We start from the raw sequence: 134,519 nt of genomic DNA, 5'->3' as shown, positions 1-134,519 counted from the left end.
CAAGATAGAATTATAATAATTTAAAAGTTTAAAGTAAATCTCAAATTGTTAGTCATGGAAATGGAAAAGGAAAATCAAAGGTAATTTTTATGTGAAAAGTTGTTATCGTTTTCTGACGGCAGAAGTTAATGTTGTAGGTGCTGCTGATTATAGTCAAATGTGGAAGAAGTTATGGCGTCTTCATATTCTAGCCAAGGTATTAAACTTCGCTTGGCGTATGTGTAACGTAATTGTCTTCATGTTCCAACCAAAGTATTGAACTTCGCTTGGCATATGTGTAATGCAATTGTCCCTTGTTTGGAGCTGCTGCAGCTACAATACATCCCTGTGCATAATACCTGCTATTTCTGTCATAATGCATCTAAAACTATAATGCATGTTTTGGTCTCATACCCCTTTGTTTGAGATTGTTGCCTGCATATTGAGGTAGGCCGAGTTTATCCTCATGTTAATATTATATCTGAGTGGCTTTCCCTTATATTAGTTCCTGCATCGTTGGAGTAGACTAATGTGATTTTGATTACCCTTTGGGCTATTTGGATACAACGTAACCAGTTGGTTTAGAAACGAGTATGGAAGTCTCCTCTGCAAGTGATTTCCTTTGCTCGACATTTTCTTAAAGATTAGACTGCTGTACGAGCAAAGTCAACAAGTTTAAATGGAGACATGACGTTAATTCTGGGTTGGAAAAAGTCTCCTGGAGGTGTTTTAAAAATAAATATTGATGCAGTCACTTTTGATCATTCACATGTTGGATTGAGTATGGTGACCCGTAATAGGCTGGGAGAGTTTATTCGTACTAAGTAAATGGTGATTTTTGGTGATTTTAGAGTAAAGATTGCTGAAATTTTAACTATTAGAGAATCTCTTAGCTGGATTAAAAGTGAGGAATGGTCCAATGTGATCGTGGAGTCAGATCCAAATGGATTATTTCACCTATAGCTTGTATTTTGACTTTGTTGAAACTTGATAGTGCTTAATAAAATTTTTTTATAATTTTTTATATTTTATCTTTGTTGAGACTTGACGGTGCTTAATAAAATTTTTCTAATTTTCTTAAAAAAGTTAAGGTAAAAGATGAAATTAAAATAAAACTAAAAGAATGTAATTTTTTTATAATTATCTATTATATTAATAGAATTCTATTTTTTTAGTAGAGAATAGGAAATAGAGACTCCAATTAAATTTAAGTGAGTTATATAAATACCGAATCAAGTAAAACAAGACAATCAAATTCTAATTTAACTGATCTATTATTAATTTTTTTAAAATTCACCCTGATTATTAGCAATAGTTTAAAAAAAGTTTTTAATTGGTATTATATTTAAAATTTAAAAAAATAATTTAGAAAAATATCCTAAAAAAACAATTATTTATTTAAAATTAAATCATATTAAATATTATTTTCTTAAAACTAAAACATATTAAATATGATTTTTGCAATTATCTCAGTATTAAATATGTATAAAGCTTTTTGTTGAGTACTGGTGTGAATAGAAGAAGATTTAATTAAGAGAGAGGAGGCTAAATTTGGGATTCAGATTGTGTTCCGTCCCTTATAAAAGATTGAGAGTCTTTAAAGCTCTTTCAAAACCCTCCTCTGGTTTTCTAGTTTACCATGGATCCTTTTGCACTTTGTTTATTTGGTTTGCATGGCATTGTAGAGTGCCGTTTTAACGGGTAATAATTAATTTAAATTATTTAATAATTATTTATATATAAAATTTTTAATAAATTTTATTTTTAAAATATAAATTATTTTTTATAAATATATACCGAAGATAAATAGAATGGGATGTGATATAGCAAGAAAGAGTAGAGATGATGAGACATTAAAGAAGTTTAGCAAACCTAGTTGCACCTATAAATTAAACGTTTCTTAGGATTGTAGAGGACATGTGAATTTGTCTATTAGCCACCTTCTCATGACAACTCATTCTTTACCCATCATAATGTATAGTGTCTTTTGTACACCCATGTTCTCCTGCCACCTATGCCTTATTTCCTCATGAAAATACCTATAAATATTATTAAACTCCAAAATCATGTTTAAAATATTAAAATTGCTTATAATTCATTTTTCATTAAAAAAATAATTTAATCACATCACCAACCTTCATAGAAATTTCAATTTGGTGAGAAACACGGATCTCTTGAGAGAGAGAAGTTTCCTTGAAATTTTGGTATTTTTCTTTCTTCCTCTTAGACTTGTAAGCAGAGAGCTTTTGAGAAACCTTTGAATTCAGCTTCCATTAATGGCTTCACTCTAAAATATAAAGCTTGCTTCTAAATGGGGAGGCCCTTATAGGTTAATTTAGCCTTTAGGTCAAAGTCTTTTCATGGTTCACAACCACAAAATCTTCCCCATATCAATTTACAAGGACCACATTGACAGCAACTCTTTTCATATATAACCATATACGTACGTTTGCCATGGAAATTGCTTCTTCTGCTCACGTGCTTGTGATTTGTGTCTTGCAATATATATTAGATTGGTACATGTGAACTCATAATATAAACATATAGACTCTGTTCGGCAATTATTTTTATAATATTCAGTATTTTGACTCGATTAAAATACTATTATTTAGTGGTTGAATAAATAATTTATAAAAAATTTATTTTTTATAACCTAATAAATGTCTACTGCTAACTAACGACTATTATAACGACTAATATTATCGAACAAAGTTATAATGGGCCCACATGAAAATTCATGTGTTTATTCCGTGAATTATATATATATAGTAATGAATTAAAAGAATTAATAATCAAATAATACAAGAGGATATAGATTAAAAATTTGAGAATATTTTCCCTAGTAATTAAATTGGGAGGAATCAATGTTGAAAAATAAGTGAGATGATGATGGTGAAACACAAGCAAATGAATGCACAGAAATATTTTCAACCTTACAATTTGGTTGCATTTCACTAGAATAAACTCAACAATTTGAAAGTCCAAAAAGAAGAGCTTCCTTGTGTTTAGCTAAATGGGGAAAATTAGGTTATTTGATTGATTAGTTAGGGTTACATATATATAAAATAGAACTTGGTTTTCAAGTTAGAATGTACAAACAAGGTAAAACAAAGTTTTCTATGTTATATTAATTTATTCACATACCTGATTTGATCTCCAAGGATGTGGAAATCTCAATGCAAAGTACATATGAAATTCTTTGGGACCATTGACATAGCTAACCCAACATTATCATTTAATTTCTTACTGGAACTTCAAATGATGCTCTTCAATGCAACACCTAATCCAATAAACGCCATTACACTACGTCCCAATCTTATCCTCCCCACCACTTCAATTCTTTTCTTTTTCTTTTTCAAAATAAAAGAAATTTTACTATCCCTCCAATTATTTTACCCATTAAAAAATTATAAAATATCTAAATGCCCTTGTATTTAATCAACACAAGGCTTCAAGTACCTAACCTGGGATGTTCTAAATCTAGTCTAAAAGTTCAAAACATATGATATATAAATTTGGATTGAGTATTATGGAGTGATTTTTTAGTAGAGTATTATTCTAATTAATAATAATTTACTATTATTTTAGTAGAAAATTGTTGTTTGAGATTTGCATCGTCTCATCTGCCTGCCCTAAATAACAAGGCATCAAAATTGCCTTTCAAATTTGGAACTTTCTAAATAAGGAATTTTACTCTTTCTTTTTTTCTTTAACCTATTTTTGTGTGGTAAGGAACTAATATGCTCTTTCTCTTTTAAATGGTAATTTAGTTCCTTTTTAGTCATTTTTCAATGGTTCTTTTTACTTTTCTTATAAATTTTACAACTTTAACTTTATTAATGCAAGTAGATTTTTTTTTTTCCCTATAGATAAATAAGAAGACCAGAGAATTGGAACTTAAACCTGGTATATCTTAGTCATCTAACTAGACAGAGTTAGAAATGCTATGCAAGTAGCTTGTCACATATGATGTAGACATGAAAATACAAGTATACCAAGTCTCTCTCTCTCTCTTTTCTACCACTTGGTTGCTAATGTGTAAAGTTGACTGAGTTGCTAAAAGAGAGAGTCTCTTTTAGCTCAATAACATGAAAGTTTCTTTGAAGTTGAGAACTCCAATTGAAATTCAATCAATTAAATAAAAAAGGAATGACTTGTATATTCACCAAACCCTAGATCCTTCACAACTTGTACTTTAATGGAAAGATTTCATATTAACTCATGGGGAAAAGAAAAATTCAAGATCCATTTACTTAATTAAACTTTCAATATATAGTGGAGTTTCACATGTAATATTTGACCTTTTTATTGTACATCTTTTCTAATTTCGATGTTCGATGAAGGATAAGGTGATTCAGGTGCACTAATTGCTAGTGCATTATACACTCATATAGTTACAGTTCTCGCATATTCTCGTGGGACCACTGGTTAAAGTTAGGAGCAGAAGGCAAATCATCAGGACAAACAGCAAAGAGGACAATCACTCTGTTGTAACAATGGACAATGCAAACCATAATCTGGAACTTGGTTTTCACATGAGCAATAAGTAAGATGTTTAGCAATCTGGAATTAGCTCACAAAGATACTGATAGAAAAATAAAGATTTTTTATTACACCCATAATGTACATTATACATCACGTTCATGTTCTCAACCCGTAACTTCAACGGGAGAGCTAAAATACATTCAAGAATTCAAATTCCATAACAGGTGAAATTACACAAAATAGCACATTTTTTTTAACTAGCATAAGCATACCACAAAGGACAGACTCTGAATACAGAAATGCTAACTAGAAAAACTAATCCTTGCCTATTCACTTGCTGTTTGTGGAGCGTGAAGAACGGCTACTGTCAGTCAGACTAAGATCTTTCTTCAACATAGCCTCCAGATTCTGAAAACATTTTAATGGTCTAACCTGTACAGGTTACAATGCCCGCATAGAAAATCCATCAGTTTAGAAGAACCAAATAATATCATATGTTACGAAAAGCTTGGATTTCAACAAAAAAGGATCCGAGTCATCAATTTAAGTAAATCCATTGATCATCAACCCCGCATACAATCAAATGAAAGCAAATTTGAGAGATGAGATTGGCCATGAGTTAACCACATCAAAGACCCCAATCAAGACAATATGGATTGTTACAATGTGAAGAATAGACCATGTTCATCATATGAACAATAGCCAACATTGTTCATAAAATCAACTTATCATCTTTGACATGCATGCATGTATACGTGTCTACAGGACATAGTCATCAAATCAAAATTCAAATATTAAATCATAATTGAATCATAAGATTGGATACAAATTCTCAAAATTGATTCAAAATGGTATATATTCTAAAAACAAGTGTACATACATAGTGTGTGTGTGTGCGTGTTTTGATAAGTATAAAATTATTATTTAGCAAATAAGAATGATGTTTTATAATAGAAAAATATATTATTGTCATGTTATGTGGTTTTACAAATTATGAACTTTTAAACTGTAGACAATGAGTATCTCGTGCATGCATTGAAACTCTCATTAAAATGTAATCAAATAATAAAAAGGATAGTTGATTAAATTGAAATGTTAGGATATATTAATATAGAATATCGAAATTTGACCATTATAGAAAGAGAAATAAACTAGCAAAAAGAAGAAAAAGAGAGGAAAACAAATTGCTAGTGGGGAAAAAAAACACTAATGGAAGGTTTTATGTGCACTTTTCTTGATAAAGATAAAGTAGATCTTACATTTTGAACCTAACAAGACTTTAGAAATACATTTATATTGAATCATAGATTTTGTCAAATCACAAGATTCAATCACGATTTAATTGCATTTAACATTTACTCCATTGATTTGAATCAAATGAGAAGAGGAATTGAATCTATTCATATAAATTGTATAGAGAATCATAAGATTCTAATACTAGTGCTAGATGATACTCAGAAGCAAGTGAAGAGAAAAAAGACACAAAGCAAGAGAGAGAGAGACCTTCCAGCGCCTCTTATGACCAATACTGTTATAAATTGACTCCAGTCTTGTTATTATTTGCCTGAAAGTTGGCCTTTTTGCTGGATTCTCATTCCAGCATTCTTGGATCAACCTGTGAACATAGACAAATTAATGGTTATAGTTCCCACAATTACTGTGAAGTTGATAGAAAAAAATATTGCCAGTGAAATCATTACTGGAGTTCTAAAACAAAATTAACGAAAAACAAAAACAAAAGGAAATGTAATATCTCAACAAAATGGCTATCAAGCTTGGCAGAGGACATACTCTTTAAGTCCACGGGAATAGTGCTTTGCTGGAGCTCTAAATGGTGGACGCTCTTTTGCAGTATAAGATTTTAGAGCGTCAAGTTCTTGCTTTGCAGAAAATGGTGCACAGCCTTCAATCATCTGATATAAAGTAGGTTACAAATATCAATTAACAGTCATGGACTGAAAACTATGAAGCCATGTAAGATGATAAAACCAAGGTTTTTTCCATGTGCATGCTTCTCTGAATTGTTGTCAGATACAGGATATTTTGCTATCCCGTGTCCACAAAAAAAGCAAGAACACTTTACATGTGCAGAGATGCATGTCATGAGATGCAGTAGCCAACCATTTCAGAGTTAATCTGGTTAATGAAGAAAGAGAAACCTTTACCTCCTGTAAGATCAAAGCAAAGGAAAAGACATCCACTTTGGTATCATATTCTTCATTTTTGAAAACCTCTGGGGCCACATATCTACCTGTCAATGACAAACCAAAGAATTTCAGTATAATATTTCATCACATGGCATATTGATTAACAGAAATAGAAAGATAGCAGGATAAGGGAGATATTGGAAAAGACTTTCAGTTGGACAACCTCCAACTAAAATGAGGATTATAATTGTAAGCAGCACTCACAAGAAGTGTCTTGACAAGTGAGAGGCTTCTCTTCTTTAACTGTAAGCAACTTACTAACTCCAAAATCCGCAACTTTAAGATGTCCAGAATCATCCCGCAATATGTTTCTGTTACCTCGCTCGTAAGCAACATAAAAAGGTGCTGACAATTTCAGAAAATTGAGGAAGCCAATGAATCTTTACTGAAACTTAACTGTAGTCTCAGTATAGTTATATAAGCACAAACAGATTAAAGAAATCCAAATTGAACAAGAATACTCACGAAGGTTCAAGATCCCGGTGAATTATTGGTGGTTTGTTCTCATGTAAATAATTCAATCCCCTGCCAAAAACAATCCAGATACATTAATGATCTTTCAATCCAGTCAGAATCTCAAGTAACCAACACAAGGTAAAACATGTTCAGGTCCATGATCTGAATCAGGCACAATCACATCACACTATTACTATGCAGGTAGAGTTTTGAAAAAAACATCAATAGCGATATACGATTTTTTTTTTTTTTCAAAGGGAGGCCTAATAGGCTACAGAGCAGGGAGTAACCTTCCCCTTCCATAACTTCCACCATGTCAGTGGAGGGGGTATTCAACTATGAGCAGACCAACCAAACAAAGCCAGATTGCAACCGCATAAGATCTTTCAGGTACATGTTCATACCCATCACCTGAATCATGTATAGAGTCGGTAGTGATTTCTAGCAGGTTGAATTTTGTAATCTCTCAACCACTATTTCAGTCAAGAGTTTTAAAGTTGAAAATAGCATTTATTTTTCTCCTATCCTAACATTTAAATGGAAGTGAGATGGAATTTGAAGCCTTAATGCCACTCTCACAAGATCATTGAATTAATTGATATTTCCTATAAAATAGCACAGGAATGAAAGGGAAGTGAACTGTATTTTTTAAACAATATTTAGAAGCAACTAAAAAAATAGAACATAAGAGCCCATCTCTTAATCAATTTGACAGCCTAATGCTACATGCCTTGAAATAAAGACCCAATTCTGAAAAAAAAAAAGAATAATTATAATAACCACAACAATGACAATAATAAAATAACAAATGAAAACTGACCTAGCAATATCAAGTGCAAACCTCACAGCTGTTGCTGGCTTTAATGCTTCTTTTCTTTTCAAGAATTGACGAAGATCTCCCTGTAAAATCAATAGAGATAGAGATTTCTCAATGCTGAAATTTACTAAACTACCTTCAATACAGAATCCACAGTTCCAGCTCTATGATTTGACAGACTAGTTTCATCATTAACCATGCAAAAGTGTATATTCTGACACTAATTACTCAAGCATAACTGTATCGGTATACTTTGTCACCAAGCAGAGTGGCAACTTTCTATTTCACATGATGTAGATATTTTCAGAAAGTCAACAGTTAATGCTCCTTATCATAGTTAAGAAAATCAAATTATCCAGGCTAGGAAGTGATATATATTTCATATTGGCATCATTTGTTACAAAGAAAACCGGACTAAAGTAATTTTCTATCACACTGGATGCAGATATTTTCAGAGAGATGCATACTTAACCCTTTTATTTAAATTTTAATAAATTATATCCATGCAGGAAAAAAAGACAACTGGACTTGAGAGAACGTCAACTAAAAAGAAGGTAAGAAAAAAAGAAACTAAATCAACCAAAATCACAGCAACAGATAACCACAAACAGTAATGTGCAAACAGTTGACCAGTATCATAGCTCCAACAAACAGCATTAAGGAATCAATGATAGAGGGAAAAAACCTTGGGTAGATATTCTGTCACAATCATCATAGGACTACTCTGGGTAACAGCACCCAGAAATTGGACCACATTTGGATGTCGTATCTTCTGAAGCAATGCAAGCTCATCTCTGAATGCTTTCCTGAGGAAAGTTAACTTTAGTTAAGCTTAAAAGTAAAGAAAAATAACTATTACAGTAAAATTGCTGTTGGTATGTAACTCACACTTTCTCCTCATCAGAAATCACATCCTCCCCAAGCCTTTTAACTGCCACTTGAATTCCACGCCAGGATGCTATACGAAAAGTTCCCTGCAACCCGTATGTGTTTCACTTGAAAATGAGACAATGACAGTCAACATGACTAGAAAAGCTGAAGTAGCACATTCATCAATTTAAAGGAGGTAAGGGAGGGGAATGACTATAGCCATAGAAGAGTATAAAACCTCCCACAGATGCAAATGACAAATCATCCCTCCAAGCTTGCAGGTCCTTTGGTCCCAATTAATGATGTTTGAAGACATTCAACAACATGGTATAAATTCTCAGTATTGATCACATTTGAAATTGGTAGAATGGAATTTAAACCCAAGATCTTAGAAAATGTTTTATGTTCATTGTACTGTTATTACATTAATAATTACAGGGTTTCATATATCAGAAAATATGGAAGTCTAGCATTAAACCTTAAATGAGGATCATTGGTTCTTAATTGGTAGAATAAACTTGGTAATGCCAGATTAAACCTCTGCAATCATCAGCACATCTATTGCTACTAGTAAACTACCCATGATTCACAGGCATTACTCCACCACTAAATATAAATCACAAAAGAAGAAGAAAAAAAAAAGAATAAATATGGAAAACAAGTCAAGACAGGAAAATTTTCAAGCAGAATGAATGCAACTTTTTTGTGGTTGAACTCCATGTTTATGATTTTACTATTTACAGAACAAAGAAAATGCAACTTTAACCATACATTTGAAATTACCGTGAAAGGAACACCATTAAACAACAGGCATGTGCATCATTACCAATTGGTTACAGCAAGGTACTTTTAACAGGTTGAATATATATCAGACAGGGCCAAAAGAAGAAAAAAAGAAAAAAAAAAAAAAAGAAACCTTGCATTTTGAAATATATATTCATTGTCAGTGATGTCACATCACATTTATTCTTGACTGACTGGAACTTTTGCCGTAGATAAATTAAACAGGATTAAGTGAAGGATACACTAGCTCTACCAAAAGAGATTCAGACAATAGATTACCTTGGTTATTTCTACACTGTTAGTAAAATCAAGCTCATCAGCATTAATCTCATATTCTGGGACTTCGCGTGCATGATTGACATGCATGGGGGCCATCTGAGTGAAATAACAAAGGCATGGCAACGAACACAAAATGTCAGCACATGTATTGATGCATGAGATATGCTAAACCCAAAATTCAAGACATACCAGAGGCTTTGCACCACGTTTCTCCAAAAGTTTGATCACATCATGGTTTTTATAGTATATAGCGTCTGCGAGAGGCTGTTTAAGCAAATATTAGAATGTCATGAAATGAATAAAAACCTGCAATCTTTGCTAAGTAAAACAGATATTTATTGAATATCACATTATATATTTTGTGCATAGTGTATGACAGAGACAGACAAACAGCGATTTCTTTGGAACAGAGTAGAGACAAAACTCTTCTCAATACAGTTTCATCTCTTCCCTTCTTTCCGTTTTCTGAGATCTATTAGGAAACATCCTCTTCTTTCTCCAAGAAATCACAAAAAGCACAAGAACCAAGATAGACAAAGCCATAATGAAATACCTCAGCCCAAGACAATACTAAAATAATAGCATAATTTATTGTGGAAAGAGCAAACTAGTGATTATGAATTCTTACCGTGCTTCCCCATCGATCTTTGGTTTCCACCTGTGCTCCGTTATCGAGCAACAGAGAGACCACGTCCGCATAGCCTTGGCAAGCAGCAACATGAAGCGCAGTGCGGTTATCAATGTCCCGAAAATTAACATCAATGCCCAAATCCAAGAGTTCACGAATCCCATCCAAATTGCCTTCATTGGCGGCGTACATTAGCCGCACACTGGGATCGATCTCTTCCAATTCTTCCTCTTCCGTATCTGAATCCTTCGGCTGCCGTTCTGGTGCTAAAGATGATTGCTTCCCAAGAGTGAACCTAACTGAGCTCTTTCCTTCCATTTCAAATAAAATTCCACCAGAAAATTACAAAAATATTTTACTTCCGGTTTTTTGGTTCTCAGTCAAACCGATATGAAGCTTCGATCAGAATATACTATCGCAAAAACCCAAAACCCGGAGTCGCCTTCCTTTTTAATTAAAAGAGAGAAAAAAAAAATCTTTGCTCCTATGATTTGCAGTTGAAATGGATAATAACAAAGAAATATTATCGATCTGCGAACGTCTCAATCAAGAATATGCAGCTGAAAGACAAGCTTAAACCCTAAGCAAAAGATCCGAAGGAAATGTAATTGACCCCTAAAACCCCAAATCGATCATTGAGGAAGATTTTATTTCTTCTTTTAGCTTTGCGCTAGATACTCGTACGTTTATACAGGAAAGACTTGTTTCTGCAGTTGAAAGTACAAAAGCTGTAGACTTTAGAACTGAAGACACTGAATTCAGAATCAATAAACCCTCAAATTTAGGATCTAAATAAAGATTGATACGAGGTGAGAGAAAAGAGAGGAATTGAAACGAAAACTCCAAGAAAGAGCATAAAATGGCAAGACGCTGAAAATTGATGGTGTGAAACCACAAATACTAGGAGCGCGTGGGGAAGGCCAGTACTAAATTGGAATAACGCGGGTAGGCGCAAAGTAATTAGAGGTTCACTAACGTACGCAGGAGCTTTAAATGGCGCCACGTGCGCGGCGGGGCCCCTGTCGCCGTAGAGTGAAGAATTGGTAAGGTTCTACTTGACCGTTGATAGGAGGATGATTTTTAAACTGTGCAGCGCACCGTGAACAGGAAGGTTGTTAAGTGGGGTCCAGCTCCGAAAGTGGAAGGCGGAGAGCAAAAACGACGCCGATTTTATTATGTGTATTACCGACAAGAAAAAAGGAAAATAGTGTGTATTAATAAATATTTATGGTTAGTTGAGGATTAAAAACACGTGAGTCGTAGCTGTTGATGATCTGTTTACTTTAATAAAGTTTTTTTTTTTCTCTCTAATCTAACTGAAGGCTGCCTTTTAAAAATATATATATATTTGCATATTGCCAGATTGGCGTTGCATGACCAAACCCAATTAAGCAATCGCTGAACTACACGCGCTTTGCTAATTCCCTTTTAATTATACAGCAAAAATCAAGTGATGATGCAGCGGCTTAATTTCCATAATATTAAATCTAAGTATAAAAACGAGTATCAACTCTCCATATGCTTGACTTGAGCTGAAGACAAAGTAAACCTTTTTATCATTCAACGTACCGATATACAAGGCAGGTTGGTATGCCATTCATTTCAAGTTTTCAACTAATAGTGGATGAAAAAATCAAACTTTATTTTTTGGCATATTAATGTCAGCTATAGCTTGCAGAAAGCTGTCTTTTGTTGCCTTGTTTAAGCTACCTTCGTCAACGTCCTCCTGTCTGTGTTCCCGTTGCAGGTCAGAGGAGGGGTGGGGAACAAAAATTGCATGAGCACGCATGGGCAATTGAGAACGTTCCCAATTCTAGCATCCATTTTTTCAATGTTTTTGTCCACATCTGTGTCGATGATAGGATCATGACTTTGTGAAATCCGAGGTCTATCTTCTGTCTCATTAACACACAACAGAAAAACAAGCGCAGTTAAACTCCATGAAATCGATCTCCAACTTGTCTGTCTAGCAAAAAATACAAGTACACATGACAGATCTAACCAAGTCCGGGAGAGGGGTGCTCGATGATCCTTTGCCCTCAGCACAAACAAATCAACCAGCCCCACATTCAAAAATAAGAATATCACGGCCGATTTCTTTCTTTTTTTTCTTTTTGTTTCCTCTCTAACGTAAACAGTTCATTAACCAGACGGCCAAGCCCTCGAGGCCAAAAGAAGCCCACAAAACAAAAAGGCTCAAGAACTCAGATTAACAAACCCAGCCGGCGTTAAAAGCACCTCCATTGCATAGCGATGCAACATATGTATCCCAAAGAGGAGGATGAACACAAAAAGGCATTTCAACAATCACAAACCCAGTTGAGGAAGAGACAAAGCCATGGCTTAGGAAGTCCAGACGGAGCATTGACTTCAAAAGAAAAAAAAAAGAGAGAAAAAAAACAGAGCACTGATTTAAGAACCAGGGAACCCAACAACCAAAATAGCAAAGGTAACAAACATAAGGCTAACGGCGTTCGTAATCGTCGTGCCTAGAAAGGCTACGAACACCAAAATGTTAGGTCTGACGCGAAGAAAAGCTCTGGCTATCACTGTGCACCTCCAGCTGCTGCTCAAGATCCAAGTCTGTACCCTTAACTTCCCAGAGAGAGGGAAAGTATTTTTATTTCCTCAGAAATAGAGCCAAAAAGGAGAAGAAAAATTCTAACATACACGAGCATCATTTTAGACGCACCCAAAACATCTTCCAATTAACATACTACAGAGGCTTGAATCAAACACGCACCATTGATAGGTATCATTTAGAACATATACAAAACATATCTGCAAATTAACACACTACAGAGACGACCATACTATATACGTCCTCACTTTACAAACTATTGTACGTATAACTACGATCATGGGAAAGGCGCCCTCAGTTTCATTTCAGTCCTCTCAATATCAATGGCAAAACCTTTCCCATGCAGCTTCCAGTAGTCGGCCTGAGGATTGATCCACTCTGGCTCTGCGATCTCTACCCTCGATTGCTTTATAGCATCTGTTAATATATTGTACTTCACATCCCTTTTTTCAACTAGCTCTGGAGCCACCATGCCCAAGTTCACACCTTGTGGAGACATCATCAGTGCAGGTGCTCCCAATGGAAGCCTATCACCTGCTCAAAAAGTTTATATCTCTTCCATTAGAAAGATGAAGTAGCCCAATAATTGCTTACTCATTAGCTAATCGCCTACCTCTATCGATCTGCCATGTGCACCAAAACTTGCCATAGGATTTGGCCAAATTTTCCAGTTCTGGTCTCACTATCATTTCTGGAACCTTGGGATGAACCAACAGGCCTGACTTCACCTGCACCATGGCAGCCCACTTCGTCAAGGAAACTTATTTTTAACTTAAAATCGAAAACCATCAAGAAGAGAAATTTCAACCTCATAAGCATGAGAGTGCCAGAGCTTCTGCTCTTCAGGCGGCAAACTTTCAAATATCTTATCTGACACTATATATTCCACTCCTGCGCATAAGGGAGAAAAGTGGAAACACAAAACAAAGAAGTTAAACTACAATATACCATGCTTAAAGAAAAGAAAGACCGTGGAAGAATAAACAATACCTATGAGCCGGCCATTAGAGTCGTCGGTATCATAAACTGCGCACTGAAGGAAATCCTGGTTGATCCTGGTGACATAGTGGTGGGTCTCTATCTGGCGAGACATATCATGGCTATATATGGCGAAGGTGCACACATGCTGGCTTATCTGCTTTATTGGCTTAAAAGACTGCAACATCTTTGCTCCCTTGTCCAGCATGTGCTGCTCCATCGACATCGGCTTTCCTGGGGGAATTGGCTGATCCCCGCCTCTAATAGGTGTTGGATCCGGAGATTTATCGCTGGAAGCCATCGGAAGATACGAGTGGTAAGGTGGAGTGGTGCCACTGAGGCGGTGGTGTGGTTCTTATATAAAGGGAAGAGGAAAGAATGGAAGCGTGGGAGGTTGTGGGCAGTGCACGTAGCCATGCAAGGAAGGTGAGTTGGCTGGTAGTCAGTGAAGTTTACTGACAAGTGGGCAAGTATGAGAATTTTCAGGACTTAGGTGTTTCCTCTCTAATATTTGAAAATTTATATTGTGAACCTAAAATTGTTAATATAATAGATAAGCCAATTAAAGATAGATAATTATATAAAAATAATTTAACAATTATTTGAGATAAATCGATCAAAATAAAAAAAAAATAGCCAACATCTATATTCTCATATTACTACAAACCAACGAAATCATTAAAAGAAAATTTTTAAAAGTTTTTATAAATTAATTAAATTATTTGTGTACGTTTTTAAAGGTATTTTTGTTTATTCATTGATTATAATGGTTTTAAGTAATGAAAGATTAATTAATTGAATTTTTTAAATATGAATAATATTTTAGTATATTTTAAAATTTTTTAAATTTATATTATAAAGACTATACAGTAATTTTTTAAAATTTAATAATTATTTTTAAAATTTTATATAATTAAACGAAAATAGTTTTATCGTATCAAAGTTTTGAGTAAATTAATAATAAGTTAAATTATTTTATATTTATTTTTATAAATTATTAATAATATAATTAATTTACTTTTAATTGGTATGATGCTTGTCAATTTCCATATTCAATAAATTATAGTTTTAATTTAAATGTTTAATATATGAATATGAAATACATAAGAATATGAATATATATTTAGCCCATTGAATTTTACTCAAAAAATGTGATAGTGTGAAATTTAAAATGTCTTTTTTTTTTTTTAAATCAATTTGTTGTTAAACAATTTCATAATTCTTTTTTCACTTACCATATATATTTCAAATTTTAAGATGAATTTTGGGATCAACCCACTATTTAGATTTCATTAGGAGCTTTGCTGCAAATTTTTAAGTTAAGTGTGGTTTGGGTTTATTTAGCACTTGATATTTCCTTAATTACATCAATTAAAAATAAAATTAATTTAAAATTAACTCAGAATTTTATTTTTTGTATTTTAATTTTATTAAAATTCTGTTTGTTTTATAAAAAATATTTTATAAAAAATATATTTTGTCTTTTTTAACATTTAAAACACTTAAAAAATTTAATCAACAAAAAACTATTTTTTTAATAAAAAAAATAAGCATTTAAAATCTTAAAAAAGAGAATTTATTTTTCACATCTTAATATTTTTATTAAAATCTTTATATAAGAATTTATAAATAAATTTTATTATTTAAATTAAAATTAAATAATAAAAAATAAATTATTTTATTAAAAATATTTTGCACTTGAAACATTTTTTATGAAAAATATTTTTTAAATACAGCTCCATTTGTTTTAAAAAATATTTTTATATTTATTGATATTTAGATCATTTAAAAAGTTTAATAAATAAAATATTTTTTTCATTAAAAATTTATTTTAAAGAGATAAAATTATTTTTCGTATTTTGATTGGGTTTAAAAAGGCTTAAAGGGGAAGTACAATGGCATGTATTAGTTGGCAACTCAAGGGACCCATTAAACTAGCCGAATAATACTCACAAATCAAATTCAAAATACAGCCCAAAACCCAATTGCCTAGCCCACAACCAAACAATCCACAGACCACACATTATACAGGCCATTTCCAGAGCCACCGCCATCGAACAGCCAACCAATAAAGTTGCAGAAGCAAAACGATAAGCAAATCCATGATCTGCGCAACATTGCCCTGACGATCGATGGACAGCTTGAAGGACAAACGAAGGCTTGGGGCTTTTTGCAAAATTATGGTCGGGTCTATTTTTATTTCCGGATTTGGAATTGAGAAAATTTTATTTGCGATTTTGGGGTTTGACTGTCACGTGGCAGCCGAAAAGGACGCCTGGCGCCTCTTTGACAGGCGCCAAAGCCTGGCGCCACTTTAAGTGGCGCCGGGCTCTATTTTTTTTTTTTTTTTAAATGTCTGGCGCCACTTAAAGTGGCGCCAGACAATTGTTTTTTTTTTAATTGTTTTTATTATTATTTTTAATTATTAATATATTATAATAAAATATTTATATTATATTAATTTTTTTTATTTATATTATATTTTTATAATAATAAATATTTTTTATAATTTTAATATATTAATATTTAAAAAATTTTATTATTAATATTTAAATAAAAAATTACTGGAATTATATTTCAGGATTATAAAATTGATATTATGTTGCGGTGAGATGTATAAAAATAATTCAATCATATAGTATAAAGTGATAAATTTTTTTATTATTTTAATATATTAATACATTAATTCTGTAATTAAATAGTACAAAATGTTATTTTATAACTTTATAAAATACGTAGTTATAAATAATTATTGTAGTTATAAATAATTATTATATTATCTTACTATTAGATATTATACGAAAATTGAGTTATTTATAATTTATTAAAAAATTAATTAATTAATCTAATTCAAAGTAAATTAATTAAATTTATTATATTTGATAAATTATAAACAATCAGGTGATCGCATGCAACATTTAAGTAGCCTATAATAATATTCTATAATTCTAAATAGCAGTTAATAAAAAGTAAATTTAATTTTTATAATTTTAAATATTAATATTTATTTATTTATTTATTTTTATAATTATAAATAATAATGTAATTTAAATAATTAATAAAAAATAATAATTAAATATTATATACGATCACTTGATTATTTATAATTTATTAAATAAAATAATATAATAATTTTAAATATTTTATACGAATTATTTATAATTTATTAAAAATAAAAAATAACTAAATTAAGTAATTAATTTAATAAAGCTATTTTATACAGATTTAATAGCAGTATAATATTATAATTCTAAATATTTTTATAATATTATTACATATTGAAAATATTTTTCTAAAATATAATAATTATTTATAACTAGTCTTAGTATTTTGTAAAATTATGAAATAACATTAAACGTATATAAAAATATTGATACTATTTAATTACAGAATTACTGTATTAATATATTAAAATAATAAAAAAATTTATCCATCTAATCGCAATATAATATTAATTTTATAATTCTGAAATATAATTTCAGTAATTTTTTATTTAAATATTAATAATAAAATTTTTTAAATATTAATATATTAAAATTATAAAAAATATTTATTATTATAAAAATATAATATAAATAAAAAAAATATAATATAAATATTTTATTATAATATATTAATAATTAAAAATAATAATAATAACAATTGAAAAAAAAAAACAATTGTCTGGCGCCACTTTAAGTGGCGCCAAACATTTAAAAAAAAAAAAAAAAAGAGCCTGGCGCCACTTAAAGTGGCGCCAGGCTCTGGCGCCTGTCAAAAAGGCGCCAGGCGTCCGTTTCGGCAACCCCAAAATCGCAAATAAAATTTTCTCAACCCTAAATCCGGAAATAAAAATAAGGCCGACCCTAATTTTGCAAAAAGCCCGAAGGCTTGCATGTAACAATACTAAAGCAATCTCAAGAGCAATAAGATAGAGGTGATGGAAGAAAAAACAGAGCACAGGAGGAAGATAGAGGTGATGAAAGAAAAAACAGAGCACAGTAGGAAGGAGGCGCCGCAGAGTTCGGCCATCATCGACCAAAGAAAGCGTAGCCACTAAACCCATCGGTGCGGTCCTAGAGATTTCAGCGACATTAGGAACTTCTTCCAACAGTCAGGAACCAAGTCGCCAGCCCTTTACCAGGTCCAACAGACTCTTGCCAAAACAAACATGACCTGCAAGAAAAGAAAAAGAAGAAAAACAAACCATAACATCAACTTCCAACCCACAACGAGAGTGAACCAAGGACGAAGACAATCCCTGCTCAAAAGTAGGAAAAACACAAACAAAATAAAACGAGGAAAAGTAGAATAAAACGAAAACAAGAAAATCAACAAAGAAAATCAAATGATGGGACCGTCGATAATTCCTGCGCTTCCCTTCTCTATTCTCTCTATATTTCCCAAACGGATTCCAAACTCTCGGACCTCACCATAAAAAACAGAGACAATAAAAAACCACGGCTAGAGTCGGTCATCTTTCTTTTCTCTCTTCTATTTTAGAGAAACTTTTCAAGACCCTTTGATTGACTAAAAAGTATAAAAATTAAATTATTGAATTTTAAAATTAAAATGAAATATGGATTAATTTTAATATAATTCATATATAAAGAAGTAATTTAGCTAATAGTTAAATCCATAGGTAAAAATAAGTTATTAGGCTTTTTTTAAAAAAACTTTTTAACATTCGAACAAATTTAGTTAATAGAAAAATATTTATTTAATTAAAAAAAATGATAAATAATTTTAAGATAAATAAAAATAACTTTTATTTAAAAAACTATTTTTCACATTTTAATACATTTATTAAAACTTTTATATAAAAATTTATTAATAAATTTTATTTTTTAAATTAATATTAAGTAATAAAAATAAATTATTTCGTTGAAACTTTTTTTTTAAATATTTTATACCAAAAAATATTTTTTAAATATAATTTTATTTATTTATAAAAAATATTTTTTAAAAAATATTTTTCTATATTTTTTCATATTTAGAGTATTCTGAAAATTTAATAAATGAAAAATATTTTATTAATTAAAGAAAAAGAATAAATAATTTTAAAGAAAATGATTTTATTTTTTAAAATTATAAAAATAAATTTAATTAAAAATAATATTTTATTTATTAAAAAAATATTATATTAATAAAAATATAAAGATTTAATTAATAAAAAATAAACTAAATTTATTTAGCATTTAAGAAAAAATATAGGTTTTAATTGTACTTATCAAAAAAAATTAAAAAAATATAGAAATATTTAATTAATTAGTGAGACTATAAGGGCATAATGGTAATTTAGGCCATCGCAACAACCGTGCAAGGGCTCCTCCTTTACAGAATCAGCGGAGTTGTTCCTCTCGTTTGTGAATTGTGATTTCCAGGTAGACGAAGAAACTCATACTGAAACTAAAGGACCCTGACAATAGCTTCTGCTTCTGTTTTGATTTTCTTCAGGTATTTTACAAGGTTTGCTTCTCATTATCTTGGTCTTTGATTTTCCATCCATCATTCTTCTTGAATCTGTGGATTTTAAGGGTTTGTATGCGCTTTAATTGGAACTCATTTTCTTGATATCTACGAACAAGTTTCTTCGATGTGGTTGAAACCCTAAAATTTCATGTCTCTGCGCCCGGCTCCTTTTTCTTCTAGTTTTTGAAGAAGTTGTCTTATTAGTACTGGCCATGGTTATGTGAAGCTAAGAAATATTTTGTTTTTTAGAGCTGAGAAGCAGTTCTGTTAGTGTTAAATTTCTTGAAATTGGAGCACGATGGCAACCTATTCAGGAAAAGGGGCCCTTTCAAATGGGTCTGTCTATGTTTGTAACTTGCCTCAGGGCACTGACGAGAATATGTTAGCCGAATATTTTGGCACCATTGGGTTGCTAAAGGTATGCAGTCTGACCACATGTTTCTCAGAATTCTTTTTGTTTTTCCTTCAATTTATGTAGAATGTTGCAAGTCTTTTATCTTGTTTAATTTTATGTTCTCTACTTAATAGAAAGACAAGCGAACGGGTCGACCTAAGATATGGTTTTATCGGGACAAGATAACAAATGAGCCAAAGGGGGATGCTACAATTACATATGAGGATCCACATGCGGCTCTAGCTGCTGTTGAATGGTTCAACAACAAGGATTTCCATGGTAATATAATTGGAGTATTTGTGGCGGAGTCCAAAAGCAAAGATGATCACACATACAACTCTGTGGCTGATCCAAATCTTGGTGGTGATGTTGGCGGGTTGGAAGAAAGTGCTAGGGATATGAATGGTGCCGGTGTGGGAAGAGGTAGAGGCCGGGGTGATACTGGTGCGAAAGCATGGCAGCAGGAGGGAGACTGGTTGTGTCCCAATACAAGGTCTGTGATGTGATATTGGTGAGCAGCTCTTCTTGCTCTTTTGTAACCTTGGTGTAGATGTTATTTGTTTATTCTATTATTGTTGTTACATAAGCCGCTCATGCTTGGATCTTGTAGCAGTTGTTCCAATGTAAATTTTGCTTTTCGAGGTGTGTGCAACCGATGTGGAAGTGCTCGACCTTCTGGCGTGAGTTCAGGGGCTGGTGGTCGTGGGAGGGGTCATGACGCCCTTAACTCTGGGGCCCACAGTCGGTCAGCCACTGGTTCTACAGGACTTTTTGGTCCTAATGACTGGCCTTGTCCAATGTGAGACCTTCAATTCATGGGTTTTGTATTCTGTTCTTCTACTTTCTATGAATAATTGGTTTGCTTCATCATTTAATTGCTACTCCTCACATTCTGATTCATCAGTCAATTTATCATTTTGCCATTTATGTTAACAGTCAATCGGGTGACAGCTAATGAGTTTTGTGAATGCATCTTAATAACATAATTATTTAAGTAATATTATCTGATTAAAGGTGAGATTGAGATGCTTTAATGAGTCTAAATGGAGAGAGTTAAGGCCTTGTGATTAAATTTAGGTTGAGATAGATAAATGCGGAATAAACAAGGATAGATGTGCATATTGGCTAAAGAGAGAGATTTTTCTTTCTATAGTCATTTATAAATAAATAAATTATTACAAGGCTTTAGGGGGGTGGCAGTGGCACCCAATTACAAAGAAATAGAAAATGATATACAACTTTAGTAATAGATTAAAAAAATTGTATAAGAGGTTCACCACAATACTAATCCAAGTGCTACTCTGCAAATCTATAAAAACAGAAGGGACTTTTTCCTTTCCCTGAAAATCTTATTTTTTTCCTTTCAAGCTAGCCAAAAAATGGTGATGCATCTGAGGAACTTTATTCTTTCCCATTGCAATACAGAAAACTCTCTACGGTGTTATCATCTGGTTGATGGATGACCTAACAACCAATTCCCACTCACCTTTTGCAACCATGATCTCCTCTTTTGCAGCCCATATCTACTCTTATGCCTGAAAGACAGTCATTTGGCCTTGTTCAATCTAATGACAACCTCCTACTATATTCTCTCATCTAGCATAGATCTTTTGTTTGACCTTCAAATAAAAGATGAAAAAACTTGTAGTAGCCATGTGCCTTTTCTAAACCCCTTCTGAACTCTAACATCCATTTTTGCAAAAGGACAGAAGATAGAAAAAAATATATTTTATCTGATTTTAGAGTAAAGAAATTTTTGAGAAACCCTACCTGATCCTGGATCTAATTACAACTTACAAGAGAACTTTGGTTTCTATTCCTGTTACATTTCTGACAAGTAGAGAATTTGATGGTGCACATGCTAAAGCAGGAGAAAAGAGAAAATGCAATTTGAATGAAAATGAACAATCTTAACAGAAAACCATATCTGCCTTTGGAAGAGATATTTTGGATGGCAAGTGATGATGAGGAAAAAAAGGTTAGGACCATGTTTATATCTGATATAAATTTGACAAATTGCTCATGAATGGAAGTTAAGAAGGAAATCTCTGGCAATTCTCCAGTGAGATACTTGAGAAACTGAAACTCTTAGGAGGCTATGACCTATGAGGCTGTAATTGTTTTGAGATTTTGGGTCAGAATGTGATAAAATGTGTTGAACACTTGAAAATGGGATGTTCTAAGGGGAATCTCCAGGGAAATCTGTTGAGATTCTGTTAAAAACCAACTCTTTGGTGAGGCACTGAGGAAACTCTGATGACATTCTGTTGACTGACACTGTCACTTGGCCTGAAAGGCTTGCAATTTTATTGCTGGCTTTAAACTTGAAATGGGGTTTTCTTGTCTTTTCATATGTGATTTGCAAAGTTCATTTGAATGTAGCTCCAATAGCAGCTTCAATCATGTCTAAAAAATAGAAATTGAATTTGGTTTGCAATTGTTGGTGCTTGATTTGCAATCATTGTTACTCCAAGCTTGAAGCAGATTCTTGGTGTCCTTTCTGCATATGATATGATATTCGACAAACTATGATGTCCTTGCTTGAATATTAGGCTAATAACTTGTAACTTTATTGCTAGTCAAAGTGTTTGAGTTGCATGATGAAAAGTGTAATATTTTATTCTTATTACTTTTATTTTTAATTGATTTTTTCCTCTCTCTCCAGGTGTGGCAATATCAACTGGGCAAAACGTACAAAGTGCAATATTTGCAACACCAATAAGCCTGGTCATAATGAGGGTGGTGTGAGGTATATGTGATAATTGCTTCAGTTTGTTTTAGTTTTGTTTGGTTTGATGGTCTTAAGAGTTAAGAATCTAGAATGTTTCTTGGTAGCTCTAGCATTTGGTTAAACTGCAGATTGGATTTCACTGGATTAGCAATTTGTCATCTCCAGAAAGCATAAACCATATGTTCTTATGTGCTTTTGGTCAATTCATCCATGAACAATTCAAAGGCTAAGGGCTCTAGGCTGATAGTTGGTGTACTCTGATGGGAGATTTGTTAAATCCTTCACTATCAATCATACCTTAACTACTTTGGGTAGGGATGTTTTTTCTTTTTCCCACCTTGTTTCTAGGAGTCCCTGTGATGCAGGTTTTTAATTTGTTTTAAGTATTAATGGAAATTCATTTAAAAAGATCTATTGAATACAAATGATATAATTATAGTTTAGTTCATAATTATTTTATATATAATCATATAATCACTATATAATAATTTTCAACTTACTTTTTTCTTTATTTAGTAATGTTATTGTGTTTGTGGTAATTGTATATGTGTACATATATAATTATTTTAATTTAAAATTATCAATGTTCACCACCTTTCCAAAGATTTGCAAATTTTAGATTTGTTAACTATAGGTGGTCAATGTTTGTTTCTCTCTCTCTCTCTCTCTGTCTCTCTCTCTATACATATATATATATATATATATATATATATATATATGTTTTCATTTCTCATCAAAGTCGATGCAAATATGGAAATTTTCATTTTTTCAACTAGTACTGATTGATAGAGACATATGTGGATTAGTATAACTTTTGGTAGCGTCATATTCTAGATTCCAAAAGATACTATACTGAGTTTGGATTTTTTGATTACTCTCGACTGAAATCGAATCAAGTACCATATCTTTTCTGGTAGCATCTACACAACTGGAATTTTTACATTGTCAATGTTGCAACAATATTTTAATCACATTGACAGTAATTTTATCATGTACTGGTAATTATATAAATATAGGTAGTAAGAAATACAAATATAAAACTCATTGCATTATGGCATTTTTTTTACTTAAAATGAAAAAAATAATTAAATAAATATTTTGCAATTTCTCCTTTATATATCATTGATCACATAGTACCGAATATTAAATATGGCATTAAAATCTTAATATATATTATATTTATTATATATTATTATTGGTAACCTTAAAAACACAACTTGGTTATTAATTATAGGGTACATAATTTATAAATAAATTTTAGAAAATATATATAGTTAAAAAGAAAAAGATATGTCAAACTAAGAGAAATTATTTAGTGCACTCAGTACATAATTGCACATGCTCTCTTACTTATAAAGGATTGATCTTAGCATTCATAATTCAAGTTTTTTTTTGGGGGGGGTCATTGTAAGTATACATAAATTGGGTAGACTAATAAGTTATAGAATTTATCATAAGACTAATGGGATAACGCACTCATGCTATAACAAAAGTGGACATTCTATCATAAAAATTTTATCGTTTATTCTTTTTATATTTAACATATAAGAATATAAATTTAAATAATCAATGAGTTAATATAAAAATTTGTAAGTGTTATTTTTCATTCAAATTAAAGAAGCAATTTATGCATTGGTAAATAAATAGAAAATTATTTTATTGACGGTTACTACAAATGGAGGAAATAACATCTTAAACTAGAAATAAAGTAACAAAAGCCTAATGATTTTCTCTCGTTGACTACAGAGAGAATATCCTCTCAATAGTTTTCTTCGTTCTTTTCTTCAATTCTAGCCAAAGCTTCACCATTGGGTTAGGGTAGGGGAAGCCAGTTTTGTTTTTCCAGTTGGAAATTTTGTTCTACCCCGGCAGCCTCTTGAGCTTTCACTTGTTTTCCCAGTTGAGGCCGTATTCGTGATAGTTGCTTTAGTTTGTTTTAGTTCTGTTTGGTTTGATGATCTCAAGAGTCTAGAATATTTCTTGTTAGCTCTAGCATTTGGCTAATTGCAGATTGGATTTCACTGAACAATTTGTCGTCTCTAGAAAGTATGACCGTGGTAAGTTTTTTTTATGCACTTGGTGAATTCATCCGTGAAAAATTCAAAAGGCTAAGGGCTCTAGGCTGATTGTTGGTGTAAGCCTACCATGATGGGAAACTGTTATATCCTTCACCACCATATCTAACTACTTTGGATGGGGATATTTGTTTTTTCTTCTCTTTTTCCATCTTGTTTCTATGAATTCCTGTGGTGCAGATTTTTAAATTTAATAAGTTGATGGGAATTGAAATAACAAGCTTCCTTATGCCTCTGTTGCTATTTGCAAGGAAACATACTAACATATTTAGAAGCTAATAATCTTTGAAGTTAAGTTATTATGGTTTCTTATATTGATAGAACAGCAGAATTGATTCTTAAGAAATTAAGTACATTTATGGTTTAATTACAAACCCCCCCTATTGTTTATCACAATATACGCTTTGGGCCTCATTGTTCCAAATGAGCAATTTTGATCCTTGTGGTTTATATGCTAATTATGAAATTATGAATTCTTTAAATACAGTTTAGTCTTGGATGTTTTAATTAGATCACACTTTAATTCCTAAAATTTTAAAATTTAATTCTACTTTTTAATCCCTGACCTTTATATTATAAAATGCTTCAGTTTCCCAAAAATTTGTACTTCCCACTGATGGTAGTATCTAGAAGTGCTAAGTTTAAAATTATGGACCAAAGTGTATTTTATGGTAACCTTTTTTTTTTCGTCTGGGTAATTAACTTTTGCATTCTTTAAACAAATCAATATGGTATACTGTCACAACTCCATTCATAGGATAACAGCATATTGTATACTCATTCCTATAAGCATATCAATGCCAGCCATTTTCTATGCCAAAAGAATCGGATTAAATTTTCTCAAGTCTCATATTTAGTTTACTGTATTTGTATGGGGGCAACTCAGTTGCCGCTTTACTTCCTTTCAACTCCTCCCTCCTTGGCTATGTAAATCTGCTGATATTTGTTTGTTCCCATTGCACAGAGGAGGGCGAGGTGGTGGTTACAAAGAACTTGATGAAGAAGAAATAGAGGAAACTAAGCGACGGCGGAAGGAAGCGGAAGAAGTAAGATCTACTTTCATTATCATGACTTTGGAAGTAATTGACATATTCTTGTTTTACAGTTTTTTCAATCCACTTTCAGGATGATGGTGAGTTATATGATGAGTTTGGCAATCTGAAGAAAAAGTTCCGTGTCAAAACTCAACAAGCTGAATCTGGAAGATTGCCTCCTGGTGCCGGGCGTGCAGGATGGGAGGTTGAGGAACTAGGTGTGCGAGCATTGCTTTAATCTATTTTCATAGTTCTCTAATTATGTGTCTGTGGAGCTATGATACTCCCTCCCTCTCTTTCTTTCTTTCTCTTTCTTATTTATTTATTTATCCTACTTTGCTGCATGATTGATGACATACTGCACTTCAATTGAATTGCTGAAATCTCATGCTGTTGGACCATTTTGAAAGTCTGGATATAACTCTTGCACATGGCTATTATTTTAGGTATTAATTTGAAAAATTTCCTCGTTAATTTTAATGCCTAGGCTTTCTTTGAATTTTATGGGGTAGAAAAAGGTTAAAATTTCTTGCTATATAGGGTTGCATTTGTGATTTTCCTATTTGTGTACTGATGCTCATAGTACAAGGAGTTGAGAGCCTATATAAATGTGTTGTCCAGTTATTTTCTCAATTTATTATTGAATATCCTCCACTAAAAGATTGTGTGGTGATTTCTTCTTCTTTTAATGTATGTTCTGCATCATTTCTTGACCTAATCTCGTTTGCTCTTAGCACTTTTAAAAAATGGAAGACTTTATCTTGTACCCGCTAGGTCCACTTTCCGTCGACTTTTATTATTATATCTTCACAAATATATTATTTTGCACATTGACTTGAACTTTGTTTCTTTAAGTTGTATGAGCACTTGAAAGGATTAGTTATGATGATTGCCTGTTGTAACAGTTTTGATGCTACGCTAACTAGAACGATATGTTTGCAGGTGTGGTTGACAGAGGTAGAAGGGGGAGAAGCAAAGAGAGAGGGAGGGAGAGGGATGATAAGGAAAGCAGCAAGAGCAGAGGATATAGTGATAGGGATAGGCACAGAAGTAGAAGTAGGGAGCGGGATAGAGGAAAGGATCGAGACTGGGATTACAATTACGATCGAGACAGAGAATATGATCATTACAGAGAGCGGGAGAGGGATGGGGACAGGTACCGGTATCGTCACTGAGGTAGTTGCAAAGATTTTTGGGATTTTGATTGGAGTGCCTCTTCGAACAGATCGCTTTGGCCCTTTTTTGTTGTGGAAGGATGCCGCTTTATTTAAAGTTTTGGTGTAGTTGGCATCTCAATCTAGTCTACAATCCAAACATATTGAAGTTGCGCAATGGATTTGTTAATGGCACAATGTTAAATTGACTTTTCTGAATTATCTTGCTATCTTTCTTCTTTTTTTTTTTGCTGAATTCTTGTTATCTGAACCTTGGGAGTTAGTGAATCATGTTCCTCTTTTGTCTTTGAATGGATAGCCGTAGAGAGACCCCACGGCTTCAAGTTTTTGTCTTCTTGCACCTACGCAGCACCATCATCTTTACATTTACTTTTGGTTATTTGGAAAAGAAAACGAACTCGCTTCTTGTAGGAAAATTGGATTACTGCATTGTACCATGAAGGTCCAAAGTCTGACATGGGGCTGGAAATTTTGGACTAAAAAGGGTTGATTCACATTTTCCAGCTGAGTTGGGAAGGAAAATGTGAGCGGTGGTCTTTGTGTAGAAGGAAAATGCATATCCCTTTTCTCAAATTAGCGTCAATCGTTAATTTGAGTTGGGAATATTTATTGCACGGGAGACAAAAGGAATACCATTTAATCAATTGGAGATTAAATAAAGGAAATTGTTAATTTGTTAGATTCATTTATAACAAAAAAATCAAGATGAGTTCGAAAACCCCTTTTAATGTTTTGTATGATTGTTGAATTGACATTATGAGAAAAATAATATCATAGTGGTGAGGTCTGTTTCTTATTCACGAGTCCTCATTTCCATCCTTTGCTGGGTCCCCTCTTCACATGTCCCTAGAGAATATCTTCCCATATAAATACAAAGCTATATAGCGTAGATGGCAATTTGCATAGTGAAAGAAAGGCCTCTTGACTTGCAGACTTCTGTCTCTATTACCTACAAAACACCAACTTCTTCATTATTTTATTTTGATTCAGTGCACCTTCATTGTATATAATGGAAATTATACATTTCTTTAAGAGAAAAATGAAAATTTTGTCTCCCAATCTTTTCAATGAGATACAAATTTCATTTGTCTCATAAAACAAATTTGTTTTCACATAACAAGTTGACAAACCTCTATGTATTTATTCTAACATGTATATAAATCCTTGAGGATTTATTGCTCACTGCCTGATTCCAACACGTACCCTTTTCTTATTCAATGCTAAATCTACAATGTCTCGACTCTGTGATCTTTCAATCCATGTTAATGCTCAAGAAACATTCTTTCTAAATGAGGTAATCCGCTGTTATCAACTTGTCTCTGTTTTCTATTAATTTTTGTGTATCATTCATTCAATCTTAATTTGTTGTTCTGCAGAAAATTCTGTCTGCATATTCAGGAAAGTTGAGGAAGATCATCAAGCAAGAAAAGAGGAAAACCCAGATTAAGAATTCAGTTATTGAAATCGATGATTTCCCAGGAGGTCCTTATGGTTTTGAGCTGGTTTCAAGATTCTGCTACAATCATGGCAGAATTGAAATCACAGTTTCAAATGTAGCTCTACTCCATTGCTGTGCAATCTTTCTAGGTATGACAGATAAAGTCTCAAATTGCAATCTCTTGAAACAGACAGAGATCTTTCTTGAAGGAATTTTTGACTGGTCATGGAATGATATACTCGCAAGTCTCAAGAGCTGTGAGTGCTTTTTCACATATGCAGATTCATCAGGCCTTGTCCAGAAGCTCATCTATGGCTTATTAGCAAAGATTACTCAACATTCTGATACAAACCTGATTGCTTCTTCTTCGTCTTCGTCTTCTTCTCCAGAAACTGCATCTGGGTTCAGACTCTCCTCTTCCAAAACCACTCCCGAGTCGAGAAAACCGTTTTCATCCTCAGGCAACCAGTGGTGGTTCAATGACTTAGCCTTATTATCTCCTGTAATAATTGAAAGTTTCATCAAGAATTGGGAGGCATATGGGATTCATAACAACAGCTTGATCATCACAAGATTCATCCTCCATTACCTGAAAAACAGAGTTCCGCGCAAAGCTGTGTGCTCAAGATCCGACTATGGTGGTCTTGCAGACACAGCTGTTCATGGGGTGATATTGGCCGGGAAAAGTGAATTTTCTTGCAGAGGACTGCTGCTGATACTGAGGAGTGTGTCAAGATTTGGTGTGAGCAAAGATTGCAGAGCTAAGTTGGAGAAGGTGATAGGCAACATTCTTGACGAAGCAACATTGGATGATCTGCTGATATCTGGGCATGAGAGGAGTGGAATTTATGACGTTAATCTGGTTATAAGATTGATAAGAATATTTGTTAATGGTGAAATGGTGAGCATTCAAAGGATGAAGAAAGTTGGTAAATTGATTGATAAATATTTAAGTGAAATATCTCCTGATCCCAACCTCAAGACCTCAAAATTTCTTGGAGTTGCAGAGAGTTTACCAGATTCTGCTAGAGATTGCTTCGATGGAGTTTACAAAGCCATTGATATGTATCTTGAGGTCAGTGTACTCTCTACTTCTCCAACCTTTATTTTTATCTTATTTTTGCATACACTTTATTTTTTCCCCCATCAAATGATTCCATAAGATTAATCTCTTCCACACATATATCTCTCTATATATATTTATATAATTAGAAAAAATTACTATTTTGAAAGGTAAAACCACTACTTTTGATGCCCACCGTTTTGATTGGTAAACGAATTTTTCAATAGAAAATAATTAGCCTATGACTTTGGATTTGAAGGAAGATAGAGGCATAGAATAGACAAGAAATTTTGATTATTGAATAGAAAACAACAAAATCTATGGAGAAATAGAAAGGAAGAGACAAAATATGGATAAAGATAGCTGCATTTCTCTTCTTTTTGTGTTTGGATTTGCTGTGGAAATCGATAGATTCAGATTCACCCTCTTCCTTTTTAATTTTCAAATAAAATAATGCAACTCTTTTATTGAGATCCAAATGATTTGTTATTTCATTTTTGGATTTTTGTTAGTCTCCAATTCATTACAACTTGCTTTGTTTCCATGAGGGACAAGAGGAATCGATTCTTCATATAATGCCAAATACTCTTAATTATTTTTTAATAGGAAAAGATAGAAATATAGACTACCTTAGCCCAATCTTAAATTATTTTGATGCAGTCCCACCCAACAGTTCCATTTGAGGAAAGAACAAAGATATGCAGCAGATGCCTTAACTATGAGAAGCTAAGCCTTGAGGCTTGTAAAGAGCTGGCTATGAACCCAAGAATCCCTCCATTTGCTTCAATCCAAGCTCTCAAATCTCAGAAGTCTCACATCCCACAAGACCATAACAGGAATGAAGACATGAAAATGAACATAGACATTATGCAGAGAAGAGTGATGGAGTTGGAGAAGGCTTGCAAAGAGATGAAGGGTCAGATGTCTTGGCTGGTTAAGCATAATCTCACCACTCATCCTTTTCATTACAACCGAGCTTTGCCTAGGCTCTGTTGAATCTCTCTTCATTAATTTATCATCTCTGCTTATACAAGGATACTTCATCTTCTATACATATTTTTCAATTTCTTAAAAAAAAAAAAAAAAAAAAAAAACTTATTTTTGAAAGATATGATTATATAAATCATGGGTATGTTTCCAATTGTGTATGACTGTAATTTCTGTGTGATTTTTCTTTTGATAGAGTTAAATTTGTGGGAATTATTTGTAATTATTTATTTATTTATTTATTTCATTTTTGAAGAAGTGAAAAATGTATATATGCTTGAAGTGAAAGAGATTCAAATGCAGTACTGTTGCAGAAACAACTTAGAATTCAACTTGGCCTTTTGGTATAGTTAATTTTAATTATATTTTATTTTTAAAAAATATAATAAAGCATCTATAAATATTGAAAAATTTTACTAATTATTTCTTTATTAGCTTTAGATATTAATATATTATTTAAAATATATATATTTTTTTAAAAAAATTGAATTTTATTAATAAAATCCACTTCATTTTTATTTATAAAAATTTTTTTTGTTTGGAATATTTTTAAACTAATAGAATTCAATTGAATATTTATTTTATATTTAAATAAATTAATAGTAAATTTAAATTATTTTATTTACTTTTTAAATTAAATATAAATATTTATCTATTAAAAAATATTTATTCTTATAACAAGAATCATTTTTATCACATTGACAATATTTTTGGAAAATCATTATTAATATTTTCTATAATATTTAAAATTTAAACTTTACATAATTTTTTATTACTAAAATAATATAAATTAAGATGGATTTTCTTTTTCAAAATCAATTCGCATAAAATTTAAAATATGAATTTTGCTAAATACAAAAATTAAAAAAAATTCAGTTTATTTAAATTTCTTCAAAATTAGTAATTTCAAATAAAAAATAAGTGTTTTACTATTTAATTTTTAATATAAAAAAATTTATTAATTGATTTCTCAATTTTATAAAAAATAAACTAATTAATTCTTTTAATTAAGTAAATTTTATATTTTTTAATATTTAACTGTTAAAATTAATAAAAAAATTATTAGTAAAATTTTTAAAATTTTAAAAATATTTTAATATATTTTTTAAAATTAATAATTCTCTATATTACAAAAATTAAATAGTAATTTACTCTAAAAAAATTCTCAAATTGTGGATGTTAGCATTATTAGGCTAATTGCACAATAAAAAAAAAAAAATCAATCTTTGTATGTCTCGCATTTTTTTAAATATTTTAAATATATTGTTATAATTTTTTAATTAGGTATATTTTTATCTAAATCTTAATATTAACATCTAAAATTTAAAATTCCATCTTTATACATATGATATATGGCCTAAAGTTTTTATTATTATACATAACATATTACCTTATATTTTAGATATTAATTTTCAAATTTAAGTAAGATTATATTTAAATAAAAAGTTAAAATAATAAATAAAAAATTAAAATATGTTGAATTGGCGTTTTTATATTATTATTATTATTAATATTATATAAAAGGATTAAAAATCAATATTCCATCAGTTCAGTTGAAAATTAAACAGAATTAAATGAAATAAAAATAAAAATATTGATATTTTCAAAAATCAAATTAAATTAATTTTGATCAGAAATCAAATCGAATTAAATCCATCTAATTCAATTAAATTTAATTTAGTTTAATCAATTTGATTTTTTTAATAAATTTTTTATTTTTTACATTTTTTTATAATTAAAATATTTTAATTTTAATTATAATCTAATATTTTTATAAAAATATTATTAAAAATAATATATTGTTATTATTAATTAATTTAATTTATCTTTTTAATTTTTTGATTGAAATAATTAAAATTTTTTAAATTAAAAATTAAAATAAATAAAAAATTAAATCAAAATTTTGAATTAATTTAGTTTGGCAGATATTTTAAAAGGATCGGATCGGAGATATCCAAAGGCGCAAATGGAAAAATTGATTTTGTGTCGACTCCAGCCACTGACACTGAGGATTGGGAATGAGGATCACAAAACACTCCAAGCACAAAAGCTGAGCTTCTTTTTGCTTGAAGAAATACAGAGAAATCATTCTCCTCCACAATTCACCATTTCCATTTTCTCTTCTACTTTCTTCATACTCATTTCAATGCCTCATCACTCGACAAGCAAATGAAAACCATTATTTCTTCTTCTTCTACCTATGATTCCTCTCAGATTCTGTTTCCTCAGCTCTGCCCTTGTAACAATTCAACCCACACCTATCCTTCAATCTCTTCCTGCAAGAGAAGGAGGAAAAAACTTCACCCAAAATTTTCCCGCCCCAAGTTCTCTGTTCGTGCTTGTATATTTCCCACCAATGACAGCCGCAATCACAATGCCAATTCTATCAGACTAGCAACACGAATTCGAAACATTCTTTTCAAACAAATTGCTAATGAATTGGAGAAACAAGAAGATGGTTTGCAAGAGAATTCTTCATCATCATCATTGTCTTCGTCCATCCAAATGGGTTCAAATTTCACTGGTTTTCAAGAAGATCCCATGCTAGATAAGTTAAGGACTCAGTTAGGAGTCTTACACCCTATTCCATCTCCTCCAATTAATCGAAACATTGTTGGGTTTTTTGTCTTCTTCTTCTTTGTTGGAGTAGTTTTCGATAAGTTATGGACGTCCAGGAAGACGGCTAAGATGGTCAGTGGAGGTGGGCAGCGTGGACCCTGGCCGCAAGTTCCCACAAGTTTTTCGTTGTTCTTGGAAAAGGATTTGCAGAGGAAGGAGTCAGTGGAGTGGGTGAATATGGTGTTGGGGAAATTATGGAAGGTGTATAGACCTGGGATTGAGAACTGGATTATTGGGTTGCTGCAGCCTGTCATTGATAATCTGAAGAAGCCTGATAATGTGGAGAGAGTTGAGATTAGGCAATTCTCCTTGGGAGACGAGCCATTGTCAGTCAGGAATGTTGAGCGCAGAACATCACGCCGTGTCAACGACTTGCAGTGAGTTTACTTCTTTATAAACTTAGTCAAATTTTCATGTGAAGTCATGGAAGTGTTCTTTTCTTCTTAAAATTTCTACTTGTGCAATATGCAATGCCTGTAGATGAACTCATGACGCTAGGATTTCTACTTCAGCTGCCTCGACGTTCATGAAACGGGTAGCCGTAGGGTAATATTTTCAATGTTCATCAATTGCTAATGGATCAAATTTGAGCAGAGGTAGGAGTATTGGATTGGACGAGTCCGATAAATATGAAAGTTCATCAGTTAACAAGCTTGTCCGAGCGAGATATGCTATCTTTTTTTTTATCACTGTTGTAATAATATGAATTTTAGATGGTTTTTACTTCTAAAAATTCATCACCAACTTAAAATCCTTTTAACTGATTTCTTCTTTCTTGGGTAAAAATTAGGTACCAGATAGGCCTTCGATATACTGGTGGTGCTCGCGTGCTGCTGATGCTTTCACTAAAATTTGGCATTATCCCCATTGTTGTACCAGTTGGCATCCGAGATTTTGACATAGATGGTGAGCTATGGGTCAAAGTGCGGTTGATACCGACTGAGCCTTGGGTGGGAGCTGTTTCTTGGGCTTTTGTCTCCCTTCCAAAGATCAAATTTGAATTATCACCATTCCGCTTGTTTAATTTGATGGGTAAGTCAGTTATTTTCATGTATTTGTTGCTTTGTTATTAGTTTTAAATATAATTAGTTTTCTTATATTTTTCTGAATAACTGCATAAAATGATTAAGTTGCTCCTCTTGCACTAAGTAATTTGCAAATTTTTCTTAATGGCCTTGGGTTAGGAAGATCTGCGTGTGTAAAATAGTTGTCATAAAAGGATGCCATGCTAGCTACTAATGTTTCCAAATGAGAAGATGCTAATGATCTACTAAAGGAGTCAAAGTGTTCTTACTGCACTAGAGAGGAATTTATAGGCTTTCTCTCACAAATTGTCAGATTTATTCTCATCAATTCCTTCTCCAGTTGTTCCATTGTTGTTTTGAAGCGGATGTTAAATGTTGATTCTTAGATGTTTGGTTGTCCAAACGAATTAGACCAAGATGCGAAATAAGCTAGCTAAATTTTCTTGCTTTCTTTTTTATAATTTTATTTAGTACAAATGTACAATCCTTAGGAAACATGGAACATGCAAGTTATGGCTCTAATCTTCATGAACTTGCCATATCCACTGAAGATGCACACCAAGTGTTGCTAGCTTTTAGGAGACTGCATTTGCTGATTTCTCAAATTAAATTATTCATTTGAGAAATTGCCAAATGGCAACAGCTTTTGTGATAAATTTATCTCGTGATAGATAAATCAAATATGCTTTGAGAATTGGAACCATGTACAGAATGATTTGTGTGTGTGTGTGTGTGTTTTCATATCCGAGTCATTTGATAAATTGGCATTGGAGATCCTAATATATGTTTCTTCTGTTCTCATCTTTGCACACATTGGGCAACATCAGCAATACCTGTTCTCTCAATGTAAGTGAATTTTTTTTGGCCCATAATTAGTTGTACCATATGTTCTTTCTTTCTAGTTTTTCTTTTCCCATCTAGATTACAAAGGTAACTTCCCTTTTATAATTGTATTAATCTAGTGATATGTTCAATGCTCACTTGTATGCTTTACATGCTCTGGTCTCAGCACCTTATTATGTTAAAACATAATTTATCAAATCTGTGCTTGAATTTTCTGGAATTCCTTCAACTGTTAGCCATATCACATTCATGGTCAAATTTCTTTGCCCTTCCCTAGAAAGCCCTCTTGCCTGGCGTTCTCAAAACTGATTTGCTTGAGATTCTTTGTTCTTCATTTAACCACCTATCTATTATCAACACCACTGTCCTATTTCCTTTTTCTTCTTAAAGGAATTTCCTTATGCTGTTATAAAAGATGTCGTGATTCAAATTCCAAATGTGCTTTTGGTTGTTTTTTGTGAGCAGCCACCCTAATGGAAGATCCTATACATGACAGACATCATAAAATCCACATATGATTGTATGTTAAGCATAGAGGGGGATTTTGTCCTCTTGTTTTTCTTTCTTTTCTATTTTTTCTCTAAATAAATAATCGTTTTAATGCTTGGATTGGCCTGTAGGATAACATTATGGACCCTAGCATTAGCTTTGTGGATTGATATTTGGTTATTCATTTAGCTTTGCACAGTTTGTGATAGGCTTTTGACATATTTGAAGCTTTTTTTTTTCATCAATTCAAATGATTCATTGGATTTTAGGTTTTTAACAAAACTTCTTACTGAGGATTTGCCTCGACTATTTGTTCGTCCAAAGAAGATTGTCTTGGATTTTCAAAAAGGGAAAGCAGTTGGCCCTGTTGGAAATGATTTCAAAACAGGAGAAATGCAAGAGGGCAACAGTGATTTTGTGGGAGAGCTATCAGTTACTCTCGTAGATGCTCAGAAACTTTCCTATGTGTTCTATGGTAGAAATTACTTCTCCCTCTCTCTCTCTCTCTCTCATGTTTCCTTAAGTTTATTGTCCATGTGTGCTAAACAAGAACTAAAATTTATCGTCCGTTTACTTAACTAGTTTTCTGTTTTGGAGTTTTCCTGTGAATATAGGAACTCTTTTTACATAGGAGCTTATCTTGTTCTACTTTAATATGAAAAGTTTTATCTCATTTGGAGAAGATGTGAGTTAAGAGAATTAATGGAGCTTCAAAATTTAATTATCTGTTTTACAATCTCAGTTTTTCATTTTCCATTAGAAAACTAGATATTTTGTTCATTTTAACCTGTCTTTTCTTTTTCTTAGTTTAGGCTGTGAACTTGTGAGTTCAACAGGTGTGAAGTTAATAAAATGTGGTGACATGTTTTATACTTTTCTAACATTTAGGATGTAATTTATGTAAGGGGTAGGATAGACAAATTGGTTAAACCAAATAATTTTTCATATGTTAAAAAAAAGAGATATATATTATGTTAAATAAATAATATAATAAATTAATATAACATAAAAATAATATCAAATTTGAAATTCCGAAACTACCAATTTCTTTCAGTTTAAATTATTTAGAAATATAATATTTATTTATATTCTTTTATGGATGTTATTATTATTATTGTTATTATTCTTGTCCCATAAGATTGGACAAGTTGTATTATGAGACATGAAGTGGCCAAAAAAGAAGGATTGGATAGGACTAGAATTCATTTTTCTTGGGTCCAAATTATGCACTAAACAGAGATAAGGAAGAATTCCTTTTGTTCCTGTCCAGTCCACAAAACTAAATGCATCCTTGTAGTACATCACCGAGGGAAGTGATAATAAGAGAAGAAAATTGGCATCTAGTTTAGAAGTTTGAGTAGGAAGGAATTGGGAAAAAAATCTGACCAATGTATGGACATCAACTTGTTAGAAGTAAAGAGGAGAGAAACCCAGGTTGGCAACAGTGAGTGGAAAATAGTCCCTTTGCTGACAATGGATAACTGAGACACCCAAACTTCTTTCACTCTACATACTTGTTCCCCACTTTGCTTCCTTGTAACCCTTAATTGGATCTTTTAAAGTCTACGTTTGTTTTGTCAACAGTGAAGATATTCAAACATATGAGTAATTTTTTTTAATGGTTTAGGTTTTTTCTTAATTGTGATAAATCACGGGTTTTGTGGGATGCCCGTACATATTTCTTGTCAAACACTTGATATTCATTTTCATAAAAGGAGTACAGAATGTATAAACTATTGATCATAGTGACTTGACTCCCTTGGTTCTCTTGTACTTTTCCCTTTCATAATCTGTGCTCAATGGTTCCCTTCCCTGATTGTCAGGTAAAACAGATCCATTTGTTGTTCTAAGCCTGGGAGATCAAACCATACGCAGTAAAAAGAACAGTCAAACCACTGTCATTGGGCCTCCTGGTCAGCCGATTTGGAATCAGGTGAAGCTTGTTGTAGTTTCTTTTTCAGTGTGTTTCATGTATTGACATCTTTCCTATTGGAATCAAATGCCAAATGGATGGATTTTAATCTGAACTGTAAGATATCATTAAATTAATTGTGTTTTAATGACTGGCAGGACTTTCATATGCTTGTTGCAAATCCTAGGAAACAAAAGTTGTACATCCAAGTGAAAGACTCCCTTGGATTTACAGATTTGACTATTGGTAGAGGAGAGGTAAATATCTTAATTCTTTGGACAGATCTGTCTGGAATCTATGTGAGCAACAAAATTATTTATAGCATGTAAATAGTTTCCGTAACATTTATTCTAAAAGGCTAATTTGTACCAAAATTTAAAGTTTTATATCATATTGAACAAAATAAAACAAGGATAGCCCAGTTGCACTTTTCAGTATAGTCCAGGTGCTTACACATGCCTTTGGTTGGGGTTAATCTTTATGGTGGCTATCTTACATGAATGGTTGATATGCAAAAATAGTGTGTATATGTAAATTGACCTGACCTTCTTCCATGAACTACTTATGTACTCAGAAGTTATCCCACTCTATTTGCCAAGCCCTGTGTTAAGAAGTTGGGTTGTGCAACAGTCTGTATAAATCACAAATATAACTGAATCAATCCTCTTGTTCAATTTTCTTTTAATTGCTTACTTTTAAGATTCGGTTTTTGAAAAGCTGAAATAAACCACTAAGCTAATCCTATTTTGAGGTATAATTTTTTTTCTTTATGTGGATACTAATTAGTTGAACACTAGCTAATTCTACATCGGTAGACACTAACCAAGCTAGGCAAGCTACCTATGCAAACTTTTCAGAAACCTGACCTTTTCGGTTTTCACTCTCACTGCCAGCTTCCAGACAGCATCTGCCTTCTCTGTTTTGTATTGTATCCCTTCTCCATTTCAAACAATCTATGTGATACTTTGAAGATAGAAACAACCATGCACCAATATTAGCCTATCAGTGCACCTTCTTCATACTATTACAGATTGATTGAAAAAAAAGGGTACTTCTAGTTTATGATTTTTCCCTATGGAAATTAGGCTCTATTTTCAGTATGATTCTCTCTGTTGCAGGTGGTACTATGTCCCATATCACTTTCTTAGTTGCTCTTAGTAGGAATTTGATGGTTCTCTGTAATATTTGTCATTGTATACCAAGAGTTAAGTAGAAAATGTTATGTGGTGTTGATTGTGGAACTTCTGATAATATAATACCTGCATTTTTTGTTTCAGTTGCATTAGAAAATATTTGCGGGCCCTTAAATTACACTTCTTTAATCCAATTCATGTTTTAGTATACCTTCTTTTGTTTGTTCCAAGTTTGTTATTGAGAGCGCAAAATGGTGTTTGTAGCTTGGAGATATGTAATGGTGATTATCTTGTTATTTGTTGGATGCTGAAGTTTGCCTGTCCATGGTTCAGGTTTAGGTCTTCTTGCCAAAACTTGCCTGCATTTGTTGGCTACTTCATGAACAAATGGAAGTTCTAGTTGAGCAGTTTTCTAAATTTAACATCTTTCATTTTTCTTGTATGAATAGTTTTCTAATAGCCATTGATACCGTCAGGTTGATCTAGGATCTCTCCAAGACACTGTACCAACAGACAGGATTGTAGTTTTACGTGGAGGTTGGGGTCCGTTCAGAAAGGGGTCTTATGGAGAAATACTTCTTCGACTGACATATAAAGCATACGTAGAGGATGAAGATGATGACAAGACAGCAGTGGAGTCCATTGACACAGATGCTTCAGATGACGAGTTGTCTGATTCTGAAGAATCAAATGCTACTTTCAAGTCAACTGGAACAGATCCATATGGTGGATCAGATAAAGAGTCATTTATGGATGTGCTAGCAGCTTTAATTGTCAGTGAAGAATTTCAAGGGATCGTGGCATCTGAGGCAGGAAGCAACAAAGTTCTGGATGGTGTCTCACCTGCAGCATCACGTGGTCCTAATGCTGAATCAATCCCTTCTGATCCCAACAACAGTTCTGAAGGTTCAGGAGGTATAAAAATTTGTTATATATTGTAGATTGGTTCAACTATTCTTTTCCTTGTGATTATTTCAACTTGGCAACTGCAGGATCAGTTGTAGTTTGGCTTGCTGTGCTTACAAGCATTTTAGTGGTAATAGCAGTCAATATGGATGGCACAAGTTTCTTCAACCCTTGATATGACATTGAAAGGCTTGCAAAGAGTTGCTTTTAGTTCTCTTTAAAAAAGTAATTCCTAAAGCTTCTTTCTACTTTATTTTTCTTCATTATACCTATAGTTGCTTATCCTCCCTTTCCCACCATCAAAGATTTTTTTTTTCCCCCTTTAATGTGCATAGTTGGCTTTTTGAGCTATTCCTTGGCATTTGTTTTCAGTAGATAAAATACCTTTTACTCCGGCAAGTATGGAAAGGATCCATTTGATTCAGTTAAGCAGGGGACAAAATTTTAAATGGGAATGTTGTATTCCCATGCTTGAAGTTGGTAATATGAGGGGGAATGAGTTCCCCTCATGTGAGGTACTTATCTAATCCCTTGACCTCCCTAGTGCATCTCATTCTTATTCCATGTGCATTAGAATTGTATGCGTAGGCCATTTTGTGGGTGTAATTAGTTATAGCAAAAAGGTAATTAAAATCAGAATTTCTGGAAAATGCATATGCAGAATAGAAAGTTTGTTTTATATTCGGAATAATTTGCTAGAAGTTTATAAGTAAATGACATACTAACAAGTTCACCTGATCTAAGATGCAATTTCAAAAAGTAAATTAATGACCAAAAAAAAGAGAGAAAATGATTTTGAGTGGCTTTATTTTGATCAGATTTATCAAATACTTGCAGAATTTTTTAGGGATTTGATTCCCAACTTGAATGATCCAAAACAAAATAGGTTGTAGAAATTAAACTTTCTCGTTTCACTTGATTCCAGAACTGGAAGTAAAATCCCATTTCAGTTATTACATTATCATTTGTTATACATAAATAGATGGTTTAAATGTAAATCTTGCGGTACATATGTTGGGTGATATTTAGTTGATCTTCATGAAAGAACTCAATTGATCTTCTCATTATTTGTTGTTCCGCATATTTAATAATTTCTTTTATATTAGTTTATTTAGTCCAAGTGCTGCTTATTTATAGTGATTTGGTCACTATCAAAACAAAGAATTATAGGCTATAATTGTGTATTCTCAAAAGTTGCTGTGGAAGTTTCAAATGGTACTGACTTGGCTGTGCATTAAAAAATTCTTCGACTAAGTGCAAAAACCAATCAAGTTTCTATATGTTCTTATAATTGCACTTGAAAATTTGGGATTATGATCTCAGCAGTTTATGCATTTGGAATTGCCTTGTTTCATGGCAGGTTGTGCAGGCGAGGCCCCGTCCTCACATGATATGATTGGATTCTTACTGTGCATTGTAATTAGTAGAGCAATATTCTTTTGCCCACAAAAAATTTTGACTTTCATTACAAGTCTTGATCATCTAATTAGGTTTTATTTGTTGGGTATTATTTATTGTAAATGTGAAGTGAGACCATTCACCCTGTTCTTAAGCAAGTAGTAAACTGGCACAATAAATTATTCAATACATTTTTATATGTAAAATTGAATATTAATTATTAAGTACGAGGTTTAAATATGAAACAATATGTTACTGCTAAAATACAAAAGAATTGAAATATCAAATCAAATTAATATTAGATCAAATAACTTGGAGAATTAGGGTACGTGGGCTTAGTGAATTAGAGTATGTGAATTATTAAATTAAATTTTTTGAATTATTTATTAATTATTTTTATAAAACATATCAAAATTTTGTGCATTATATTAAATAGTACAAATAATTCTTTTAATTATTAAATTGTTATTAAACTAAATTCTAAATTAATTTATGATATAACTTTAAACAATTTTTTGTTATTACCGATTTTTGCCAGAGAATTCTCCGAACTAACATTTAATAGCAAACACAAACAAATTCATCATTTTAATAATGATAAGAAAACATTTTAGTAACAAATTATCTTTGATGGGAAAAAATAAAACAAGTCTCAAAATTGAATTAGAATAAATTACTCAAGCTTTTTAATCAAAAAGAGCAAAAAAATCTCAAAACTTTTCATTAACTAATTACTTGCTCGCACAATGGGCGCGTTATTAAATTTTCTAAATTATAAATATATAAGATTATAATGTAACTACAGTTTAAATTTATGATTTCACAGGAGAAAAAAATAGTTATAATTAAATGATATTAGCTATAGTTTGAAAATTTTATCTAATAATAACACATTTTAATTTAATATTGAAAAATTTTATATAATTTTTCATTGTCAAATTGTTACAAGAATATGCGAATATACATATAATCCAGTGAAATGTGTAGATAAAAATAGAAGGGCGTGCACATAAATTACATATTAAATCCTTAATTTTCTTTACTATTTTATGCTAAAGATTAAAAAAAAAAATTAAGAAGTCTAATGATAATATATATATATAATATGATAAAAATATAATTTAAATAATAGAAATATATTATAAGATATCACTTGCGAAATGAATGGGTTAACTTTTTTTAAAGTTCAGTTTTATGATATTATATAGATATAGATGCTCTGGAATCTAGTTGTCATGAATCAGAGAATGTTAGCATGTAAAAAAGAACTAACTAATGCCGTGTCATGCTCTGGATCAGACACTCGAAAGTGAGAACCCGTTAGTTGGTGCATAGGAAGCGCATGGGATGTTGCCAATTCTATTTCTTCGGAGAGATTGTGGATCTATCCCTGCCTTATGAGCTGCAATAACACCAATTGCTTCCCAGTAGTTTGCAACCATTACCTGCATGAGAGATCTCATTTTGTTTAGTTTTGACTGTGAAACTGATCTGCAATTTTACTACTGAAAGCCTAACGTTAGTTGTGTAGTAAATCTCTGAACATGGGCCACTCTAAATTTAGATTTCATGTACTTAACAAATTGGTTTAGTTGCTTATTACTTGACCTACCTCTACTTCCAATATCTATCTTGTCTTTCATGTCTCAAAATTTGAAGAAATTTGTTGGTTCTATGCAAGGAGTGTTTTATACCCTCCCATGGGGTTTCAATGGGGAGATACAGACAGTTCTAGACAGCAAGCAGCATCCACCATGAAGGTATTTCCCAACAAATGCTTCATGGGTTGATGCCAATTTCTTGGCAGCTTGCCATCCCTGTTTTGCACTTGCAGACAAGCACATTTTGGAGACTGAGGATTGATGTTAGGCATCTTACAAAGGCTGATCCGTTCATGGGTCAAGTTCATAAAAGGTTCACAAATGATCCTAAGAAGTTTAGTTGTGTTGTGTATGGAAGTTTTTTAGAGGTAATAATAATGACAAGTGGCAAAACCTCATCAATCCACTAAAAAATCTTGTTTTGCAACAAGATACCCAAGTAACCTATTACTTTCAAGAATCATGTCTGACCCTTGAAAACTTCCTTTCAAACATAGTGTCAATGTTAAATTACTACTAGTACAATAATGTTTATTATTTTGGGTAATTTACATTATAGTCCCTGAAGTTTAGTAAAATCCACAACTTAGTCCTTACTTATTTAATAGTAAACAATTTAGTCCTTAAATTTTTATTTTATTAACAAAATAGTCATTCTATTAACTTTATCGTCAATCAACTGTTAATTGAAAAAGTCGACTCAAATTAAAAAGATTAAATTATTACAAATATTAAAATTATAAGGACTAAATTGTTATAAATTATTAAAGTTAAAAGAATTAAACTGTTGTAAAAAGTGAAATATAAAGGACTAAATTATTTGGTTTAACAGCGAATTTTAATAGAATGACTATTAGAGACTAAATTATTTAGTAATAAAATGATAGGGACTAAATTATAGGTTTACTAAACCTCCGAGACTTTGTTATAAATTACCCCATTATTTTCAATGTTGTATCAGTTGAGTCAACTATGGATCCTATTCCTAAGACTTAAGAACATGTGTCAAATACGGATCCTAAGACTTAGGAGAACGTTTAGGAGCAGTTTTACAGATTTTTATATTGCATTTTGCTATGTTTCAATGTTAAATGTAAGCATTAGTTTCTACAGAAATCTCAGATTTCTTAGAGATTGTCACATTCTCTCTTCTTAAGCCCTATCTAGCAATCATAGATACACAAGGTAGAAAAACAACCTAGAAAAACTCAGGCAAGGGTCATTATCTGGACTTTCCTGTTCACCATCCCATAACTAGATCCATAAGTAAGGACCACAAGGCAAAGGCACCAGGGAAAAAAAAAGACTATTGACAAGAGAGAAGTTTAAAATAATTCCAAAAACCATAAATTAAACCTTACCGTGTTAATGCCAAGTTTATCTGGTGTACTGTTGAGAACTGTTTCATTCTCCTCCACAGTAATTATAAGGGGCTGAAAAGGAAAACAATTGTTTCAATTGTAAGAATTCAACAGAAAAATACAAACAACACATGGTCTGAATTATGGAGACAGGAAGCTATACAAAGTGGCGGTAAGAAGCCAAATATTGCTATTATACAGATTGGCCTTTTACATGAAATCACAAATTTACCAGGAATTCTATGCAAGGAAAGAAAATTATAACTAGGGCCATGCTTCTGATTTCTACCTTGTTTTGTTTACTTCTTGCAAATGCAAGAGCACCATCTCCACCACAAGCATCTACCGGAAGAAGAACACTATCAACATCACTAGCAAATAAGCAACCCTTCTCTGAGTAATGGGAGTCCTTTACCAAATATTGTGGTGCTCTGCTTAGCCCAGCAAGCACACACGGCAAGAAAGTGTATCCAATCTGTTGAGGACTTAAAAATAAAAATGCATGTGAGGGAGGGGATCAAAATATCAAAATGCAGAAGATTAGATATGGTATAGAGGTAATATAAGTGAAAGATTTATGATTTTTGGCTAGTGTTCCACTCATATAATGATAGTGTAATCTGATGTACATATCTATTTAGTATGCATTTATTGCCTAGTTTTATCATGAACCTCTATTCTTCCAATTAGGCTTGATCTTTTTCAACTGGAATACCAGGAAAATAAGGTCTTCACATGGTTAAATGATGTTGCGGATCTTAATGTTCATAATATTGGTAAATTGCAATATGGAATGTTGAAAGTAAGAAATCCCATAAAATGCAATGAGAAAAATAAGAGACACTTCCAATGTTTTGAATAGGTCAAACTTGTTTACAACGAAGGGTTGGCACTTGGCACTTGGCATCGCTCTTCAGTAATTGGAACAAAAGTAACAATTTTTCAGATCTCTCCTCCAGGAATTACTTTCAGCAAACAACAATTTGAAAAGTCTTCCTTTTCTAGAATAAAGAGATAGGGTGAAGGATCTGTGTTAGATTATATTATGGCCTCTTTTGGCTATGCTCATCAACTCCAGCAGTAACCTAAATGAATACATGCAACCCAGCATTGATGCAGTCACACACACAGCAATTTTCAGTTGCCATTCCAGTTTTGTTAATTTCACAAACCTCCTCAGCAGCTGATTTAGGACAAAGAGACAGAGTCATGGGAAGAGGTCGCGTTGCAGGAGCATGTGCACAAGGAATCTGGAATTCCTTTACCACAAGATGGCTTATAACTGCTTCCACTCCTGCCAATACATCTATTCCCTGCAGAAAAAAAAAATAAAGTGAAAATAAAAATAACAATAAGGTGAATGCTTACAACATTTTGGAGGCACCTGATCCCGATGTCAAATTATTTATTTTAGTTGAATACAGAATGCGTAACTAAGGGTACATAAAGAATAGAAACTGCAAGCCAGGATCCATAAAACTTCCCGTGCTCTGGGTACGGAAGCAAGTATGTACAGATCAATCATAATACAATCAAAGGAAGAGAAATATTTGACAGCCATGGCTACACACATATGTTTTAAATTTATACTAGCCAAGATAATAACTAAAACAAAAAGCTGTGTTCTGATATAATAATTTGAAACAAAAGGTTTTGACTTGATTTTAGTTTTTAAGTTATTTGACTGAAAGTTAACTCAATATTTACTTGGATTCATGAACAAACTAATTTTATAGATGTGGTTGAGAACTCATTCAAAATAGATTTCAAATGACACCTCTTTATTGATAACTTCAATTTGACATACAAATGAGGGTTTTTCTTTCACATTTATAAATCTAGTATAAATTCATAATCCTACTCAATTAAATAAAATCTATACACTGTCAAATTCAAAGCCTCATTAAAAAAAAAACATTTCTAAGGAAAGAATTCTATTCAATTCTTGCACATTCTTTTTTTTTTTTAATACGGTTTTCTATTTCTTTTTAAATGATTCTTTTCTTTTTAAAAAAAAAAGGCTGAAAAGAAATAAATTCTTTTACCTATTAGGTTTCCAAACATGAGAATTGACAAAAAATGAACCAATTGAATTGAATTGTTAAAACTTCTAGTTTCCAAACAGGGGGTATAAGACCTTCTATAGATGACTATTAAAGGACTAGAATGCCAATATGTATACCACTGTCAGCTTCCATATGCTTTCTGAAAGCCAAACAGTAAAAGGAATCAGGTAAAGCCAAGGCAATAATCCAGACCTTCGGTTGATGACTGAAAACTACCATTGCCATGTGAGGCTTGAGAATTTACACAGTAGACAAAGAAAAATTAGAATGATGAAGCAATACAGAAGCAACCATGGCATGTTTTCTTGTCCCAATTTACTGCTTGCATACATTCTATGAACAATTAGAAAACACTTGGCATACAGGCAGTCAGAGCAAAAATGGGCATAATGAAAGGTCTTCCAAGAAAATTTTGTCAAAATATTTTTGGAAACCTTTCCCTGCATGGAGTCAATGTATTCAAACTGTGTGGTTATATGGTGAAGTTAAGAACAATGCCATACCATCCCCTGTCTATAATCATCAACATTGTCAAGGTCATCATCTGGAAAGCGTGCAACAACAGCAATAGCATTCACTTGAGAACGGTCAATTAAAGTCTGCACAGCTCTTAAGAGTGAATCAGGATGCTTAATCCTGCCAGTTGATTGCCCACTCTTTGGATCAACCCACTTTGCCACCTGTGTTGACATAGGTAAAAGAAAATTCATGTTAATTTCTTTTTGTTAAGCTCAAAGATTAAATACATTTAAAAACAGCTCAAAAACCTTTCTCTGAAAAAAAGGCTGTCTTCTTTAGAGAAGTAAATCAGGCTAAAGTTGCCCTTCTACAGTGAAAGCATAAATAGATTTAGTAAATAGTAAAGTGCCTATACATCAATACTTAAATGTTATCAGTTGGACAAATAACATCTGGAGTATTTGTGAACAGCATCAAAATTGTACAATCGTGAATGGAAAAGGCTTTAGAATAAGCTCGCATAAGACAGAATGTAATCTCGTTGGGCATGCATGTTTGGTGCTATAAAGTGATAGCTGATACTAAATGCCCCAAACTAGCATTCAACTTCATCAATCCTTTTAATAATATTGGCCCTAAACAGCAAATTTAAACAAAGATAAGCTTACTATTAAGAAAGAAAGTTAATATAATTCAGCAATAAACTTTGTATAGTCTTTTTCTAATATACTCTCCACTCATATTGTTTTATTGTAAATTAAATAATTTATATTGCTAAATTATGGAACTAACAAATTGTAGGTGCATATTAGAAAGTTAATAAATAAACTAGTTTTTTTGTTTTCCAAAAAGAAAAGCGGCCTATAATTTAGGATGGATAAACAAAGAAAGTAAGTCTATCATTTGTTGGTAGGGGGAATATAAAGATATTTCTGTTTGAGATCAGTGGTACCTCTAATGGAGTGTCAGTGACGACATACTCCACAACAGGCAATCCAAGGGATGCCCTGGTTGCATCAGCAGCTTGCAAATGGCGAATTCGAAGCTCCTCCTCTATACCATTATCAAGCACCAATCCCACCTATGATAACATTAATCAACAATTTGCTCCACCGCAATGCATAAAAAATACAACTACATGATTTAAACAATGCCCCAAGTAAAAGACATAAATACGGGAACTCTCACCTTATTTCGGTGAACAGGGTGAAGAGCCCACGAACCTTCTGCAAAACGGTCAAGAGCATAACCTTCAACATATAGTACATTTTGCATAGGCCAGTAAAGCATGGCAGCATTAAGCACCTATATGTTCGCAGAGGAAAAATGTTATGGGCCTGAGCCCATGTGTAACCATGGCCTAACAATGGTTGAGCTAAGAAGCAAAGAACATACATTAGGATGAGTGATGAGGCAATCTACGACTGATGACAAAGCACGAGCAACCGGTAAAGCATCACCGGCGAATCCACCGATGGAGGCACCAACTCCGGTGGGAACTATCATGACGCTAGTGTAGTCCCTCCTGCACTGAAACCAAAAAAGGAAAAAAGAGAACTGAGATTACAGAACTGAAGACGGATAGAGAGTCGTGAAGTAAGTGAAGCGACCTTGGCTGAGAGGTGAGAAGCCATACAGGAAACCCTCGGTGAAGCGGACGGCTGTGATTTGGTGGATGATGGAAGAAATGGACGGCAATGATGGAATTGGAATGCTGTCATTGCCATTTTCGGGTAAGCTTGCTCTTTGCTCGTGGCCGCGCGTCTTTCTTCCTTCTCAACAGATAATTGGGTTTTGCAGGTAGACATTTTTATAATAAGAAAAAAGTGATTCAAAATAAAATAATTATTATTTTATTTGGTAAATTGCATAAATCTTTATATTTTAATTTAATTTTTTAACCAATAATTTTTTAAAAAAAATAAATAGAATATTTTTTTAAAAAATAAAACTTATTATTCAGTAAACTCATTAATGATTTTTTCAATTTTAAAAAATACGTAAATATATTTATAAAAATTTTAAAAGTATCTATTAATTAATTTTTTATTAATTTTAATTATTAAATATTTTACTATTAAATTAATGTAATATAAAACAGTTGATTCGTATTTTAATAAAAAATACATATTAATTAATAATTTAATTTAAATTTTTTTATAATAATTAATAATTAAAATTAATAGAAAAATTAATTAATATATTTTTTAAAGTTAATAAATTAACTAAACAATAATTTTTAAAACATAAACATTAAGATCTATGATATTTATATTATAAATTTTATAAATTTATACTATAATATATATTTCAGTAAAGTGGTTATTTTATGAAAAATTATTAAATTAATAAAAAATGATTACTTTTTAAATATATAAAAATTAATATTTTAAAATACAAAGGTAATTATATCTTTTCATAAATAATAAAATAAAATATTTTTTAATTAATAATAATGTTATTAATTTAGTATAATTTTTATTATATTAATTTGTATAAAAATACTTTTATATTTTTAAAATATCATTTTTTTTATAATTTAACATATTTTTGTAAAATTTTATTTTTAAAAAACAAAAACCACGTTATGTAAATTTATAATAAAAAATATAAAATTTTTATAAAATTTAATTTAGTTTTGAAATAAAGTAATGTTACTTTGTTTTAAATCAAGTAATCATAGAAATTTCTATTTTAAAAAAAAAAATTGTAAAACTCATTAAATTAATTAACCCTTGTATTTCTCATGCAAATTAAAAATAAAAACTCAAAATGTCACACAAAATAAACCAACAAAACTAAAACATACATAAATTTTCTTTCTACAAGAATATAGATTATGGATTCTCACACATAAGAGAAATTACAAATGAAACAAATTAACCAAAAAAAAATCAAAACTTCTCATTGCAAGGCAACAAGATTCAGTTGTTCTTCGCGGCTGCAGCCTGCTTCGCGCCGACAGAGAAGAACTCGGTTATTACTTCAAGGGGCATGCCCTTAGTTTCTGGAACTCTCAAGAACACAAATACCAGAGAGATGATGCACACAACAGCATACAGCCCGAAAACACCAGCAAGACCAATAGATTTGAGCATAACTGGAAGTGTATAGGTAACAATTATGTCGCCGATCCAAAATGTGAGTGCGCATATAGCAATGCAGAGGCCGCGAACACGAGTGGGGAATATTTCTGCACAGAGGATGTTGGGAATTGGCCCAAATCCCATGACAAAGAAACAAAAGTAGATTATAACACTAGCAGTGGAGATAGATGCATTCACAACACTGCCTAGATTCACTGCGCTTCCAATGACTAGGACGACGAGAGAGACTATCAAGATGGGAATTGTGGAAAGCAACAAAGTCCTGCAAACATGACAAAGTGATTAAGAATCAGAAATGAAGACAACATATGCAAGGGAGGTAAAATTTACAGTGAATCCCAGTTTGTTACCAGACTAGCTTTGTTTCTCTTTCAATGTTCATGATTCAAAAATAAAAGAAATTGGTTTTTCAAGTACACAGAGCACAAAAACTAAAATATCCATGGGGCAAAATATTAAATTTCTGTAGGTAAAATTTTAACTTTTAACATTTTCATTGGTACTGACATATTATTCTCATAAAAAGAGAGGGGGCAATTCCCCCAACCCCGGCACACCCCCCCCCCCCCCCCCTTCTTGCCCGTGTAAGGATGTGTTTGCATGCACGTGTGCGTGTGCATGAAACACATAATGACTGGATTGAATCTTGTTATAGTAGGGGTTAATGTTAACAAATAGGGAATATTTTTAAGGGCAAAAGGCAAAAGTTGAAATACCTTCTTCCAGAGATATCCATAAGCCTCATGGCAACAGCTATACAAGGGAGCATTAACAATGTTGTAATTGCACTAATAAGCAGAGATGCAGAAGCTGAACTAAGCCCCATGTGTGAAAGAAGAACACCCACACCTGCCTGCTCAAGAATTTGAGGAGTGTAGTAGAGAACCCCATTTATGCCAGAGAACTGCATAGAGACATATATTGATAATTTCTTTAGAAACAAATTATAAAATCATAAACAGAATCTTGAAACACTATACATTACCAAAATTAACAAATTAAGCCCAGTGGGAGCCAGATCAACAAAAATATGTATATAAAAATTAAGCATACCCCAAACTTCAGTATACAACTTTCCTGAAGATATGGAAAGATATTGATGATGGTTTAAGAATGTCAAATCAATTTGGTTTGCACTAGACTGCTATAAAGATCAGAAATTTTCTTTAGAAAGCAAGGATGAAGGAACATATGCTAGAAGAAATATATTGTTTGATCAATGGATCAAGTGCTGCATGCACAAAACATAAAATCCCAAGAAGAGAAATTTAAAATGGCAACTAAGCTTCTATGGTCCTGAAACGATAAGGGAAATACATATAATAAAATATGGATCCAATTGAACAGGTAGAAGCAATCCAACTTCTGAGCATTTATACCCACATAACCTTGAAATCTTCCTTAAAATCAATGTCACAATTTGTTGATCACGACTAGCATCTGTTGTTTTTATTCCCCAGTACTAGATATCATAGTGTTTAAATTGTCAACAAGCACAAGCATATATTCATCAAGTTCTTAACAATCTAGAAGAAAGGAAACAAATCACCAGTCATTATGAGCACAATATTTATTAAGTTATTGAGCATCTTGTACCGAATCCATTTCATATCAAAAATGACAAAACATGAAGAAAGGTAACATCAAGTGAAACTGAAATAAATTACAAAGTTTAGCCGGCAACCATTGTTATAGCTTTAACAGAGCAAAATCAAGCAGAATGCAGATTTTATTTGTCACCTGCTGAAGTATTTGGATTGCAACCCCAACAGCCAATGCATGCTTGACTCCAGGCTCAAAGAGATCCCCCCAACTAGGCCCTTTAGCCATAGTTTCAGATGGGTGAACCATAGCTGGTCCAATTGGATGATGATTCACAAGCTCCTTGGAATAAAGAGCTGGTTGGCTAACCAATGCAGCAGCCTGGAGGAATTCACTCTCTGCAGGGGCGTCACCACCATGCATAGAAACCAGAGATCCACGACGAGAACCAGGGACACCCTCTTGATGCAAATAAATTCTTTTAAAGCCTCCTTCCTTTTTCCCCTCTTGGCCTTCTCTCTCAGACCATTTCCATGCTAATTGCCAACCACCACCAATCTCAGTGCCAACCGGCTCTCCAGCATTTCCTTGCATCAAACTGCCATGCCTCATGCTTGAAACGCTTCCATGGGCAGGTGGTTCCATGCTCGTTGTCTGACGTGAGATCAACGGACTCTGCAAATTATCATCAGAATCATCACCACCAGCATCAGATGGATAATCGTCACCCTCTCTGGTTGGGTTTTCCTCATCCCACTCTTCATTTCTAGCTTGATTCCCTCCCACACTGAACATGCTGCCAAAGTGTGGAAAAAGCATACTTCTCATGCTTCCCATCTCTGGGAGCTTTTCATGTACACTACCAAAGAGGGTGACAACAGGATCCATGAGAGGCACACTCTGGTTTGCCATGCTTCCACCCCGAGACACAAGACCAACAGTGCTCCCAGTGACAGGTTTGGCAACCCAGCTGAGACCTTGTCCAGGGCCATATAACTTGATATGATCTTTGTCTGCAGATACGTCTTGGTCATCAGTGACATCATTGGCTGGGCCAATTATGTACTCTTCTATTGATGTTTCACCCCCAACATCAAGTCCTTCAACCAATAAAGCCATCTCACCTGTTCATCTGAACAAGATCAGTATCACCCACACGATGCTTGTTTATTATAAAGTGTTATCAATACCAAGCCAAAAATGAGCAGAAAGTACTTCTCCAAATTTTTCTAATGCAGAATAATCAGAATGTTACTGTAGGTCTAACAGAAAAAAAGGGGGAAAAACAAAGAGCCATCTCAACAGGATAAAACAAATAAACATTTCACTTGCATTTCCAGATCTTCTGGACAAGTTTCTATAACTTAAAATATAAAAGCAGAAACATAATGTCACACATGAGTACACAGCCTGGTTATTGAGAGCAGCCAAATATAAGATAGACACAGATACTCATGACAAAGGAAAGGTAGGCAGGGCCCTCCTCCCCCCCCCCCCCCCCCCACCCTTTCTTCCACCAGCCTTTCCCTTCCTTTACTGTGACGGGTTGTTGCTTCATTTCCTTGGCTGTGATATATTTTTGTATCACTTTAATATCTGATATTCTCCTTTATGATTACCTCAATACTGTTTTGACCAAGTTTACTACTATATCATGGATGGGTGGTTTGATAACTCAAAATATAATTATACATTCCTGGAGAAAAAGAAAAAAAAAATCTTTTGCTTGATGACAAACAAACAAACCTATTGAATTTTACATTTATATCTTGTTCTTATAATTTTATCAGTTTTGAATCACAAACTTTAATCAGTGTTTCAATTATTCCTCAATGAGAAGTCCATCCAAAATAACTGTTAACTTTGAATGTGAACATCATGTTGAAAGCTTTGGAAAGTAAGCTGCATGGATCCACTGCTCCACTAACTAAAGTACCAAGTACACAAAGTTTCCTTCAAGGTTTGGAAATTTTTTCTCTACTAGAGAAAAAAGATATAGAAAATATAAAGAGCATAATTTGTGTTGCAAAACTAAAGCCTTGGTTCCAAATCAGTTGGGTCAACTACATGAATATTTTCACCATACTATCAGATCGTGATTTACACATGCTTCATGTTTCAAGGCATTTGATCAATCCATCATCAAGTGAATGACGAGATCACCTAGAGCAACAACAATGAAGTTTCAGTCAAGAAAAAACAATCTGTATTCAGAAATGCATTAGGCCCAAAAGCTTTTGAAGTAGCATAGCAAATAAAAGAAGAGAATCTGTTTAAGTTTTATACTGAATTTTCAATACTGTTTTCTATTTTGAAGAAATCACATTAACCACAATGAATACCTAAGATGCAATTATAGGTTGTGTAACTGATCATTAGGTATACCACATGAATAACATTCAATTTCAAATATCAAAACCCCAAATTTGATTAACATTCATGTGTCAGACAAAAGAAGCACGTAAACTCCAAAGAGACCAAGCAGAAGAGCTAACCAGATACATCGTCCCTGCCACGAAGCCTCTGCAAAACCTTCTTGGCCTCAAGCATTCTTCCTTTACTGACAAGCCACCTTGGAGACTCGGGCAAGTAAAATATAGTTAAAGCAAAATAAACAAGAGACGGAATAGAAAGAACCCCAAGCATCAATCGCCAACTCGGTGCCTTCATCAAGGACATGCCAAACACCATACAGTATGACATAAACATGCCACCAGATCCAGTGAACTGAGGAAGAGTATTCAATAATCCCCTGATTTCAGGGGGTGCAGTCTCAGATATGTAAACTGGAACAAGAGTTACCGCCAAACCAATACCAAATCCATCCAAAAGCCTTGCCAAGAGTAGAACATAAACATTGGGAGACCAAAACATCACAACACCACTCAAACAATAAAGTGCAGAAGAGATTATCAACATAGGACGGCGCCCCAGCCAATCTGATATGGCTCCAGAACAAGTAGTTATCAAAGTGGCTCCAATAAGCGACATGGCCACAATTAGCCCTTCTATAGTTGGTTCACTTTCCAACTTAAATTCCTTTTTTATGTATAGAACAGCCCCTGCAACAAGAGAGACTCTTTATACCTATGAACACACATGCTTTAATTTTGAAAGCACTAAATGCTAGTCAATTTGAGCAAACTGAATTTATCAACTACGTTATAAATACATAGAAACACTTCAGATCATGACAGAAACAAAGGACTACATGAAAGAAAGGGGAAATCTACCTGCGATGGTTGCATTATCCCATCCCTGCAAAAGATTACCAACCGCAGCAGCTACAGCCACAAGCACAGCTCCACTCATCTTTTCCAGAAACCAAGATTTCAACACTCTCAGCACTAATAACCACTGACTAAGTACCCTGAAAGAAAGAATCACAGACCACAGACCGAATAATCAAACTTTTAGTTAGGAACTACTTCAGCAAAGAAAATTTACAGTAGTTTGATCCCTTTACTATTGAGCAGAGAAAACAGATCAATTGATCAATAGCATCAAACCAACAAACCCACGTGTGCATCGAACAAAACACAGTATACATGACACAAACAAAACAACGCAAACCCAGGTGTCGAAATCCAACAATAGAACGCAAGTGGTTACTAATAACCTAGCTGAGGGAGCAAAAAAAGCAGAACCGTCAGATGGGTACTCTCAGGTATCATCAGGTGAAGAAAGGGCCATTGTTGTCTCAGCAAATTGCAATCACTCGGCGTCAAAAAGATAGTAGTGAAATATAATATGCAGGAAAGCGAAATGCAAAATCTTTAATGAACAGAGGGAAAGAAAGGATTTTTCTGAAGGTAGAGAGGAAAGTAAAGAGAAGAAAAGGCCAAAGAGAAGCAGAAGTAAAGCCTTTGCAACCAAGACACCTGGCCCTTGCCCTTCACTCCATGGCTGGCACGTCACCAGTCTCCTGGGATTACAGTTACTATGTCACGCACTATCACCACCAGTCACCCTTTACTGCATCACCAATGGAAAAAAGTTTTTAAAAAAACAATTAAGTTTTTGAAATCAAGAATGGGAATCCATCAACTTTTATATGTATATTAATGAAGAAAATCACAGACTTATGAAGAAGATTCTCTTATTTGAACAAAAATAATGAGAAAGAAAAAGAAAGAAACGTGAGATAGAAGTGAAGGCAATAATGGAGAAGAGTCCAGGGAGGACGACAGATATCAATTCAAGATCCAATATGGGAACAAACATGGACTCTGGAAAATGAAATATTTTGATAATTTAAATATTTTCAAATAAATTTTCATGTATCAAAATTAAATCTTGGTAAGTTGTTTTTTTCTTGCATTACTGTTTATTACTGAAGAGGTTTAAGCATTTGAAGGCGTTAGGAAGTCAAATTATATTTCAACTCAGGACTTCTTTCTCAAACCCATTTCTAAGGTGTTTTTCTCTTTTTTTTTTCACCTGTTATAATAATTTAATCTCTTTAATTATAATATTTTATAATAATTTAATTTTTTTAATTTTAATATTTATAATAATTTAATCACTTAAATTTAAATTGATTTTTTTTTAATTTACTGTTAATTAATGATAAATTGAATAAAAAATTATTTTATTAATAAAATAAAAACTTAAAGATTAAATTGTCTAATTATTAAAGATTTATGAATTTTTATTAAATCTCAGCAGTAAATTATTTTATATAATTAATATTTTTAAAAAAAAAATGTCATAATTAAGAAAAGTAGAATTTCTTTTTTTGTATTGTCAATTATTTGGGGGTAGCCCCACTCATGTTATAATGATATGTAAGAGTGATTTTGATTTAACAGCTTTATTGATAGCTTTGATTAACATTTGGTTTGGCATAACATTAAATCAAATTTCCACTTGATTGTGTTTGTTAACCTTTCAATGGATCAATTATTTCTTCTTCTTTTTCTTTTTTGTTTTATTTTATAATTTAATTTAAATAAATTTAATAAGAAAAATAACCCATATAAAATCTAAAGAATGATTAAGCTTAAAAAGGAACATAAAGACAAATGGGACAATGTGTTGCATTATTGTAGGCCTCTTGGCCAATGAAACCTCAAAGTAATGAAATTAGGGTTATGCCCTGTCATAATTGAATTTTTAATTTTTTTTAATTAAAATATTTAAATTTAAATTTTTTCATTTATTTTTAAAGTTTAAATTTATTTTTATTGTAATTTGTAAATATAATTAAAATTAAATCTGTAAATTACCAAGGAAGAAAAAAAGGATATTCCCTATTCTTTATTTCGTTTTCGTTTTTGACTTGGCAATTGCCATAGCAGAATCCAGAACCGTTGGTGCCCGCTCGCTCCTCTTCTTCTCATTTATTCTCATTGTCTCTGAGAGAGCGCAAGCAGCAAATGGCAGTTACAGGCAACAGTGTCATCGTACAAAACAGAGTCCCAATACCCATAACTTTACCATTTTTAAAGCATCGACCTACTTCTAAATCCATCAATTTCCAATCAAATGTTCACTTTCACTATAAACGTCCACTCACTCCCTTCTCTTGTGTCGCCAAGTCCACCACCGTCTCCACCACCCCTACCACCAGTAAGTTCTAATACCCATTTTCCCATTTCCATTATACAAAATCTTTCATCTCTGACCTTCTCTTCTCACGTGCTGTTGTGTTCTCTGCTGTAGCATCAGGATGGTCTGAATTTGCTAGAAATGTGTCTGGTGAATGGGATGGATTTGGAGCTGACTTCACTCCTCAAGGAAACCCAATTGAACTTCCTGAATCCGCGGTGCCTGAAGCTTTTAGAGAATGGGAAGTTAAGGTTTTTGATTGGCAGACTCAATGCCCTACTCTTGCTCGACCAGAGGACCTTCATATGATCCACAAAAACATCAAATTACTTCCCACCGTTGGATGTGAAGCTGATGCCGCAACTCGTTATAGCATTGATGAGAGGAGCGTTGGTGGCGCAGATGATAAAGTTTCTGCTTTTGCCTATCAATCTAGTGGGTGCTACGTGGCTGTTTGGCCAATTGAGAATCAGTTGGAGCTGGAATATTGCTTGATAAATCCTCAAGATAGGGAATCCCGAGTGAGAATAATTCAGGTTATTCAAATAGACAATGCAAAGATAACATTAAAGAATATTAGGGTTTTTGTTGAGCACTGGTATGGACCATTTAGAGATGGTGACCAACTAGGTGGATGCGCAATCCTAAATTCTGCATTTGCTTCTACTGCTGCTTTGGAAGCTTCTCAAGTTGTAGGACATTGGGAGGGATCCAGAGGCGTTACCAGTTTTTGTGCAACTCAAACTGTGAGTGAGGGAGCTTCTGTTTTGTTCTTATTTTTCCCTGGCATATCCTGTGTTATGCTATGTTTCATTTGGCACAGCATGATTTATCCATTTTTGGTTATTAATTGAGATATTCATCCATGGCTATCTAATTTCAAACAAAGGATGTATATCACAATCGAGCAGTTTGATTTTTTTTTTTAACATTATTTATTTAAGCCAACTAATTGGGATTAAGGCTTACTTGGGTTGAAGAGTATTATTGTTATTATTTTGGTTTTCTTTCTTTCTTTTTATTTTTTCATTTTTTAATTTTGGGACAGTAAGGTAGAAATAAATGTGATTTATCTATATAACATTTGGGAAGAAATGAGTGTTTTTTTTTATCTATATAACCTAAACTGCCAAGGGGTTTCAACAGCGTGACTAGAAGGGAAAGAGCAAGAAAGTGGAAATAGAAAATTATGATGTGTGGACGGGGTAGTTGAAGTTTTGAAATATTTATTTCTTTTCTCATTTTTTCTTCCCAGGAATGCTTGAGCGTTCTTTTATTAATCCACTGGAAGAATAATCATATAATGCACTTGATTGTGCATATTGCAAAGTGTTTTGGCTTTGACTTCTCCACCTAACATGTCATGGTCACCACACAAAAGTTATTATAAGCATTCAGTTAACTTTGTTTAATGAATCCTTCTTCATGACAGTTTTGATTACTATATACTGAAATTCTCTTGACTGATCCAGGGCTCCCTTCAAGAATTAAAAGATAACGGTGTGCAGAAGTTAGTCAGAGATGATAGTGATCTGATCTTGCTTCCCAAGCAGTTGTGGTGTTCACTAAAAGGAAGCAAAGATGGTGAAACTTTCTGTGAGGCAGGATGGCTTTTTAACCATCCATTTGCTATAACTTCAAGATGCATCTTCTCAAGCAATGCAAATTTGAAGGCGAGTTGATATTATCAAGTTTTTTATTTGCTCTCAATTCTAGAAAGTGCTAGACTCCACTGGTTGTACAATATTAATATAACTTCTAGCAATCATTGATCAGTAATTAGTGGAGCAGTAGGGGTTGCATCAATTAGTTGATGATGGAAAATTCATTAATAGCAGGAAATCATCCATAGGAGCATAAATTTCTTAGTTGGTTTGAGCCAATTGAAGCAGAACTCTAGGTTCTTGCTGCCAAGTTAATCATATTGAATTAGAACTGGTTACGAATGTGGAGGCTGTATTCCTGTTAAAGGAACAAAATGGAAAAGTATTAAATAGCCCAATAAAATATAAATTTAGAGGATATTTATTAGAATCTCTATTTCTAATATTCCTAAAAGAAGAATAAGATTGCAAAGAGGTCCCTTTCATTGAATGGGCTTGAGTTGATAATCAGCATCTTACTTTCCATACTAGAACATGAGAAAGTCACATAAGATAAAATCTGGTGGCTAGGATATCAACAGAGAGGATAGTGGTTATTTCATGTACCTGACGAAATTCCTAATTGTCATTGGGTTTCGACTTTTGTTGGCTAGACCACAATGACATTTTGCTTAGGCCATGCCAATAAATATTCCCTCTTTCTCCACAACACAAAATTTGAAGTGAGGGCCTTAAATCTTCTGATATTAGGAAATCTTGTTAAGCACTACTTTTTGTCTGAAGGCCATCTTCATCTGGAATTCTGCATGTCAACTTCTTTTCTTTACTTTCTTCTCATAAATTTTTGGCGTAATCTCCAACAACCACTATGAAGCCTTATTCTCACATTAGTTGAGGTTGGCTACATGAATAATTTTTTCCCATTCAGTTTTATTTGAGATCAATTCAACATCAGTGTCAAAAATTTTTAACTTTCCTAATACTACTTCCCTCCACGTCATTTTAGGTCTCCTTTTTTCCCTTCTCACTCATTTGACCACTAGCTTATCGTATTTCTGTGCTTGGGCATTCAACGCTCTATATTGAATATGCCTAAACTATCTTAATTGACCGTGTCTTATTTGTCTCTAATGTGTTTTACATGCATTCTTTGCCCTAATCTACAATAGAAAATATTGATCTTGTATTTACATGCTAAAGTTTAGTTCTCTAGGATACATGGTAGTTGATTTCTGTGTTTTTCTCCTAAAAGTTAGCCATTAGCTTTTGAAATTTCAAAATATAGGTGTCCATGTCTTTGTTGCCATTGGAAGAGGAACATGACTTGGGATATAAATCCATTTCATGGGCAACAAGAACCACTTTTCTCTCCATCAAATCTCTCGTTGAAGGATGGTCAGTGGCTGTACATGATGGTTTTGGAGGTGTTGTGAATTGTACTGCTGCATACCCTCACACCCTTTAAAACAAGTTAATGCAGACTAATCTTAACATTGTATTATAAGGATGTTAAAAGGGCACATTGTAATCTTGCTTATGGGGGCTACAAGGGGGTTAAAAGGGCAGGGACGTGGCAATGCTTTAGCAAAAGGGGCTTGCAGAGCATTTTGTATTGCAACAGAAGGAACTCTTGACAAGTTCAATTTAGGCATTCGCTTGAACCATTAGCTAGTCAAGTCCCTTCACAAAAATATATATATATATTATGCTGCTTTCTCTCTAATGTCTTCCAACTAAAACCAACAAGTTTCCACCTCTATTTTCTTGCTGCATTTAATTCCTCCTTGAATGACCTTATTGAACGAAAGTTGAACTTCAATGTTTTTTCTGTTGTAATTGAAGTTAATTGTGACATTGATGTTCCATACAAAGTTGAGTAATTAGGAGCAATATTTGCTCCAAGATATGTCAAATTCTCATGAATATCAGGATGAAAGTTGACAAAATAAATTATGATGTTGGAGTTTGAAATCCTTGCTCTTTATTGTCAGTCTACTGACATATGCCGAAAGGTCCCTTTTGCGTTGTCTCAGTTTGTTGGTGATAAAGGCATATCTATGAGTTAACCAAACAATGTTCCAAGTTCCAACTCATCGTTGTGGGATAATTTTCAATGATGTTCTAGCGAGATTGAAGTTTTGGGATAATACAGTGCCAAGGGGTTGATGAGATTTAATCAATGATCTAATGTTAAACTTTTTTAAAAAAAAAAGATTTGGGCATTGGAGATGGGCTGACAAGCAACCTGCAAATCTGGTGGTGGTGGTTTTGTTGAATGAGTTTTTGGGGATGGATGGTTGCTTATGGTTAATTGAGCTATAAGAGTATAGGATATGAGTGAGTCAGTATCTCATCTCAGATATCTTGGGATGGAATGAAAGCTAAATGTCCTGAATTTTGATTTCATGGATATCTTTTTTCCCTGGCATCTCTGAATGGGATGCAAACAGTTGGTCCTTCTTTGTTAATTTATTTGTTGAACTTTTATTTTATATTATAGTTTCGGTTACATGTTTGGTCATCCATCACTCTCTTTTTTGTGTCAAATTCATAATGCTGAAAAGGGGAGCAAAGTTCTTGTGCTGACATTCCCTTTTCCTTTGGCAGGAAATATCAATAGCAAGAGAAACTGCAACTTCACAGGGTGTCTAGTTGCAATAACTATTCAACTTAGCTTGATTAATTTGCAGCATTTTGGCATAGATACGGACTCTTGTTCAAGCCAAATATAGGGAGTTGCAATGTATATGCGTTCATCATATTGATTTTTCAGTTATAGAAGACAAAATATTCATATGCCTAAAATATGGATATGGACATTTGAAGTGTTCTACGTTCTTGTCATTTGTCTATCCGAATTAGAATATTTCAAATTCATGTAAATTGGAACTTCAGAATAATTATTCCAAAGTTCTTTTACCTTGTAATGAAAATTATTATGTGGGCACGCACAGATGTATTAGATATGTGAACAGTGCAAAAATCCAAGAAAGAATATTATAATAACAAATTAAAAGTGAGTGATCAAATTGTAACAACAACTAAAATTGAAGGACGTAAATATAAATTAACCTACTTAGCTCTTATAACATTAAGTAGGATTAGGGTGATTATTCGGTCAGTTTAATTTAAAATTAAATTAAACTGATTTTAAACCGAATCAACCTAAATAAATTAAAAATTAAAATTTTAATATTTACAAAATCAAATCGATATTATTAAAAATAATATATTATTATTATCCCTAATTGATTCAATTCGATTTTTTTAATTTTTTTTATCAAAATTAAAAAATAATTAAAATTTTTAAAATTTAAAATTAAATCGAACTGAAATAAATTAAAAATCGAATCGAATTTTCAAATTAATTCAATTCAATCAATTTTTTCGGTTTGAAACCCAATCAAACTAAGTAGGATGCCATCGTTATCTCCGCAAACAAAAATGGTGGATTCCACACCACACGGATCATACAACAAATGATTTCCAGCGAGAACTTGCTGAATAATTCCTCTAATTGTACATTCATACACACCAAATACTTGAAATAATATACAGTGAATTTAGAATTCATCAATCGCAACTGTAAGATCCTTAGACTAGGCAAACCCTAGAATGTTTGCCAAACCCAAGCATTAGCATATGGTCAAGGCTCTTCACATCCTACATGGTTCTTTAGCCAAAAAATGAACTAAAGATTGTCTCCAATACCAATCTTAAGAAGCCTCAGAACAAAAACACCATCAAAATAAATTGGCAACTTGGAACAGCTGAACCCCTCACACTTGAAAAGTTTTACAAAGCTTAGAATAATTTGTCCTCAGTCATACTGCAATAACAAAATGCATATCTGAATAAATGCTTCAGCACATAACATCTGGAACCCAAATCTTGCGCCTGGAGGAAGGAAACAAAATCGCTTCTCAAGGCTCGTCATACAGTTACCCTCCTCTTCCAGCTTTGCTGTATAGCCTGCCAACACAAGCACAGAATTACAAGTTATCTTATGATCAATCACAGACATTATCCATTCTGAGGCAAAAACTTTAACATCTGAAGTCAGAATATAGACTGCAACTGGATTTCAAATGCTTAGGCACATGCCAGATAGTACGTTAAACTGTTCTGACAGAAAAGAATGACTAATATGAAGAAGTCTTACAAATTCAATTACTACATCCAGAGAAGAGTATTCGGTAATTTACATGCAGGGAGAGTCCTTGAAAGTTTTAACTGAATTGCAAAACAATTTACTGATTGGTAATGCTTTGCTTGTAAAGCGATTAAGATTGTCAACTCAGCAAGAGGATTTGGCACTACGGTCTCTAAAAGCTAGTCTAAAATGTTGACAGAATCAATTGATGCAATTGCAATTTGTCTTCTTTTCAGACCTTTGGTATGCTATAATTATAAAATATATTTATTCCTTGGAGAAGGTTCCACCAATTAACTGGAAGAAAGGGAGTAAACAGAAACCCAAAAACAGTAAAATACCTGTATGTGGTGTGTAATTACAAGCTAATAAGCGCCAGGCGCGTCTCTCATGCTCATATTCAGACTGTTTCGCATAGTTCGTCTACCAATCCCAGCATTTCCCTTTTGCATCATGGCGACAAATTCACCATAATCAATTCTTCCATCCTGAAGAAACACACAACACAAGAGATGAAGTTCATAGCAAACAAACAAAATAGGGAGTAAATGTGGTGAGATATTACAACACAACAAGAAAGTGAACTCTTAAACATCCTGATTTCTTTTTACAACCTTGGATAAATGAACAACATAAATAGCAAGGAACAGGAGCAGAAATTCAGAAGTAGTAGTTTTAACAGGCAACGACTTCTGAGCAAAAAACTTAAAAATTTATGAGAGAAAGCTAGGGCTACGTTGAATAATTGTCAGCCAACTCAATGTTCTATCTCTAAGCTTTGTAACTCTGTAACCTTATTGAACTCTACATCTGATGCCCAGAAGAACACAACTAACCTCCAATGATCTTCATATAATGTGACATGAATTAGAAGTATTAACAATGATACTCCACCCACATGTTTATGACTTACATTATCTTGATCAACTTCTCTGATTATATCTTCAAGTAAAACATCAGTCATGTTATGTTCTGCACATGCTTGCTGAAGTTCATCAACTGTGATGTAACCACTTCCATCCTTATCAAAGTATTGGAATGCTGCCACAAGATGCTCCTCTCGTTCTAATTTGTTAAGATGAACCGTTGCAGCGATAAATTCTCCATAGTCAATAGTCCCGCTGTTGTCTACATCAGCCTGAAATTTACAAAATGATGAATTTAATGAGTACAAGATATAACAAAAATGCAAGTAGTTGTACCTATAATGACAACAAAAGTAGAAAAACCGCATAAACATTACCTCAAAGCATAATCAAAATAAGGAAATTCGACCAAAAAGAATAAAGAAAAAAGAATCCAAACCATTATTATACTATGAAATATAAATATCACATCCACTGATTTAGTGTGACAAAAAGAGGATAACAAAAAGGCCTTCATTTTAAAGTTTGAATGCAAAGATAGAAGTGAAATAAATAAAATAAATGTAATTAAAACAAACTAAAATCAAAATGAACACACAAAGATGGATCCATGCAAAGAAGCTCCAAAAACTTCAAAAAATAAAAATAAATTTCTATATCATATCAAACTATTATATTGTCACCCAACAATAACATAAATAAATAAATAATAATGTAAAACAAAGAAAGAGGCATAAAAAAAAAGACTAAGAAGCAGGGAAAGCCATTCAAGTTCAATTATCATTTTGTATCATAAATTTTCTTTTCTTTTTCTAATTAATAACCCTTTCTTCTCTTTCTTGAAGTTTTTTTTTTCTTTCCTTTGCTGATCTTTGCTTGAATGTTGGCTTTATTTAATTGATTATTTTCCATTGCCTACTTTATCATGATTTTAAGTCATGAATATACAGTTCTTTCAAATTAAAATTGGTTTTATGATCAAATTCAAGAAATTCTGTTAATCAAATAATGTATATAATATATTGGACAATCACTTCTTATCTTTGAACTCGATTAATGAAAATAGAAAAATATTATCACAAGCATTGTCCCTCCACAAAAATTTCCCAATTGTCATTTCTTTTTGATATTTTTTTTCAGAAAGACCTTGATTTTTTTCAAGTTGAACTTTTTCCACCTTCAAATGGTTCTCATATATCTGTCCGACTTTTAAGCACCTTTTTCCATCCTCAAATGGTTCCCATATAAATTATAATCAATATTTCTGAGATTAAATCACTTAAGTTAAACATTCACGCTCTGTGTGCAGATAATAATGATATGAATATAATAAATTAATATAGAATTCAAATATTTCAAGCTAATGGTCAACTTTAGTTTATGTAAACTTTCTTAGCATATCATGTAAAGGATTTATTTTTACGTGTTCAATCAGAAGATGCTATATGCAGCTTTGTTTTGTTTTGTTCTCCCTTTTGTTTTGTACCCACTCCATTAATGTGCACAAATCATCTAATAAGCAAATATCAGCTTCGATAAACATCTTACCGCATCCATAAGCTCACGTATTTCTGTATCTTTCATAGTGGAGCCATATCTTCTCAAGCCAGCTTTTAGTTCATCGAATGTGATTGCACCACTGTTATCAGTATCCATCGCCGTGAACATCTCTCGCAAACCAGCAATCTCCTCCTCAGAAAGGCTCTCAGCTATTACCTAATAACATGAAACAGGCAAGTCCGAGAAGTCATCAGAACAGGGTCAAGTGTTTTGAATCAATAGAAGCCTAAAAGCAAGTATCAGGTATCAATATGATTTAGAATTAAAATGCACAAGTGCTTGATATGTGCAATTGAGTAAAGGAGTTGCAAACAAGACCAGTCAAGAAAATAAAGTAAAAGCTTTTTTTTTTTTCTGATAAACAGCATCATGCCATAATACACTTATACTTCATTTTAATATTTGATAAGGCATTTTATTCTTTCTTAAGCGCATCACTTGGCAGACAAAATGTCTACAAATAAGTGAAGGTGTCAGACATCCATGCACTTACCCGTAAAGCCATCTTCTTCAATTTATTCATTGCAGAGAATTGTTTGAGACGAGAAAGTACAGCTGGGTCCAGTGCTCTATCAGGAGCAACTCCATTTTCACAAATCCAAGGGTGGCCTAGCAAAACAAACAAATAACTGACATTAAATTTAGTTGAAAAATCAAATAATGCAAGAAGGTAGAAAACTTCATCAATAAATATGATATGTTCCAATAGAAGCAGAGGAGTTCCTAATTTCCAAAAAAAAAAAAAAAAATTGCTAATTTTCAAGAATTGTATTAACTACTTGTTAACTTAACCCATCAAAAAGCAGCATGTTGCATATGAGCCTATCAGAGAGCACAACAAACAAACAAATGCACATAATTCAAGGAAGATTAAATTGTTGGATATGCTTGATTGCTTGTTGCTTTAATTCAGACACTTTTTCTTAAATGACCACAAAAGAAAGTCCTGAGCCTTATTAGTACAACCAAAGTGACAACAAACATCATATATCTGTCATATAACCATGGTGCTACTACCTAGCATGTGAACAGCAACATGAAGACAGAAATAAGCATCAATTTGATCAAGCAGCTTCCCCAATCGTATCCACATTAAAGGTCTCAACATTGACAGAATGATTTAAGAAGCAAATACAAGGTTAAACATACATAGCACTTCATGAGCGGTCAAGCGTTGTGAAGGTTGAGAGCAAAGCATCTTCCGGATGAGATCTTTAGCACTATCTGATATAAGGGGCCAAGGGTCAGACTCAAAGTCAATATATCCCTTCAGCACTGCATCAAATATTCCTTGCTGTGTTTCTGAATTCCAAAAAGATGTAAACTTCAGTTGATTGGCAGCAAATTAACACTTGTGTCACACCAGCAAAGCAAAGGATACTAACCTGCCCAAAATGGTGGTACTCCACTTAGCAATATATACAATATGACCCCAGCAGTCCATACATCTGCTTCTGGCCCATAATGCTTGAGGAGTACCTCAGGAGCAACATAATATGGGCTTCCGACCACATCAGTGAAAATTTGACCTGAAGTACCAAACAGATACGAAGTTCATAGGCACTAAAGTTCAATATTATTTAAAAAGTTTCAGATGCTACACATTCCTAAATTGAAAGAAATTATCTTTAGCTATTGATGAGAAGTATCACATGAGTCAGTCACTCTGGTTATGAACCTTGTAGTTATCCACAGCAGCAAACCAAATGAAACCAAAATGAAGAAAAGATCAACCATAAAATGTGAAGCACAGAAAATATACTAGGAATTACTATATTACCAAAAAAAAAGGAGCTAGTTTGGCATATACATGCTCGTGACTTGAATAAAAGATATAACACAAAATTGTTCTATACCTGGTTTAAAGAATACAGAAAGTCCAAAATCAATGGCTTTAAGTGAGAAATCATCATCCTTGTTCACCAACAAGAAATTCTCAGGCTTTAGATCTCTGTGCATAACACCAAGTGAATGACATGCCTCGACAACTCCTACAATAATCTTGGTCAATTCAGCTGCTTTCCTCTCACTATAATGGCCCCTCTGAATGATTCTATCAAACAACTCTCCGCCGGAGCAAAGCTCCATAACAATATGAACGTACAATGGATCCTCATAGGCACCTTTAATAGTTACAATATTCTTGTGACCAGCCAAATGGTGCATTATCTGAATCTCCCTACGAACATCCTCAACATCCTCCTTGGAAATCAACTTCCTCTTGGATATAGACTTACAGGCATATTCAATTCCTGTGGAATTCTCAATGCATAAATAAGTAGTCCCAAATTGTCCTTGTCCTAATTTACGGCCTAAGGTGAAAAGATCACGAATGTTTGCAGTTTTATGACCCAAAACATAATAAGACTGAGTTTCAACACTACGCCTCATAATTGAATCTCTTTTATGTGGGCTAAGGAGAGGTAAATTGTTGTCCTTTTTGGGATTATCCTTGGAAAATTCTTGAGCAGAAGGAGAATGTTCAGAATTGGAATTGTCAGAGGAAGGATTGCGCTTGGTATGGGAAGCAGTAGATGGTTCCTCGGGCTGAGTGAAGCCCTGATAAAGTTTCCCTTTGAAAGATCCGCGGCATGTGTTGCCCATGAAACAGTCAAAGATTTTCTCACGGCCTTCTCTTCATCCAATGATTACTCATCAATTCCACCGACAAAAAATGACTCAAACAGCAAAAGAAACAACAACCCAAATTTAGAAACCTGATAATAGAAATTCAACTACCGTCTATATGCATAAACAGATAAACCCTGCATAAAACAAAAAGTTTCCCAGATCAGATCATCCCCACGTCTCAGCTACTTCCAGTTAAAGAAACCCAGAAAATAAAAACAGCTGTAATCCATTACATCTATGATTTTCCCAACTAAAAATAAAAACACGTCTTTTCACAAAACTAAAAGGAATATGAAGAGAGATGAGAAAATAGTAAATATTATAGTAGAAGAAGAAGGCACTATGGATGAAGAAAGTGAAGGCATATATGCTTACCTGAATGAGATAAAAATGAATGAGAGAGGAAAGAAAATGGATCTGTGAGTTGCAGTGGAAAAGTAGAAAAGGATCTTCTGGTGTTTATCAATGGTTGAATATTATGAACTGGTTTTTCTTGCTCATCCTCTGGCTTTGTTGTTGTTATTATAGGGCTGCTCTTGCTGAGAAGCATCGGACGATTGTGCCCACCAGCTCCTTTTCTCTTTCTCATTTTTCTAATTTTTTTTTTTTAATCTTTGTATTCTTCAAGTCTTAACGCGTATTTGCTTTACAGGCCATTTACTTTATTATGGAAAATTAAATTAAATTTACAGAAATTGTGGATTTTATATTATAAATTTACGTAATAATTTTTTAATTAAATAATCATTTTTACTGACTCCAATATATTAAGTTGATAAATTTTTATTTTTTAATGGTGTAAGTATATTGTTATGAAATAATGTAATGAATTTATTAAATTAATAACTTTATTATTAATTAAAAAATAATATTTTATTCTATGTGAAAATATTATCTTTTATATTTTTATAAATGTATAAAATATAAATATAAATTTATTGTTAAATTTTAATTTAAAAAATTATAGTTATATATTCTTTTAAATTATATCATTGTTGTGTTATGTAATATATTTTTTATAATAAAATTAATTGCGGACAATAAATTCACTTTATAAAAGGTTTAAAATAAAAATATAATTAATTTTCATAAAATTTTAATTTAATTTTAAAACAAAATTATTTTTAGTTTATTTAAACAAAATGACCGTAAAAATCATTTTACTATTATATGTTTCTTTTTTTATTTATTTTTTTTATTTTATATAATCTTAATTCTTCAAATAGTTTAATTTATTTTTTATTCTTTAACCGAACTAGTTAAGCATTTTAGAGCATTGTTGGTTGTTTCTATATCAATAAATATCTCTTAATAAATTTACCTAATATTTTTATTTTAAAATACACTTATTTTTACAAATCATTTTTATATTAGAAAAATCATATAAATTCTCTTATTTTATCATATAAAAAAATTAAATACATATTTATATTTTTATATTAATTGAAATTAATTCATTATAATTATGTGCTTTCATATTATGATCTATAAATATTACTTGTAATAATGTCTTTTCTTAAAAAAAATTAATGATAATATTATATTCAATTAAATTTTTATTAATTTAAAATTACAATAAAATTTATTATATCAATTAAATTTCACGTCGATTTAAAACGGATTAATATGAGTTATAGACTTTTTTTTTAATTAATTTTTAAGAGAGTTAAATTTAATTTAAATTTAACATAATATTAAAATTTTTTTTTAAATATTGAATTTTCTATAAATATATCAAACACGTATCAGTAAAATTCTGATAGTAAAAACTGTGTTGAATTTTATAACGATATTCATAAATATCTATTAATAGTATGAATTTTTATATATTTATTTTATATTTAAACAAAATATCACTAAGCCGAAAATTAAGAATTAAAAAAAAGAAAGGCATGAATAAACAAGTGTAGAAATGGTCAAACTAAGCCTAAAAAGACAAATCATTGACTCAACCCTATCCTCAAATCGCATCTTTTTAAACCTAAAAGATTCCCCGTTTAACATCTATTTATTCAATATTTCTTTTAGTTCATTGAATATTCCATTTTTATTTTTAAAAAATAAAAATTAAGGGTATACTTAGTTACACAATAAATTTTTATTTTTTATCTTCAATTTTATTTTCATTGTATTTATTTTGTTGTTTATGAAAAATTGAAAAAATATATTCATATTATTTTTTATTAAAAAATTTAAAAATATTTAAATTATCATTTTTTTAAAAATATATTTATTTTGTAATAATACTCTCCATCTTAATTTTTATATTAATTTAAAATAAGGAGAAAATTTTATGTATTTTAAATTAATTTAAAATAAAAAAATTTTAAGCATACTTAAATATATAAATATAATTATAAAAAATTATATTTTATTTATGTAAAATTAATCATATACGAAATTTTATATTTTTTTTTGAAAAATCATATTTGTTAATTTTTTTATATAATAAAAAATATAAAAATAATTATTTCAATATATTTTTATTTCTTTTATAAAATCTAAAAAATAGAAAATTAGTTTCCTGTTTTTCAATTAAAATAAAAAAATTAAAAAAACAAACATGTTTTAAACACAACTTTAAGTTTTCATTTCTCTATTTTTAAAATCCAATATTTTAATTTTTATATTTTATTTTTATCCAAAAATAATTTTTTAAAAATTTGAGAAAATTAAAATATAGGAATTAAATTATTTTTTTATAAATACTAATTTTAACATAATGTAATGATTAAGGAAATAATATTCATTTATTTAAGAGTATTTTCATTATTACAAAGATAATTAATAAAAATTAAATGAGAAAATTCATAATTTAATAAAGTCAAAATACATAGATTAAATTATTAAATTTTAAAAATAGAGTGATATATGACATTCTAATTTTATCAGATTATTTGAAAATTAATTTTACATCAATATTAATTATTCATACTAATAGTTTGAGATAAATTTGATATTAAAAACTATATTTATTTTTTATTAAAATAATTATGTATATCTTACATATATACTTTAAATTACAAGTTAACAAGTAAAAATTATTATCTATAATAATGCAACAATAAAAACAACATATGAATCATTTTCACCAGACAGTTTGAAAATAATTTTGCATAATAAATTCAAAAATTAGGAAATACATATTTTATTGGGACAAAATGGGAATAGAGCAAGGTGACTTCAAATCCATTTCAGCCTGCTAGTTTAAAAAAGGCAGGTATTTCCTTTGAGAAAAAAAAAATTACCATCTTAATCTAAACACATACAAAAGAACTTATGTACATTAACATATCCAGTCATCAAGTGGAGAATTATTGTAGAATTACTTTTGAGGCAGTTCTCAGGATGGCAGGTTAAATTGGCTTGCAACTTTTACTTTCCTGTTTGAACTTCCAAGAGTTTAAGCTGATGAGTAAGCTTCTTCCTGATGCATGCTAAGCCCTCCGCTTGTAGGACTGAAATGCATTCAAGCAAGAAAAAAAAGTGTTACAAAGAAAAAGAAAAGATTGTTTGAGAGTAAAAATAACCATTTGTGCTCTCTACATTGCATTATCTGGCTAGACTGCAAGCCTCATCGATAAAAAAAGGCCCCAGTTGGTAGCAGAACATAACATTGCAGTTGATTACAAGTTTATCTTCCTCATGTTAGCTATATAGAGTAGCATGAATTCTATTAACTAGTGATGTTTTGAACAATTATGCCAAATGAAGGGTTAATTTGTTCTTCAAAGTAACTTGCTTGAGTAGACAATATTGCATTCTATCATATAATTAACATCAACAGAACTCCTTCGCAGTGCCATAAGGGAATAATCTTTTTGTTTCTTTTTTTTTTTTAATTTATCCCAGTTAGAAATAACTAAACCATAAATGAAAGTCATTCTACCCTTGTGAAGCTGCAATATGCCTTTTTGTGAAGCATAATGAATGAAAATATACTTACAGTCCATTTAGTAGTTTGATAGTGTCGTAGAAAAACCACTGCAAAGTAACAACTGGTCCCACCAGTGTGATCCGAATAGAAAGACTCCTAGTGAAGAGATTAACTAGTCCAATATTCTTCATAGCCTAAAGGACATCATATTAAATTAATAAATTAGTCCCATAACTTTGCATACTTGATTGAGAACTCATGAAAATTTTTGATCTAGATGTGCACCTGAAGCATATTTTCAGCCTTTTTGTTATAAAGAGAGCTGACAATATTGTCAGCAGGATTAGAAATCACAGTGCCAACAGCTCCAGCTACATACCCTGCTAAGCACGTCACACCGAGCTGTTGAACCCGAGAACAATCTTCCTTTTTTCTTTGGATAATGTCTCGATATATCAAGTCCACTGAATGCTCAAATGTGGAGAACATTACCATGGAAACTGCCAATCACAGCATAAGGAGAAAAAGGATGTTAAGAAACGGAAACTGTTTTGAGTTGCATAAGCAAAAAGTGTCCCAATTTGCAAAGCAGAAGCAACTTCATCAAGATAATGATCAGAGTGAAGCTTCAATGGATGGCAAAAATTTTCAGTTGCTCAAGAGGGGGATTCTATTGATGGGCAGTCCTGATGTGCCTCAATGGATGGCAAAAATTTTCAACAATCATGAACCTCAAAACATGATTTTCACAACCATGGGAACTGGAATAATCATGCATCCATGGGACACAATATACAGGCATGGTATCTCGTAAAAGCAGCTGTTTGCACCCATACAGGTTATTTAATAGAAGCACAGTGCAAAAGAATCATACTTCTTTATTTTCATAATGCAATTGATCTAGCTTCTAATCAAGTTTTGGCACTCTTGACCTATATCAACTACATGAGAACAAACAACTTACACAGGTAAAACCAGAAGATTTCATGGTTATTCATTGATAGCATATGTAGCCAATGAGGCAAGCATATACAAACTCTTCGTTTTATTGTTTCACTAAGCAAATGATAAGGATTTAGCTGGCTAAGCATACAACACATGGAAAACCAAAAGAAAATAAAATCAGAATAAATGTATTTTGATCCAATGACTATTGAGGAATGATGTAATTGTATATAGAATATTAGCAAAATAACTATGAAAAATGAGAATTCTAAGTATGCAGAGAAACAGTAATTTTACACGGAAGATTGCGGCCCCAAAGTGGTAAAATGCCTCTGTAAAAGCTGCAGAAAATGATATAATAGTAAACATAATTGAACCAGGATAAAAAGGGAGATGATCAAGTTTGCAGGTAAATTACCCAGCAAAACCTTCAGCTTTATATAGTTTTGGAAACCCATCCATCAAGCCCTTGGCATATTTGGGTTGTGTTTGGACCTGGACTTTGATGGCTTCAAATGGGCAGAGAGCCAGGTCAGCAAATACTTGTGCAGATGCACTACTGAGAAAAAATATAAAAGTCCTGTTTTGATCTACTAAGGCATGAGAGTAAAGCCTCTTAAAATATTCATAAAGACCAAATTTGAAGCCGCCTTGAACACCATATCCAAACAACTTGCCAGACCACCCTCTCCAAAGGGAAGAAGGTCCTTGTTCTTTCCATAGAGTAGAAAATCCAGTCAAAATACTGTTATACTTGATTGGATTGACCTAGAGTAAAAAAGAAACAGAGATTTTATGAACAGCTGCAAAATTTGACCGAATTACTTACAAGGAAACAAGTATATGATGAACAATAATTATATGGAAATATCCGCTTCAAAAGATCTTCAGGAAAACAATTAATTCTGATCATTGTTAATTTAATGAATTGACAAAACCCATCACAGGTGAGGACTACTCAAGAGAGATATGAAATTAGATTAAACACTTTGTTTGTAGGGGTTTTTTAAAGTAAGGGAAAATTTTTCAAGATTTGAAAACCTTGAATCTGTGTTTAGAAGAGGGTGAAAATTTTTAAAATAAGGTTTTTGGAAGTTTTTCATAACCTCTAAAAACCTTCAATTTAAATCTAGCAAATTGGTGGGTTTACAAGATCTTCAACTTTCAACTTTCAAAAACCTTAAAAAAAAATCTTCAGATATTCTCAAATAATAAAAAATTATTAAGATTTAAAAATCATGAAAAACCTTCCCACTGTCCCTTAAAAACCTTACTTTCCTCTGTGTCTTTCCAAACAGAGAGCGTAAGAAGCTTATAGCTGGCTAATGCAAGGGAAATACACATCATAGATAAATTTAAACAAACAGAAATCTGGAAATGAACTAAGACATGCCGAGGTTACGAGTTCAAACTCGAGTAGGAACTCAAATATATATCTGAGTCCACTACATGGATCAAAATACTCTCCAGCACAGAACAAAAGTTTCAGGCAAATTAGAAACACAGTATCAGGCCAAGCAGCCATTAATCAATCTAACAACAAAAAGTGACAAAGAGAACCTGCATATTGACTTTCAAGACATCAAGAGGAGTAATAGCAAGGTGGGTAGCCCCTGCACTGAGCATTCCTCCGAGACTACATATGCCATAATAGCCAGGGGAAAATTCTTCCACAAAGCTCCTGCCTCGAACCTCTCTCATTTGATCTGCGTGATTAGATACTACTGTTTGTTTCTTCTGCGAGCCCTTTTATTAGAAAACCCGCATTTTCTTTAGTTAGTTGTTGATTCTTGGATCGAAGCTTTTGGGGAGACACGTTTCAATTAGGTTCTTTTGCTTTTGCTTTTGGGGTTTAAGCGACTTCTTCTTCTCTTGCTGGGAATGCTTCCACGTTTGCAGTTCCAAACTTATGGCTCAAAAATCTGGCCCTGCTCATTTCGGTCGTCAATGAAAAGTACCAATGCCTTTTAGCTGAAACTCACACCATACTTCTCGATTGGTGGACCAACCGTATACAGTTATTTATTTATGGGAGATTCTAAGTATTTTTGTTATTAATATTAATTTCCACATAATAAAAATTTATTAAAATATTTTTATTTTTATTTTTCATTAATAAAATAATTTTTTTATTCTTTTTTCTCTTAAAAATAGACAGAGATGAAAGAAAATATTTTTAAAATTTAATTTTATCTTCAAATAAAATATCTTATTTAATCTCTAAATATTATTATTATTATCAAGCCAATCTCTATATTTTTAAAAAATTATTAAAATATTCTTAATTTTTTTAAATTTATTAAAACTTTTTATCTTTTTTCAGATCTATTAAAATATACTTATCTTTTATCCCATCAATGAAATAATCTCTCTTGAAACTATTTCCCTTCAAAAAGTAAGAAGAAGAAAAAGGAAAAGAAGAAGAAAAATAAAGAAAAAAAATCGTTTCCTTCTCATTCTTGAAAAAAAGAAAAAGAAAAAACGAAGAAAAAGAAAAAGAAGAGGAAGAATTGAAGAAGAAAAAGGAGGAGGAGGAGGAGGAGAAGAGGGAGGGTAATTTGGTATTTTGCTATATTTTTAATTGCAGAAATAAATGGAATGACTATTTCATTGACGAAGAGAAAATATAAGAACGTTTTAATAGATTTCTGAAAATGCGTTGATTTATTAATAATGTCAATACTGAGAGACTAATTTATAAATTTTTCTTTATTTATTTTAACAAAAAATTATAATTCCTCATTTTAATCATCATTAGTTTTCTTTGAAAGCAAAACTACTTATTATATTAATAAAATTCTATCAAACAAAGAGGGATATCATCCCAAACAAAGAGGGATATCATCCCAAACAAAGATATCATTCCAAACAGAGATATGATTATACCTAATAAATTATGTAATCAAAGTATAAGTAGCTAAAGTAGCATTAAAAATTTACCATCATTCAAAATCAAATCCCTGCATAAGATAATTTGACAAAAATGCTTCTTAAGTGTCTATCCAAACCCCTGTATAAGATAATTTAGCAAAGATTATCTTTTTTCTTTCTCATCTCTCGATCATAAATCATTAAAATCTCCCGAACAAAGCTATAGAAGAGAGTTTCTACGAGATAAAGCTCGAATAAGGTTTCAAGACTGACGTCGTCGTTGCGATTCTGGAAACTCATAATAACTAGTAAACCTCCATTGAATATTACCTTCCGAATCAATAAAATTTAAAGAAAAGTCAACCACAAAAACAGACACATAACTCTTCCACATTAACGAAAGTTATCCTCCTAATCCTTGTCTATTAACTGAGAAACAATTATCAAAATGTAAAAAATTATGAAAAAATTTCATACGAGAACTAAGAGTTTTTGTTTCCAACAAAAATAAAATGTCCGGCTTGTAACTAGTAACCAACTCCTTCAATACATTAACTGTCCGAGGAACTCCTTCAATACATTAACTGTCCGAGGATTGCTGTAACGACCCGGAAATCTGGATCCTATGATGATTATGTATATGAATAGTGCATGCACAGGTTGAGTTTGGTGATTGAATGAAAAGAAAAGTTCAAAATTTTTATGTATGTGTTGATCATGTATGGGATTAAACAGGTTAACAGGATGAATGTTTGGCTTGCTATGGGTCTCAGCGGCCTTAAGCCGATCTGGATCCTAGCGCCGGTAGCGGTCCGAATTTCCAGGTCGTTACAATTGCTGAGTCGATCGTTGTTTTCGTACTATCCCGACCTTTGACGGGATGAGCCGCTTCACTATTACCTATCAAATTAACATTCGTAGGGGTGTTGTTAGAGGTACCATATTGAGAGAAAGAAAAACTTGTAACAACATTAATATGGAGAGGATTTTCATTATCTTGTATCTCCTTTCAAACAAACAGAAATCAATTGTACAACCAAGACACCCATTCCCTATATTTTCAAAGTCAACATTATTAAAAAACCGAAACAGATATCTTTTTGCTTCTAATTCCATAATAGATACCCCTCTTGTAATACCCGGCTAGATTCCGGCATCGGAATCCCTACCTTCCGGCGGAATCTCCGTTGGAATCGATAGTTCTGAAGATGCCAGAGGCTTCTAGAGGGGTAAAATGTGTTTTCTAAAATGTTTTTACTGATTTTATGGTTTTAAATGGAAAAGAATTGAGTTTTGAAAAGAAAAGACCAACGAGGCGTTTGCCAGGTTCGGCCGTCGAAAGTGAAGTTCGGCCGCCGAACATGGAAAGATTTCGGGAGCGCTTTTGGCCTCCGAAAGTCTTGTTTGAACGAGCCAAGGTTTGGCCGCCGAAGCTCAAGTTCGGCCGCCGAACATGCATGAGTTTAGGGGGCACGTTAGGCTACCGAAGGTCTTCGACCAGGCCACCTATAAAGAGCCCTCAGATCGGAAATGGGTGAGTTTTCTCCCCATTCTCGAGCTTAGGTGAGTTTTTGTCCTCCCTTGGCCGTTTTCATATTTTTCTTCATTTCCTTCATGTCTTTATGAGTTTCATGGTTGTTTTGAAGAGTTTTCAAGCTTAGATCTAAGTTTTGGGAGCTTGGAGACCCAAGGAGTAGTTTCCTCCCATCTCCGAGTTAGGGATCGCACCACCCCTCGATCTTCAAGAGGTAAGTGTAGATCCTTGCTTTCCTTGTGTTTTAATGAAGTTTTAAGTAAGTTTATTGGAGTTTTAATGGGTAGATATGCATGTTTAGGTTTATGTGGATTTTATGCCCAATGTATGCTTATGCCTGTTTAAGTATGTTTATGTGATGTAAGGTTGAGGGTTTATGTTACCCTTTATACAAATGTGTGTTTATGTATAATGAATGTATTGTTGTTGGGGTTTAGGATAGTTTGAGACCCCTATTGTAACGACCCGAAAATCGGACCGCTACCGGCGCTAGGATCCGGGTCGACTTAAGGCCGCCGGGACCCGTAGCAAGCCTGACATAACCTGTAAACCTGTATAATCCCATACATGATCAACAACATGCATAAAAATTTTAAACTTTTCTTTCATCATCCAACTCAACCTGAACATACATGCATAACCATAATCATGACCCCTCTGTGGGATCTCAACAATGCCCCAATGGGCAAAAACATCATGAGATGAGTTGGCTTCCATAAACATCTGTATCATCAAATAACTAAGATCATGCATCAAAAAGGGATTACAATACACATAGGGTCAAGCACATCTATAACCTCAATATACCTCATTACACAACATACTGTAATCTCTTACATTACATTATAGTACAACTGTCATGTCCACAATCTAACTATTACATCAACATACTTCAAGAACTCTGGCTAACCTTCTGGTCTACCCTGTACCTGCACATCTGGGGTTAGGGGAGAGGGGTGAGCTACAAAGCCCAGTGAGCAGAATAGTGGAAACAATATATTAAAATTTCATGCTTTCATGGAATGCAACACATCACAACTAATCACATCTCGGATGGTATTGTCACCTATAGTCCTCCACATAGTCCAACTGTGCCGGGACGTAGAATGGGTACAACCGGTCTTTCTCTTAACATAACATATCATATCATACAGTCCAACTGTGCCAGGGACGTAGAATGGGTACAACCTGGACTTCCTCTTACATCGTGCCAGGGACGTAGAATGGGTACAACCTGGACTTCCATACCATATCATGCCATAACATCAATCATGTCATATGAGGACTAAAGGATCATCCAATAACCAATCCACATCAACATCAACATCATAAATGCAGTGCAACATATTCGTGAATACTAATGCAACAACCTATTATATCTCAAGGCATTCATGATGCATGGGTCATGCTCAAATTCATATTTCATTTATTTTAAAACTTAAGGTTTATTCCACTCACCTCTGGCTAGCTCTGACAAACTCTGTAGCAGCTGGCTCACTGCTGGAGTCCTCGGTTCCTCGGGTCCGAACCTACACAGGTGGACTCCAATGAGGGACCAAATATACATAAACATAACTCTAATATACTCCCCAAAAACCCCCTAAAACATCATAAAATAACTACATAAAAACATGCAAGAAATGGCTGAACAGGGCACTTTCGGCGGCACCTTCGGCGGCCGAAAGTCCTGGACAGATCCGAAAGTCAGGCACTTTCGGCGGCACCTTCGGCGGCCGAAAGTCCCAGACAGAGACGAAAGTCTCCTTTTCGGGGGCAACTTCGGCAGCCGAATGCTGCCTCCACAAAGGGGGTTCGGCGGCCGAAACTCCCTTCGGCGGCCGAACCTGGTTTCTGCCAGAAGGGCAGAAACTTGGTTCACATGAACCCCTTGCCTCCCAAAACTTCAAATCAAGCATATATCTCAACCAAATCATGCATACAAGTTCCTAGGGGCCTCAAAACATCAAATACCCCAACTACAACACTTCAAACATACTCAAGCAAGCCACATTGTTCAAAAAATCACATAAAACCTAACATTTGCTTAAAAACTCATACAACCCTATACATGCCATTCTACTCCATAAAATCACTTAAAACTTATTTAAAACATGCATTGAGCTTAAGATCGGCTCTTACCTCTTGAAGATCGAGAGAGAGACGACCTAAACTTGGAGATCCAAGAAAAAGAGCTCCTGAGTTCCCAAAGCTCCAAAACTCGTTTCAAAAGTTCAAAACCTTCAATGCAAGCTTAAAACTCAAGAAAAATGGTGGGGATTTGAAGGAAGAACACTAGATTTGGAAGAGGGAGGTCGGAAGCTAGCTGTGGCCGAAAATGGGAGAAAGCTCGCCCATTTCGGCTAAGTGACCCTTTTATAGGTGGCTGGCCAGGCCACGTTCGGGGGCCGAACTTGCCTCCGCATGCATGCCATGTTCGGCGGCCGAACTCGACTTTCGGCGGCCGAACCTGAACTTCCCTCATTCATGCTTTCGGGGGCCTAACGTGCCTCCAAAACGCATGCATGTTCGGCGGCCGAACTTGACTTTCGGCGGCCGAACCTGGGTTTTCCTCCAAAGACTTTTCATGTAAAACCCATTAAATTTTCATACTTAAAACCATGAAATACTTTAAAACATTTTATAAAAACATGTTTCTACCCCACTAGAGGCTGCCGACATCCGAGATTCCACCGGACGGTAGGAATTCCGATACCGGAGTCTAGCCGGGTATTACACCTATGTGCTTGGTTGCATGTTGTAGAATAGTTAATGCATGTTTTGGAAGGTTTGGAGGCTGTTGTGCATGTGAAAGCTGAGTTCTGCCCTTCTGAGAAGAACTCAGGTTCGGCCGCCGAACCTGCCTGTGGTAGCTTATTTTGGCTGCCGAACCCTACCCCCGAAAGTTAGACTTTCGGGTCTGGAAGGGAGTTTCGGCCGCCAAAGGTGCCGCCGAACATGCATGAGTTTCGTCTCTGGGAAGAGACTTCGGCCGCCGAACCTGCATGGCTTTCGTCTCTGGAAGGGACCTTCGGCCGCCGAAAGTGCCGCCGAAAGTGCCCTGTCCAGCCTTTTCATGGTTATCTTCTATGCATGTTTAAGTGATGTTTTGAGGGGTTTTTGGGTAGTTGTTTATGAGTTGTTTGGAGTGTGTTTGGCACCTCATTCGAGTCCACCTGTGTAGGATTGGACCCGAGGGACCGAGGAGGCCATCAGTGTTAGTAGTTGCAGAGTCAGTCCAGCATCTGCCAGAGGTGAGTAGAACTAAACTTAATCTTTTATTTTATGAAATCAAACGCCTAAAGCATGTTCATGCATCATATTTATATGTAATAGGTTGATTGCACTAGTTACACGAATATGACGCATTGCATTATTTACTGTTGATGTGGATGGACCAAGGCGACCCCAATAGCCCTAGCTATGTTATGTTAATGAAGTCCTGAGGAGCCCCTTGAGGGCCGGGCATAATGAAGTCCTGAGAAGCTCGAAGGGCCGGGCATAATGAAGTCCTGAGGAGCCCGAAGGGCCGGGCACCATGTTATGTTACAGTCAGAGGGAGTTTTGGTGGTCATGTCCAATCCGTGATGTGAATTGTTTATGCTGTGGCGCATTTCATAAAAGCATGTAATTAATGAACTGTTTTCTTTGTTTCTACTCACTGGGCTTTTTAGCTCACCTCTCTCCTCTAACCCCAGTTTTGCAGGTCAGAGGTAGTCCAGGAAGACGTCAAGGGTAATGTCATGCTTTTGTAATAGTAATAAATTAGCGTTTTAGTGTGGACATGTAATGTAAATTGATATAACATATTGTAAGATAATGTGATGTAATGTAACATAAAGTAGAGTTATGTTTATGTATTAGTATTGTGCTTGGCCCTCTGGGTGAGCAGTATTCGGTTCAAACCGAAAAAACCGACCGAACCGAACCGATTTGAAAAATTGGTTCGGTTTTTTATACATTTCGGTTCGGTTCAGTTTTTAATTTTAGAAATTTCGGTTATTTCGGTTCGGTTCGGTTTTGATCAGAAAAAATCGAAAAAACCGAACCGAACCGATTAGTGATAATAATATATTTTTTCAATAATATAGAGAAATTAAATCATATAAAGAGTAAAATATTTTAATTAAATTTTAAAATATTAAAAATAAAGTGTAAAAAATAAAAAAATTATTAAAAATCGAAACCGATCAAACCGAACCGAATCAGACCAGTTCGGTTCGATTCGGTTTCTGACCAAAATCGATTCGGTTCGGTTTTTATAAACACTAAAATTTCGGTTTTCGGTTTTTTCGGTTCGGTTCGGTTTTAAACCGAACCGACCGAATGCTCACCCCTACTTGGCCCTAAGACTTGGTTAGTCCCTTCTTAGTACATGATGTATGTTATATCAGATGTTAAGTTGTGTGTGAACTAAACTGGTGGTATGTGTTGTTTACCACGTTAGAGTTTGATGAGGACCCTAGTGGAGGTCCTATGCTTATGGTTTTTAATGCATGCACAAGTTAGTTTTGGTTTTAGTTCTTTGGATGTGACTCCGGCTTGATGTATGTTATGTTGACCCAGCTAGAGTTTTGATGAGGGCTCTTGTAGGGGGTTCTTTATGTTTCAGTTATGTCGCATACAGGTCAAGCTCGGTATTTATATCAGATGTTACAGTTTTATGTTAAAGTTTTGATCATGTATGGGATTTGACCAGGTGATAGGAGGTATGTTTGGCTTGCTACGGGTCCCGGCGGTCTTAAGCCAATTTGGATCCTAGCGCCGGTGGCGGTTCGGGCCGTTACAGAGGGGTATCAGTTTCCGGGTTGTTGCACCTCTAAAAAATACCATAAATCTACTAAAAAGGTCTACATATTCTGAAAATTGATTGAATTGTATGTGAGAAACGTCCTCATCATATAGGAATTATAAGTGACGATCAGAATATTTCTGGAATTCTTAATATCTTAATATGGACAATAATATCTTTTTATTTATCGATAGTCAATTGATACAGATCGTTTTCCATGAGTGAAGAGAACGAAGAAGATAAGTTTAAAGAAGTGAAAAATGCGAGAGTATCGAGTCACAAAAAGACGATAGTATCAACATTAGTTTGACCTATTTATTTATTTATTAATTAATATATTTACATAATTATATAAAATATATATTTTTTTAATTTTATAATATCTAAACAATAATATTATTTATTGTTATATAAATCTTCAAAATATTTAAATTTATTTTGTATTTATTAATATTCGTAAATTGTTATAAATTTATTAAATATAAATTTTTTGATAAAGTAAGAATTAAAAATTTCATTTTACTTTTGAGGGTAATTTAAAAAATGCAATGCAATGAATTTTAAGTATAAAATTATTACTAAATAAGGATTATATACTATTTTAAATTATATCATAATTCATTTAATTAAATGAGTTCTATTTAAAATTTAATTAAATTTTATATGATTTAGAGTAGAATTGAAGCTATGTAAATCAGAAAAATATTTTTAGGATTGAGATTATGGAATTCAAAATTGGATCGTTATTATATTGGACGTATTAAATCAAGAAGGTAATTTAAATATAAAGAATGAAATTTTTACAAAAAGTTAAAATTTAAAAAATTAAATTATTATAAGATTTTAAATTATTTCTTATTAATTTGTCAAACTCGAAAGGGGTTATATTATAAATTACTCAAAAAAGAATTAGGATCGATAATAAATAACGTACAAGTTAGTAAAATATATTAGTAAAAGCTTAGCATACTAATTATATATTAAGAAAATAGATAAAATAAATGAAAGTTATCTTTGATTTTCCTTTTCAGCTCAAAAGATAATAATTTACTACTTAAAAATCAGTTTCAAGGGAAAATGAAAAGAGATAATGATGCTTTCTTGGAAAAGTTATTCCAATTTTAGCTCTCTGCTCAGTATAATCAAGATGCTGGTTCCCATACTTTTTCACTTTTCTTTACATTATCACTTTTCTTTACAAGGTTCTGGGAATTTTCTTGGCGAAAATATTCCACCCAAATAGTTCCATTTGCAGAATCTGAAGGCCCTTGATCTGAGCAACAATGATTTTGTGGGTTCAAACCAGGAGGTAGTTAACCCTCAATCAGGTTTTGACATTTCATCGAACAGTTTAAGGGTTGTGTTGATCCAACATGTTGCAAAACCTCACCCCAAAATTTTGCTAGTAGACCCCGGAAGATGCTCTTCTCTGCAGCTTCTATTTCTTAATGGCAATCATCTCTGGAGGAAGTTTCCTGACAGTCTCTTGCAACTGCAATATAACTGTAAAAGAATAAAAGTAAATTATATATACAATTGAATAGTGAAAATTTATATGATTTATTTTGATTTTTTTAAATTAATAATTATATAAATCCACTATTATTAATTTATTCAATTTTATATAAATTATAAAAATAAAGTTCAATCATAAGATTTTGAATAGATTGATAAAATTAAAAAATTCAAGTAGCTAATTTCTCAGTTTCTTGACCCGTTTAATAAGATTATGATTTGTTTAAAATCATAGAAATTTTATTAAGATTTTAATTTTTATGTTTTAAAATATAATAAGTGAGATTGTGCTGTTTAATTTCTAAATTTTTTATTTTATAAAAATGAAATTAAATATGTGGAAATTTACTTCATTTCTTTTATGATTTATTATTATAAACCGACCATCTTGTGGAAGCCGAACATAAATATGCATCCCATAGCTCAAACGACAACGTTTTCTTCTTTATCTCCTTCCAGTTCTTCAAACATCATCAAAACGACAGCGAGCATCCTGCTCTCTCCTCTCAAGCCTCACCATTTCAGAGTCGCAGCCCTATTTCCGAGTCCAGCCCTCGGCAACACTCCACGGTGGATTTCAAAACGCCACACATATATTCCTCCTCCTCCTCCTCTCCTCCTGGTCTACAGAGCAGAAACTACCACCACTAATTATGAGTGTCGAGTCACCAAACATTGCAACAAGAATCAAGAGCTAAAAGGCAATACCTCTCTCGCTCGCTATAAATACCTCACGACTACCGTAACAGGTTCCATAGCTTTTTTTTCTTCTCCTATAAATATAAGCTGCTCTGATTTCTCATTGTGGAATTTGATAATCACTTTCAGTTTCTTATAGTTCAAGTTAGATTTCTAATTGGGAAATTTGATAATGACTGTGTTCAATTTTCAATTTTCAATTTTCAAGTATACACTGCACCTTTTGGTTTGATTTTTACAGCGTAGATGACATGTTATAGCATAGGGCTTCTCTGGGGTGATGATTTTTGTATATCTTGAGATGAAAATTTATCTATCATTTGTTCTTTGCTACTGTTTACTTCACAGTTAGATGAGCGGTGGCAGGCCAAGGGCCCTCGGTGGCGGGGTTCAGCAATTGCTGGACTATTTGAAGAGAATGCAGGATGAGAATCCTGCTTTCTTTTATGCCATTCAGAGTGACACTGATAACTCTGCTGGAAATATATTCTGGGCGGATGCAACCTCTAAGATGAACTATAATTACTTTGGAGACACTGTTGTATTTGACACTGCATACCGGACAAACCGGTATAGGGTACCATTTGCGGCTTTCACTGGAGTAAATCATCATGGCCAACCCGTATTGTTTGGCTGTGCTCTATTTCTCAATGAATCTGAGTCCTCTTTTATTTGGCTATTTCAAACTTGGCTTCATGCAGTGTCTGGTCAACACCCAGTCTCTATCACCACAGATCCTGACCGGCTCATACAGGTGGCTGTTGCACAAGTTCTTCCTGAAACTCGCCATCGATACAGTAAGCAAGGTATATTTAGAGAAACCCAAGAGAAAATGGCTCAAATATACCAATCACATCCTACATTTGAAATTGAATTTAAGAAGTGCATCGATGAGACTGAGACAATTGATGAGTTTGAATCATCTTGGGAATCACTTCTTAAAAGATACTATGTCATGGACAATGAATGGCTCCAGTCTATGTACAACGTTAGGCAGCAGTGGGTCCCAGTTTATATGCGAAATACCTTTTTTGGGGAGGTTTCTGTGACTGATGGTGGTCAAGATTTAAATTCATTCTTTGAAGGTTTTGTGAATGCATCAACCACCATTCAGATGTTTATCAAACAGTATGAAAAAGCTGTGGCAAGCTGGCATGAAAAGGAGTTAAAGGCAGATTATGAAACCACTAACACCATGCCAGTTCTCAAGACACCTTCTCCTATGGAAAAACAAGCTGCCAACCTCTATACTAGAAAAATCTTCATGAAATTCCAGGAAGAACTGGTTGAGACTCTTGCTAATCCTGCCACCAAGATTGATGACTTGGGAACCATCACCATATATCGTGTGGCCAAATTTGGGGAAGAACACAAGGCACATACTGTTAGTTTCAATTCTTTTGAGATGAAAGCTAGCTGTAGCTGCCAAATGTTTGAACATACAGGAATAATTTGTCGCCACATATTAGCAGTTTTCAGAGCAAAAAATGTTCTTACACTTCCTTCTCAATATGTATTGAAGCGATGGACAAGAAATGCCAAGAGTGGAGCTTTGTTGGAAGAACGTGCTTCTGATTTGCCAAACAATTCTCGAGAATCTTTAAATGTTAGGTATAACAATTTGCGACAGGAAGCAATCAAATATGTTGAAGAAGGGGCAAAATCTATTCATATATATAATGTGGCAATGGATGCTCTACAAGAGGCTGCTAAGAAGGTTGCTGCTGCAAAGAATAGAAGTGCTGCTGACATAGAGGGTGGAGCTCTGACCAATGGAAACAGTCAAGTGCTGCATGTAGTTGATGAAAATAGACCAGCAACATATCAATCTGCGGTCAGTTTCTCCTGCATTCTGTCTTGGTGGTTCTCACTTGGTTATAGTGTTTCACTTATTTCTCAAACTTTTGGTGCAAGTTATACTACTAAATAAATTAATAATTCGTAAAAGTCTATTTCATTCTCTGAAAATTTAGATAAGGCAGCAATTCTATCCATTGAAATTTGGAAGTGTGCTAGATCTAGTATTTTCCAAGTGATAATGCTTTTCCCCCTGAATGTAGCTTACTGGTTTATATTGACTTTCCTGTAGTGTAACTTAGAAAATTATTTTTCCGCATTGTAAAAAGCGGATGCTGGTTCTATATTTTTAAGTACTGTATTGCAGCTAAGGATGCACAAAATTATCAAACAAATCAAACCATGTCAATTCATACCATGGTCAGTGCTAAGGCTGCTGTTCCCTTATGCACCTATATGTGCACCTTGTTCCAGGCGCAAGGTTCCACAAAGGCACATCTTATTTATTTCCACCTTCGGCAAGCACTTCCATTAGCAAAAGACATTATCACTATTCTCTGAATCTGCTATTCTACTACAATCTGGTATTGACACACTAAGAAGTTGTCAAAAATTAGGGTTGCCGGCTTGCTGGTGATAAAAAGTTGTTGGAATCTCATCAAACCACCACACTCAAGATCTCAGACTGTCCATATTTTCATTTTAAAATACGCATGCTCATTTATAGAAACAACCTCTGCAAAGTAGGGGGTAAAGCTGCATAGATCAATCCTTCATAAAGCCCACAAGTGTGGGATGTTTCATGCACTGAGTCACCCTTTTAATAATCATGTTCCTTTAATCCTTCTTCTCATAACTTGTTTTGAATCTTCTTTCACTACCTCTCTCATCTTTACTAATTATTAGGCTCTTTTGTTTCCAGTTTATTTGAATTTGTCCTCTTTTGAAATATCTATGATTAATTGATTTCAATTTATTTATTTATTTTTTTTGAGTCTCACCTCAGTCAGGATTGCACACCTAGGCCCCGAGACCTCTTAATGCTTTGCCCCTAAGCCTTGCGCCTTTAGAAACTATTACCATGGTTTCACTGTACTTGGCAACTTTTGGTCTAAAATATTTCTTTGCTCTGTGGCAATGCAACCCTTCTGATTAAAAACCATGAATAAGGTAATTCAGGCTTTTTTTGGAAGTACCAGAAAAAGTATCTCCTTTAAAATGCAGCAATGATGTTGAAACAAAGCCATTGCTGTCATGGGGGATACTTTTCTGTCATGTCTTTAGTTTTGAATGGAAGATTCTATCTTATTTCTATTTTAATTTATCATTCTTGCTCTTATATCAGGAGGAAAAGGAGAAGAAGATTCGTGAGTTGACTGCTGAGTTGGAGAGTACGAATCAACGGTGTGAAGTATATAGGGCAAACTTGCTAGCAGTTTTGAGAGATATGGAAGAACAGAAGTTGAAGCTATCAGTGAAAGTTCAAAATGCAAGGCTTAGTCTGAAAGAATGAATATTTGTTTATAGGGATAAATTATGTGATTCGCTAGCTTGTTCAGGGGGATAGCAAATCTTGAGAATATTACTGTGACCACAGTGGAAGTGCCCTGCCATGCATGAACGAAAGTTTAGGATGTCGAGGAGACATGCTGTAGTTTAAACTGTATCATATTTTCAGAATGTGGTGTGAGTTTGTTGGATGACACAAGGAGGGGGATAGGGATGGAGCTTTTGGGTGACTATGATTTACCTTGTCTTGCAGTGGTAAATCAAATGATAACAGTGCAAACGTAGGAAGCTGGGTTATAATCCGGTGGAATTATATCCTTTTTGTGTCGGAAACATGTTTACATTTTCAAAAAAAATGATCAATGATTTCTGGTTTCTAGTTTTGAGAGTTCTAACTACCTATCACCGGAGGCTGTGTCCCGCAAGTTTTCATTTACTTCTTAAATCATGGGCTTGTGCTTTATCGTTCCTGTCCCGTAAGCTCATCGTTAAGGAGGGATCTGATCTGTAAGAGCCACTCATAATCCAATCTCTTCATACTATGTAATTATTTTAGTTTTATTTATTCAAAATACTATTTTGTGCCCTCGGTTTCTGTTTAGGGCCTGTATGGCTATTGCATCATTTTCTCATTTGACACCAAGCATAATCAACTGCTGCTGGTACCAGACTTCCACCCACCAACCCCAGAATCAGATACCAGCTTTATCATGCCCAAGTACTTGCAGAATATTGAAAATTTCTTCAAATACCTAACCGTAATTAATTTTTGAGGCTATAATCAACCCGTCCAACCGTTATGAGAAATCAACATAAAGATGTCGAGGTGTGGTAGTACGAGAGGAAATGCGTCCTGCAATGCATTAAGAAGTTTGAAGAAAAAATTTTACAGACGGGTTCTAGACAGAAGGTTATCCATTTCAAAATATTCATTTAAAGATGGAAAGTACACTGTACAAGAGGTCCATTGAAATATTTCACAAAATCTGAGCTAACCAAAAAGTCAATAAGTTTAGAGAATGGTTAAGCACATTGATTTGAAAATTAACTTGGGATATAGAAGGAGGGGAATTACAAAAGAAACCACATTGCACTTCAGATACTGTCTTTCATGCTAATCTTTATGTTTTGCACTTTAATTGACAACTGTAGTTTATGGTCCTCAATGTCTTTCAAGACTGAAAGTAGGTTAGCTCGGTAAACTTCACACTTTCGATTTGCATACTCCAGTTCATTGGCAAGTTCTTGGACCTTCTTGTCCATATCATCCTGCAACGTTATAAATGAAAACACAAAGTTAAATATGCCTCAGCTTCAGATACAAGTAATCATACGCCACATTGTAAAAATAGACGTTAGGGACATACAAATGCAGTGACTAACATCTATTAAACCTCTTTTTTTTTGGGATAAAAAGGGAAATCACACCAGTTCGCAACGAAATAATACATATACCCAATATATGAAAGAACAGAAATCTGACGAAACATTGTCATCACTATCAAAAGAGCAGTAGCAGTCTAGAATAAATTTCTGCTGGGAGAAAAGCCAAGCAGAAAACCAACCAAACATCAATTCTGAAAGTTCAGAAGTATCAACTCTTTGCTGCTCCAGGGGAATTAAATAAAGGGTAGCTTGGAGATTATCAGAGTAGCAAACCATATATATTTGACAAGTTAACGGAAGATTTTGGAAACTGAACACATTACAGACAAGAAAACTTGGTTCTTCCTTGACTTCTATAATATTAATTGTAACTCACTTTAGTTTGAGAGTCCAAAAAAGCCCCTTATAGAAACAAAAAGTCATTTTAGATGCTAAAGTTGTATTGTTATTCTAGTGCTCTCATGACTAAAACATATCAAATTTAATTTTTAATACTACCTAACTAATATATTTAAGAATTTTTTCCTCAACAGCAGCATCTTAAACCAGCTGAACAGACCCTAGAACCAACTTATGAATTCTTAATTTTGTCATAACTAATTCACTGTTGAGTTGATAATTAATGGGCTAAATACCTGCCTGTCAAACATAAGTTCTCGATTTTGAACGATTGCTGTTTCAAATACATTTCCAGTGATCAACTATCCACCTAAGAAACCACCCTCCCTCCTGGCCCAACCCACCCACCCACCCCACCACAAAAAAAAAAAAAAAGGAAAAGAAAAAATTACCAACTCACCAACAACTCTGCTGACTATGAAACAAGAAAACACTCGCATCAGAATTGGTCTCCGATGTGAACGCCAAGCACTTGGAGTATTTATGAAATCTCTCTGTAGCACACTGGGTAGGCAGCAAGTTTATTAAAGAACAAGTATTATTATACAGGTATGTATTTTGCACTTAAGTAGCGTAGCTATGGCACTGCCAATAAACCAGTCTTATAGAGGAAATAGGAACAAGCTAGAAATTACTAGGATGGAAAAAAAGATTAATAATGAATACTACAAATTGAGAAAAGCAAACATGGGAAAATGAAAAATATCCAATGAAAACTGAAAATTCCTTAAAAGGGAACATTGAAAGATGTTGGGATATCTGAACTCAACTAAGCCTTAATCTCAAACCAGCAGTGCTGGCATGGCTCAATGGATTCCCCCCACCCCCAACCACCACCACCCAATTCAACCTAGCTTTCAGCTACATCTTCAGAAAAATCTAGAGCCTCCACCAGTTCACTACTTCTCCCCATGTCATCTTTTGCCTTAGGATAAGATTCAAAATGGGGGAATCGAACTCCATGCAAAAATATTCCCTAATTATTTTGGAAGTGTAAACCCAATGTCTGATAAGATGATTCTGAGGATAACCGACGTCTTAGCAATCAAAATAATTCAGAATAGTGAAAAAACTCTTGAAGTTGAAAACAAACTCAACCACCAGTTACTAAGTACTGTCCTTTGCTTTATTGTCTCATCAAGACAACAAGGGAATTATACAGAAGAACAATTATTTAGTAACAAGTAACAGACAAGCAAAGAGAAAGTATATCTAAATTGCAGGTCTGAATACACATTAAAGCAAAGGACAGTAATAAATGAAACTTAATTCTCATAGTATAACCATAAGGAGATTAATGAAGCTAGGAATCGTAATGAATAGATAAATAAATCAGGTTTTAACCTCTGATAAGTGTTGAATGGAGCTCCCTAGATGATTGCTACTGCTGTAATTCGCCCTACTTCCATTACTTGCCAACTCCCCTCTACCACGACCATTCACCGTAGAACCTCTCCGCTCATTCTTTGTTGCAAGTGCGACCCTTTTTGCAGCCTCTTGCAGAGCAGTTACTGCCGCATTGTAAGTGTCTAGGGACTTACAACCTTCATCTACAAATTTGAAGGCCTCATGGCGTAGGGTATTATATCGAACTGTGTGAGATTCCAGATAATTGGTATATACATCAGCAGAACGTTCTTCCAATATAACACTACTCCTGGCGTTCCTTGTCCATCTTTTCAAAATATAATGAGATGGGAGAGTAAGCACATTTGTCACTCTAAAGACTGCCAAAACATGTCTGCAAAGAAGACCTGAGAACTCAAACATCTGGCAACTACAAGTTGCCTTCATCTCCAAAACATTGAATTTAACATAATACGCTTTATGATCTTCCCCAAACTTTGCAACTTGGTATGTAATGTTTTCCCCATCATCTTCTGCTTTAGATGCCATGAAAGTTAATGTCCCAACTAGCTCCTCTTGAAATCTCATAAATAATTTTCTAGTGTATAACTCAGATGCTTGTTTCTCCATGGGAGATGGGGTCTTCAAAACTGGTGAAGTATTCATTGTATCATAATCTGCTTTCACCTCTTTCTCATTTCGAGACTCTAGAGATTTTTCATACAGCTTAAAGAACTGGTTCAAATTGGTTGAAGCATTGACATAACCATCAAAGTATGAGTTCATGCTATCACTTCGCTGAGTTATGGACATCTCTGCAAAAAATGTGTCCCGCAAATATACTGGGACCCACTGCCTGCGAGCAGAATATATTGTTTGAAGCCATTCATGATCCTGGAGATCATACCTATCAAGAAGTGACAACCAGCAAGATTCAAATTCTTCAATTGACTCTGTCAAATTAACACATTTATGAAATTCAGCCTCAAAGTTTGGGTGTTTTAGAAACACATGTGACAACTTCTCCTGGCATTTCTTGAAGATATGCCATTTGCAAAATCGATGGCGAGTGTCTGGGAAAACCTGCATGATGGCTGATCTTATCACTGCATCATGATCAGTGGTAATTGACACTGGATGGCGGCCAGACATTGCCATAAGCCATGTATTGAACAGCCAGACAAAGGAGGCTTCAGTTTCATTTATTAGGAAAGCACAACCAAACAAAACAGGCTGTCCATGATGATTGACCCCTGTGAATGGAGCAAAAGGCAATCTATACCTGTTGGATCTGTAGGTTGTGTCAAAGGTAACAGTGTCACCAAAATAAGTATAGTTTGTCCTGGCTTTTGGATCAGCCCAGAATACATTACCAGTATACTGTTCTTCATCCCCTTGCACAGCATAGAAGAAATTGGGATTGTCATTATGCATCTGCCTCAAATAGTCCAAAAGGAGCTGGATATCTCCTTCTAAGCTCCTCTGGCGATTATTTCTCATGTAATTCCGACAATCAACCTCTGTAAATCCAACTTTACTAATTCCACCATACTCCTTTATCAAAGCAGACATAATCCTACGAGGGCCCATACCAGCAGCCTGCAATGTGTCAATCAAGGTTTTGGCAGGACCAGATATTTGTCTATGAGAACGGAGGCAGTGCACCTGATCAGGCGGGACCAACTCATGGTTGTGTTCTCTAACAAACCCAGACACAACCCATTTCCCAGAATCCTGCATCTTCACAGACAAAGATGCTTTGCATCCAACTCTAGTAATGGTGCGGGGGCGCTTAATCTCTCTATCTTTAGTGCGCTTCTCATTCAAATTCCTAAACCCTTCTTTGGCACACACAAACTGCCTTTGTATAATAGCTCCATCACGCCTAGAGCGTCGGGATGAGCTGACACGGGTACTAAAACCCACACGCCTAGCATATGAATTGTAGAAGGCCTTTGCAGCCTCTTCAGACTCAAATTCCATGCCTTCATAAGGTTCAAGGTCCAATAAGTCACCCTCAGGAAGGAAAATTTCACCACTACCAGCGCCGGTAAAAGAAACAGTGGTAGGCGTATCAGGCATGTCTTCATCATCAACAGGGTGCTCAATGTCCACTGCATCATCATCAACACCTCCACTTGCTCCTCCTAAGCCTATATCAAATTCAAGCACTTCGTTTTCCATTCCTACCCTATCTATCCAATGAATTCAACTCCAAATCTACGTTACAATGCGAATTCTAGAGCAAAACAGCATAATCTCATAAGTAACCACAGTAAATAAGCTGAAGGGAATAACTAACCTTTAATTAATCCAACCGCCAAAAATCCACAGTGCAAGAATTACAGAGAAGGGGAATCTTTGCGGGTGTACTGGTTTAGGGCTTATGGGGAGAAACTGAATTCAGAGAAACCCTAGAGGTCTTCACCTTTGTGAGAATTGTTTAACGAAGCCATGGAATTCTGTGGAGGAGAGAGAAAATTTTCATTTCAGTTTTTCAAAGAGATCGATCGAGTTCGAGCGTGGCGGATTTTGGGCGTACTTATAGGCTATGTTCTTCTATTCTCTTCCCTATTCTAACTTTTGTATCTTTCATTCTTCAGCCGTTCGATTATTATTATCATGGGATTTGACCTTTTATTTTTTTTTTTCTCTTTATTTCCATGGCCAAAGAATATAAAATTTATTATCATTTAGACCAAATTACAAAAATCTCACCAATTAATGAATTTACTTTGGCCATTTCTTTAACTCTATGTTTGAAATAAAAAATATTACAATAATTTAATTTCATTAAATTTTTATAATTATTTTATTTAAAATAAAAATTTCTATTTTTTTATTTTTTAAAAATTAAAACCTTACATGATTTTATAAAATTTATTTAATTTTTTCTTATAAAATAAAAAGTGAATATTTTTTCTACTTCGGTAACTGCAATCCATTGGCACTTTTATTAGGTTTCATAAATTTTTTTTACATTTTTTAATATTTTAAATGATTTTTTTTTCAAATAAACTCACCGAGAATCATAGATTGTTGCAGGATTTTTTTTTTTTCAAATAACATGATTTTTAAACAAACTGAAGCACCAAATTCTTCAAGAAATTAAAGAAACAAAAATTATGCAAGTAATATAAAAAGTAAAAAGCAAGAAATGTTCATATTTCATAAATAGCGGCTATTATTAGAAAGAGAAGGGATGGGACGAAAAGAAAAAAAAATTATATAATTGTTCTTTATTTGATTGATAAATAAATATTATATATATATTAATTTTGAAAATTTAGTCTTAAAAATAATTTTAGTATTATAAAGTTAAAATTCATTTATTTTATTTTTGAAAGTAATTAAAACTAGAAATTAAAATTTTTGTATCATGTATTTATATATATAAATTACAATAATCATTGAATCCCATGTCGGTTCTGATTGTGGAAATGATAATATACCATTATATGGATTATAGGTATACATCCTTTGAATTAGCTTTTCGAATGAGTTAGACTTGTTTCAAATGTCTGTCTCAAATTTAACGTGAAGTCTTCCATTCGATATTAGGCCATTTATAAATATATCATGTACCAATAAAATTCAGGTATTAATCAAGATAAGTTTAATGGCAGATAAGAAACTAAATGAATCTCTCTCGGTTGAAAATCAGGCATTAATGAAGACAAGTGGGTGTTTTATGTGTCTTGGATTCATAGTGAAATCACCTAAGAATTTTTTTTTTTATTTGATCCAGCAAGTCACTTAGTCATTGGTCAAAGTAGGAGTTTCATACAGTAAATAGCTTACAGTCTTTATGCAGGGTGGTTGTAATTGACAGAAAAAGATATGATACTCATTTCATTGTCTTTGCATAAGTTTTGAATCAACAGTCACTGGTACTTTTCTGTTTACAAATATTGATGTGCTAGTATTTTTCAATATATAACAGCTGTTTCCTGTGACTCTTTTCTCCTAGTTTACATTACGTAGTAGAAAGCTAAATTAAAAGGAAAAAAAAAATTACAAAAATTTCTTTTACTTGCCTGATTCTCAGACCTCACATTGATTTCTTCAATAGTACAGTTGAATATACTAGGACTCTTTCAGACGCATGTCCAATTTTTACTTCATATATCCAGGCATTAGAGTTTCTGCTTATGGAAACTGGAATCCTCCCCCACCAGCTTCAGTCGTGGCAGTGACCACCCTCGGTGGGCTAACGGCAATCCAAAGCAAAGACAGTGTGATGGCAATGAGTCCAGACCAAACAAACACAATCGTGGGAGTCTTCCCCCTCCTTCCCATCAAACCTTTAGCAAAAGGATACAGATGAGCCAACACCCAGAAGCTAAAGAAAGCTCCACCGATGAACTTGCTCCATTCTGGAGTTGGGGTGTAAATATTCCTTATAAATGCAAAGCCGATGGCAATTATATTGGTCATTGCAATGACAATGGGTGGAATCATTAGAGAAGTCCACTTTACTAGATACAGTTCTGCATAAATATCGTCATTGTCTTCTCCTGCAGCCTTGGCAGTTAATGTGAAAGAGATTTCAATCCCTGCAATCACCTTGAGAAGACCCTGCACAACAGCTGCCAAGTGAGCACTTGTGCCGGAGATGAGCCAGAATTGTTCGTTCCTCCACCACTCTTCCAACCCTATACCAGACCATCTCAGCTCGAGGATGGCAAGACTTATTAGACAAACAGTTATTGTTAAAAGGTAAACTAAAAATGCAATGCTAAGTGATTGCACAATGAAGAATCCTGAGAAAAGAGAGAGAGCAGGCAGGAAGCAATAGACGATCAGGAACGTAGAAGTGAATGGATAAATGCCGACGTTGAGATAGGCAAGGCGCTGAAGTATTTTGAGCTTTCTAGAGGCAAGAAAGGCATTGTTCCTGGAGAAAAAAATCTCAACAGAACCTGTAGCCCAACGGAGCACTTGGTGGAGTCGATCAGTGAGATTAATTGGAGCTGATCCACGAAATGCATCTCGCTTGGTCACACAGTAGACTGAGCGCCATCCACGATTGTGCATGCGGTAACCTGTCACCACATCTTCTGTAACCGAACCATAAATCCATCCCACTCGATCACCCCATTCAGTCTTGTCTTCATACCTATAATAATATTATATATATATATTTCAATTCTTATTGCATTCTTTATGAAGTTGAAAGGAAATCGATAAATGGGTACCAGCAAGAAATGACTGAGACAGCTTCAGCTACAGTAGTGGCATCAAGTGGTTCGCGAGGCATCCTTAAAGCACCAGGTGGACGTCCATACTTGATAGCAGGATGATCAGCAAGAGGTCGGCCATGGTATTCAGCGATAGGTATAGATTCAGCCAACAACGTGGAATTTCCAAACCGCTTAGGCAGTAGATTTACATCAAGATCAGGGTCAAAATCTGTAGCTGTTAAGGGACGAGTTTCAGAACCATCGTTGCTCTTCTGTTCATACTTATCAGGATTTGGAGGTTCAAATCCATACAATGCAAACCTTCTGAACATACAACCAGTTCCCACATAAACTGGACCCTGAGCTCATCAAGTAAGAAAGATCATTCTCATTTCCTAGAAATGTCAAACAAAATAGATCAAATTGTGAATGGTTACCATCATTTACCTGCACTCCATCAAGGGCACGCATTTGCCCGTCGAAGAAAACAGTATTATGATTTGCATATCGATCAGAAGGATCAATGCCTTCAAATCTCTGAGGGAATTGAATGTAGCAGATGTCTTCACCACCTCTATCCATCATGAAGCACATTCCTTCTCTGACGGCTTTGCAGTTATTGATATAGTGATCACAATCCAGGTTGAGAATGAAGGGACCATTTGACAGCACTGCAGATGCTCGTACTAAGGCATTCATGGCACCAGCTTTCTTGTTATGATCATAGCCTGGTCTTTTTTCACGGGATACATAGACAAACATAGGGAGACGCATATCAACATCTGCGCAATCTAGAATCTTGTCATCTTCACCCCCCGTTAGTGGGTCAGGGCTTGGGGGCTTAAGCATCACCTGCATCCGCAGTTAATGAGGAGTTCATATTTATATCCATCTCCAGATTTATAAGTAAAATAAAAAGAAAGAGAAGGGCTACCTGAAGAATTCCTGCATGGTCACCTTTAGAATGTTCAGGAGCAGGTGAAGCCCAGGTTCCAGGCCAGTGAGTTCCGTCTGCCATCCAAGTGGCTTTTTGGATCTTTATACGCTCTAAAGGTTCAGTTGCACTTTCTCTCATGTGCTTTAACATTTTCATTTCCTCCCTTGCATTAAAAGCATCAGATCTCCTCCTAATGGAGTCTGGTAGACCATTGATTCTTACCTTGAATTCGTCGTACTCCCTCTTTATCCGTCTCCTGTCTTTCACAAAATCAAGCCTGCTCTTGTTCTTGGTTGGGTCAACTTTTAAGCTAAAGTAAGTATCAGGATTTCTTGGTTCGATATCATGTTTCCGGCAAAATGGAACCCATAAATCAGCAAAGCTACAAGCCTCGGCCATTGCTTCAAAAGTAAGAAGAGCACCTCCATCATCAGATATATAACAAGACACCTTCTCTACAGGGTAATCAACTGCTAGAATTGAAAGAATAGTGTTCGCAGTTACAAGGGGTGGCTCTTTCTCAGGATCAGCAGTTGAAACAAACAGGTCTATTCCGGGGAGATCAGACCGGCCGGTGGGATTAGAGGGTGATGGTAGTTCAAACTTGTCGCGAAGAAGATCCAGGTCAGTGGAACGATTGACAGGGGTAAGTTTTGGAATTTGATCCAAGATCCAAGAGAAAGCAAACCATATTTCACACACCACTGACATCATCCATAACCATCTTGCATCTTCATTTGGATTGGTAACTCTCCAATGCAAGAAGAACACTAGAACTACAAATCGAACTACGATCAGCAATCTGCACAGCGTAGCATCTTCGTTCAACATTATGTAGAAAAGAATCAAATTTGTTATATATATATTATATCATGTATTTACCTATATGGACTCATGATGGCTGCCGGCATTGGTATTCTGCGACTGAGGGGTCTCCAAGGCTTATCGGAATTTTCTACCATGCCACCTCCTTCATCCCCTTCATCCCCATCTTGAGGCCAGAAGGCGTTACCATAGCCATAAGTCCCTCTTGTTTCAAATAGCCACCTATTATGATCGAAGTCTCCAGTTTGGTTCCTCTTCGTCATTGTCATGTTTTCACCTTTACTAGGAGCAGGCAAATGTAACGGTGCACTAGAAAAATCAGGAAGGTCATCGTCATAATCTCCAACTTTATAATTTTCCTTGCATCCTGGACATAAACCTGTCTCCTTTTGGGCATCCAGATAACAATCCCTGCAAATTTTGAACCTAGAAGAAAAGCACACATCGTGAAGAACCGGAAAAAAGAAAAAAAGACAAAGAACTTCAGATTAAAAAACTTTTACCTGCATTCACAAGGGATCACATCATTTCCTCGCTCATCCTTCATGATCTTACCATCACAAGCAGGCATTGCACATGAAGAGCCTTTAGCTCCAGCCATTTGAGGATGTGTAACCTGAGATTCTATCACTTTATCCATGAGATGGGCACGTGTTACACTATTGAATCCACCTGTAAATAGAGAATTGGATACATATTGCTCTTCAGCTTTCACAGCCACGGACGTATCCATTGGCTGATTATCTGGCGTCGGAGGAATGTGTACCGTGTAGTTCATGTAGTCGCCAGCTATCTCTCCTGACATATCAAGATCTTCTCTAGAAAGACTAATATAGCGCCCACTAGAAGTTCTTCTTGCAAATTTCACACTTTGCCCACTGGGAGAACTTCTTCCCTGGGAGCCTGCAGGAGTACGCATGGTTTTCTTAGAAGTTTGGGAAGTAAAGGAAGCCATTATTCTACCAAATATTAATTATACCCTTTTTTTGTTTTCTATATAAATTTCTTTAATTTCTTGCATGGATTAGTTCTTCATGTAAGTATTTGCAAATGTAGATTATGGAATGAGAATTTTCATAAAACGACTCTACATGTTTCCTAAAGGAGAGAAAGAAAGAAAGAATGTGTGATGGGAAAAACACGGCAAAGAAAGAAGGAGAGAGAGGAAGACAAAGACCAATTCCAAATTATATGGATGGTACCTCCGGGTTTCGAGGAGATTAATAATTTATGGTTAAGATGTAAGAGAAAAATCCAGTTGGTTTCGTGGCTGTGATATGTGAAAATGTTGTAACCAACACCATTGAATCCAAACCAACTGTATAACTATTTATTGCTATATTTAAATCTAGTTCATATATAATTAGTCTTTGCTTCATCGTCTACCTCGTACAATGTCTTCAATTTGTTCTTCATCCAACTTATAATTATTATTAAAATAATATTAAAATTTATATTAATTATAATTAATAATTATATATATATATATGTAAATATTTACCGTAATTAAAAGTTATTAGTGATAAATGAGTATGTATCAATACCGGCTTAGCATTGCTAAATATACTATAAACCATGACTTCAAATATTTTATTTCTATTGTTATTTTTAGCTTAATTTTTAAAAACTGATTTTTTTTTTATTTTAATTAGTTTTTAGAATTTTACTTCAAACTAGGATGAAGAACTAATTAAATATAATTTTGAGTCTTAAAAGAAATTCTTACCCATTTGAATTTGAATATAAAATCAATTTAATTAACTAATATAAAATTGAAAAGTTTATATATATTATTTTTTAGTCAATCAAAAATAAAGAAAATTAATTTATAATCAATTATTAATATTTTTTCCATTTTATAATTTCTTTACAAATTGTTTACTTATATATACTGTTAAAATTATAATTTAAAAAATATATATTAAAAATGTTTTTAAATGTACACATAATTTTAATTCAGAACCTTATTTAATTTATTATGTTATTATACTTGATTTAATGGAAAATTTTATTAATTTTAAAATTTATTGATTAATCATTAAATTATTTTAAAATTATATATAAAAATTAATTTATATATGTATAGTGCAAAACTTATTAAAAAAATTAATTTTTGAGTATTATTATTATTAATAAATTAGTCTCTACATTTTCAGAAATCTATTAAAATATTTTTATTTTTTCTCAACGTCAAAATAATTATTCCGTCTATTTTTACCGTTAAAAATATAGTAAAAATCCAAATTATTTCATTCTTCTTCTTGAAGAAGAAAGCGATTCTTCATTTATGAGGAAGAGGATTATCATCATCGTCTTCTTCTTCTCCTTCTTCTTCAATTTTTTTCTTCTTCTTTTTTCTTCTTTTCCTCCTTCATTATCATTATCTTTTTTTTATTATTTATTTTTAAGGAGGAGAAAGAGGTTGAGGGATTATTTTGTTGACGAAAAAAATGATGAACACGTTTTAATAAATATAAAAAAAAATAATGAGATTTTAATGGATATGAGAAAAGATAAGAACGTTTTAATATATTTTTAAATATATAAAGACTGATTTGTTAATAATAATAATTGAGAAAATTACTTTTTAGTCCTTGAGGTTTAACGTAATTAACACTTCTGTCCCTATATTTTGGCGACCCAACACTTAAGTCCCTCACTTTTTTTTTCTGTCCAAATTCGTAGTCATTCCATCCAAAATAGCCGTTTGGGACACGTGAATTGACAAAATTAACCCTCTCTTCTTCTTCTTCTTCTTCTTCTTCTTCTTCTTCTTCTTCTTCTTCTTCTTCTTCTGAAATCTTCTTCTGAAATCTTCTTCTTCTTCTTCTTCTTCTTCTTCTTCTTCTTCTTCTGAAATCTTCTTCTGAAATCTTCTTCTTCTTCTTCTTCTTCTTCTTCTTCTTCTTCTTCTTCTTCTGAAATCTTCTTCTTCTGAAATCTTCTTCTTCTGAAATCTTCTTCTTCTTCTGAAATCTTCTTCTTCTGAAATCTTCTTCTTCTTCTTCTTCTTCTTCTGAAATCTTCTTCTTCTGAAATCTGAAATCTTCTTCTTCTTCTGAAATCTTCTTCTTCTTCTTAAATCTTCTTCTTCTTAAATCTTCTTCTTCTGAAATCTTCTTCTTAAATCTTCTTCTTCTTCTTAAATCTTCTTCTTCTTCTTAAATCTTCTTCTTCTTCTTCTTCTTCTTCTTCTTCTTCTTCTTCTGAAATCTTCTTCTTCTTCTGAAATCTTCTTCTTCTTCTGAAATCTTCTTCTGAAATCTTCTTCTTCTTCTGAAATCTTCTTCTTCTTCTTCTTCTTCTTCTTCTTCTTCTTCTTCTGAAATCTTCTTCTGAAATCTTCTTCTTCTGAAATCTTCTTCTTCTTCTTAAATCTTCTTCTTCTTCTTAAATCTTCTTCTTCTTCTGAAATCTTCTTCTTCTTCTGAAATCTTCTTCTTCTTCTTCTTCTTCTTCTTCTTCTTCTTCTTCTTCTTCTTCTTCTTCTTCTTCTTCTTCTTCTTCTTCTTCTGAAATCTTCTTCTTCTTCTGAAATCTTCTTCTTCTTCTGAAATCTTCTTCTTCTTCTTCTTCTTCTTCTTCTTCTTCTTCTTCTTCTTCTTCTTCTTCTTCTTCTTCTTCTTCTTCTTCTTCTTCTTCTTCTTCTTCTTCTTCTTCTTCTGAAATCTTCTTCTTAAATCTTCTGAAATCTTCTGAAATCTTCTTCTGAAATCTTCTTCTTAAATCTTCTTCTTAAATCTTCTGAAATCTTCTGAAATCTTCTGAAATCTTCTTCTGAAATCTTCTTCTGAAATCTTCTTCTGAAATCTTCTTCTGAAATCTTCTTCTTCTTCTTCTGAAATTTCACATTGAAAGAAGAGTATTTTTTGAAAAAAGGGTATTTTTTGAAAAAATTATCACATCTCACATTTGACTCTTTGACCAAACGATTTAAATGAACGGAAGGACTATGAATTTGGACGGAAGAAAAAGTGAGGGACTTAAGTGTTGGGTCGCCAAAATAGAAGGACAGAAGTGTTAATTACGTTAAATCTCAAGGACTAAAAAATAATTTTTTCATAATAATATTTAAAGACTAAATAAGAGGTTTTATTTGAAAGCAAAATTAAATTTTAAAATTTTTTCTTATTTTTTTTATTTATTTTAAAAAAAAAATTAAAAAAATATTTTGTTTACAAAAACAAAAGATAAGAATGTTTAAATAAGTTTATAAAAATATAAAATCTCACTTGTTAATATTAAAAATATTCAAAAATTAAATAGTGAAACTGTTTTTTTTATTTTACAAATAAAGTAGTTGCATTAAAACTCCCGTGACCAAGATCAAAACACAAGAGTCAAAGTCAAAAGCTCAGAAACTGCAAATCGGAGTCCATGAACACCAAACCCACAAATCCATGGCCCAATCCCAAACTCATCGGTGAAACAACAATTGATGTTTAACACTTCCACTGTCTCTAGATGTAGCAGCATGGCATTGGCATTGCTACCAGGGGAGAAGAAAAGGAAGAAAATAGAACACCCAAAAAGCAGCTTGTAATTCAATAGATGGAAATACAATCCAAAAGAAGAACATATACTTCAACACAGGGATTAGTAGAAAAGATAAACCCATTAAACACAAGCAAGAAGCCAGTAAACAACTAATGTCAACCCTCCGCCAAACTAAACGCAATAAGGCAGAAGAGAACGACAAGAGAGAACTCACAGCTATGATAGTTTTTCCTGTTCTCTGATTGAGAATTTATTTCAATGTCTCATAAAGGAAGACTTTTTCATAAAATAAGAATGAAATAAATAAAAAAGAAAAGGACGTGATAAAATCCAAAAATCAACATTTGTCATTTTCAGAAAATGAATAAAGACTCTCAACTAAAAATAAATAAAAACAAAACTATCAATCAGAATCACCCAATCCATAAGAAAAATAAAAGTTTTAAGCTAAGTAACAAAGCGCAAATAATAATTGAACACTTCAAATTTCAGTGAGATCTCAATGGAAAAAAAAAAAAAAAAAGAATCCCATGCCAAGTATACAGTGGTTTCCTTTTTATAAAATAATAGTTATTAGCTTCTGAACATGTCTTTAGTTAGTATTTATTAAAAAATAATTTTTTTATTTCAAATAATTTAATAATATATTATTTATTTCAGAATGAATCAATATAAATATATATTAGAAAATACTAAAATAAACTTAAATTTTAATTAAAGTAATTATACATTTACAAATTTAAATCTGAAAAATCTCAAATCCTACTTATCAAATCTCCAATTCCATTTAAAAAAAAAAAAAAATCAATAGTAATTACATTCTTTAATCTATATGATAATTGGATTAAGTATTTTTTTATTTCTTTAATCGGATTTTACATTTTGATTTTTTATATGTCTTGTTTGGCATAAATAATTTTTTTTAAAAAAATAAATTATTTATAATTTTATTTACATACAAGTAAATTAAAAAATTTTAAATTTCTTTATTGCAAACAAAAATTTTATAAAAAAAAATTTTAAATTCAATTAAATTGAATTTTTATAAAATTGTATTGAATTTTCATAAAATTCTTAAAAGAAGAGATAAGATAATTAACACAAAAAAAATAATGAATTAAATAAAAATAATCTTTAAAATAATAAAATCAAAATATAGAAATTTCATTATTAATTTTTTAAAAAAGTATAAATATTAATTTTAATATAATTCAAAATGAAAAAGTAATTTAACTTGCTAATGGATGTAAAAGAAAATGGTTGGGTGTTGCTATCACCAACAATATTTAGTTGACAACATAAATGGAATCAAATCAGTCAACCAAAGCAGCACGACACTCACACCGACATTTTCACGAACAGAAAATTGGCAAATTGCCACACACGTTTTCCTTTCCGCACTTCATAAATTCAAAATTCACCCCATTACTCCACCAATTCGCTAGTCAACTACTTGCATTAAATCCCTCAGGCTTCGCCTGTAAAATGGAGTATTGTTAACTTTGAAATCCCACTTCTCAACGGCCACAAAAATATAATAGTAATAATGTTTGGGCAATGTGCAATAGTTCTGAAGAGACTGTGGAGCATGTTTTCTTCCATTGTCCAATAGCTAGGCCTAGGCGTGTATGAGTTGAAGCTGGATTTTGAGATTGGGATGATATTGCATCTTTCATTGTGTGGATTAATTCTCTTATATCACAGTTTTGAGGTGGATACAGTTTGCAAGGTTTTTATGTTGATATGGGGTATATGGACGAATCGTAACAAGGTTGTATGGGACAATGCTCCTTCCACTTCAACGCAAATTGTTTCGTTAGTGCTTTCAGCCCTACAAGCACGGCTGCAAGCTCGTCACTGTTCTGAGATATCGGTACAAAGTTCGCATGATCCACATGTAGTCAGGTGGATGTTTTGAGCTTTAAATGTAATACAAATACTACGGTTGATATTAATAGGCGTGGAATTGATTTGGGATGGTTAGCCCGAGATCATCAAGGTTTGTTTCTTGGTGTGTGTGGCAGAGAGAGGCTCTTATTTGGTTGAAGAATCACTCTTTTACTAATGTTGTCATGGAGTCTGACTCTATTTTTGTTGTTCAATCTATATGTTCAACTTTGTTTGACTGTTCTTGTTTTAGAATGTTAGTTGATGATGGTAAAGCTCTTATGAGAAATGTTTCTATTAGTTTTATTAAGTGATAAGCGAATCAGTGTAGTATGCTCGAATGAATGAGGACTATCTCCTCCTTCATTCATAAGGGATATACTTATTTCTGATGTTTCTGTTTAATGAAAGTATTAGTATTTCATTTAAAAAATAATAATAATTTTTGGGCATAAAATTGTATGATTAATTGTCTACAATTTGTAGAATATTTCTTACAGATAATATTTTTAAAAAAAACTTAAAAATGACAATTGACTCGAGAAAAGAGTACACAGAAGATCAGTAATTAGAAATTTTGATTTTCTTAGGAAGAAGGCTTGGAACCAGCAGCCTCTTTGTTGGCTCTGTTGTATTTCATGTGGCTCTTCACTAGTTGTCCAGCAGCAATTGCAGACATGAGAGATAGCTCTCCAGCAAGAACAGAGCCAGCAACTATGGAGGCTAAAAGTCTTGAGTTGGTTCCTGGGTTCTCTTTGCTTGCTCCCTTCACCCCAAGCAGGTTCAAGCATGCTGACTGCGATGCAAGCTGTGTACCTCCTCCAACAGTACCAACCTTCAAATATTAAACCCTCATTAGATATATTATTCTGGGCAAATTGCTTTAAGCCCATCATTTCAAATTACAGAATTTCTTCTTTTCAATGCGAAAATCTGCAAGAATGAATTAATTACCTCAATAGAAGGCATAGTGACAGAGACGTGAAGATCCTGTCCACCATTAACAGCTTCCATCATGGTGATACAGTTAGAACTTTCCACGTTCTGTGCAGGATCTTGGCCGGTAGCTATGTAGATTGCAGTCAATATGTTACTAGCATGAGCATTGAACCCACCGAGAGCTCCAGCCATAGCTGAACCAGTTAGGTTCTTTAACATATTAAGCTCCACCAAGGCTTCTACATTTGTCTTCAACACCTTCGTAACCACATCTCCCTTGATTATTGCCTCGCACACCACTGACTTGCCTCTTCCTTCAATCCAGTTGACAGCTGCAGGCTTCTTATCCGAGCAGAAGTTACCTGTTGTTTGTAAGTGAGTTAATACCAATTTATTCCCGGTGATTCTGAATCAAACTCGAATGAGTACAATTAAAAAAAATAAAATAAAAAAATAAAAAAATAAAAAAGCAAAAGGGTAAGAAGAATTTACCAGAAAGGCCAATGACATCCATGTCAGGGAAATCGTTCTGGAGGAAATCCAATACATTCTGGACACCTTTAGAGACCATGTTCATTCCCATAGCATCACCAGTGCTGCAACAGAATCTCATGTATAGATTCTTTCCGGCAATAGCACACTTGATGCTTTGAAGCCTGCCAAATCTGCTGGATATGTTAAACAAAGTGGACAGAATCTCGAAATTGGCAGGATCCTCCAAGTACAACTTCAACTGGGCCGCCCTTTTTACAGTCGCAAACCTAACGACAGGTGCTCTGGTCATCCCATCTCTCAATAGGACACTTGTGGCTCCCCCAGATAAGTGAATGGCCTTGCAACCCCTATTGGCACTGGCTACCAAGCACCCTTCAGTGGTAGCCATGGGAACCGAGTATTCCTGGCCGTCTAGCAACAAAGGTCCAAAGATACCTACGGGAATTTGGACATACCCAACTGGCATCTCGCAGCACTGTCCCAAGATTGACTCGTAATCAAAGCCTTCTAGTGGTAAGCCAGAGAGCGACTTACCAGTTATCCTCTGCAAGGCCTCGCGCCTGATTGCAGCAGCACGCTTGCAATCCCCCAATTTAGACTCCAGAGAATAAGAAGGGATAGTTCCCGTCACAACAGATTTGATGATCTCCTCATCTTCATCGCCCAAAGTAGTAGTGATATTGGTAGTCGGAAATGGGATTTCATCGACCACTTTCGGCTTCGGAGAAGGAAGCACGATAGGGTCCATTGCTTTTGGAGAAGAAACAATTGGCCCTGATAGTGGTGATGCAGAAAGAGAGCAATCGAGAGCTTGCCCACATGGCAGCTTTCGGGTATCTTCCCTGAGTAGAATCTGTTCCTCAGGCTCCTCATCAGCATCATCATCCACAGCCCACATATCAGTAGGAGGCCGTAAGATCAGGGACTGGACAAAGTCAATACCAAAGAAGCAAAGCAGGTAAATGAAGGAAGCAACCAAACCAACGACGGCAGCAATTTCGGAGAGAGTGACGACATGTAGAGGGGTAGAGGTGCGAATTTTCTCACGCCAGCGGGCGAGCAGAAAATAAACAACATAGAAGAAAACGGTGAAGCAGAGAGAATTGATTAGGTACAGAGGGAGATGCAATGCATCAGAAAGCTTCTGGGTACTCTCATCCTCCACAGGCTTAAGCTTCATGGGGTGGATGGGTTTCCCGGATGTAGGTCGCCGGCGAACATCCATCTTGGAGTGGCGGGCGGAGGATGAAAGGAGGATAGAGAATTGAGTTGTGTTTGTTTGGAAATTGGAGGAAATATATAAAGAGATGGAGAGGTTGTTGAGGAAGACTAGAAATTATTTGGCGCAACGTAGGATTGTTCAAAGCCAATAAAAATCAGACAATATTTAAATATAATATGAGTCAACTCTAAAAACATACTATAATTCTTCAATCCCATAATTTTTACACATATTAAAAAAATAAATTTTTTATTAATTTTCAATAATTTATTTTAAAAAATTTAAAAATAAAATAAAATTATAATAATCAATTTATATATTATTATAATATAAAAAATAATAATTTTAATATAACTAAAAAAATAAATATATGGTAAGTTTTTGAATATGTAATTACATGATTGTTATTATTGGTAAAAATAATCTAAAATTGATTAAAATTTGAAACATATAATATTATTAAAAATGTAAAAAATTATAAAAAATCGAAATAGAGGATAAGGACGAAATTGAGTTTTTTTTTTTTTGGTTAATAAATAGGAAAAAGAAATATACTGAACACTAAATGGGCAGCATCATGTTATGTGTTTGTCTTTTAGCTGAAGCTGCTATTTTTTGCCTTGATAATCAATATGGACAACCACAAAAATTAATATATAGAATAAAAAATTATTATCTTAATTAATTAATTAATGTTCATAGAAATTTATTAATTCATTAATATATTTTTTTTCATGTCTTCTCGATATAGAGAAGTAGATAATAAATATTAACGAGAAAAAAAAAATAACATACCAAAAAAGTTGGTAGATATTAAATAGGGGAAGCAAAGTTGGTGGATATAAATAGGAAAACAGATAATAAATTTAAAATATTAGAAAAAAAAACTCGTCCACAATAATATCTTTTCTTATTTCAAATTACATAGACCACTAATTTTTTTTTTTAAATTATTTCCAATTATAAACTTTTTTTTTCAGATAATAATTTATTTATTATTTTTAATGTATTTCTGTTTAATATGTATTAAAAAGTAAAATATAGTAATATAAAAGAAAGGTATATGAGAAAAAGGCAATATACCATTTACTAATTTAATTAAATTAATAGAATATTAAATAAAATAGAAAGGTATAAATAGTAAATTAATAAATTATAATTTTTTTAAAAAAATTTAATTTATTAACTTTCTAATGTGTCTTATTTTAAAAAAAAAGTCTTATGATTATATGATAAACTAATTAGGTATAATCTGTTAATTAACTTTTTATTTTTTTTTTCCATATAGCTATAGGTTAAATGAATTAAATTTAGAGAAACTTACTATTTAGTCCTTATAGTATAAAGAAATTTACTAATTGATCCCTCAATTTTGACAAAATACATAAAAACATTTATGATATTTTAAAAAACCTGTTAATTAGTTCTTCAATTAGTTTTAGTCGTTAAGTATTAAAAAAAAATTAAAATATCACTGATATAGAAAAACTAATTAGTAAATTTTTTAAAAATTTAAAAAATCAATTAATAAATTTTTTAAAATTAAAAAAAAAAATAGTAAAATATTTAACGGTAAAATTAACAGACGGATATTTAAAAGCGTAAAAAATATTTTAATGTATTTTTTAAAATCGATAGATTAAATAGTGAATTTAACTAAATATTAATTTTCTCTTAAATTTAAAAAAAATCATAAAAAAGAAATTAGAAATGAAATCTGTCTTGCAATTAATTAACTTGAGTTTAATAATATTAATAAAATACCCTTTAAAACTACAGTTTTTTTTATAAATATTCTGAAAAAATGAATTTTAAATTTTAATTATTAAATAACTAAAAGACTAAATATGTCATGAGGAGAGATATTTTTTTAAGAAGGAATGTTTGTTTAGCTCATGAAAAATAAATAAAATTTTATATTTTAATTACATTAATGTATTTTCTTAATTCATGTAAAATAAAAAGTCATTAAATATGAAGAGATTTTGTGATGATCTCGAATTCACTCCAATCCTAATAAATTAGATTTTGATGAGTATTAATTTTAAAACATTACAATTGCCATGACTTTCAATATGGCTTTTTTTAGTTATCCCAAACTCTCTAACTAATAAAATAATAGTTTGGGTTGTCTGATCCATTTAATTAATATTTTTTATAAGTATTTTAATTTAAATTATAGTTAAATTTTATTTGTATTGATTTAGAGTAAAATTTTTAATTTATGATAAATTTTATTTTAAATTTTATATTTTAATATAATTAACGAATTAATTCTCTTAAATGCCTCTCCATCCAAATTAAAAGTCTTTCATTTATTTTTATCGTTAAAATATTATTATTATTTTTTTAATTAAATAAATTACACTTAAATCATTAAATTTTCGTATAATTAATGAATCAACCTCTATAATTTTTAAATTGTATATTTAAATTTTTTTTATAATCAGCCTATATTCGTCTATTATGATTTAAATATTTTGATCTTTGATTTTTTATTTAAAAAAACACTTAAATTTTCATTAATTTTATTTATAATATTTTATTCAACTAATTTTTAATATTTTTTATTTTTCAATTTTTATTTATTAAAATATTTCAATATTTTATAGCTTTAAGATTTTTAAAAAATATTTATAATTTTAATTATTTTTAAGTGATATTAATTAATTTTTAAATAGATTATAAATTTTTATAAAAAATATTTTAGAAAGAAATTATATTTTTAAAAATTAATCAAATTTTAAACTAATATTTATAATGAATAAAAAATTATAATTTTAGACGGATTAAATATAAAGAAATTTTAAGATTCAGTATTAATAATATAAAAATTAATTCGCCAATTATATTAAAACTTTAAGACTAAAATGTATTTTACGCAATATAAAATTTTTCATCTATATTAAAAAAAATTAAGATGTTTCATAAAAATATTTTAAATATTTCAAATATTTATTTTCCATTCCATCGGTTAACTAACGAAATTATAAATAAAATTACTTTTAATTTAGATAGATAAATTATATAAGATTTTAAAATTTTTATTTTAAAAATATAAAAATTGATTTATTAATTATATTAAAATATAATTTATTTCTTATTTATTGTTATTTGATATTTTATATGATATAATTTAAATTTTTCTATCATGATTATAATAAACACATGAGCGAGCTAATTTATGTATTATGATGATTGACAGGCTTCCTCTATCCTGGACGAGACTGGGCTCAAGAGAGTAATGGCCTAAAACCCATCGAGCCCTTCTTAGGCTGACCAACTCAGTATCTCAGGTCTTGACCTAGACAAGCCGGACCGGATGGGTTACCCGCGAGCCCAGACCCATCAAAAAGAAGCCTAGCCCGATGATGTGATGTGAGGGAGAAAAGCCGGTCCAGTCACTTTGCAGCCCTGTCCGCACGCGCATCGGGAGAATTAAATGGTCGTCTGGCATGGAGAGGGGGTCTGACACGTCCGTACATACAGGCCTGAGTGACATAAACAGATAGTACAATAGCAGGGAGGAAAAAAAACGTGAGGGGCAGGTAAAAAGGAGGGGGTCCTCTCTTTCCTTCTTTGGGGGGCTTCTTCCTCAGCTCCATATATTATTTTTCTCTGCAACTCTTGCCTATGAATACTACACTAGTTCATGAACCTGACTTGAACGTCGGAGGGTCTTCACCGAGGCATCCCCGATAGACCCATAACCATCTTTCTTTATTTTGCAGGTCCTTTCATTAAATTGAACATTGAGAGACCCATATGATGGACCCATACGATGGAACAAAAAGAAAACCAGATCTATCATGGAGTAAGAGAAAAATATGAAGTATCAATTGGTGCCGTCTGTGGAAACGAAACAAATTTTTACTATCTCTAAAGTTCCAAAATCCACCCATTGAGATCCACATGAAGGTATGAAAGTTTATACAAAAAGGAAACGGGAGGTTTACAATAATCCAGCTGAAAAGAAATATTCATTATGTTCAGGAATATTTTGATAGTCTTTCAGATAGTTTATTTTAATATTTATTGAATTTTATTACTACTAACTTTTTCTTTGAAATCTGGTGAAGTGAAATTTCATATCGAAATACTTATTTATGAGTATAAAATTTTAATATTTTCTATAAAAAAAAAGAAAAAAAAGTGATGTATATATTTATTGAAATTGTGAGATCGGCCGTATATATGTTGTAAAGATTAGATGGGCAGGTCGGCTATAGAGTCCCAGATTAGTAAATTAGAGAAAAGTTAATAAATAAAAAATAAAATATAATAAAAAAGAAGAATCTGTGAGAAAAAATGAAGCATGTTGGGTAGATTGGACAACTCTCTGACTGGACAACAAATAGGCGAGGTCTGACTGCACAACAAATGATGAAAAATAGATTGGCGGAAGAGCTCAGGTGAAAAAACTCCAACTGTTCAAAATTGCCTCTTGCTGTGTATGCTTATTATTTTGCTTTAGAATTTTAAGACTGCCTTTAGTTACTGGCAATTGTTTTTTATTAATTACTATTGAATACAAAGAATTTCGTAGATTATTAAAAGATATATTTTGCATGTAAATAATAATGCTAAATTTAATTAAAGTATACTTCTCTGAGTTTAAATATCTTAATAATTGCTTACATAACATTAAAATTCAAGTATTGTTGTGACAATTTTATTATTAATGTTAACACAAACATTTCTAAGAAAAAGATCATGTATTTTATAGATTGAAAAATCTTGGAGAAATTTACACATGCAAAATATTATTTATTGAATTTCTAAATTGTATGAGTTAATATTGCTAGTTAGAGCTAATATTTACATTCATCTGAAATATGAAACTAAGTGACATATGCGACATATTATTTATTGATAAATATTATTGAATTAACAACGAGCATCCTCGTTATATACGCTCTGTGTAAACTCTTATTTTGCAGAAAAAATTTTGAATCCTAAGTGAAGACCTCAGTGAGGTAGGTGACCGATCTCGAAAAATGACCCCCGGCACCACAAAACTGGCTGAGATGACGAAGCGACAGTAAGGCCAATGAGTATAAATCTCATGCAAGGCTATAGAGCCTGTAAGCGATAGTAAGGCCTAAGAGCCTGAATCTTGCGCAAGACCTCAGTGAGGTAGGTGACCGGGCTCAGAAAATGACCTCGGCACCACAAAACCGGCTGAGATGATGTAGCGACAATAACGCCAAAGAGCCTGAATCTTGCGTAAGACCTCAGTGAGGTAGGTGATCGGACTCAGAAAATGACCCCAGCACCATAAAACTGGCTGAGATGATGAAGCGACAATAAGGCCAAAGAGCCTGAATCCTGTGCAAGACCTCAATGAGGTAGGTGACCGGCCTCGAAAAATGACCCCTAGCACCACAAAACCGGCTGAGATAACGAAGGGACAGTAAGGCCAATGAGCCTGAATCCCATGCAAGGCTAGAGAGCCTGGAAGCGACAGTAAGGCCTAAGAGCCTGAATCTTGCGCAAGACTTCAGTGAGGTAGGTGACCGGTCTCAGAAAATGACCCCGGTACCACAAAACTGGCTGAGATGATGAAGCGACAGTAAGGCCAAAGAGCCTGAATCTTGCGCAAGACCTTAGTGAGGTAGATGACCGGGCTTAGAAAATGACCCCAACACCACAAAACCGGCTGAGATGATGAAGCGACAATAAGGCCGAAAAGCCTGAATCCTGCGCAAGACCTCAGTGAGGTAGGTGACCGGCCTCAGAAAATGACCCCCGGCACCACAAAATCGGCTGAGATGACGAAGCGATAGTAAGGCCAGTGAGCCTGAATCCCATGCAAGGCTAAAGAACATGGAAGCGACAATAAGGCCTAAGAGCCTGAATCTTGAGCAAGCCCTCAGTAAGGTAGGTGACTAGCCTAGAGAAAGGTCTAAGCAGTAAACAGCTCGCAAAATGCTTGAGGGAAGACAGCTCGAAAAGCCCTCGGAGGCAAAAAATCCAAACAACCGAGACATACTCAAGGACCAAATGCTCAGATAAAGAATCAAGGGGACAGGAGCAATGTAAAAGGCCAAATGAACCATTCTGAATTATTGGACGGGGCTGTGGAAAGTCTTGACTCATTGGATACAAAAAAAATCGAACCCCAGTATGGTCAAACCCAAAGCAGATAGTCCAACCTCTTCGACCTGGGGTCAATCTTCCTAAAAGCCTAGAGGGGTCAAACATACCTCCCTGCTGAGCCTTATGTCTGTGCTGGCGAGACTATAAACCTATAAAAGAAAGGTTAAAAGCTGAACAAACAAGTAGTCAGGCCGAACCATAGCCTGTGTAAGGCTAGACAAGAAAGTAAGAAATTAAGTCCGACTTCACAAAAGAGCTCAGGGCACCAAAGTAAAGAAAATAAAATCCCGAACTCTCGAGCTCATAGCACAAGCAGCATCACAGGCTATAGGCATAAAAGCCTAAACAAAGAACAAAGATCCGAGCTCCCGAATTCGCAGTACGGACGGACTCACAACAAGTAAACAATCAAGCTGAATAAAGCTAAGTGTAGAAGAAATAACAGAGAGCCGAGCTCCCTATATGGAAAGGCCCGCCAATGCAAAACGCACAAAAGGATAAACGAAAGCGAAGGGTCGTGCTCACGGCTCAGATTAACCCACAGTAAACAAACACTTAGCAAAGATGATCCAGGAAGAGGAAGACGATAAAAGGCCAAGCTCCTTATCCCAGCAGAGCACACAGCTCAGACCGCACTGACTGCCAGAAGGTTACATCCAGAGAGATAAGATGTCCGAGCTCGTAACAAGAACAAGATTTAAAATCATCTAATGCGGGGCACTCATACAAATAAGACATTCCTCTAGGTATTATATATCCGAGCTCGCAGCACTGACGAGGTCATAAGCCAAAAATAGAAATGCCCTCATAAGAATAAGAAAAACTCGCAAGTCAGAAGCTTAGCCAGACACTGAGCTCTTAGCCTGGGTCAGTTCGACTAGCAAAGTCCCAGTAGAGATAGCCTGATTCATCAATTAAGTAAAATTAACAAAGCCAGAAGACAGTCTGAGTAAAAAATAATAATGAGGTACAGGCCGAGGTGAAATATCATTCATCATCAAATACACATCTCCATATCGCCATATATTCAAACATCAAAGTAAAGAGACAAAGAAATAAAAAGCAAGGAAAGGACACTTTTGACAGGAGCAGTTCTCGGGCCACGCTGTCATAAATAGAGTTTAAGGATTTACCCCCTCGCCACTCATGTAATAACTGCCGAGGAGGTAAAGGGGCAATTGATGACGGACGGGCTTCCTCTACCCTGGACGAGGCCGGGCCCAAGAGGAGAGCAATGGCCCAAAGCCCATCGAGCCCTCCTCAGGCTGACCAACTCAGCATCTCAGGCCTCGACCCAGACACGCCGGGCCGGATGGGTTACCCGCGAGCCCAGACCCAGCAGGAAGAAACCCAGCTCGGTGATGTGATGTGAGGGAGAGGAGCCGGTCCAGTCACTTCGCAGCCCTGCCCGCAAGCACGCCGGGGGAATTAAATGGCCGCCTGGCGTGGAGAGGGGGTCTGACACGTCCGTATGTACGGGCCTGAGTGACATAGACATATAGCACAATAACAGGGAGGAAAAAAAACGTGAGGGGCAGGTAAAATGGAGGAGTCCTCTCTTTCCTTCTTCGGGAGGCTTCTTTCTCAGCTCCATATATTATTTTTCTCTGCAACTCTTGCCTATAGATACTACACTAGTTCATGAACCTGACTTGAATGTCGAGGGTCTCCACCAGGGCATCCCCGGTAGACCCATGACCATCTTTCCTTATTTTGCAGGTCCTTTCATCAAATCAAATATTGATGGACCCATATGATGGAGTAAGAAGAAAATCAGATCTATCATGGAGTAAGAGGAAAATATGATATATCATATTATATTTATTTAAATTCGTGTCGTTAAATTTACTACATTAGTTTTATGGTTAACATTATTTATATATTTGTGCGATATATTTTTATTGTATTATTTTTTATTTAGTTATTTGAAATTTGCACCATGGCCCTCTTAATATTCACCTAAACCAGTAACGAAGTACCCTGAGCAGTAGATGAACACAACTTACGAAGCCAAACTCGGCCATGTTTCAATTTCCCCTCAAAAATCATATGGAAATCGGCTCGAAATCAGAAATATGTGGAAATAAAAAAAGAGTTTCCTTTTTAAATAAAATTTGATTAGACCTGTTGGTTTGCTTTAAATTCTTCAATTATGCGAGTCAAGACCAACATATGTGCATGACCCATTTAACAGAAATGGATTTAAATTAATATTTGATAATTTTTAATACTATTTAATATAATATTCTCCCAACAGTTTATTATTCTTGACCTTTTTGAAAGATAAAAATTGCCAAAATGGAAGATTAAAACGCTAACTTCGCCCTCAACCCACATTCTTCATAATCAATTTTACCATTTCTTTACAAGAAATGAGGTTATATCGAAGTCAATTCAAGTAAATATTGTTTTAAATACTGTTGAACAATTTTTTGTTATTTTAAAGCTTTTAAAATTAAATTATATTTAATATCTTTAATGTGCACATTTAAAATATATTTTAATAATTTGAACAATAATAAATTATTCTATTTACAAGAACTGAGCGAAGGCTAATTCAACTATCAACAGAGGTGTTAATATTAGAGATTGAATAGTTCCAGATTTATGGATTTTAATATAGGAACTGGATAACCTTTCTGTTTGTTATACAAGGTAAGGCCTCATAATTTGGATGGATACACAGTAGACTTCAAACATCCAACACAGTATTTTTTTTGTTTGTCTCAAGGATAGAGACAACACAGAATCTTATTCATTTTGGTTCATATCCAAAAAATATAACTTTCAAGACATCATTGATGCTGAAATTTTGTCCAAATATACTAGAATGACATCATAAGCATCTACTGCAAATCACACTCCCATGCCCATTCGTGCATACACACTAACATTAAGACACATTTTGGCATCTTAAAACTATCAATCAATAATGATTGAAGACCATGAACCAAAAAAAATTATCTTTATTGCTATTGCTGCTATTCCAATTAATCTTGTGTGTAATACTAAAGTAATAAGATTTCATCACATAAGTACCTGGCCTATACATGACTGGAAAATGTTGCTTAGAACCTGATGTACGTCTCGAGAACTATGCTCACTTTGCACAAGATCTACTAACAAAGGAAAGAATCGCGACACGTACCTTCTATACGACTCCCCGTTTAAATTGCTTAGTAAATGCAAAGCTGACACAAGCAAAGTAGTTCTTGCTGCAGATGCTTCCTTTTCGGTTGATCCCAATGGAAGAATCCAGTGTACCACCAGCTTATTAACGGGTTCCTGTTCCTGATGTGCAGATTGCGACCCATTGCAGTTCAGATATACATGCATTATTTTTTCACATACTTCCACAATTTTCAAATCTACATCTAACTCCTTAGAGATGGATGAATTATCTACTAGCAAATCATGAAGGAAGTTCAGGTAACTTTGATATGACTCATTTTCAAAACGAACCATGGGAGGATAGGAGAGCTCCAGTATTGAGCATGCTTTATCTAGTTTTTTAAGCAGAATGATCTCGGAGTTCAGTTGGCGGGAATGCGTTGCAGTGGACGAGAATATATCAAGAATAATTTCAATGTTGGCCGCTGATAAGAATTGTAGATGTGCCTTGCTCAAATCAGTTACAACCTGAGATTGAGAACATGAATATAATTTAGAACATCTTTTGAGATCTTGATATGAAGGAAAAGTAACAGAACAGTCTCATGAAAAATTTATGGCACTGCAAAGGGCTTGCAGTAACACTACTAATGAAGTTGTTGTTAAGTTGCTTAGTTGTTAATTCTATAGGAAATTTAGACTCATGTTAAACTTTTCAATTTCATTTTTCCTGTAGTCAATTCAACTGAGTTGATCTCTTACCAATCATCACTTAAATAGAGGCAAGTTTCCGGTTGGCAGTGAAATAAATTAATAAATCGTAAGGTAAAATTTAGGCAATGAAATCAAATATTGGTAAACTTACGCTCCATTGCATATAATAGCAACAAATAATTTATCTTTGAATAATTCAGTTAACAGATTTACAAAACTAGAGGCTGCAGGATCATTCAACAAACTTGTAATCAGAATGATAGCATAGGTAAAACTGATATCCATTTGTTACTTAGACTTCATTTGTTGCAAGGAAAATATTTTCCAAGCGTGGATAACCACACGTGTATTTGGGACCGGGCTCAAACCAGATGAAGGGTGAGCTGCTTTGAAGGCCTGCTCGCTCAAAGGGGAGTAACCCAAGTGACACCTTAGATAAGTGGTCACATTCAATGAAAGAAGGGACAAGATACACACATATATAAATATTCTCTTTGCATTCAATATACACACTACCTAGAGCATTTACTACCTTTCTCTGAACATTTATTCTCCTAAGCTATCATTTATTTTCTTGATCAGAAATCCTCTAACTTAGCCATCAGAGTGCCAACAGCAAGTAAACTTCTGACCCTGACTTGTCTTGCAGGAACCTCTTGGCTAGTTATCTTTTAACTCAGATCACAACCTATCTAGCTCAACCATTCGTCCAAGAGACATTGTATCATCATGTTGACCCCTGGACCAAACGAATATCACCAGGAAAATATTTTCCATATTTTATGACGTTTGGACACTAAAAAAGATTGGCCAACAGAAAATATTTTACTAATTAAAGGACAAATTAAATTATCCTTAAGAAAAATGACCAAGTCATTTTCCTCCTTTTGGAAATCTTATTATCTACTATGCTTCCCATTTATGAATTTATTAAGATCCCTTAACTCTTAATATTGCTATCGAAAATGGAAAATAAGTTATTTTCCACGGAGAATATCTTGCGCATACAAGTTGTTCAGCGCTAAACAAAACGGAACCTCAATTACATTTCATTTCAGCCAATGAGGCCTAAAACAAAAACTTGTAAGAAACATTCCCATACCTTTAGATTATTTTTTGTTGGACTCAATTGTATATGTAATATTTTTACAGTGTCCATCTAGTTCTAGTAATTTGCACATGTTACCTAGTATCATTCCTGGCTAATGCTGTTAAAATGATATTCCTAAGGTGCCTGTGAGCTTATATCCATGCAACACCTACAAGGAAGGCCAAGTGCGTCTTAAAATAATGCAAATTAAAATTAATTTTTTCTTCTCAAATAAAATTTACTATAACGGAAAGTATATACATTTTCTCCTAGACCAAGAAAAATATGCTTAATGAACTTGTACTTTCATATAATAGAATTGTTTTACATCATGTGGGGGAGTGATGGTATTTAAACTTGGTAACAAAGTGATCACAAATAAAAAACCACAAACAGTAAATAAAAGAAAAAGGAAAAAAAGTCTCCAAAACCAACAGTGGTTAAACCACATGGTATATTTTTGAACTATTACCCTTTATCTAGACATCACAATAATACCCATTCATTTTTGCACTCCCGTAGCAACTTGAGAAATTCCTCAACATAATGGAGAGGAGATGTCATGTGTGAATGTGTGTGTGTGTGTGTGTGGATGAATGTTGCGAGAAAGAGAGTCAAGGACAGAGAACCTGAATGATTAGTAGTTGCACAGCAATGTGGCTCTTTACTCTAGAAACCACATAAGATGCAGTTAGAAGATTGGCATCCTCGAGATCCTCATTGGTGAAGCCATGATCAGAAGAGATACCAACATCGGCATAAGATTCAGAGCTACCAGGAATCTCAATATCATCCATGCTTCTTAAAACCTTCAAAAAACCAGGCAATGTCGATGCAGCAGCTTCCTTCAGAGCTAGAAAGATCTCTCTCCATTCAGCCTCAGAAAGTAACCTGCCCAGTTGACCTGCTAACCGCAATAATGCAGCAACCCCAGCTCTAGCAGGCCCTTGAATGGGACTTCTAATGAATCCAGTCAGTATTGCTACCAGACTCGATAGTTGAGACCTTACAGTTTTGAAAAAGCTAATAAACAAATCTACCAGACACTGTGCTGCCACTGGAGAAGTGTCAGGATCCCATGTGATTCCTTCCAGATGAGGAGTTGATGAAGTTGGTGAATGCTGACCGTCTTTAATAAAACTTTCTTTCTTGTCACATGTGCCACTGAATATGGGTAAAATAACAGAGTTGAAAACATCAAACCAAAGTGATCGTGAGAAAAGATGACCATGATCATTAAGAATGTTAAATAGCACTTCCAAAGCACTCTTTCGAATGGCTGATCTGGTATCAGATGTTAGTTTTGATAACCCTGAAACAATAGCACCAAGATGGTTAAAATTCAGGAAAAGGAAAAAGGAGTCAAGGCACTTTACTAATGCATGTTGCCGGTCACAGTATAAAAAATTTGCTGTTCAGCTTTCTTTTGCTTATAATTACAATGAAAGATAGGGTATTCACCAAATGTAACAACACATAAAGCAACATTATAAGAAAGTGTGATGTAGGGTACACTAAGAAATCTGCCCACTGATGCTTTAATGGTCAAATATCAATTAATCGATAAGTTTATGCGTTTTCTAGATTTAAAGAAGGGAATCTAAAAGTGTGGAAGTTTTCATCTAGGTTTATCAGTGTAAAAATGAGTACTGGGTGCTGGCTAAAGTAACTCGGTTCGATTTCTATAGCAACACATATGGAACTGGGAGAGAAAACAACCAGAAATATAATCAAAGGCTCATACCTTCCAAATTAAAATAAATAAATTTCATTTATCAAAAACATTGTTACAGTTTATTATAGATTTAATGACTAACACTATCCTATTAGGATTATAAGAAAATTCTAAGACTAATACTAAATAGGTAGCAAATTAACTTTTAAATAATAAAAATTACAATAAAAAAATTATGATTCCTAGATAGGAAGATCCTAAGTAAGAAATTACATACAATACCAGATAGGAAATTTACAAGAAAAAAATCTAAATCTTCACAATTAAGAGTTAAATAATAATAATAATAATAATAATCCAATGCTATCAGCATTTCAAGTAACAGCACAATGGCATAGAACAAATGTAATGTCTGATTTTGCTGTGACTATTTTAGAAATTTTAGCGATACTAAAATTTATTGGTTCACAATAATTTATCTGGATATGCAATATAATAATATTAGCAATACCTAAAACAACTATTTATAAACAAATATATTTATATAGTCAAATTTGATGCAGTCATATTAACAATATATAAAATTGACTACTTAGCATGCACAATAAAGATTTTAAAACTAATCAAAAAATTTGAAAAAAAAAAATACTATAGTAATTTTGTAAGATATCATATAAATGCATTGATAACCCTTTTTATTAGAAAATGGGAAAACCTAAATAGGATTCTAAGAGAAGATTTCATGTATGGTTTGAGAGGCTCAAAAATTTAAACAACTTAAAAGAAAAAAAATGTTCTTAAATATTTTACAAGATCTATTTTTGGATTATTTAAATAAGACCAGACAATTCAGTACTAAGTACTAACAACCAATTGCATAGGGCTGAGAGAATGCACCATGGTGGAAAAACATTAATAAATTGAATCTCTAAAATAAATTTTATCCAATGCTGGGAACCGATAAAGTTTTGGCTTTTTGGGCATGGGCTTGTGAGCGGTTATACAATGAAATGTCAAATAATTTGAGTGCACAAAAATGCATATATGGTATTGTAAAGTAAATCCAACTGCATTTCTATTAGCAACAAGGCTACAGATGAATAGTAGGTTAATCAGAACAAAGTGCAAGAAAGTGCTGCTGCCTAGTAATTGTAGCATCCATTAAGAATCTTGCCTAAAAAGCATATTACCTGCGAGTAATGGAATCCAAAAAGATGCATGATCATCTTTGTCGCTTAAGTCCTGTATATCTGAAGCAACCTCATTTACCACTGAAGTGGATGAATCATCGGCCCTCCTCTTTTCATTTCCAGCAAGTCCACCGTCTGCAAGTTTGACAGCGCAATATCGGAGAAAGGCAATGGCATTGAGGCTTACATCACTATTAAATCTGCTATTTGTGAAGGTTGTAAGGCATCTAACACAATCTGTGAAAATAGTTGTCTCTGTCTCAGTTATATAAGGGAAATATTCCCGCACTATTTTTTCCATGGTCTCAAATGCCAACAAGACAATATTTTTTCGCTCATCAGCTGCAGCAGCTGTAAAAACCTGAGTAAAGGATAGTATGGAATAGTTTGAGTAGCCCAAAAATGAAAAACACCAACTTCGCAAGCACTGTATTGTGGAGCTAAATAAACCAGTTTGAACTTTGAAGACTTATTTTTGGCAAAAGAATGAAAATTTAACAAAAGACAAGCAATTCAATTTTCTGGATTGCATCCACACCTATATCTGCAAAATTCAATTTAACAAAAGAAAAGCAACATGAAATCCAACAATGAACCAGAACATACCATAAAAACACTTTTCCAGCCAGATTTCACATTATTAACCCGACTAAGGACCATTTGTGAAATACAACGAACAATTAGTTCCCTAATTTCAGTAGAGCTGCTCTTCTGCATGACAATCGCAAATGGCCTCAGAAATTCATTCTGGAAATTGTAGTTTGCCAGCTCCTCACGCTCTAAGAATTTCATAGCAAGCTGCCGCAGGGAATCCATAACGAAAATTGCAACAGAAAGATTTTCTGACAGGCCAACTGATACAAAAAAATCGGATAAAACATTCCATATTCTGGACCAAACTATTCTGATGCGATTCATATTGTAATGCCTGTGAAGAAAATAATTGTGGTATTATTAAAGACTCTTATATCTCATCATTTGCATGATGCGATTAAAATATTTTCAGCAATAAATTTGGATAGAGATCCATGTAAAATTTTCCTTTTACATAACTTGAAGAAAGGAAAGTAAATTATAAATCCTCATGGAACTACTCAAACAAAACAATAGATTTGAGAAAGACCACTTCAAAGCCATTTCAAATCTTTTGAACGTTAAAACCACTTCAAAGTTCTGTATTTTAGTATCATATCCATATGGCAGTAGCAATTTTAAAATGTGAAATATTAGATAGACTTTGATCATAGAAGGAAATATCTTACGCAATTTCAACAATTTTGGTGAGGCTAAATACACGAGGATCTTTTGGGGACTGCAACTCTGCCATTGAAACTTTGCAAAGCGCTTTTACAAAAGCTACTATTGCTTCACTGTTCAACCTCTGGCTATTAGAAAATACATGGTTCAACTCAAAATTCCCTATCTGGTCAAGCAAATTCAAATTCGAGATGAAGTGACTGATCTTCTGTGCAGTAACTGATCCTGGAGAATTCTCTCCAACACTAGCGCTGTCATATGAACCACCTCTAACAACAGCCATTACAGCTGGATTTCGGAGGGAATCCTTTCTCTTTAGAGATGGATAACCCATTGACTTCAATATTTTTTCATCTGCTTCAACATTGGATGCAGTGAAGAAAGATGCATCAGGAGGTGCACCCTCTCCCAGCAGCTGCAGATGCTCAATTCTGGATAGGCACGTTAAAATATGCTCCCAAGCCTCCTGAAGATGATTACCATCTTCAATTGCAATTGATATAATTGCCTGCACAAAGTCAAATATTTTGCACAGTAAGATACAGAAATAACAAAGCAGAGATACCAACTCCAAACACTGGCATACACGTTAAACTCAATGAGGGTATAATGCACAGTCACTGTTGTTCAACAATTAAATTAACCAACTACTATTAAAGTACCACTGACTCACCGGTTGTCCAAATACTCCTAATAAAGAAGGGAAAATAATCTTTTTTTTTCTCTTTTCCCCTTTTTCATATTAAGGTATAACAATGAATGCCTACCTTCACTGCATCAACATTTTTTTGCTTCATATCTGCAGCATTATGGAGATATGTAAACTTGGCCACAGATGTTACTAAAGCATCTCTCTGTGTCTGCATTCCCATTACGGCAGTAACATGCACTCCATAACGAAAACCCTGTAAGCACTGAGATGTAGCATGTTTATCATCACTCTGGCCGAGGGTCATGCTAAATGCTGCCAGCATAGGGCCCCAGCAGACCTCAACCATGAACCTCAAGATTGCTGCATCTGTTACAATATGAAATACAGACCTGAAACACCAGAATTTAATTATTATTTCAGCATCAACATGTGCAACAATGATAGAAGTAAAACAAGGGAATTATCATATACAGAATAATAAGCCTAGGAAAGGACTAGTCATTCATTCTGTCCTTTTTTCATCCTCAACATCATTAGACAGTAAGATAACTAAAGAATATGCCAAGAGACTCTTGGGATTTTCCTCTAATTAAAATTGCCACATTCTTTATCAAAATCTCAGGATTAAAAAAGCGAAGGGGAAAAAATTCATTTCAAACAATGTCAAACATTCATCCTCCTGCCTCCCCCACCCTTGAAAATTAAAAGCAAAAAAATTCCACAATAATTAGTTTAACCATGTCATAATCATAACCGATACAACCGCCAACCGTGCCAAGTAACCTACCAAAGGTGGATTATCTTAATGGATGATAAACAAGTACCATAAAACTACAAACAAAGTCGATAAACAAGTAAGATAACTTATGAAAACAGTCAACCATGAAATACATTGCAAAATAGCTTACTCTGATTTTCCTGACTTTGCCTTGAACTGTTCTTGGATGTGCCTTATGAGAAGTCCATTTGCTCCTAATGGCCTTTCTTCAGTTTGATTCCAAGTGACTAAATTGAGTATACCATCCAAACCCAAAAGCTTATTTAAGCTATTTGCCTGTTTGCTTTGTGGAGCAGAAGAATCAGAATTCATTTTAATTTCGTTTTTCACAATTTTATCATAGAGGGTACCCATATACTCTTCAGGTAAATCCTTGCCATCATCTATTCCACGGTTGTTTCGTATGAAATCAGCTTTAGTCATCTAAAATGTACCCAATGCACAATTAGAAATGCCCAAAGTAAAAACTGCACTTGTCTATACATAGATAAACAATACATCTCCTAGCGTAGCCCAAACTTTTAGGTGGATAAGAATAATGTACGACACTTTCTGCATTTCATTTCATGTTCTTTACATGTGCACCTTTCAGAACTTTTTCCAATAGAACTGGAAATTGGTAGCAAATACAATTTACTGAGACCTTGCCAGCAATTATGTATGAAGTCAATAATGTCATTGACAGGAAATGAAACATAAATGTGATTATTAAATCATCATAAAGATCCTGAAAACTGGGTCTATAAATAAATATTCCTTATTGTAGAATAACTCAAATCTCTTGATCAATAAGGAAATTAAAAATTTTGCTTTTCCACAAAGTCAGCAACAATTATCAAAAGCAAGCATATTTCTCATCAAGGGAGGAAAAAAGAGAAAATAAGAAGAAGGCAAATCTCACTAGTCGTGATTGCGTGGCCAATGATAAATGGCAAGAGGTTCTGCAAGCAAACCTTATCTTTCACCATGCTGTTATGAGCATCCGTGTTGAGCATTATCACAGAGTAAGCAAGAACATAGGCTGTATTTGCACTAGTAAATGAATTTGGATTGCATTTACAGTAGCGCTCTGCAAACTTTTCCATGATGCGGTCAATCTTCTGCGCCTCTCCAGGTAACCTGAAGCCCCGCAAGAAAAACCTTAATCCTTCACCAAAATCCATTGCCTTAAAATTAAACGAGTCTACATAAGCATGCATAACTCTCAGACAAAACTCATCTCTTTCACCCAAATAGTCACCGATCAAGGTTTCATTTAGGCCAGTAGTGTTTTTCAGGAAGGCAGCAACTTCTTCTGGAGAACCACCAATTTTTTTGCTGTTTATCAGAAACTCAATGCCCTTGGAAGGTTTCCTATTGAATACGGAGATACCTTTCTGCATTTACCCCGTACACTTGTTACTAAGAGTTGAAAAAGGCCTCATTTTAAGAAAAATGGAGCAAACACTATATGTAAACAGATCAGCTCCCTGTGTGTATCATAAATGGACAAATCATCATGGAAGTCAAGCAATAACCTGGAGTTCGATTTTATAAGCACGACGCTGTTCAAGGCTGGCAGCACCTGAGATTTCAGAGTTCATTTCTGCTTGTAAATCATAATCAGAGCTCCTTGCCTCTTCCACACTGGCATTTGAATGGTTCTCTGTTGAAGCATCACTCTCCTTGCTCTTAGGCTCATCAGACTCTCCAATTCTCAATTGTTGATCCATCCAAGCACCCATTGATTTGATGATGCCAACCAAACACTTCACAGATTCATGCCGAAAAGTATTATCCTGCGCAGAAGATAAAGTTGTGGTTGAACCAGGAGGTGGTCCTAGAGCAGTTTTCAACAGGCCATTGACAATCCTGCAAATATCTGATGGAATTATAAAGGTTTTAATACATTTTTTTAACATAATTCCACAAAGATTAGATATGACAAGGCAAAAAGAAAAAAAAAATCAACACCATTGAATAGAGTGCATCTACAACGACATATAGAATCAACCAAATTAGCATGTTTCAAGGTGTAGGGCAGTGGCAGATCCAGAATAGTTGTCAGTGCCATGATATATGTATATATATAATTTTACTTCAAAATTTTCCACGATGCGGTCAGTGGGGGGTAAAATATGTGTATATACATGTGTACGTGACTAGTTACATATACACACATATCAATTACTTTCAAGTAAAATTAAAAGTTCAGTGGGACAAACCTAAAATTTAAGCAAATAAAATATTATTAAAGTGAAATATCTAGGTGAATATAGTGGGGGCAAAATTTTCTTGGGAGCAAATTCAATAAGTCAACAGGGAAATTCTAAAATTTGAGTGCCAAAACACTATTAAAGTGAAATATCTAAATAAATGGTAGGTTCTATGTCAGATGCATTTAAACCAAAAAAATAGTTGTTCTTACTACATAATTCTGTGCATGAATCCATCACCAAGAAGTAGCAAACCAAATGAGGCCTCAATATTCTACAACAAAACTATAATATCCAGCCCATGTCATTACAAATCCCAAAAATATTTAATAATTATCAATTCCAAACCCACCACAAAACACAAAAGTATAGATCTATACAGACCTATCCCCTGACAAACCATTTGTGCAGAAAACTTAATAATTATTTTCTAATGAAAATGATATGCAATTAACTAGTCATCTAACTACTTCAACATATAGGAATGAGAAACAACAAACATGAGCAATACCTTTCATATATGTTTGGAGCATCCACATCACAGTCATAATTCACAAAAACATCAACTATAATCTGTGATTCCTGAGCAATCTCCTCCAGAAAATTGAGGACAATCATTTTCTGTAAAAAACTAGGTTGGTTAACATTCTCAAGCACCCTGAGGATGAGCATGGAAAAGAATATTCCAATTTCTTCCTTCAATCCTGATCTGAACTTTGATAACAAGTTCATAAAGATAGAACACTGAAGCTGAAAAATAGCCATGACTGACAAGGCACTGTTCTTTAATAATGACAAGCAAAGGTATTGCTTAACAGCATTGAGAAACCTGTGCCAAATAGAACAAAAGTAATACATTCTAAAGTCATAGGCAAATAAATATCAAAATTGTGCACCCAAAAAATTTAGCAAAATTACTCACTCATCATCATAGTTGTCATATCAAGATTGGAATTGAGAATCGAAATTTTTACTTTGTGAATCAAGAATCAAATCATAAGATTTGATAAAAATTCTAAAATAATTAAAGATAATATATGTTTTAAAAAAGGGCTATTTGCACGAAAAATCTTAAACTTTTTGTTATTTTGCAATTTAATCCAAAACTTTAAAAGTTAATAAAATTGTCCAAAATTGTAAATTTTGTTACAAATATATCCAAGTTTAAAACTTGAATCAGGGACAGTGTGTCTTGTTGACATGGCAAGATAATGTGGATTATTTTATTATACTCATATGCCACATAGATAAATGCTATTGATATAAAAAATCTAAAATTTTTAACTATTTTGCAATTTAATCCAAAACTTTAAAATCAATATAATTCAGCTCAAAATCCCTAAATTTATCACGTTTCACTACTAAATCTCTAGAATCCTATTATTATACTACATTTCTGTCTTTTTAATGCAAGAAACTATAATAGGATTTCTTTCTATTTGTTAGTTCTGATTCTCTCAATGCTTTTGATTTTTAATCATGTTTACTCTTAATACAGTGTCTCTACTTGTAACTCCAAATGCTGACTTATAATATTAAATTATAACAGAAGATTAATAGCACAACTATAAACAGTAAGAAACCAATTTTTAAAGGTTTGAATTGTAAAATTTATTATAATAGACACCTACAAGATATTTAAAAAATAAGAAACCAATAAATATTGGTCCTGTTGCAATTTTTGTAGGAACTAATGGCAAATAAAAAGAAGTTAAAATTATGATTTTTTTATGATTTTTTACATCAGGCCAGACAGGGACGAAGATAAATAAATTTAGAGATTTTGAATTGAATTACATCAATTTTTAAAATTTTGGATTAAATTATAAAATAGCTAAAAGTTTTGGATTTTTTATCAATAGCATTTATCTACATGGAATATGAGATCTTGCAACGACAGCAAGATACACTCTAGCTAATTCAAGTTTTAGGCTTGGATATAATTGCAACAAAATTTATAATTTTGGACAATTTTACGAACTTTTGAAATTTTGGATTAAATTGTAAAATAGCGAAAAGTTTTGAATTTTTCATGCAAATAGGCCTTTAAAAAATAAGTTAAAAAAATCATAATAATATATTTTGATAGGTATAAAATTATCACTTAGCTAATGATAATGATGCTCCATAACTGATAAATATATTTTATTATGTTATGTAGTTTTATATTATAAATTATGAATTCATGAATTGTAGATAATCATTATCATAACGTATGTATTGAAACTCCCATTTATATTGAATCGAATAATTAAATAATAAAAAAGATAATGGGTTAAATTACAAGGTCAAAACATATTAATATAAATGTCATAATTTGACAACTATTCATTAGAGAGATAATTAACAAGAACAAGAAGAAAAGAAAGAGCGGGGAAAAAGAAGAAGAAGAGTTAGAGAAAAAAGAATGGCTAGTGGAGAAAAGAAAAGCTAAGTAAAGGTTTATTGTGGACTTTTCGTAGTGAAAATGAACTGAAAAATCGAATTTTAAAGCTATAAGGCCCAACATCCCTCTACAAAAAGAATTGACCAAATTGATAAATCCATAAGCTTAGACCACAATTCAGGTACATTTAAGATCCATCCTATAGATTTGAATTTTTAGGATGGAAAATCAAATCAGATCTTATGAATTGAATTGAGAATTGTACTCATCATGATCTGGTAGCACCACAAAAATAATGGGAAATGGCCATATAAAATTTGCTAAGCAAATAAGAACTACCAACATACTTTTTGGGCAGTCCATTTGCCATAGCTTATTAAATGAATTAAATTCACTTATTAAAATTACGCCTTGGCTCCTTTCAACCCTTCCTTTTAAATTATCCATGACCCTCCCTTTCACAAGCACTGTTCTTATGCACATACATGCATCTTAGTCTCCCTAAAATTGAAAAATCTCTCTCAAGTGAAGAAAAAGAGCTTCAGAAGACAAAAGGCCGCTTTCCCATAAGCAACCTTTCAGGTAAGCGGGACCATGATTTGTACTGCTGATTACCATTCGAAGTTCCTCATTTTTTCACTTCTTTTTCTTTTTTGCCTAATTCACAAACTTTACTGTTTTATATGTATTTATCTATTAAAAACTGATTGCCTTTGTATTTAACAATAATGTATAGTATATAATTAATAATGACAGCAATATCTAGAAACAAACAAGAGAAGATAAAGACACAACATGTTGTTCAGAATTCACAATGACTTACCTTTCATTGTTGAGCCAAATCAGACCACCATTATCCATGACCACCTTGAGCAACTCCAGTGACAATATCTTACCTCTCAGAATAATTTGATCATCTGGGTTCTCGTGAGATGCGAATTTCATTGACAGTTTGCATAGATTTCTAAAAAGAATAAAACCATCCTCCCTAATCTTACTTCCCCCAAATTCAGCACAATCATTCGCTTCTCTACTATCACCCAGTTCATCTTTATCATTCCCATTCGTCACCTTGGCATCACCAACAGCAACGGGACCGTCCTCACTACCATTCTTCACTATTGTAGATGGAATATGCAACAACAATTTGGCATCCGGAACCCCCTCACTAGCTCCCATAATCTCATAAACAAAATTCTGGCAGAAATATATGGAGTTGCCCTCATTCAAACTCTTATCCGTAAATTCCAACAATTCACTTACGGAAACAGTTTTAACACTAACATCCAAGGAATCCTCCTCAACCCGTGTAAAAACAATAAGCATGATCTGGGCAAGGACAGTTTTTGCACAAATCTGATTGGTCCCACTCAAGCCACTAAGATACACATTGTAACAAGTCCTAACAAGATTCAACAAACACTCACCGCGAATCAAAACGCAGGGAGATCTCACAGCGGCAAGCAAAACTCTAAGCACGGCAAGCTCGACAGCTTCCTCTCCAATGCTGCAAACCTTGCGGACACTCTCAATCATTTTAAACACGACAGTATAAACAGAGGGATTGGCATCAACCTCACCACGGAGGAGGCCCAGAGAGAATAGCTTGAAGACACATTCGAGGGCAGGCTCGACGACCCTAGCGTAGGCGGAATCTAAGGCGAGAAGTAAGGGCTGAAGAAGAAATTCTGCGACGGAGGGAGAGACACCGAGGAGAGGAGAGCAGGAATTAAGATGAGAAGAAGAATCGGTGAGTGAAACAAGCTTATCTAGAGCGGATTTGCAAGCGGAGACAAGGTGGGAGTGCTTCCGCCAAGCGGCATTTTTTACAATCTTATCGAGTGAAGGCCCGAGGACGCGGCCGCAGCGCGAAGGACCCCCCAGCGATTGAGAAGCAAACATGGTAGTGTGTGAGAGCTGTGGAAATGGATATGGAAATGGAAATGCGTAGAGGTTTAGAATTGCGATCTACATGCCTATGAGATGAGCGATGTTTCTCCTTCTGGCGAAAAAAAAAATGGCGAAGGGATGAAGCGTTCAATTTTAATCTTTTTTTTTCTATTATTGATTAATTATTATGACTTCGTCATCAGTTGGGTGGGGGGCTGAGCCTGCAGATGCGCGCGCGGGAAGAGAGGCAGTTCAGTTATGATTTCCTTTTAGAAAAAATTATTATTTAACCCCTATAATTTAAAAAATTTATTAATTTACCACTCTATTTCTAAAAATATACTAAAACATCACGGTACTTTAAAAAATTTGCTAATCAGTTAATTCATTAATTTCAGTCATTAGAAATGAGTATTCTATAATGCGGTTCAAAATTAAAAATTAAAATTTTAATATTTATAAAAATTGAATTAAATTGAAATAATTAAAATTTTTAAAAATAAAAATTAAACTGATAAAAATAAATAATTAAATTAAAATTTTAAATTAATTTAATTTAATCAATTTTTTAAATTTAAACTGAATCGTATCCACTCCTATAAACTATTATCAAGTATAAATATCATAAATAAATTAGACATTTTTATAAAGGTCAATGGGTATAAAAATGGCCAACGTTTATATGTATATTTATATTTTAATTTAATTTTTTTAATTTTAATTTAATTAGCTTAATTTTTATATTTTAATATAATTTTAATCTATCTGTAAATTTCTATATTTTATAATTGATATATCAATTTGATGATTTAGATAATATGCTCCGTATATTATTATTATTATTATTATTATTATTATTATTATTATTATTATTATTATTATTATTATTAAATAATTGGAAAAAATTCAATATTTTATATTATTTTACATTCTAATTTAAACATTTAAATTTTAAATTAATTAATCCAATATTTAGTATAATTTTAGTTAATTTTCAAAAAATCAAAATATAAGAGTTCAAATATAATATTTAATGTAATATTTTATTATTTTTTAAATATAATTAATATGAAAATAATATAACTCATATTTAATTGTAGTTAAATAATATATTTAATTTTAAAAATATAAATAATTAAACTATTAAATATGTCGTCGATAATTTTAATAGTATATAAATTTTATTTTGTATTAATAATTATAAAATTTTATAATAAATATATTATTTTTAATTATTTTATATATTATTATTTTAAATTAAATAATATGTCCTTTATAAAATATTTATAATTATTATAATAAAATAAAATTTATTAGTATTGAAAATATAAACTACTTATTTAACCATCAGATTACTTATATTTAATTTTAATTTTTAAAAGTTATGTCAAAATTATATTTAAATATAAATATTAAATCAATTTATCTAAAATTTAAATATTTATATTGAAATATAAAATGATATAAATACTGTTTTTTTTTCAGCCAATTAATCAATTAAAAAATAATAATAATAATACATATAGCATATCACCTATATTATTAAATTGTTATATAAAATATTAAATTTAAAAACTTACAAATTAATTAAAATTATATTAAAATATAAATATTAAATCAATTAAATTAAAATTAAAAAATTAGATTAAAATGTAAATACTTATAAACGTTGAGTCTTCTTGGATCTATTTATCTTTTATAAAATTGATAATAAGTAATCGATTAATGGATTTTTTATATTATAAAAATTAAATAATAAAATATTTAATATTTAAAATTATAAAATAATAAAATAATATTTTTAATGATATAAATGTTTTAATATATATTTTAAAAGTAAACTACCAATTAACAAATTTTTTCATATAATATTTACTAAATAATTTTTTTTATAGAAAAAGTTAAAAAAGTTGTAACACCTTTTATTCTGTACAAATGTGGATAAAATAAAAATTATCATAAATTATATTTTTTTTAGATATTTTAATATAAAATAATTTTTTTTATGTGTAATTATCAAGTTATTAGATAGTTAAAGTAAATTTAAAAAAATAATTAAAATAAATGTGAAATTTTAAATTAAATTTTATCAGAGCTTTTTTCTATTTTATTAATATTTTAACATGTAGTAAATATAAAAAATATATTTATAATTATAATTATACTATCAACTATCATTTGATATTTTATTATTTTTTAATTTAGCATTCATTTCATACTAATATCATCCTTTATTTTTTCATAAATATCATCACATGTAAACACTTACCTCTTTTTTTTTTATCAATACATTATTACTTTATTTTAACTTACATAACTTTTATAATCCACTCTATTTAATATATATGTGCTAAAATATAACTGTACTATGACGATGAGACTCAAACAACTAGTTATGATAGAGGTTTCGATTTCTGATGTCGATCACTGATAACCTCTGCAATGATTATTTTATCTACAACTTGCATGAGGTAAAAATCAACACGTTAAACTAATACTCAGTGGGTGATTGCAAACAAATAATAAAATAAAGCAAACATATTCATGTATATAGATAATTAAGCAATTACAAGCATGTAAAGAGTAGTTAACATAATATAAACATATTTGTCAAACTTTTTGGTATAAGATATAAGTGTCATATGTATTCTTGTGCACGACAATAATTCCCTTCGCATTCAATAAAAACATCTTCTTTTGCCACTATTACACATTTTATATTTATAGCAAATCACCGTAAATTAGTGCATGTAATAGATGCAGACATGTTAACATTCATTGATAATTTCACAAGAATCGAGTTCCAATCTTAATTAGGTTCTCAACCCTTATAAACATATAATAGGGTCGATTAGGTAGATAATAAAGAGTTATAACGATGGGTACATAGTGCCAAACGGTAGGCTCAAGGGCCAAAATTGGGATAGCAAGGCTTCATGGCCATGCTTATGAGGTACCTAATATGTAACCTCAAATATAAATTATGTATTAGTAGCAGTACTGCGAACTCTGTATATTTATATGACATGTCATACCCTTAAGTTAACATCGACTCTTATTAAGTTTACGAGGGTCAAGTATCATTAATTTAATGTATCAATCTATTTTTGTAAATACACGTTATTTGAAACTGTTTCAAATTATTTCCAGAATACATATAACATATAACAAAGTTAACAAAATGAAAAACTCATGCAAATAGTGTAAAATTTTATTGACTTAACATTCTAATATTGCATCAAGTCAATTTCTTTTTTGCATTTCATACTACTAACAAGTAAAGAATGGCAAGTTTTACTCAAATCATCATGCACAAATAAGTTTTATTATCAAGAAAGCACGTGCAAAAATCAAGTACGATAAGCAAGTATATACATAATTTTTACCGATTAAGCAAATATGTCAATTTTTATACATTCCAATTCAAGAGGGTTGCATTTTGTCATATTTTGCATCAACTTTTCAAGCACTTTAAAATTACAATCTAACTTAAGTTTCTTCATAACAAATGTGTATTTATGTCTTATCTTTATAACAATGTATAATTTATACAAATTTGATCATCTAGTTTAAGTTACGAATTTTTCTTTACAAGCTGCTTAATAAGGTTTTAATTTGTCCAATATTAATACTTGTTTATAGTATCACAAGACATATCAGGTACATACAATTTCATACAAATTCAAGTTTAAGTATCTTATACAAAGTTTTAGATATACTTATTACTATTCATTTGGCACCGGTCTTAACAAATTTCATTGACTAAATAATAAGTTATGGTATAATCAATACAGTTTATTCTGGATGTTCTATCACTGTATCCAGTTTAAGTTTACTTGCAATTTACAACATCTTATCTACAGATTCAAAATTTAGTCAATTATAAAAATTTTAGATCTTTGTCTCAGCTTTCATTTGGTATATTTTGGACCTAATTTCAATAACTACAAAATGAGTTATGAAACTTCTATCACGTACTGCCTTATTAAAATATATCTCGGCAAGTTTGCACTTTTAACTCCAATGTTAAATTTTTTTACTTTAAACCTTTCAAACACTATTCCAACATTTATACTACATATTTATACAATCAAAGCAATATTTCTAATAAGTAAAATCAATCCCTAATTTTACATATTCATAAGAAAATCAAGAGAAAAAAGAAAATCATACAAATACCAAACATTTCTTGAATTTCTCTTTCTTTTCCACTTATACTCTTTAGTTATTTTCTTTCCTTTTGATATTTCTTTATCTAGATAAATTTATATTTTAGGAAAGGATTGAATAATTAAAAATTAAAACTTTATAATTCAAATTCATAGATGAAAAAATGAGAAGATACTATTTTCTATACATTTCTAAGCTCACCTTTGATTTTCAAGCTTGGTATATATGGAATCCTAAATTTTTCATTCTTCAATTCTTTCGGTATATAACTCTTTTTTTAGTTATTGATCTTAGATTAAATTTTTGTTAAAGAAAAAAATTGATTTGGTGGGAGATTGGCTTGGATTTGGTAGAAAAAGGAAAAAAAAAAGGTTTTTCAATGGTATAAACTACGGCCCTAAGGATGGTGGAAGAAGAAAACTTTTTTTTTATTTGCTTTATCATTTCTTTCATATTTAGTTAGGTGACACATTGAGGGTTTAAGTGAAGAGATAAAAAAAATGAAGGACTAAACTGAATTTTATCTTTAAACTTTCTATATTCACACTTTAGCCTATTAAACTCTTTACCATATTTCAATTTAGTTTTTAAAATTTCAATATTTATATATTAACCTACTAAATTATACTTTTAGCCTTTAAAAATCATTTTCACTTAAGTAGGCACTTCGAGTTATGACAAGCACCTTAAGCAAGCATGTTGGAAAACCCAAGTACCTTCCAAAAGTGACATGTTTTCAACTTACTAATCACATTGTCTATTTTATTTTTGGATATGTTTGATTTTTTATTTGAATTTTTTATAATTTAGTTATTAGCGATTTAGAATTATGCTAGCATCTTCCCTAAATAGATCGGGATAAGCTAGCACCTCCTCTAATACTACTCTCTCTGACGTAAAATAGTCTAACCCATGTTACTATTCTAACTATGATTTGAGAATGTTACAAAAGTTGATTAGGTGGTAATGTGAACATCAATAGTCATATTTAAAGTGGAAAGAAGATGATAAGAATAGAGGAGAATAAGGATAGCAACTCCATTGTTTATTGCTTATGGGCTTATTTTGCATCCAATTGAAAAGCTGCGACCAATTAAACCAAACGAAAATTAAACTATTCCCTTCACCATTTCTCTGTCACACAGCCGCGATGCCTTAATTATGTTCCTTTGAAATTAGTAGCTATGGCGTGCAAAAATGGTGGGATTCAGATTTGGAACGATCAAAACAAAGATGGACCAGGTAGCTGAAGCTTGAGCAGATTTTCTGCAGGTAATACACTACGATGATGCAGAATAATTACAACCAAACGGGGGTCTCAAATGGAGAAGGGAATTATTCGAAGAACAAACAGCAAAAAGCTTTGGAAAAATAATAGAAGCCAAAAAGGGGATCGGAGAAACGAGATATTCTGATATTCTGA

The 134,519-nt window shown here is 33.0% G+C and overlaps 15 protein-coding genes across 22 annotated transcripts; 5 read left to right on the top strand and 10 right to left on the bottom strand.

Moving 5' to 3' along the window:
* Nucleotides 1-4,565: 4,565 nt before the first annotated feature.
* On the bottom strand, nucleotides 4,566-11,394 carry LOC110602103 (integrin-linked protein kinase 1). The gene is made up of 12 exons (XM_021739525.2): nucleotides 10,505-11,394; nucleotides 10,066-10,140; nucleotides 9,877-9,972; nucleotides 8,833-8,918; nucleotides 8,630-8,750; nucleotides 7,948-8,027; nucleotides 7,137-7,196; nucleotides 6,876-6,982; nucleotides 6,630-6,715; nucleotides 6,256-6,377; nucleotides 5,968-6,079; nucleotides 4,566-4,896 (listed from the first exon to the last, which is right to left on the bottom strand). Exons 1-12 carry the CDS (start codon nucleotides 10,820-10,822, stop codon nucleotides 4,795-4,797), a joined length of 1,365 nt encoding a protein of 454 aa, XP_021595217.1. The 5' UTR covers nucleotides 10,823-11,394; the 3' UTR covers nucleotides 4,566-4,794.
* Nucleotides 11,395-12,247: 853 nt separating this feature from the next.
* Nucleotides 12,248-14,378, bottom strand: LOC110602621 (oil body-associated protein 2C). Its single transcript, XM_021740188.2, has 4 exons — nucleotides 14,076-14,378; nucleotides 13,894-13,976; nucleotides 13,699-13,813; nucleotides 12,248-13,619 (listed from the first exon to the last, which is right to left on the bottom strand). Exons 1-4 carry the CDS (start codon nucleotides 14,362-14,364, stop codon nucleotides 13,363-13,365), a joined length of 744 nt encoding a protein of 247 aa, XP_021595880.1. The 5' UTR covers nucleotides 14,365-14,378; the 3' UTR covers nucleotides 12,248-13,362.
* Nucleotides 14,379-19,357: 4,979 nt separating this feature from the next.
* Nucleotides 19,358-27,251, top strand: LOC110601401 (transcription initiation factor TFIID subunit 15). 3 transcript variants are annotated; one of them, XM_021738518.2, is made up of 8 exons: nucleotides 19,358-19,499; nucleotides 19,764-19,932; nucleotides 20,043-20,401; nucleotides 20,522-20,707; nucleotides 22,574-22,657; nucleotides 25,679-25,760; nucleotides 25,840-25,966; nucleotides 26,691-27,251. In XM_021738518.2, exons 2-8 carry the CDS (start codon nucleotides 19,813-19,815, stop codon nucleotides 26,921-26,923), a joined length of 1,191 nt encoding a protein of 396 aa, XP_021594210.1. In that variant the 5' UTR covers nucleotides 19,358-19,499; nucleotides 19,764-19,812; the 3' UTR covers nucleotides 26,924-27,251. The 3 variants fall into 3 exon arrangements, with proteins under 3 accessions (XP_021594210.1, XP_021594208.1, XP_021594209.1); XM_021738516.2 differs by having other exon boundaries at nucleotides 20,519-20,707; XM_021738517.2 differs by having other exon boundaries at nucleotides 19,358-19,511; nucleotides 20,519-20,707.
* Nucleotides 27,252-27,402: 151 nt separating this feature from the next.
* On the top strand, nucleotides 27,403-30,481 carry LOC110601400 (BTB/POZ domain-containing protein At3g19850). Its single transcript, XM_021738515.2, has 3 exons — nucleotides 27,403-28,217; nucleotides 28,300-29,436; nucleotides 30,085-30,481. Exons 1-3 carry the CDS (start codon nucleotides 28,155-28,157, stop codon nucleotides 30,418-30,420), a joined length of 1,536 nt encoding a protein of 511 aa, XP_021594207.1. The 5' UTR covers nucleotides 27,403-28,154; the 3' UTR covers nucleotides 30,421-30,481.
* Nucleotides 30,482-32,379: 1,898 nt separating this feature from the next.
* Nucleotides 32,380-40,942, top strand: LOC110602132 (tricalbin-3). 2 transcript variants are annotated; one of them, XM_021739563.2, is made up of 10 exons: nucleotides 32,380-33,407; nucleotides 33,821-34,062; nucleotides 34,883-34,901; nucleotides 35,657-35,862; nucleotides 37,211-37,320; nucleotides 37,458-37,556; nucleotides 38,909-39,347; nucleotides 39,425-39,563; nucleotides 39,714-39,853; nucleotides 40,699-40,942. In XM_021739563.2, exons 1-8 carry the CDS (start codon nucleotides 32,581-32,583, stop codon nucleotides 39,511-39,513), a joined length of 2,031 nt encoding a protein of 676 aa, XP_021595255.1. In that variant the 5' UTR covers nucleotides 32,380-32,580; the 3' UTR covers nucleotides 39,514-39,563; nucleotides 39,714-39,853; nucleotides 40,699-40,942. The 2 variants fall into 2 exon arrangements, with proteins under 2 accessions (XP_021595255.1, XP_021595254.1); XM_021739562.2 differs by having other exon boundaries at nucleotides 39,711-39,853.
* A 951-nt stretch (nucleotides 40,943-41,893) lies between these two features.
* On the bottom strand, nucleotides 41,894-48,063 carry LOC110601110 (uncharacterized lipoprotein syc1174_c). 2 transcript variants are annotated; one of them, XM_021738124.2, is made up of 9 exons: nucleotides 47,834-48,063; nucleotides 47,619-47,753; nucleotides 47,412-47,528; nucleotides 47,176-47,304; nucleotides 46,268-46,444; nucleotides 44,871-45,011; nucleotides 43,988-44,173; nucleotides 43,699-43,770; nucleotides 41,894-42,181 (listed from the first exon to the last, which is right to left on the bottom strand). In XM_021738124.2, the coding sequence occupies exons 1-9, from the start codon at nucleotides 48,029-48,031 to the stop codon at nucleotides 42,032-42,034; spliced, it is 1,305 nt and encodes a 434-aa protein (XP_021593816.2). In that variant the 5' UTR covers nucleotides 48,032-48,063; the 3' UTR covers nucleotides 41,894-42,031. The 2 variants fall into 2 exon arrangements, with proteins under 2 accessions (XP_021593816.2, XP_021593817.1); XM_021738125.2 differs by having other exon boundaries at nucleotides 47,860-47,996.
* A 947-nt stretch (nucleotides 48,064-49,010) lies between these two features.
* LOC110601636 (monosaccharide-sensing protein 2) lies at nucleotides 49,011-54,973 on the bottom strand. 2 transcript variants are annotated; one of them, XM_043951168.1, is made up of 7 exons: nucleotides 54,955-54,973; nucleotides 54,492-54,847; nucleotides 54,106-54,242; nucleotides 53,368-53,934; nucleotides 51,071-51,996; nucleotides 50,047-50,234; nucleotides 49,011-49,592 (listed from the first exon to the last, which is right to left on the bottom strand). In XM_043951168.1, the coding sequence occupies exons 3-7, from the start codon at nucleotides 54,182-54,184 to the stop codon at nucleotides 49,148-49,150; spliced, it is 2,205 nt and encodes a 734-aa protein (XP_043807103.1). In that variant the 5' UTR covers nucleotides 54,185-54,242; nucleotides 54,492-54,847; nucleotides 54,955-54,973; the 3' UTR covers nucleotides 49,011-49,147. The 2 variants fall into 2 exon arrangements, with proteins under 2 accessions (XP_043807103.1, XP_043807104.1); XM_043951169.1 differs by having other exon boundaries at nucleotides 54,754-54,847; nucleotides 54,955-54,970.
* A 1,165-nt stretch (nucleotides 54,974-56,138) lies between these two features.
* LOC110600757 lies at nucleotides 56,139-60,945 on the top strand. Its single transcript, XM_021737621.2, has 4 exons — nucleotides 56,139-56,443; nucleotides 56,537-57,168; nucleotides 57,895-58,095; nucleotides 60,634-60,945. The coding sequence occupies exons 1-4, from the start codon at nucleotides 56,251-56,253 to the stop codon at nucleotides 60,676-60,678; spliced, it is 1,071 nt and encodes a 356-aa protein (XP_021593313.1). The 5' UTR covers nucleotides 56,139-56,250; the 3' UTR covers nucleotides 60,679-60,945.
* A 623-nt stretch (nucleotides 60,946-61,568) lies between these two features.
* On the bottom strand, nucleotides 61,569-67,829 carry LOC110601374 (calcium-dependent protein kinase 26). Its single transcript, XM_021738487.2, has 9 exons — nucleotides 67,612-67,829; nucleotides 66,462-67,370; nucleotides 65,991-66,134; nucleotides 65,755-65,907; nucleotides 65,099-65,214; nucleotides 64,594-64,761; nucleotides 63,093-63,317; nucleotides 62,521-62,667; nucleotides 61,569-61,998 (listed from the first exon to the last, which is right to left on the bottom strand). The coding sequence occupies exons 2-8, from the start codon at nucleotides 67,207-67,209 to the stop codon at nucleotides 62,545-62,547; spliced, it is 1,677 nt and encodes a 558-aa protein (XP_021594179.1). The 5' UTR covers nucleotides 67,210-67,370; nucleotides 67,612-67,829; the 3' UTR covers nucleotides 61,569-61,998; nucleotides 62,521-62,544.
* Nucleotides 67,830-70,301: 2,472 nt separating this feature from the next.
* LOC110600950 (mitochondrial phosphate carrier protein 1, mitochondrial) lies at nucleotides 70,302-74,002 on the bottom strand. Its single transcript, XM_021737905.2, has 6 exons — nucleotides 73,619-74,002; nucleotides 72,477-72,826; nucleotides 72,356-72,399; nucleotides 71,399-71,613; nucleotides 71,183-71,307; nucleotides 70,302-70,694 (listed from the first exon to the last, which is right to left on the bottom strand). The coding sequence occupies exons 1-6, from the start codon at nucleotides 73,757-73,759 to the stop codon at nucleotides 70,640-70,642; spliced, it is 930 nt and encodes a 309-aa protein (XP_021593597.1). The 5' UTR covers nucleotides 73,760-74,002; the 3' UTR covers nucleotides 70,302-70,639.
* A 9,203-nt stretch (nucleotides 74,003-83,205) lies between these two features.
* Nucleotides 83,206-87,358, top strand: LOC110601908 (protein FAR1-RELATED SEQUENCE 9). The gene is made up of 3 exons (XM_021739303.2): nucleotides 83,206-83,516; nucleotides 83,815-85,300; nucleotides 86,609-87,358. The coding sequence occupies exons 2-3, from the start codon at nucleotides 83,819-83,821 to the stop codon at nucleotides 86,774-86,776; spliced, it is 1,650 nt and encodes a 549-aa protein (XP_021594995.1). The 5' UTR covers nucleotides 83,206-83,516; nucleotides 83,815-83,818; the 3' UTR covers nucleotides 86,777-87,358.
* Nucleotides 87,359-87,672: 314 nt separating this feature from the next.
* On the bottom strand, nucleotides 87,673-92,431 carry LOC110601764 (protein FAR1-RELATED SEQUENCE 5). 2 transcript variants are annotated; one of them, XM_021739052.2, is made up of 3 exons: nucleotides 89,902-92,431; nucleotides 88,958-89,061; nucleotides 87,673-88,041 (listed from the first exon to the last, which is right to left on the bottom strand). In XM_021739052.2, exons 1-3 carry the CDS (start codon nucleotides 92,086-92,088, stop codon nucleotides 87,945-87,947), a joined length of 2,388 nt encoding a protein of 795 aa, XP_021594744.1. In that variant the 5' UTR covers nucleotides 92,089-92,431; the 3' UTR covers nucleotides 87,673-87,944. The 2 variants fall into 2 exon arrangements, with proteins under 2 accessions (XP_021594744.1, XP_021594745.1); XM_021739053.2 differs by lacking the exon at nucleotides 88,958-89,061 and having other exon boundaries at nucleotides 89,902-92,430.
* Nucleotides 92,432-93,986: 1,555 nt separating this feature from the next.
* LOC110602563 (cellulose synthase-like protein D4) lies at nucleotides 93,987-97,977 on the bottom strand. The gene is made up of 6 exons (XM_021740112.2): nucleotides 97,353-97,977; nucleotides 96,907-97,275; nucleotides 96,022-96,826; nucleotides 95,535-95,939; nucleotides 95,103-95,446; nucleotides 93,987-95,023 (listed from the first exon to the last, which is right to left on the bottom strand). Exons 1-6 carry the CDS (start codon nucleotides 97,802-97,804, stop codon nucleotides 94,054-94,056), a joined length of 3,345 nt encoding a protein of 1,114 aa, XP_021595804.1. The 5' UTR covers nucleotides 97,805-97,977; the 3' UTR covers nucleotides 93,987-94,053.
* Nucleotides 97,978-103,675: 5,698 nt separating this feature from the next.
* LOC110602324 (3-hydroxy-3-methylglutaryl-coenzyme A reductase 1) lies at nucleotides 103,676-105,994 on the bottom strand. The gene is made up of 3 exons (XM_021739813.2): nucleotides 104,665-105,994; nucleotides 104,188-104,534; nucleotides 103,676-104,068 (listed from the first exon to the last, which is right to left on the bottom strand). The coding sequence occupies exons 1-3, from the start codon at nucleotides 105,890-105,892 to the stop codon at nucleotides 103,820-103,822; spliced, it is 1,824 nt and encodes a 607-aa protein (XP_021595505.1). The 5' UTR covers nucleotides 105,893-105,994; the 3' UTR covers nucleotides 103,676-103,819.
* An 8,940-nt stretch (nucleotides 105,995-114,934) lies between these two features.
* Nucleotides 114,935-129,065, bottom strand: LOC110601380 (brefeldin A-inhibited guanine nucleotide-exchange protein 1). 2 transcript variants are annotated; one of them, XM_021738493.2, is made up of 11 exons: nucleotides 127,860-129,065; nucleotides 125,162-125,479; nucleotides 123,973-124,306; nucleotides 123,409-123,831; nucleotides 122,586-122,878; nucleotides 121,793-122,066; nucleotides 121,031-121,533; nucleotides 120,375-120,696; nucleotides 119,769-120,129; nucleotides 117,533-118,215; nucleotides 114,935-115,627 (listed from the first exon to the last, which is right to left on the bottom strand). In XM_021738493.2, exons 1-11 carry the CDS (start codon nucleotides 128,936-128,938, stop codon nucleotides 115,016-115,018), a joined length of 5,202 nt encoding a protein of 1,733 aa, XP_021594185.1. In that variant the 5' UTR covers nucleotides 128,939-129,065; the 3' UTR covers nucleotides 114,935-115,015. The 2 variants fall into 2 exon arrangements, with proteins under 2 accessions (XP_021594185.1, XP_043806871.1); XM_043950936.1 differs by lacking the exon at nucleotides 127,860-129,065 and having other exon boundaries at nucleotides 123,973-124,316; nucleotides 125,162-125,337.
* Nucleotides 129,066-134,519: the final 5,454 nt, after the last annotated feature.

Source organism: Manihot esculenta, chromosome 15 (assembly GCF_001659605.2).
Source record: "Manihot esculenta cultivar AM560-2 chromosome 15, M.esculenta_v8, whole genome shotgun sequence".
In the NCBI taxonomy this organism is placed as follows: Eukaryota; Viridiplantae; Streptophyta; class Magnoliopsida; order Malpighiales; family Euphorbiaceae; genus Manihot; species Manihot esculenta.
Note: the sequence above shows the minus strand (reverse complement) of the source record. Positions and strands in the feature narration are given on the sequence as shown.

Excerpts from the sequence above, each read along its gene's own strand:
- LOC110602103 (XM_021739525.2), bottom strand. The coding sequence starts at position 10,822 with ATGGAAGGAAAGAGCTCAGTTAGGTTCACTCTTGGGAAGCAATCATCT. Across the intron at positions 8,751-8,832 it reads ATTTCTGATGAGGAGAAAGT|GAAAGCATTCAGAGATGAGC; the intron begins GTGAGTTACATA and ends AACTTTCCTCAG. Across the intron at positions 4,897-5,967 it reads GTCATAAGAGGCGCTGGAAG|GTTAGACCATTAAAATGTTT; the intron begins GTCTCTCTCTCT and ends TAACCTGTACAG.
- LOC110602621 (XM_021740188.2), bottom strand. The coding sequence starts at position 14,364 with ATGGCTTCCAGCGATAAATCTCCGGATCCAACACCTATTAGAGGCGGG. Across the intron at positions 13,977-14,075 it reads CTCTAATGGCCGGCTCATAG|GAGTGGAATATATAGTGTCA; the intron begins GTATTGTTTATT and ends CCTTATGCGCAG. Across the intron at positions 13,814-13,893 it reads GGCACTCTCATGCTTATGAG|GTGAAGTCAGGCCTGTTGGT; the intron begins GTTGAAATTTCT and ends GCCATGGTGCAG.
- LOC110601401 (XM_021738516.2), top strand. The coding sequence starts at position 19,813 with ATGGCAACCTATTCAGGAAAAGGGGCCCTTTCAAATGGGTCTGTCTAT. Across the intron at positions 20,402-20,518 it reads TGGTTGTGTCCCAATACAAG|CAGTTGTTCCAATGTAAATT; the intron begins GTCTGTGATGTG and ends TGGATCTTGTAG. Across the intron at positions 25,761-25,839 it reads GGCGGAAGGAAGCGGAAGAA|GATGATGGTGAGTTATATGA; the intron begins GTAAGATCTACT and ends ATCCACTTTCAG.
- LOC110601400 (XM_021738515.2), top strand. The coding sequence starts at position 28,155 with ATGTCTCGACTCTGTGATCTTTCAATCCATGTTAATGCTCAAGAAACA. Across the intron at positions 28,218-28,299 it reads AAACATTCTTTCTAAATGAG|AAAATTCTGTCTGCATATTC; the intron begins GTAATCCGCTGT and ends GTTGTTCTGCAG. Across the intron at positions 29,437-30,084 it reads CCATTGATATGTATCTTGAG|TCCCACCCAACAGTTCCATT; the intron begins GTCAGTGTACTC and ends ATTTTGATGCAG.
- LOC110602132 (XM_021739563.2), top strand. The coding sequence starts at position 32,581 with ATGAAAACCATTATTTCTTCTTCTTCTACCTATGATTCCTCTCAGATT. Across the intron at positions 33,408-33,820 it reads CGCCGTGTCAACGACTTGCA|GTACCAGATAGGCCTTCGAT; the intron begins GTGAGTTTACTT and ends GGTAAAAATTAG. Across the intron at positions 37,321-37,457 it reads GTCAGCCGATTTGGAATCAG|GACTTTCATATGCTTGTTGC; the intron begins GTGAAGCTTGTT and ends AATGACTGGCAG.
- LOC110601110 (XM_021738124.2), bottom strand. The coding sequence starts at position 48,031 with ATGTCTACCTGCAAAACCCAATTATCTGTTGAGAAGGAAGAAAGACGC. Across the intron at positions 44,174-44,870 it reads CTAAATCAGCTGCTGAGGAG|ATTGGATACACTTTCTTGCC; the intron begins GTTTGTGAAATT and ends AGTCCTCAACAG. Across the intron at positions 43,771-43,987 it reads CAAGAAGTAAACAAAACAAG|CCCCTTATAATTACTGTGGA; the intron begins GTAGAAATCAGA and ends TTTCCTTTTCAG.
- LOC110601636 (XM_043951168.1), bottom strand. The coding sequence starts at position 54,184 with ATGAGTGGAGCTGTGCTTGTGGCTGTAGCTGCTGCGGTTGGTAATCTT. Across the intron at positions 51,997-53,367 it reads TGGCAGGGACGATGTATCTG|GTGAGATGGCTTTATTGGTT; the intron begins GTTAGCTCTTCT and ends TCAGATGAACAG. Across the intron at positions 50,235-51,070 it reads CAATCCAAATACTTCAGCAG|TTCTCTGGCATAAATGGGGT; the intron begins GTGACAAATAAA and ends GTCTCTATGCAG.
- LOC110600757 (XM_021737621.2), top strand. The coding sequence starts at position 56,251 with ATGGCAGTTACAGGCAACAGTGTCATCGTACAAAACAGAGTCCCAATA. Across the intron at positions 56,444-56,536 it reads CTCCACCACCCCTACCACCA|CATCAGGATGGTCTGAATTT; the intron begins GTAAGTTCTAAT and ends TCTCTGCTGTAG. Across the intron at positions 57,169-57,894 it reads GTTTTTGTGCAACTCAAACT|GGCTCCCTTCAAGAATTAAA; the intron begins GTGAGTGAGGGA and ends TGACTGATCCAG.
- LOC110601374 (XM_021738487.2), bottom strand. The coding sequence starts at position 67,209 with ATGGGCAACACATGCCGCGGATCTTTCAAAGGGAAACTTTATCAGGGC. Across the intron at positions 66,135-66,461 it reads TTCTGTATTCTTTAAACCAG|GTCAAATTTTCACTGATGTG; the intron begins GTATAGAACAAT and ends TTGGTACTTCAG. Across the intron at positions 65,908-65,990 it reads AGTACCACCATTTTGGGCAG|AAACACAGCAAGGAATATTT; the intron begins GTTAGTATCCTT and ends TTTGGAATTCAG.
- LOC110600950 (XM_021737905.2), bottom strand. The coding sequence starts at position 73,759 with ATGAGAGAGGTTCGAGGCAGGAGCTTTGTGGAAGAATTTTCCCCTGGC. Across the intron at positions 72,400-72,476 it reads AAAGCTGAAGGTTTTGCTGG|CTTTTACAGAGGCATTTTAC; the intron begins GTAATTTACCTG and ends CATTTTCTGCAG. Across the intron at positions 71,614-72,355 it reads TTGGGGCCGCAATCTTCCGT|TTTCCATGGTAATGTTCTCC; the intron begins GTAAAATTACTG and ends TGTGATTGGCAG.
- LOC110601908 (XM_021739303.2), top strand. The coding sequence starts at position 83,819 with ATGAGCGGTGGCAGGCCAAGGGCCCTCGGTGGCGGGGTTCAGCAATTG. Across the intron at positions 85,301-86,608 it reads CAGCAACATATCAATCTGCG|GAGGAAAAGGAGAAGAAGAT; the intron begins GTCAGTTTCTCC and ends CTCTTATATCAG.
- LOC110601764 (XM_021739052.2), bottom strand. The coding sequence starts at position 92,088 with ATGGAAAACGAAGTGCTTGAATTTGATATAGGCTTAGGAGGAGCAAGT. Across the intron at positions 89,062-89,901 it reads CCATTCAACACTTATCAGAG|TGTGCTACAGAGAGATTTCA; the intron begins GTTAAAACCTGA and ends CTGCCTACCCAG. Across the intron at positions 88,042-88,957 it reads CATAGTCAGCAGAGTTGTTG|GATGATATGGACAAGAAGGT; the intron begins GTGAGTTGGTAA and ends ATAACGTTGCAG.
- LOC110602563 (XM_021740112.2), bottom strand. The coding sequence starts at position 97,804 with ATGGCTTCCTTTACTTCCCAAACTTCTAAGAAAACCATGCGTACTCCT. Across the intron at positions 95,940-96,021 it reads ACCATGCAGGAATTCTTCAG|GTGATGCTTAAGCCCCCAAG; the intron begins GTAGCCCTTCTC and ends CTGCGGATGCAG. Across the intron at positions 95,447-95,534 it reads GTGCCCTTGATGGAGTGCAG|GGTCCAGTTTATGTGGGAAC; the intron begins GTAAATGATGGT and ends TGATGAGCTCAG.
- LOC110602324 (XM_021739813.2), bottom strand. The coding sequence starts at position 105,892 with ATGGATGTTCGCCGGCGACCTACATCCGGGAAACCCATCCACCCCATG. Across the intron at positions 104,535-104,664 it reads GGATGTCATTGGCCTTTCTG|GTAACTTCTGCTCGGATAAG; the intron begins GTAAATTCTTCT and ends TACAAACAACAG. Across the intron at positions 104,069-104,187 it reads TCACTATGCCTTCTATTGAG|GTTGGTACTGTTGGAGGAGG; the intron begins GTAATTAATTCA and ends TAATATTTGAAG.
- LOC110601380 (XM_021738493.2), bottom strand. The coding sequence starts at position 128,938 with ATGTTTGCTTCTCAATCGCTGGGGGGTCCTTCGCGCTGCGGCCGCGTC. Across the intron at positions 124,307-125,161 it reads GCTCCAAACATATATGAAAG|GATTGTCAATGGCCTGTTGA; the intron begins GTATTGCTCATG and ends AGATATTTGCAG. Across the intron at positions 120,130-120,374 it reads GCTGGAAAAGTGTTTTTATG|GTTTTTACAGCTGCTGCAGC; the intron begins GTATGTTCTGGT and ends TCCTTTACTCAG.